Here is a 144179-nt window from a genome sequence, read left to right as displayed (position 1 = left end):
TTTGACTTTACAGCATCCGGACCTCAAGATATTACAAGCTTACAAGCTACATATATTTTTAATCGCACCATCCAAAAAAGCCAGATTAGTAAACCTAATGTGAGGGAAGAGATTAAGGATAGTTGCTTAGTAAAAGTGCAGACAAAAATGAACAAGTACAAATGTAAACAAAAAGGAGGAATGAAATATGTAGATGCCCTATTTTCACATCACTGGCTACTCAACCCATTGATTTAATGAAACACTGTTTAAGTGCTGAATATCCCTGTAACGTAATAAAACCACTGTCTTCCATTGATTTACAGACTAATATTTATCCAAATATAAATTCAGCTAGGGACAACTATTTTCATTTTGACATCGTGGGAATCACAGGAAAGCTTTATTGAAAGACAGGCTAAAGCTAAGTGCATCAATAAGTCCCATGAATCATACTAAAATTACATGCACCAGTAGCTTGACTAAAATACAGTAATTAATGGCTTTATGTTGTCAAGTTTTAATAAATATAACACCATTTCTTTATTGAACACTACTATATGCCACCACTTGGTCTATGAGTTATTTACTTACTCTAGTGATTTGATTAGTGGGGTTAAAATGAATAACTACAGAACAAAACAAAACAACTATTGAAATATATATTGCTGGATCATTAAGGATTGAGTACCATAAATTAATATTCACTCAGTTTTATGGAAATGAAGAATGAACAAATTGTAATAAAGGTGACCAGGAAATTGATTCAAAATCAGGGATATTTTTTCAATGGCTAAGCAATGGGAATCAATGTAATCTTAAAAAATGATGGTATTCAGATTTAAAGCAGAATAATATTTTAATTTGTATTCACCTGCATGCATGACAAAGACAACATGATGTTATCAACAGAAGGTCTTTTTAAAAATATTTTCTCAAGTTTCCCAGATTATATTGAATAGTGTAGTCTCTGTCAAGATTATTCACTCAATTGACATGGGTTGTGACAACTATCTCAAAGAGAATAGATGTTGGTAATTTAGTACTCCATCATTCTTTAAAAATCCTACATTTATACTTTCTTGGACCTGTTAGAGTTATCAGAGTCACCTGACTTGGCCTAGTGTGAAATTTCCTGAGATGTAGGTCATTAAAGCCCTAAGTTATGTAGTTGGTAGCCTTCATTACTAACTCCCTTTTAGGAAGTCGGTTTCTGGTTGCACAGGTATGCACCCTGTCCAAGCAGGAACCATAATCCTACTCAGGGTAAGTCAGTTACATCACATAAATTAACCTATGCTCACAGTCTGGTAAAATACGCCACCCCCAGTTAGAAAAATAGAGCTTCATTTCACGAGTAAAACAATACCAAAATGACAAAAATACAATACGTAGAAGATGAGGTATGAATTTTTAAATAGTAAAATGTAATATAGTGCTTAAAACCATAAAGAGCCCACTGGAGTTATCTGGTCGTGCAGACAGAGTGAAAACAAAATGTTCAGGCTGACCAGGATGAATCTCAGCACCAGAAAAGTCCAGCTGAAGTTGTACCTTCTTAAAGGTTGAGCCAAGAGTCCCATTCACAGGGTAGAAGTTTACGGGGAGCAAGGAGAGCTTCACCGGCAGTGGTCCGTGGTTGCGAAGAGTCAGCCAGGCGTTGTGGACAGCTGCATGGAGTCTTGTGGTTCTAAGTGAGGATGCCTGCTGTGCAAAGAGACAAAATTGCTTTGGCTCACTCTAATTCTTTGCTTGAGCAGCATGGTCCCAGTGCAAACCAGCCCATTCTCCATCACAAATAGCCAAAACGTTTGAATTCAGGAGCCAAAAAACACTTCCAAGGGCTCACGACTGGAGAGAAGAATCTTGGGGGTCAGAAGCTGGTAGAAGACAGGTCCAGAAGGTGTAGTAGGTGAGTTGGGAGTCTTTTGTGTCTTAGGACTTCGGAAAATAGGAGGCAAGTCGATGAGCCCTTGGAGCCACTTTGGCTCCAGGATGTAGAGATGCAGGTCCAATCCTTCTCACTCCATGCAAGATGGTAGCAGGCAGCAGGTCAGTTCAGCAAAGCAGGAGTCCACTAGTGTAGCAGCTCAGCATAGTGGTGGTCAAATCAGATTTATTTGCATGGTTATCTAAAACTGTTGCAAAACATTTCAATAAAAATAAAATCAAACATTACTAGGGGAATGGAGATGCATCACCCAAATTGGTAATACAGTATCATTTTCCTATTAAAAATCATAATTTTTAGAACTGGGTGGGTTGCATTCAATCTTCCATATTTCAAAGATAGAAAACATAACACTTAGGATGCACTATCTGGGGTCCCTGTAGGGCAGAAGGACTGTTTTATTTATAACTCACACGTACATTACCTGACGTAAGGTAATACATTTCTTTCACTACAGGTACAGTTGTCAGAGGATTTGTGTAATTATTACTCATGTCTGAAATGGTTGTGTGTGATGTCGGCACGCCTTTGCCTTCCCTCTGCTACACTGGTCCTGTCTGCTGGCTGTAGAGGTGGTATGGGATTGTCATCTTCATCTGATTCAGTATCACTGATTTCTACAGGTATGCCCCTGGTTGTGGCTATATTGGGCAGGATTGCACAAGTAGCCACTATTCTACATGTTGTCCCTGGGCTGTACTGTACTGCCCCTCCTCTTTTGTGTAGGCACCGGAAGCGACTCTTCAGCAGTCCAAATGTGCGCTCCATCACGTTGCGGGTTGCCCTGTGTGCTGCATTGTATCTCCGTTCAGCTGTTGTTGTAGGATTGAGGTAGGGCGTCATCATGTAGGTGAGCACTGCATAAGCACTGTCTCCTGGAAGGGACAGAGGGTGTGATGAGTAAGTGAGCCATCTGACATGGGTACGCCATCTATGCACCAGTGTACAGAGGGACATTAGCTAGTAGATATCCTTCACCAAACTCCCCAGCTAGCAGTCTTGTGTGTATGCCGCTATGGCGAAAGATGTACGAATCATGTGTGCTCCCTGGGTATCTGGCCACGAGATCAGTAATGATGAAGGAGGCATTGCCTATCACCTGTATATTCATGGAATGTTGGTATTTCCTGTTGCGGTACACATACTCTGTGGTTGAGGGTGGACAGATTGCCACATGTGTGCCATTTATGGCACCTGGGACGTGGGGGAACTGTGCTATCTGGTAAAACTCTATTTTTGTCTGCTGTAATTCCTGTGGGGGAATCTGATGTACTGGTGTAGTTTGCTCAGCATGGCGTTGATGAATGCATTGAAAAATCTGGAGAGGGTACTCTGGTGACCCCTCCAGCTGCTGCTACGACCCCTTGATAGCTCCCTGAGGCGAGTAGGTGGAGGGAGCATAATACCTGCACATGGGTGGGTATGCTGTGAGTCCTTAGTGTTCTGCGCTGCAGTATGGGTTGTAGCTCAGCTATCAGGTCAAGTATCATGGCTGAGTTCAACCTATACCTGTCATATATTTCCTCCTCTGTCAGGTCAGAAAGTGTAATGCGCACTCTGAAAATGCGCTCCTGTTTCCTCCTCCCTCTCCTCAAACCTGCCAAGATTCTTATCCTCCTCGCCATGACGTAGAGTGCAGCCATTGTGGAAAAGAGTCTGAGGCATTCTGGGCCTCTTTATATAGGTTGCACCTGGTTACCACCTGGTTTCAGTTCATGGTATTTTGCATGTGCAAAATGCCATTCTGCGAAAAATCGCAATTTGCGATTTCTTGATGCATCACTTTGCGACTTGGATTTTGCGAATCCCTATTTGCGCCTCGCAGTTTCCTACTGGAAATACCGAATCACAAAATGCGACTTGCAAAACCAGGTCACAACGCTAAAAATCGCAATTTTTGCGATTTCTTATTTTTTGTCTGCGAATGCCTTTCATGCATCACAGACCACGTTTTTGCACTCGCAAACGGCCGATTTTTGCGTTTTGCACCGTTTGCAAGTGTAAAAATGTTTCATACATCTGGCCCTTGTTTCCATGAACGGCCATGTGGAGTTGACAAGTACTGGGCATGTGTGACTAGTATGGCTCACATCAAGTACATGGGTACAATTGTACCACCGTCAGCAGTACAGATCAGCATAGCTGTAGTTTGCTCCATGGTGTTCCACTGTTGAAACATGTATAGGTGAGGGCATGGTGTGGCATGGCATGGCAGGAGATGATGATGTTGTTACACTATGTGACTGTTGTGCTGGCATTGACTTATCGCACCCTGTCTCTCTCTCTCACCTTCCTTCCCTCCCTCTCCTCCTCTGTCTTTCTGTGCATCAGCATCATCTGGCAGGGGAGAAGGGGCTCTGGCGAGTGGAAAAGCTGCAGTCCACAAGACCCAGGAGGCTGAATCCATAGAGCTGAGGGGACCAGTGGGGTGAAGGGTGAGGGGAGTGCCATGGCGGAGACAGGATCGACCACACCATCTTCAGATTCCGCCTCTTATGGTGGCTCCCTGGCAGTGGCAGACATCTGGGACCACTCCAGTTACATCCTTGTCTGCCACCCCTCTTTCCAGCACCACCCTCCCTGTAGCTCCCCACTTAGTTACCTGTGCCCTCTCACCCAGGAGGGTGGGCATCTCTGCCGCAGTCACCTGTGCCCTGCCCCAGTCAGCCCTGCTGCCCTCAATGAGGAGGCTAATGACCTCCTGAGGTCCATCTCTGTAGAACAGTCAACCATAGTGAATGCCATCCAGGGACTGGCTTTGCAGATGCAGCAGTTAAATGCGTTCTTGGAAGACATTCACTGTGCCTTGGCTGGCATGCAGATATCATTTCAGGCTCTGGCCTCCTCATTAACGGAAGACAGTGCCCCTACTTCTTCCTTCCCCCTCCAGCTAATTGTTCCCAAACCCACATCCCTCTCCCCTCACCCATCCAAGGCACATTTTCTGACCCACATGCATCCACATCAACAGACATGGTATGCAAGGACAGACATAAGCACCACTAATGCCACTACCTCCATGCACACACACAACATTCAGAAGTAGACATGACAACATCCATTCGCTACACCGACTCCTCCAGCACCACCCACTTCACAGGCACTACACCACTCACACCTGCAGTCACCACCTCATCAGTCCCAGATCCTGCCACATTTGCACTCATCCCCACCGTCACCACAACATCAGACCTGCATACATGCACCCCCATACACACATGTGCACTCAGTACGACTGTCAACACCCCACATGCAACACACCAACCCTACCTGCAGATACTACCACAACATTTACTCACACATCCCCCTGCCATCCCTCTGCATCTCCTCCACCCTCCTCCCACTATATCTAAGCACCCACAGTCACCCACCCAATGGTCATGCAGCACACACATGGCAGCCAAGAATGCACCTGCACCCAAATCACTCCCATGTACTCACCTCTCAACCACTTCCTCTACCTCCAGTCCTATACCTTTCTGCCATGACCGACCCTGTGCCCTTAAAAAACATTTCCTCTGTGAAATTACATTGTTCCACACCAGTGAACTTGTCCCTGCCCTACCCAAGCACCCCGTTACCCTCCCCACACCCCTGTCTTCCACCTCCCAGTCCTCCCCTGGTCATCGCCCTGCCCCTCCCTGCTTAAGACTGCCACCCCCACAAAGTCCAAAATCAGCCCTCCCAAGCCCAGACCCAAACCCACTAAGCCAAAATCATTGTCAAGCCCAACCCCAACCCCCAACCCCCTCCTTCCAAGCCTAAGGACCACCCTCAAGCCCAAACCTAAGGACCCCCCCTCCAAACCCTAACCACCACCCTGGCCCCCTCACCCGAAGGTGCCTTCATGTCCCATTGATGCCCATGCCCAGTGGAGGACAGCAGTTTACAGTCAGGAGTCAAGTTGAAACCTCATTCTGTGCTCAGTGTGCAAGGGGCACAATGGACTTAATGGACTGGGCCTTGGGCCCCATTGTACATTGTTTACTATGCTGTTTTTTTATGTTTTTTAATTTATATATATATATACAGCACTGCACCTTTGGTGTAGATGGTTACAACCTTGTCCTGGCTTTCCTTCCACTTGTATGTGTGGTGTATATGCGATTGGGCGTGTGTGTATGTGTAGCCTCATAATAAGGTCATTGGAAACAGCCTCTCCGCCGGCCTGGAAACCCCTGCTACTGGCACCCGAACTGCCACCATAGATGGACCGCCACAGCCGGCAGCCAGCAGCCAGTAGCAGGGCTGGGCCTCCCTTCTTGGTCTCTAATTCTTCCTATGGCCTCCCCTTTACTCTGTTTTATAAGGTTGTGAAATTAGAGTTTTAGTTTTTTTCTCTTGATTCAATAACAATTTTTGAGCCATTTGATAACCTCTTGGGGCCGTATTAAGCCTTGCTAGTGCGGTCCTCTTCCCAATCTTAATCTATTGTCTCTCAACCCACATGCCTTAGGGATGGGAAAGAGGAAAGCTTGCGATAAAATTTCGGGGCTGGGTGGGGCAAAAAAAATCCCCAGATACTCTGCAGAGAACTGCACTTTGACCCAAATTAACGATCTAATCGAGGGAGTAGAAAGCCTATTCCGAAATCCAAAGACACCGACGATGGAGTGGGTTATACTCCTAGAAAAGGCATCAAATTCTACTTTTAAAAAGTTGCACAATGGCACCAGGTCCTAAAGATATCAAGGGAAACCATTCTAGAGGACATACAGAGGATGGTTTTGCCGCAGTAACTCCCTTGACTCTTTCTCATTCCCTTCAGGAAAGGCCTCTCCCCCCAATAGAGTTCCCGTGAGTGCTCCAATCATTATGCACCTCTTGAAGATCTTGGAAGCATTCCTAACAACATTTTGAAATTGTATGAGGTTGACAACGATGGTGGCAATAAGGGAGAAGCCTCTATTAGGGCGCACCTAGTCCATATGAGAATCTACAAGATTATATAGGTACTCTAGGCAAAATGTTGGAAGAAAAACTGGATTGCTTGTTGACCATAGTTGTGAAGTTAGAACCCCCCCGTTATTAGATCCCGCACAGATATCTGCACCCCCCACTTTTTCCTCCAGGAAATATGACAACAAAGAAAGTGGAAAAGAGCATTTGCGTCGCAGTCATTTTTTTAGACGGGAACGCCTACCTTGCATCTCATTAACGCAAGGAAGGCGTTCACGCAAAAAAATGACGCTCTTTCCTCATACTTTGGCGCTAGACGCGTCTAACGCCAAAGTATAAATATGGCATTAGTTTTGCGCCGAATTTGCGTCGAAAAAAACGACGCAAATTCGGCGCAAACGGAGTATAAATATGCCCCTTAGTGTGTGGGCACCCTGGCACTAGCCAAGGTGCCCCCACATTGTTCAGGGCAAATTCCCCGGACTTTGTGAGTGCGGGGACACCATTACACGTGTGCACTATACATATGTCACGACATATGTATAGCGTCATAATGGTAACTCCGAACATGGCCATGTAACATGTCTAAGATCATGGAATTGTCACCCCAATGCCATTCTGGCATTGGGGAGACAATTCCATGATCCCCCCGGGCTCTAGCACAGACCCGGGCACTGCCAAACTGCCTTTCCTGGGGTTTCACTGCAGCTGCTGCCAACCCCTCAGACAGGTTTCTGCCCTCCTGGGGTCCAGCCAGGCTTTGCCCAGGAAGGCAGAACAAAGGACTTCCTCAGAGAGAGGGTGTTACACCCTCTCCCTTTGGAAAAAGGTGTTAGGGCTGGGGAGGAGTAGCCTCCCCCAGCCTCTGGAAATGCTTTGAAGGGCACAGATGGTGCCCATCTCTGAATAAGCCAGTCTACACCGGTTCAGGGATCCCCCAGCCCTGCTCTGGCACGAAACTGGACAAAGGAAAGGGGAGTGAACACTCCCCTGACCTGCACCTCCCCTGGGAGGTGCCCAGAGCTCCTCCGGTGTGCTCCAGACCTCTGCCATCTTGGAAACAGAGGTGCTGCTGGCACACTGGACTGCTCTGAGTGGCCAGGGCCAGCAGGTGACGTCAGAGACTCCTTCTGATAGGCTCCTTCAGGTGTTGCTAGCCTATCCTCTCTCCTAAGTAGCCAAACCTCCTTTTCTGGCTATTTAGGGTCTCTGCTTTGGGGAATTCTTTAGATAATGAATGCAAGAGCTCATCAGAGTTCCTCTGCATCTCTCTCTTCACCTTCTGCCAAGGAATCGACTGCTGACCGCTCTGGAAGCCTGCAAAACTGCAACAAAGTAGCAAAGACAACTACTGCGACCTTGTAACGCTGATCCTGCCGCCTTCTCGACTGTTTTCCTGGTGGTGCATGCTGTGGCGGTAGTCTGCCTCCTCTCTGCACTAGAAGCTCCAAAGAAATCTCCTGTGGGTCGACGGAATCTTCCCCCTGCAACCGCAGGCACCAAAGAACTGCTTCACCGGCCCTCTGGGTCTCCTCTCAGCACGACGAGCGAGGTCCCTTGAACTCAGCAACTCTGTCCAAGTGACTCTCACAGTCCAGTGACTCTTCAGTCTGAGTTTGGTGGAGGTAAGTCCTTGCCTCCCCATGCTAGACTGCATTGCTGGGAACCGCGTGTTTTGCAGCTGCTCCGGCTCCTGTGCACTCTTCCAGGATTTCCTTTGTGCACAGCCAAGCCTGGCTCCCCGGCACTCTAACCTGCAGTGCACGACCTCCTGAGTTGTCCTCCGGCGTCGTGGGACCTTCCTTTGTGATTTGGGTGAGCTCTGGTTCACTCCACTTTGTAGTGCCTGCTCCAGCACTTCTGCGGGTGCTGCTTGCTTCTGAGTGGGCTCCTTGTCTTGCTGGGCGCCCCCTCTGTCTCCTCACATAATTGGCGACATCCTGATCCCTCCTGGCCCACAGCAGCATCAAAAAACCCTAACTACGACCCTTGCAGCTAGCAAGGCTTGTTTGTGGTCTTTCTGCACAGAAAACTTCTGCACGACTCTTCACGACGTGGGACATCCATCCTCCAAAGGGGAAGTTTCTAGCCCTTGTCGTTCTTGCAGAATTTACAGCTTCTACCATCTGTTGGCAGCTTCTTTGCACCCACAGCTGGCATTTCCTGGGCATCTGCCCACTCCCAACTTGATCGTGACTCTTGGACTTGGTCCCCTTGTTCCACAGGTACCCTCGTCAGGAAATCCATCATTGTTGCATTGCTGGTGTTGCTGTTTCTTGCAGAATTCCCCTATCACGACTTCTGTGCTCTTTGGGGAACTTAGGTGCACTTTGCACCCACTTTTCAGGGTCTTGGGGTGGGCTATTTTTCTAACCCTCACTGTTTTCTTACAGTCCCAGCGACCCTCTATGAGCTCACATAGGTTTGGGGTCCATTCGTGTTTCGCATTCCACTTCTAGAGTATATGGTTTGTGTTGCCCCTATCCCTATGTACTCCCATTGCATTCTATTGTGACTATACATTGTTTGCACTGTTTTCTATTGCTATTACTGCATATTTTGGTATTGTGTACATATATCTTGTGTATATTTGCTATCCTCATACTGACGGTACTCACTGAGATACTTTGGCATATTGTCATAAAAATAAAGTACCTTTATTTTTAGTATATCTGTGTATTGTGTTTTCTTATGATATTGTGCATATGACACTAGTGGTACTGTAGGAGCTTCACTCGTCTCCTAGTTCAGCCTAAGCTGCTCTGCTAAGCTACCTTTTCTATCAGCCCAAGCTGCTAGACACCCCTCTACACCAATAAGGGATACCTGGGCCTGGTGCAAGGTGTAAGTACCCCTTGGTACCCACTACAAGCCAGTCCAGCCTCCTACAAGTGACAGCTGCAACTTAAGGTGCAAAACTTTGGGGACATTGTAACTTACAAAGGTTAATGCAAAAAAGAACAAGTGATGGGCGGAGTGCTGAACAATGTCAAACATTCACCCCCAAGACAGAGATCTGGGCCTAAATCCATTGTTTTTTTGCTACCCATGCCATTCCAGTTTGGACCCAGCCATATGCAAATCAGTCTTGACCCTGTTCCTCATGGGAACAGTCCAGCCCGAACTGCCAAGCCAGGTCCTCCCTGGACTGGAAACAAGCATCCTAGGACCGGTTTCAGGGTATCACCCTTCATCAGCCAGGCTAGCTTGATTCCAGTGGCATGGGGAGCACAGGACCCACGTCTGGGCATACCCTTCCCACTTGGGGCGGCAAATGCAAAAAAGAACAAGTGATGGACGGAATGCTGAACAATGTCAAACATTCACTCCCAGTACAGAGATCTGGGCCTAAATCCATCGTTTTTTTGCTACCCATGCCGTTCCAGTTTGGACCCAGCCATATGCAAATCAGTCTTGACCCTGTTCCCGATGGGAACAGTCCAGCCCAAACTACCAAGCCAGGTCCTCCCTGGACTGGAAACAAGCATACAAGCATCCTAGGTCCGGTTTCAGGGTATCACCCTTCATCAGCCAGGCTAGCTTGATTCAAGTGGCATGGGGAGCACGGGACCCACGTCCCTTCCCACTTGGGGCAGCAAATGCAAAAAAGTACAGGTGATGGACGGAATGCTGAACAATGTCAAACATTCACCCCCCAATACAGAGATCTGGGCCTAAATCCATCGTTTTTTTGCTACCCACACCGTTCCAGTATGGACCCAGCCATATGCAAATCAGTCTTGACGTGTGTGAAGGGTGTTATTAAGTCGGAGATAGGGAGGGTGGAAGCTACTGTAGAATCAACCATGGAGAAAACAGGAAAAGGGGAGATGGAAGAAAAGCCCTCCCATGTAAAATTTTCAGTAACTAGGATAAGGAACTCTTGTGTCATAACAGATATGGACCTCTGAATTGATCAAATTACCCAATGGCTTCAGAGAGTCCATCTTTAAAAAAGAGTAGGTATGTGACCTCCTGCCGTACTGTAAACTTCTCTTTGACTCTGCCTTGCCCTCGGTAAAATCTAGGGCCATATTTATACTTTTTGACGCAAAACTGCGCCAACGCAGTTTTGTGCCAAAAAAATTTGCGCCGGCTAACGCCATTCTGAAGCGCCATGCGGGCGCCGTATTTATTGAATGACGTTAGCCGGCGTTAGCCGGTGGCGCTGTCTGGTGTGCGTTAAAAAAAACGACGTACACCAGGCAGCGCCGGCGTAGGGGGAAAATGGCGTATGGGCGTCCACAAATGGTGCAAGTCAGGCTGAGGCAAAAAAATCGCCTCAACCCGATTTGCGCCATTTTTTTACGACGCCCAACCCCCATTGAAATGACTCCTGTCTTAGCAAAGACAGGAGTCATGCCCCCTTGCCCAATGGCCATGCCCAGGGGACTTCTGTCCCCTGGGCATGGTCATTGGGCATAGTGGCATGTAGGGGGGCACAAATCAGGCCCCCCTATGCCACAATTTTTTTAAAAAAAAATACTTACCTGAACTTACCTTAATGTCCCTGGGGTGGGTCCCTCCATCCTTGGGTGTCCTCCTGGGGTGGGCAAGGGTGGCAGGGGGTGTCACTGGGGGCAGGGGAGGGCACCTCACAGGTCCCTTAACGCCTGCCCTGACCCAGGCGCTAAAATCCGGCGCTAATGCGTTTTTTTTAGACCCGCCCACTCCCGGGCGTCATTTTTGCCCGGGAGTATAAATACGACGCATATGCATCGGAGTCATTTTTTAAGACGGGAACGCCTACCTTGCATATCATTAACGCAAGGAAGGTGTTCACGCAAAAAAATGACGCTAACTCCATGAACTTTGGCGCTAGACGCGTCTAACGCCAAAGTATAAATATGGAGTTCGTTTTGCGTCGAATTTGCGTCGAAAAAAACGACGCAAATTCGGCGCAAACGGAGTATAAATATGCCCCCTAATGTCTTTGGAAAGGACTTATTAGGAACCGAAAACATAAAGGGGAAGACACAATTAAAATCCTCAAACAGAGCTATTGGGAAACAGACAAGAGAGACTAAGGAGCATATTTATACTCTGTTTGCGCCGGAATTGCGTCGTTTTTTTTTTACGCAATTCCGACGCAAAACTAACTCCATATTTATACTTTGGCGGTAGACGCGTCTAGCGCCAAAGTCCATGGAGTTTGCGTCATTTTTTAGCGTGGACACCTACTTTGCGTTAATGATATGCAAGGTAGGCGTTCCCGTCTAAAAAATTTACTCCGAGGCATGTGCGCCGTATTTACACTCCCGAGCAAAATTCACGCCCGGGAGTGGGCGGGTCAAAAAAAATGACGTACGGCCGCTTTTGCGCAGTTTTTTAGCGCCTGGTCAGGGCAGGCGTTAAGGGACTTGTGGGCTCGGAAGGAGCCCAGAGGTGCCCTTCCATGCCCCCAGGGACCCCCCCTGTCACCCTTGCCCACCCCAGGAGGACGCCTAAGGATGGAGGGACCCATCCCAGGGACATTAAGGTAAGTTCAGGTAAGTGTTTTTTCTTTTAAAAAATTGTGGCATGGGGGGCCTGATTTGTGCCCCCCTACATGCCACTATGCCCAGGGGACAGAAGTCCCCTGGGCATGGCCATTGGGCAAGGGGGCATGACTCCTGTCTTTGCTAAGACAGGAGTCATTTCTATGGGGGTTGGGAGCCGAACAAAATGGCGCAAATCGGGTTGAGGCGAAAAATTTGCCTCAGCCTGACTTGCCCCATTTTTTGGCGCCCAAGCTCCATATCCCCCTACGCTGGCACTGCCTGGTGTACGTGGTTTTTTTTCACGCACACCAGGCAACGCCGGCTAACGTCATTGAATAAATACGGCGCCTGCATGGTGCTTCAGAATGGCGTTAGTCGGTGCTAATTTTTTTGACGCAAAACTGCGTTAGCGCAGTTTTGCGTCATAAAGTATAAATATGGCCCTAAATCTTTGGAATTTTCCAAGGACTATTTTAGTCTGTTCGAAAATCACTTTAGTGACATAAGGAAGTTATGTATATTGGTTTTGGAGAAAGTGGCTATCCTTGAGGAGAAGGTTGATTCGTTATCAATGGCATTGAAACCATCATTAATGAGAGTGGAATCCCAGCCTAATTCTGTTGATTCTTTAAGTCCAGCAGTTCAGATTACTCTCCCAAAACAAAATGATAGGACGAATCATGCTCAGAACTCTGCTTTGAAGCCTGTGAATCCCGTGGTAATTGATTACCCTATAAATATGCTATACCAGCGGAGATTAGTGACTCGGGAGGACTATGAGGGTTCAGCACAGTCTTTGTCAGCAGCGCCTATACTAACGTATACTACAGATCAAACATCTTATCCAAGGCTGCCATTGGCTTGTGCTCCATATGTTTTAGTTATTCATGTGACCAGGTGGGTAATGTAAGGGGGATCCCAAATGTCCCAAGTGGACACCGGCACACACTGGGGCTCATTCAGAGGGTTTGGCCAGTGCAGTGTTTTGGGAGGAGGTAGTTCCAGGTGGGTGAGAGCCAGCTGAGATGGCCCTTGTCTCACTAGGGGACATAGAGATGGTCAAGAGGACCCTCCTCCCTGAGAACACTAAAAAGTACAGGCAGTGGGTGACCATCAACGGACAGAGGGTGGAGGCTCTGAAAGACACAGGAGCCAGTGTGACTACTGTGAGAAGTCACCTTGTGTCTGAGGAGCAGGTAGTTCTCCATGCACTTCACCAAGTAGTTGCTGTAGACAACTCAAAACACCTCTGTAGATTGGTGCACATTCCCCTTGAATGGTGGGGTCTCATGTGCCTTGAAAGTAGCTGTGAGTTCAACCATGCCCATAGATTGTCTGCTTGGCAATGACATGGAGCATTCCCCTTGGAAAGAGGTGGAACACAGGTCTGACTTGGAGATGTTGGGGCTGCCTGGGTGGGTGGGTGTGTCCACCCAGTCAATGGCACCCCGTCAGGGTGATCAGGAGGCCCTGGAGCCTAAAAGAGTAGCTCAGGTGCCTGCCAGAAAGAGGAAGGGCAGGAGGCATGGGAATCCCACCCCAGAAGTTCCCACAGTTCTGGAGAATGCTGAACATGAGGGGGGCACCCCCCAGCCTACAGGGGAACAGGTGGCTGAACTGGGGGAGTTGCTTGAGCTGACTCGGTGACAGCAGGAAGAGGGTCTCAAAGGGGAAGCATTTTGTGAGGCACAGAAAACATTCCCTACTGTGCAGGGTTTGTGGCAGCAGGCTTCAGACCAGGCATCTGGCAAGGAGTCTGGTTCACACTTGATTTTGGGAGGATGGCCCCCTATATAGCGAGTCTAACGTTGCTGAACCTGGGGCAGCCCGTGTGTTAGTGGTACCCTAGTGCTTTAGAGCCGTTCTACTGGGTTTGACTTCTGATGTGCCTTTAGCTGGGCCTTTGGGGCAGGACAGGACCTTTGAATGGCTTCTCACCTACTTTTACTGGCCTCAAACATGCAGGCACTCTGATGCGCATGGCTGTGCCAAACTTGTCAAGCAAATGGCAAGAGTGGGGAGAGATGTAAGGCTCTCCTCCAACCTTTTCCTGTAGTCAGCACCCCCTTTGCAAGCGTTAGTAATGACATTGCGGGGTCTCTGGATCCTAAGACAACCATGGGAACAGGTTTATCCTGATCTTGATAGATTATGCCACCAGGTACCCAGAAGCCATTCCTTTCAGATCAATCACTGCCCCTGTGAGGATGTGCATTGATGGCGGGTTTTACCCACGTGGGCTCCACAAGGAGGTAGTATCTGACAGGGGTACCAACTTCATATCTACATTTATGAATTCTCAGTGGAAGGAGTGTGGGGTAGATAAGGATAAGTAACTGGCAGGACCGGGAGCTTGGGAACTACATCCCCCAGGCCTACTCGTGGCAGGAGGTCGTCCTCATTTCTTTCTTCGTACCTGGTGGCGCATATAATCGGACTTCTTCCCCCCTGCGTGGGATGCGCGCAGATGCGCCCGGGCGAAGACCGGACCAAGAGTGGGAAGGCTGCACCCATGAGCGGCCGGACGAAGCCTGGATGGGCCCTGTCTCTTGTTTCCTGTCTTGGATATTTAGCAGGGCATGTGCTGATATTGCCCAGGCCATAGACAGTTTGTGCCAGACTCCATCTGTCTGCCGGTAGTTTTGATGGGGAAGCGCAAAGGCACTCAAGCTGCAGTGGGCACGCGACCAGGGGATTCTGGGCCAAAATTGATAACTAGCTACCTTACCTCCTTTATGGATGCAATTGAATCTGAGACAGGGAGGGTAGAAGCCAGTTTGGTAACAACCTTAGAGAAGCCTGGCCAAAGCGAGAACGAAGCGACAGTTCCTCCTGCTAAGACTCTTATGGCCAAATTAAGGAACCTGTGTGTTGCCCTGGACCAGAACTCCTCATTTGAGCCTATTTCCCTTATAGTCTCTGATAGTCCTCCTTTAAAAAGGAGTAGGTAACTGGGCCCTCCCAATACTATAAACTCCTCCCCTGGCCCTGATTTGAACTGCCCAAAGTCTACAATTTCATCATGTTGGCATCTAACAGAGACAGAGAGTGGAAAGGGAAGGCCTCAATTAAAGATATTTAAAAAGGCCACTCGTGAGCCGGTTGTTAAGAAGAAGCCACCTATTATCTCTGGTGATCATTTCAGCCAGTTTGATTATTATTTTAATGATATAAGGCAATTATGCTCTCTGGTTTAAAAAATAGCTCGAAGGGAAAGTCAATGCCCTATTAGTGGTAGAGAAAATGCCAATCATGTTACCTCCATTGAGGGGTAAATCCCAGCCTGAAACTATTGAGCCCACATATTCTCCAGCTCCAACTGATCCTCCAGCTCATAGAGGAAGATTAAATCATGTGCAGGCACCTACCCCAAGAATCCTGAGTCCTGTAATTATAGGACATTCAACAAACTTAGCCCATCAGCAGAGGGGGGATGAGCTTCTGGTCTGTAAGGGCCCCACCCGGGCCCCCTATGTCTTTGAGTACCCAAGCACCTTACCAAGGATTCCTTTGGCTTGTGCCCGTACATTTTAATTCTGGAAAAAAGCTCCTATATTATATTTGTTATATTCTGAGTCTCACACCTCATTGCGAAACAAAGTCATAGAGTGGGTTGGAAAGCATTTGGCGTGGAGGTCAGATCTCTCCAGGGAAATTCTAACTGAGAGGAGGGTCCCATGGATTGATATATCCAGCAAAGTTTCACCAGGGGATTGTATAATTTTACATTTTAGGAACCCACAGTTAGTCAATGCTTTGCACTGTCACTTTTTAACTCCAACATTAGATTTAGGATCCATCAGAGTGCATTGATTGACATATTTGAATAGCATTTGCCCTCAGGTTCAGCTGCCCTATCTTACTGATCTACATAAGCAGACAGTTTGTTGTCCCCTTGAGTCCAGGTCTCCTGATAGCTTCCTGCCTTTACCCAATAGCTTTGAGCATTGAGCTCTTTGGAGCAATTGGATTGACCACCAGGTGGAAATCCGGAGACAAATATGCCACATTTGCTCAATTTGCAGTCTGCTGGAGCATTAAATACATCTGCTGTTGTAGTCCCAGAGATTATCTTATGGAATGTGGCAGGGTTAAAGCCCAAACTGGACAATCCAGACTGGTTAAAAATTGTGCGCCAATATTTGTATATTTGCTGTCAAGAGAACTGGCTCATAGACCCCCCTGATATCAATGGCTTTGCTACCTCTTGTGTCCCTGCAATTAAGATCCCCTTGGGAGGGGCCAAGGGGGGGCTTGGTTCCATTTGTATCTGTACTTGCAAAGGGGGTAGATGTACGTATCATACATATAACACCACATTACCTGGTTCTTCTCCTCAAACTAACTGAGCCGTATGATGTGTTGTTGATTAACTATTATAATAATGTCCTTGATTTGTCAGACACTACCGTGATTGATAACCTTGAGACCAGGGTACATAAGGCATTGAGTGGAAGCAAAAAGGATCTTATGTTAATTTGGGCTGTTGATTTTAACACCCACCTGTATGATCCTGAATTTCTAGATTGCTGTGGGCTCTTTGATGAATACGATCATCCCATGCAGCATTTCAAACATTCACTTTATGGGAATGCGCTCAATCAAATGATGGCTGACAATTCTTTGTTTTTTCCAACTCCAGAGGTTGAGGGGGGTCCCTACATTTACGGGGGAAGTGCTCACTCTACAATTGATTTTATTGTTTATTCTAAAGATCGTATCCCCTTTGTTGGGACGTTTAGGGTGATGTTAACTTGTATGAGTGACCACAACCGTCTAATCTTAGAAACTAGAATGGGTCTGGAAAAGGATTCTGGTGTGGTGGTACAGCAGCAAGTGCTGAAGCTCAGTGGACAGAAAGGTCAGATCATTAGGTGGGAAAAAATTGATAAGTATAGTTTTTATAGATATTTGATGATGAGTACGAAGGAAGAGGTTATGATTGCATTGGGGGAAGACACCCCTGCACATAAAATTATTGAGGCATTTTCTGCCTTGAGAAGTTATATGGCAGGCAAGCTTCAACGTCCAAGCACTAGTAAGGATAAAGGACTCCATTGGTTTAATCATGCATGCACGTCCACCCTTAAAGATCTAAAGAAGATAATTAGCCCTGACCCACGTAATCACCACACTATTAAAATAGCAAGAAGGACATATAAGGCCACTATTGCTGCTAGGAAGAATGAACTGATGGAGAATGCTTGGCCAGAGCTTATTGAAGCAAGCAATAGTAAAGATATGAAGGCTTTATGGCAAGTGGTCAACTCCGCCCCACTGAATGACAAGGATAAAACTGCAATAGATACTGTCATTGCAGCTCAAGCTTGGGTGGAACAATTTTCTAAAATCTTTAAAACAGAGTAAAATGTCGCCCAGGAAGAAATAAATGGCCCCATGGTAGGGAGAAATGTCTTTCTAGGTGCACCCTTTTGTAATTCAATTGAAGTAGCCGATCCAATACAGTCTATTCAAGATAGCCCCTCTGAGCAGAGCAGCAGAGCAGCTTAGGCTGAACTAGGAGACCTGCAAAGCTCCTACTATACCACTTATATCACTTAGCACTATATCATAAGAAAACACAATACTGAGAGTTACTTAAAATAAAGGTACTTTATTTTTGTGACAATATGCTAAAAGTATCTCAGAGGATATACTCCCTTAGGAGGTAAGTAATATACACAAAATATACACACAAACCAAAATCAGGTAAGTTAACAGTTAAAATAGTAGTGCAAACACTGTAGAACACAATAGAATGCGATAGGTTACAATAGGCCTAGGGGCAACACAAACCATATACTCCAAAAGTGGAATGCGAACCACGAATGGACCCCAGGCCTAGTGTAGTGTGTAGAGGGTCGTTGAAAAGTAGGAGTAAAGTTACGCTGCTACCCCAGAAAGACAGTAAAGTCGAGATAGGGGATTCTGCAAAGACAACAACTGACTGCAAAGCACGGAAGACGGATTCCTGGACCTGAGGCCCTGTAAAGGAAGGGGACCAAGTCCAAGAGTCACGCAAGTGTCCAGGGGGGGGCAGGAGCCCACTAAACCCCAGATGAAGGTGCAAAAGGGCTGCCTCTGGGTGGAAGAAGCCAAAGATTCTACAACAACAGAAGGTGCCAGGAGCTTCTCTTTTGGTCAGAAGATGTCCCACGGCGTGCTGGAGGATGCGAAGTTGTTTCCACGCAGAAAGACCGCACACAAGACTTGCTAGCTGCAAGAGTCGCAGTTGAGGATTTTGGGTGCTGCCAGGGCCCAGGAAGGACCACGAGGTCGCCCCTTGGAAGAGGAGACAGAGGGGGCGCTCAGCAATACGCAGAAGCAGGCAGCACCAGCAGAAGCTCCTGAACAGGCATTCATAAGATCTGAGCATGACGGTCGACTCAGCACAACAAAAGAGGGTCCCACAAAGTCAGAGTCCAACTCAGCGATTTGGGCAATGCAGGACAGAGTGCTGGGGACCTGGGCTAGGTTGTGCACAAAGGCAGTCTTGCAAAAGTGCACAGAAGCCCGAGCAGCTGCAGTTCACACACTAAACAGGATTACTGTCTGGCGTGGGGAGGCAAGGGCTTACCTCCACTAAATTTGGATAGAAGGGCCACTGGACTGTCGGGGACACTTGGACCCCGCTCCTGTGTTCCAAGGACCATGCTCGTCAGGATGAGAGGGGACCCAGAGGACCAGTGATGCAGAAGTTTGGTGCCTGCATTGGCAGGGGGAAGATTCCGTCGGCAGACAGCCCTCAGAGCATGCACCACCAGGAAACAGTTAAGAAAGCCGGCAGGATGAGGCGCTACAATGTTGCTGGTAGTCTTCTTGATACTTTGTTGCGGTTTTGCAGGCGTCCTGGAGCAGTCAGCAGTCGAAGATAGAAGTGCAGAGGTACTCTGGTGAGCTCTTGCATTCGTTATCTCATGAGAAACCCACAGGAGAGACCCTACATAGCACTCAGAGGAGGATTGGCTACAGAGAGAGGTAAGCACCTATCAGGAGGGGTCTCTGATGTCACCTGCTGGCACTGGCCACTCAGAGGTGTCGATTGTGCCCGCACACCTCTGCATCCAAGATGGCAGAGGTCTGGGACACACTGGAGGTGCTGTTCAGAGGAGTGGTCACTCCCCTTTCCTTTGTCCAGTTTTGCACCAGAGCAGGGCTGGGGGGATCCCTGAAAAGGTGTAGACTGGCTTATGCAAGGAGGGCACCATCTGTGCCCTTCAAAGCATTTCCAGAGGCCAGGAGAGGCTACTCCTCTCAGGCCCTTAACACCTATTTCCAAAGGGAGAGGGTGTAACACCCTCCCTCAGAGGAAATCCTTTGTTCTGCCTTCCTGGGACTAGGTTGCAAAAGCCCCAGGGGGGCAGAAACCTGTCTGAGGATTGGCAGCAGCAGTAGCTGCAGAGAAAACCCCAGAGAGTTCGTTTGGCAGTACCCAGGCTCTATTATGGAGCCCCGGGGATGCATGGAATTGTCCTCTCAATACCAGAATGGTATTGGGGTGACAATTCCATGATCCTAGACATGTTACATGGCCATGTTCAGAGTTACCATTGTGACGCTACATATAGGTATTGACCTATATGTAGTGCACGGGTGTAATGGTGTCCCCACACTCACAAAGTCCTGGGAAATTGCCCTGAACAATGTGGGGGCACCTTGGCTAGTGCCAGGGTGCCCTCATACTAAGTAACTTTGCACCTAACCTTCACTAAGTGAGGGTTAGACATATAGGTGACTTATAAGTTACTTAAGTGTAGTGTAAAATGGCTGTGAAATAACGTGGACGTTATTTCACTCAGGCTGCAGTGACAGTCCTGTGTAAGAATTGTCTGAGCTCCCTATGGGTGGCAAAAGAAATACTGCAGCCCATAGGGATCTCCTGGAACCCCAATACCCTGGATACCTAGGTACCATGTACTAGGGAATTATAAGGGTGTTCCAGTGTGCCAATTAGAATTGGTAAAATTAGTCATTGAGCTCTTTGCAGTGACAATTTTAAAAGCAGAGAGAGCATAAACACTTAGGTTCTGGTTAGCAGAGCCTCAGTGATGCAGTTAGGCACCACACAGGAAACACATACAGGCCACCAACTTATAAGCACTGGGGTCCTGGCTAGCAAGATCCTAGTGACACATATCAAACATATTAACAATGGAGGGTTTTCACTATGAGCACTGGGCCCTGGCTAGCAGTATCCCAGTGAGACAGTAAAAACACCCTGACATATACTCACAAACAGGCCAAAAGTGGGGGTAACAAGGCTAGAAAGAGGATACCTTCCTACAGGGCTGACCCACAATGTTATCACCCAATTTCCCTCTTAGATAGCTCGGTCAAGATCTTAGGCCGATTGGTTTTAAACAAACTGGAAAAATGGGCAATGGAGTGTAATTGTTTATCAAAAGTACAGTATGGGTTGCGACCAGAGTTGAATAGACTCTTAATCTGATTTTGATAGTACAAAAATACACTAAGGCAAAAAAAGGCTGTGTACACTAAGGCCTTGATTATTACCCTGGCGGTCAGTGATAAAGTGGCGGTAACTACCGCCAAATTATGACCATGGAGGAAAGATCTCCGAAAGACAGCCCATGTACCACCCCGACTGCCAGGGTGGAAACAACAGCCACCATGGCGGTAGCCGCCTTCAGCCAGGCGGAAGTCAATGTTCCACCCACCATATTAAGACCCTGGAAACCTGCACCTTTTCCAGGGTGGTACCAATGACATCAAAAGCCTGGCGGAAACGGAGCTTAGAAGTGAAAGGATTCACCATCGGAGAAACAGGGAAGAACCATGCCGCCATGGAACCAGACCTGCATGTTTTTCCGGTTATATTCTACATTCTGCTCCACCACGAAAACCAACGCCAGAGAAGACGACGATGGTGAGTACAGCCTGCACCTCTGCACGAGTCCGTTTTACCTAGGAGGGCGAACTAACAGAAAAAATGTGCTTCCTTAAAGGGGATCAGACAGGGATGTGTGTTGGCCCCCTTTCTCTTCCTTCTCTATATAAATGGCCTCGAAGATTTTTTATGTAATATGGGGAAGGATTTGCCACTTATCAACACCCAGTCAATTCCAGTTCTGCTTTATGCAGACGATGCTGTACTTATTTCAAGGACAGCAAATAGTCTCCAATCTTTACTAAATGCTTTTAACATGTTTATGGGAAACCTAGGTCTTAAAATTAATAGAATAAAGTCATTTGTGATGAAGAGTGGTCCATAGTTACCAAAAAGTAAAGAATGTGTTGTGGAAGGTGCAGAAATACTGAAGGTTCCCAATTTTACTTACCTGGGGGTCCCAATATATGTTGATGTTAACTGGAAATTTTTAACTGGTGTTCGTGTACTGCAATTCCAAAAAGCCATAGATGTTCTTTTTAGATTTTCAAAAAAGCTGGGGCATAAACCAGTTAAAGAAGTGTTGACTGTTGTTAAATGCAAATGCTCTTCTATTGCATCGTTTGGAGCAGGGGTTTGGGTCCATTATGATTGTACGAGTCTCCAGATAGTTGAAAATACATTTTTAAGAAGGCGTTTGCAGTCCCGCAATTCACCCCAACAGCATTTTGTCATGAAGAAGTAGGCCTGAGATGCATATCAGACCATATACGATTGTAACCTGTATTGCTTTGGCTAAAAGTCTGGTTAAACACCGAAGCCCATCTGTGCAGATCAGTGATTAAGGACTGTTTGTCACTGACTCGGTCGATGGATATACCTTGGCTTAGATACGTTAATTCCACACTTTGTCGTCTTGGGGCAGGGGAATATTTTCTTTCCCCTGACTCCCTAAAGGGGCGGGCTAGTAAGAGGATTAAGGAGCGATAATGGCATTCTATTTATGATTCAAACTCAATTAATGACACAGCCGGGGAACAGGAGAAGCGGCTGTCACATCCATCACGTCTCATTTTATATCTTGACATTACCTCTGAGCGGCACAGGTTTTTACTTACTGGACTACGCTTAAAGACTATACACTATCTAGTAGCATTTCCCATCCAAGGTACCTGGTTTAAGAAACTTCCGCCATGTCACTGTGACAGCAAATCACTACAAAGCACTTTGCACTTTGTCCTGTTTTGTAATTTATATATCGTGCCCAGGAGAAGGTTTTTACGTACAATATTCTTGTCCATGGGCATCAGGACTAGACACCTTGCCTCTTTTTATTTACATAACCTGGGAAATGAAGGGATGTTGCAGGCTGTGCTAAACTTTATATATGTTCGTATTAAAAATTGTTATTAACTTTGTTATTTATTGTATTTAAGAGAATCATGTATGTAATTGATTATGCCTTTTATGGTTCTTTTGAACCAAATAAATTATTTGATGATGAGTGGGGTAACCTACAAGTTTACCACTCCTTGCCCTCCCTATGAAAATGGTCTGGTTGAGAGATTCATCTGCACTTTGAAGGGCATGATTATGGGTCTGTCGGATCCCTTGAGACATAAGTGGGACGTCGTTTCACCATGCCTTCTGTTTGACTACAGGGACGTGCCACAAAAGAGTCTTGGATTTAGCCGTTTTGAGTTGTGGTATGGCCACCCTGTCAGGACACCTTTGAGTCTGGTTAGGGAAGGCTTGAGGAAGGCCTCTAGTAAGCCCCCCATGATGCATTCAGTTCAATGCTGGCTTTTAGGAACCAGTCTTCCTGCTTCAGGAAGCTCGCCCAAGAGAACATGGACACAAGCTAGGAAGATATGAAACAGTGGTATGACCAGAATGTTACTCTGGTTGAGTTTTATCCTGGAAGAAGAGTGTGGGTGATGGCCCCAGTGGAGCCTTGTGCTCTCCAAGATAAGTGTACTAGGCCTTTTGAGGTGGTGGAGGGCAAGAGTGATGCCACCTATCTGGTGAACTTCCTAACTCCTAGGATCCCTGTGAGGGTCCTGCATGTGAACCACCTCAAGTCTCACTTTGAGAGGACAGAAGTGACTATGCTCTTGGCAACAGATGATGGGGTGGAGGAAGAGAGTGAGCCTCTTCCTGACCTCATGTTTGCCAAAGAGAAACATGGTTCAGTGGAGGGTGTCAACTTTTTCCCCTCACTGACTCTAGAACAACAAGGGGACTGTCGCCAAGGGTTAGGACAGTTTGCCTCTCAATTGTCCTTGATCCCAGGGGTCATGTACTTGTGCAAACATGATGTGGACACTGGGGACAGTCCACCTGTGAAACATAATGTTTACAGGGTGAATGACAAGGTTAGAGCCAGCATTGAGGATGAGGTATCCAAAATGTTATCTTTTGGGGTTATTAAGTTTTCCAGTAGCCCTTGTGCCAGTCCTGTGGTCTTGGACCCAAAAGCTGCTGCTCCTGGCTCCAGGCTCAAGTTCTGTGTGGATTACCGGGGACTCAATGCGGTCACGAAGACTAATGTGCACCCCATCTCCCTAGCTGATGAGCTCATTGATCGGTTATGGCCTTCCAAATATCTAATTATTTTTTATCTTACCTCTGACCATTGGCAGATTGCTCTGACTGAGGGGGCTAAGGAGAAGTCTGCATTGTCTACCCCAGATGGGCACTACCAGTTTAAGGTGATGTCCTTTGGGATGCAAAATGGCTCTGCTACCTTTCAGAGGCTTGTTAACCAGGATCGGCTGGACTGGATGATTCCAGGACAGCCTACATGGATGACTTGCTGTGTTCAGCTCCACTTGGGGGAACACTTGCAGAACCTCTGTAAAGAGTTAGAGGCCCTGCAGAAGGCAGGCCTCTTTATTAAGGCTAGCAAGTGCCAAATAGTGTAAGTCTCTGTAGTGTACGTGGGGTACCAGGTAGGGAGTGGCCAAGTGGTACCCCTACAATCCAAGATTGATACTTTTCGAGCTTGGGAGCCCCCCAAGATCCAGACTGAAGTGAGTATCTTTTTACGTCTAACAGGTTACTATAAGAGGTTTTGTGAGGGATATGGCACAATTGTTGCTCCCCTAAATGAGTTAACTTCCAAGAAACAACCAAAGAAAGTGATCTTGACTCAGTCTTGCCAGACAGCTTTTGATGCCCTGAAGGCATTGTTGCAATGGTACTTCCAAAACATAGTTTAGGAAATTTGAAACAGGGCTTAGGTAAATTGTCAGAAATTAGGAACAGTCATCATCCTATCTCTGCCCCTCCATTACGGCTGGCTCAATTACTGACTGTAGTTTTCTAACGTTGTCAACCAGAAAATTTCCCAAAGTGATATTTTAGATAGGAGAGGAGATACTATGAACTCAACTGTAGTCATGTGTTGTGGCTATAATTTGTTAAAAAGGGGGAGGTGTATGTATCACCTAAAATGTGCAGTGTTTTTTCTAGCCACACAGACCACCAGTTTCAGGCCCAGCACCAGTGTGCCTGATCCAGCACCTGAATGGGGAGTCTCTGGAGCGGCAGGGACGGGTGTTGGTTAGTCACATTGCTTGGTTATTGACACATACTAGTACACCCACTGTATTTGTTAAGTCAGACAGGTCCCACCCATCCATCATCATCAATGACCTCCCTGACCATGGCAGTTTGCAAGCCATGATGTGATGATTATGATGACGCCAGCCACCTGCAGCATGGTTTAATCTGGCACTGCGGTGTGCAATGTGTCTCTCTTCCTTTTAGTTTTAAGGTAGCATTTACACAGCTTTCAATAGATTGAAAAACAAAATAAAAACAAGGAGTCTTTTTCTTCCCTTCCAGTGCCCACTCAGCCACATCCCCTAGTACAAGCCATGTACGTTCTTAACTTCTGTCTACATTGAGAAAAAAAACAACAACTCATATTTATACTTTTTCATGGAAAACTGCACAAACGCAGTTTAGCATCAAAATGTATAGAGCCGACTTGCGTCATTCCAGAGCGCTAGCCGGGCACCAAATTTATAGAATCCTGCAAGCCGGCATTAAGGATGGGCTAGCGTCTGGTAAACTTATGTTAGACGAGTGGGGGTGGCAGTACGGGGTCAGGGTTTTTTGCCTAAAACAATGACGCTAGGCTGGTTAGAGGCCAAGCCTAGCGTCATTTCCTGATGCAAAACCATCCATACCATATGACTTCTGTCTTATAAAAGACCAGTGTCCCCTGGGCATTGCCATTGCACTCAGTGCCATGTAGGGGGGCCCATTTCAGGGACCCCAATGGCACTTAAATGTTTTTTAAAAAATACTTACGTATACTTACCCTACTTACCTGGGATGGGGTCCCCCATCCTCTGGTGTAGTTGTGGGTGTTCCTGGGGCTTTGGGTGGGCACCTGTGGTCCCTTTCCATGGTGTTTGACCAGGGAAATGGGTCCACAGGTCCCCTAACGCCTGCTCTGACCCAGGCGTTAAATAATGGTGCTAAGCAGGCTTAGGTCGAATATTTCGGTCCGGCTCCAACCGGTGCACCTTTTTTGCATGGGAGGATAAATAAGGCACTAGGAGCTTTGAGTTATTTTTCTGATGGGAACGCCTACCTTGCATCTCATTGACGAAAGTTGGTTTCACGCATCCAACGAATGACGTTAACTCCCAGTCGGGTCTAGTGTCAAAATAGAAATATGGAGTTAAGTTTGCGCTGGATTTGTGTAAAAAAAAAAACTGACGCAAATTCAGTAAAAAGTAAAAATATGGCCCAACATGTGCCAACTCTAATGGGCCGGACAAGTGATTCATATTTAATATGGGTTCAGTAAAGGATTTACATCTGTCCAAAATTGACATTCATCAACTATCAGTTTCAACTACAGCGGCTGACTAATCCTAAACTACATTATAAGTGGACCTCCCCACCCCTTGGTATTCTAAGCAAAATCTCTACCGTACCTACCCAGACTTTTCCCTGTACCTTACCCTGCTGCATCAGACTAAGGGACTGATTGAGAGAGTTTGGTGGAGGGTGTTACTCTGTCACAAATGTTACAGTTACCCTTTCTGCCATATTGAGAAATCTAATATGGGGATGAGATATCTGTCACTTTTGGGAGTTTTTTAAGTCCCTAAATAACTCCCTTTTACTTTCCCTTCACTTACTGCCAAATAAATGCCTTTGATGTAAATATTTGTGTTTGAGGGGAGGCATGACAGCGAAGTGGGGTTAAGCGTCTGTGAATTAATCTTTTGCAGGTGGGATACTCTGTGACAAATGTGCCCAAAAAATTGATATATCTTGTTACTTTACCTGCATTACAATGCATTATTTTTCCTACCGTTGTAGGATGCTGGCCCGCTATGTAGTTTGCAAAACCATGCACACCGTGTAGAGGGTCCAGGCAATCACACATTGGTTCATAGAGGTAAAAACTAGATCACCTATAGCTATAATTTTTGTGGTAGCTTTGTCAAGCATTTAGGCAAATTTGGAGAAGTGCAAAGCATTTGTGGTACTCACAGTATCAATAAAGCAAGACACACACTCAAATGAATAGCTCAAGACCAATTTACAAAAACACTTCAGATTTTTATAAAATGTTTAAGATCAAGATCATCAAAATCAGTCAAGTACTTTTTAAGCTATGCATTTTTTAAGTTTAGCAAAAATAGGCCTTCATTGTGACCCTGGCGGTGGGTGATAAAGTGGCGGTAATACCGCCAACAGGCTGGCGGTAAGTTCTGCCAAATTATGACCATGATGGTGATAACTCCCATAGAGAGCCAATGTACCACACCAACTGCCAGGGCAGAAACAAAAGCCACCACGGTGGTAGCTGCCAACAGCTGGGTGGAACACAAAGTACCGTCCACCATATTTTGACCCTGCAATCCACCACCTTTTCCGGGGCTGCACCAACGCCGATAAAAGCCTGGAATAAACAGAGCTCAGAAGTGAAAGCACTCAACATTGGAGACACAGAGAAGAACCACGCCACCATAGAACTGCATGTTTCCCTGATGATCTTCTACATTATGCTCTACCTGGAACACCAACGCTGATGAAGACGACAATGGTGAGTACAGCTGCATAGCGCACAAGGGAGGGTGGGAGGAAAATGAGAGTGACACACATGCACAACACACACCCGACACACACACACAGCATACACACTACCAGCTGCACAAGAAAAACAACTTGTCCCTGAAAAAAGCAGAATAATGCAAGGACAACAGTAGTTGACTAAAGTGATTGTAATCAGATCAACATCAAAATTAATAATTCGATTTGTCAATGAAACAGATATGTACACATGTACACAAAAGGACTGTGCCCAGTCAAATGTTCAAAGGTCCCACATGGCCACAGGGCACAGTCTAAGGCCCAACTTGAATCCTGACCACATCTGGATAGTACACTGCATGGGCATCAGTTTGCAAATAGGCAGGCACCTCAGGGGGAGGGGGGCACCTTAGCCGGATGCGGGAACAAGCCCACTGGTTCTGGATGGGGCAACATGCCCAGTGCTTTGTTGCTTTGTCCTGGGGAGTGCAAGGCCGCAGTCTCTGGAGTGGGTGTCCTTCCCACTGGTTCTGGAGGGAGCAGCCTGCACAGTAGCCCCAGCAGGGTGGACTACATGGCACCTGCCGGTGTTGATGGCTGCACTGTGGTATTGGTTGGAGAAGGCTCCCGGGCAGTACCTGCACTCACTGATGGCTGCATTGTCTTGGTTGTTGGAGGAGGCTCCTGGGCAACCCCTGCCCTCACTGATGGCTGCATTGTGGTGGTTGTTGGAGGAGGTTCCTGGGCAGCCCTTGCACTCACCGATAGCTGCACAGCCACAGCTGGTGGTGGGGGCCCGTGATAGCTGGTGGTGGTGGTGGTGTTAACCTGACAGCTTCCGCTGACGTAGCGGACGTCTCCTCCTGTTCATGTGTCGGGGATCCCTAACCCTTCCTGGCAGGGGTGGATGTGCTCTTCCCCTCTCTGCCTGGTGGTGCAGGCTCCTTCCCCTTCTTCTCAGCTGGTGCAGGCTCCTTCCCCTTCTTCACAGCTGGTGCAAACCCCTTCCCCTTCCTCATAGCTGGTGCAGAGCTCTTTACTTTCATTCCTTGTGGTGCTGGCTCCTTTCTCTTCAGTGTCGTCGGTCTGGTATCCTTTCCACCATGAGTAGGTGATACTACCACGGTCTCCGCGGACTGTTTAGCTGAGATTCTGGGCTGTGTCCTTGGTACCCTGCCCATACGTGCAGGACAGGGGGCAGGGGTAGGGAAGAGGTCAATTTAGGAAAGGAAAAGCTTTTTAGGGATGTTGGAGCTTGAGGAGGGAAGAGTAATGGGAGTGGAGGATGAGGGAGTGGTTGCTGGAGGTGTATGTCTGCTGGATTTGGGTGCAGGTGCATGGACTGTATGCTGATGTGAGGTGGATGGCTGTTGGGTGTCTGAGTGCTTGTGTTTGGGTCCTTTAGGAGAGGGGGGGCAGACACCGTGGGAGAAGACAAAGGGGACGCGTGCATGGATGTCGTGGAGGTGTCTGCCAGTGTGGTGTGTGTTTTACTTGGTGTGGTGATGCTGATACTGGATGTAGAAGTAGTGCATGCAGGTGTGAGTGTAGACATAACTGGGAGGGAGGTGCAGGAGGAGGGTGAGACAGTGGAGGCTGTGGATGTTGTGTTTGCAACGGTATGATGTTTGTGTGAGTGCCTGTGGGATGAAGTGTGGTGCTTGTGCTTGCCTGTGCCACTCTTTTGTGTTGCCTAGTGTGCATGCTCGTCTGTCTGTATGCTTCGGATGGGCTGGGGTTGAAGAGAATTGGACTGGGAAGTGGAAGTTGGAGGGGGGACGGTAGAAACAGGGACAATGGCTGACATCAGAGAGGAGGCCGGAGCCTGAATGGATCTCTGTTGGGCTGCCAAACCACCATGAATGCCCTCCAGAAATGCATTGCATTGCTGCCTCTGGGATGCCAGCCCCTGGATGGCATTCACAATGGTTGACTCCCCTACAGAGATGGATCTCAGGAGGTCAATAGCCTCCTCACTCAGGGCAGCAGGGCTCACTGGGGCAGGGCCTGGGGTGAAGTAGATGCCCACCCTCCTGGGTGAGCAGGCACGGGCAACTTGCTGAGGGGCTACTGGGAGGGTGGTGCTGGTACAGGGATGGCAGCCACCTACAGGGACCTTCCATCGGAGGAGGTATCAGAGTCTGTGTTGTCCCCTCCAATATGCACCGTGGTGCTCCCCTTGCCCTCCGTTCCCTCAGCATCAGTGGACTGTACCTCCGGGGTCTTTTGGGATGCAGCTCCCTCTGTTGCCGGTGCCTCTGCTCCTCCACCAGATGATGCTAATGCACACAAGGACAGGATGACATAACAAGAAAGGAGGAGAGAGAGACAATGACTGCAACAACACCACCGTTGGCGTACACAGCACCCTCACTCACAGGGAACAGGCCTACACACTATGCATTGCACCACCAGTGAAATGGCTAGTCACCAAGGCATGAGGAGGACCACACACCGCCAACTGCAGCACACCTGGGACCCACACAGCCCTGCCTAGAAGTGAATACTATCAAGCTAGGTTATCTGTATTTGCTATGCAACCATTACCCTTCAGAGGACCTACGCTGCAATGTCTGGCTCGGCCCTAGGGGCACCCACTAACACACAAATACCACCCGGATACCACCCCACCAGCCACAAGTTGTAATGATACCCACTGTACTCACCCCCTTGTGGCTGCTGTGATTCCCCCAAGCGCCCATCCAGCTCAGGGTATGCCACCTCCAGTATGCATGCCATCAGGGGGGTCAGGGTCCAATGGGCACCCCTTCCTCGTTGGGAGGCCATCCTCAGCTGGGCCTCCACGGTCTTCAATGCCCAGTGTCTCAGGTCCTTCCACCATTTCCGACAGTAGGTGCTCTGCCTTCCAAATACCCCCAGCGTCCGCACGTCCTTGGCGATGGCATGCCATAATCCCTTTTTTTGATGGGCGCTGACCTGCAGAGGTAATACATACAGGAGAACTCCATTAAACAAACAGTCCAACCTGTCACACACATGGCCCGCCATACCCGATTCCATCACCATTGGCACACACATAGGCCAACTCACAACATGTACACTGCCAACAGACAATAATCCCTCCCCACCCACCCTTACATGATGCCTTCACACACATCTCCATGCATTCATGCCACATGCATCGTGCCCACAGTGTACTCACCTGTTGGTCTGAATGCCCATACAGCAGTCCGTACTGGGGTGGGACTCTATCCACCAGTCACCGCAACTCCTCCGAAGTGAAGGCTGGGGCCCTTTCCCCGGTCACACGGGCCATGGTAGGTTCCAGACACAGGTCACAGCAGCACATGCAGTGTAGGTCTTCTCCTGTGGAAGGTCAGGAAACAAGTGAGAAATGATAGAGAAAATGTCAATCACGTCCGCAGCGGTGTACACTGTCATCGTAGATTCCCATTCACCTCTGTACCCCTAGGGCCCAATATTATCCACTGAGGAACTGAACTGCGGTTCACAACCGCCTACTGCCACAACGCACAACGTCGGCAGAATTACCTTACTTCCATCTGTCCCTCAACACAGGACAGGCCATCGCCATTTCAGGGGGGGTGAACAGGCCTATCTATAATTGCTGCGTCACAGGATAAATAGGCACATACTTTTAAATTACACTGTTCCAAAACATGATTGCATGATGTGGACTGCTGCTGTGGTATAATTGTGACAGCCTACTCACTCTTGTGTCCCTCAGATACCTACCGCTGCAGCTGAATAGGAGTTGGGTCATACCCCTGTGTACAGACCCCGGTAGACTTAGCTACACTGGAGGACAGGCACATTATACTCACCTATAGACTGGACAGTGCCGCAATCACAGAGCTGTGCGCCTAGTTGGAGCCTGACCTGATATCAGCTATCCGTCATCCCACTGAGATCCCCCCTCTTGTGCAGGTTCTGTCAGTGCTCTATTTCGTGGCAACTGGTTCTTTCTAAGTGACAACGGGCTTGGCAGCAGGAATGTCACAGCCAATGTTCTCAATCATCCTGGCAAGAGTCTTGTCTGCCCTGGTAAAACACATGTGCAGCTACATTGCTTTCCCCCAGGTGGAAGATTTGGCCACCGTGAAGGCCGGATTTTATGCAATGGACATATCCCTAATATTATTGGGGCGATTGACGGTACACATATAGCGTTTGTCTCCCCCGGCAGAATTAACAGGTGTACAGAAATCGTGAGAGTTTCCACTCCTTGAATGTGGAGAAAGTGTGCCTGGCGGACCAGTACATCTCCCACGTCATTGCTAAATATCCAGGTTTGGTGCATGATGCCTTTGTCCTGAGGAATAGCAGCATCCCAAATGTGATGGCCCAACTACATAGGCACAGGGTGTGGCTTATAGGTGAGCCTTGGTCCCCATCCAGTGTATGTTGGTGTATGTCTCTGCCGTTAGCCAAATAGGATAGTATGTGGCTAAACATTGTCCCTCAATACTTGCAGGTGACTCTGGCTACCCAAACCTATCATGGCTGCTGAACCCTGTGAGGAATGCCAGGAGAAGGGCTGAAGAAAATTATAATGGGCGAACCAGAAGGATAATTGAGAGGACCTTCGGCCTCCTGAAGGCCAGGTTCAGGTGCCTACATCTGCCAGGTGGATCCCTGTGCTACTCACTGAAGAAGGTCTGCCAGAGAGTAGTTGCAAGGCTGCATGTTGCACAACCTGGCCTTCAGACGGCATGTACCCTTGCTGCAGGAGGAGGAGACTGGAGATGCCCCTGTGGCAGCAGTGGACCCTGAGAACAGTGAGGATGAGGAGGCAGAGGATGAGGATCTGGACAACAGTACATTAGTGATCTGTCAGTACTTCCAATGGCACACTGGTGAGACAGTGCAACTTCTCATTTCTATGACTATTGGTGTATTCTGTGTGGCAGTGGCATGATGGCATTACCCACTTGTTTCCTCTGCTTACTGTCACCTATGGATTATCATTTTACAGATGTTGGTGATATGACAACAGTGTTGTGATGTGATCACTACAGCCAGCAACAGGTCATTCATGCTATGCTCTCACTATGTGCAGTTCATTTGCAATGGATGCAGCTATTTAAGTCAATACAAATTTGCAATACATGAAATACTGGTAGTCGAGTTTTATCCAAGGGTGTTTATTGTAGTGCTAATAAATCGAGGGGAAAGTGCAATGGAATAGGGTGATGATGTAGGAAAGTCTAGGCTATTGTTCCAGTCTGTTTGGAGCACAGGTGCAGTATCCAAGGGGACATAGGATGGGAAGCAATAGCAATTCAAGGTGGACAAGGTGACAGAGTGGGACACAGGGGGGACAATCAGGAGAGTCTCATTTCCTGGCGGTAGTCTTGGAAAGTGTCTCTGGCTTCTGTCTGGGTTGCAGGGAACGTTTGCGGGGTGGTTCACTTCTACGGGGGGTATGCTGGTGGCCTGTGGGTCCTGTTGTGGTGGTGCCTCCTGGCCACTAGCAGCAGTGAAAGTGGAGGGTTGTTCAGTTGACTGGCTAGTGGTAGGGGCCCACTGGTGTGACACTACCTCCCTCATGATGTTGGCCATGTCTGCCAGCACCCCTGCAATGGAGATCGGGGTGGTGTTAATGGCCTGCAAGTCCTCCTTGATTTCCCGATACTGTCCCTCCAGGTGCTGCCTGTTCTCCTGCACATTGTCAAGGATATGGCCTATCGTGTCCTAGGAATGTTGGTAGGCTACCAGGATCTCGGAGAGAGCCTCCTGGAGTGTCGGTTCCCTGCTCCTGTCCACCCCCGGCACACAGAAGTCCTCCCATTGTCCCTGTTGGCCTGTGCCCTGTCCCCAGAATGGTGTGCCCTCTGCCACTGACCCCAGGTCCCGGCTTGTCTTGTGGGGTGAGGTGTGGACTGGGGTCCCTGTACAGGTGGGAATCCTGCTGATTGACATATCCTCGGGACAGAGGTGTGGGTACGCTGGATGGGTGCTGTGGTGTTGCTTCCTGATTGCGGAGGCTCTGTGGTGGTCTGTGAGAGGGCTTGAGTGACTGGCTGTTCCAGTGGTCCCTGATGGGCCAGGTAGGTCCTCCAGATCCCGGAGTCCAGAGTTACTGTCATCACTGGGGGCCTCTTCTGTTGGGGGACTGCATAGAGCTGGCACCTTCTCTCCACTGACATTGGCTGTGGTACCTGTGGGGATGTAGGTGATGTATTATGCTTCAAGTGTATGACATTTGTACTTCCGTAGCTTCCCCTCTATGGTTGATGTTGCCCTGCCAGCTTTTGCTTGTGTATGGTGATGTATTGTAGTTATGTTAGTTTCCGTATGCTGTGCATACTTTAGTGATAGGTGTCCATGCAGGGCTCCGAGGGCTGTCCATGCATTGGTATGGCATGCAGGGCTTGGCATTGGGATTAGTCATATGTGTAGGTGCAGTGTGTGGGATGGTGTGGAGTGTTGGGTGTGATGGGAGTGAGGGGGTGTGATGGTATGCAGGTATGCAGGTATGGGGGTGATAGGTAGTAAATGTTGACTTACCAGTGTCCAGTCCTCCAGCTACTCCAGCTAGTTCCTCAGGATGCAGTATTGCCAGTACCTGCTCCTCCTATGCTGTGAGCTGTGGTGGAGGAGGTGGGGGTCTACAGCCAATCCTCTGTATGGCGAGCTGGTGTTTTGCTGCTATGGAACATACCTTTTCCCCGTAGGATGTTCCACCTCTTCCTGATGTCATCACTTGTTCTTGGGTGCTGTCCCACGGCGTTGACTCCACGATTCTCTGCCATAACTCCATCTTCCTTGCTATAGATATCGGCTATACTTGTGATCCAAAGAGCTGTGGCTCTACCCTGCCAATTTGCTCCACCACGACCCTTAACTCCTCCTCAGTGAAACGGGGGTGCCTTTGTGGTGTCATGGGTGTTGTGTGATGTGTGTTGGTGAGGTAGTGCTGGATAATGTGGTGGGCTGTGTGATGTGGAGTGTGTGAGGGGTGTATGGGTGTATGTGGTATGTGTGTCTAGTTGTCTCTGTGCTCTTCTTCTCAGTCTCCTAGCAGTAATTGTTGTATGTAAAGGGTTGTGGGTCTTGTGGATGTGTGTTTTATAGCGCTGTGTTGTGGTGTGTATATGGTTGTCAGGTGTGTATTTTTCATATTGGCCAATGTATTGTTGTTTTGTATGTGGGTTTCCATTCTGAGAGCGGTAGTATGTACCGCCAATGGTTTGCCAATGGTTTACCGCCGTTGAATATCTGTTGTGGTGATTCGTGGGTCATAATGTTGTCGTGACGGTATGGGTTTTGGGAGCGCCACTTTATCACTGACCTTTGGTCTGGCGGATTTGTGTATGTGGCTGTATTCTGTCAGATTGGTGTGTGTGTCCTAATATGGTGAACGCATATCTGCCACCGCTGCAGTAAGTTAGCGGCCGTCAGCGTGGCGGTAAGCTGAATTTACAGCCGGTGTCATAATGAGGGCCATAGCCTTTTTGTGCATAGTTACACACCAGAGGAATAAATAGAGAAATATATGTATGTATGTTGTGGTTATCGGTGGGCACTATAGACCACCTGGAGAAGTTTGGGCGGCTTCTGGTTTCGGCAGGAGCAGCTACAGAAAATCATTGGAGTTGGCGCCAGGCACTGCATAGGTGGACATAAAGGGATGTCCTGGTGGTTTCTGCAGTTCCTTCCTTCTGGACCTTTTTCAGTCTGGAGTGGCCTGTCATTCTGGTTGTCCAAAGGTAGGTGAATACTACCTGGGGCAATGGTGCGGTATGGCCACTGGAGGGCGCAGGACCAACAAACTTGGCACACTTGCAGGGTTTGTCCTCAAGGTCTGCTGGATGGAGTTTGGGCCAGCTGCAGTGACTGGTTTCTTGGACAGCAACTGGTAAGTGACCTTCACTGGGTGGCAGCAGAGGGATGCCTTCACTCTGAAGGGAGATCTTTGGCAATTTTTGAAGAGTGGAGGTCCTCTGGGGGTTTGTAGAGTTCATTTAATGTCCAAGCAACACCTCAGTGGCGATTGTTGAGTCATAGATGCAGCAGACAGGGTTTGGCGCCTTTTTATTGATGCAGAAGGACTGCAGTTCTTGAAACTTGGGCCTTTTTTTTTGCTGGCAATCTTTGTTCCTTGGATTCCGAATCTCCGGTCTAGGGATGCCCACTAAATATTGTACTTAGTGGGCATTTAGGGATGTACCTAATAGTGACCAATGGGTCATCTACCTTAGGATTGCTACACACACTAAGTGACCACTTCCTATGGGCAGATGCCACTTCCCTACACCTGTTTGGCTATTTTCCTTCCTTGCAAGACAGAGGAAAATGAAGTGGAGTTGTCACCTTGCATGCAACACCTTAGGGGTGGTGCAATCAGGGGCTGACCACTCCTCTTGCCCTTTGTGTGTTTTCTCGCTGTTGCTCCCACCAAAAGTGGGGGTTTGCAATGTGGGCATCGATCAGCTGATAACAGCAGGCTTAGGGGGTTGAGTTTTAAATGCGGTAAGCCCATTGAAGTTCGCTAGCAGGGCAGTGCACATTCCTGGGGGAAGGTGTGAAAGTGACCCAGAGAGAAGATCTCTTAACCCAGGGTTCCAGAATCTTGTTTGGTGGTGGCAGGCTGGTTGTGACTGACTAGGAAACTGACTAGGAACAATGCCGGGGTAGTTAGCTTTTGCTAAGGTAATACATCATTGATAAAGTATTGGAATGCTGCCTGGGCATTGCAAACCCAAAGGGTAGCATGGTGTATTCGAACAAACCAAACTTTGTCCAAAAGGCGGTCTTCCATTCGTCTCCTTCCTTGACACGGATCAGGTAATGTGCACTGCACAAGTCTAGCATAGTGTAAATGGTGGACCCCCGAACTGCTCGAACAGGACAGGTATCAGAGGCAAGGGGTAACAATTTTTGATGGTTGCTTTTTTAACTATTCTGTGATTAATACAAGCCCACAAATCGCCAGATGTTTTTGTCACAAAGAAAAGAGGCAACAAAATGGGAGATGTAGAATGTTTTAGACACCTCAAATCCAACAACTCATCCAAATACTTGTGCAAAATATTTTTTTTCTCAAATTCTGTTAATGCATATATTTTACTGCAAGGAAGGACTGCTCCAGGCACTAGGTCTATCCAACAATCATAAACCCTATAGGGTGGCAACTGAGTTGCTTTGACTGGGTCAAAGACATCTTGGAAGTCATCATTTTATTCTGGTAGAATAGTGGGAGAAGGGTCATTGGTTGCAGCACAATGTAGGGGTATCTTCTTGATAGCACATGGATAGACGACAGTGAAGACATCTAGGAACTCATGTAATATGGGTCTCCCTTGGATACATTTTGGGATAAATCCAATACTGGGACCTTGTTGTGGGTACATTTACAAATCCAAGAGCTCAGTTACAGTAAGATGATGTTGCTTGCAACATTCAGACCTATTTGGGTATACTCATTATTTCCTTGAATATCAAGTTTGCAATAACCAATGCTTGTTAAATGTATCATTTATTCTATCTAATGCTTGTTGATTATGCACATTGTATTTCACCTGCTCCAACTGTAACTGCCAAAACATGTGCTCTTCACAATGTGACCTGTATTGAACATGTGCCAGAATCAGGCGGATAATTGCTAATTTCCTTAACTAGCAATCAACTGCCAAAAGGCACATGTGCACATTTTATTATGTAAGGATGCTTGTGAGTCTGAGGCCTTGCTTGGCTTTGTATCTATTGCTCTGCTCACCTGTTTACTGTGTTGTCATGTTCCTTGTCCTCCATCCTACCTCCAGTCGAGTTCCAGTGCAAGTAAACTTCCTAGTTCTCCAGCCTGCCTCCAGTCAAGATCCAGTGTTCCTCATTGTCTGGCCAGCATCCAGTCAAGTTCCAGCATTTCTCGTCCTCCAACAGTCTCCAGATGAGTTCTGGTGATTCTTGCCCTCCGGTCAGATTTCTGCAGAGTCCCAGTTTTCCTCTTCTGTATTCTGCTGAAAACCCCTAAGAGGGAAAATAAGAAAGTTGAAAAAACCATTTTGGGTTTTTCTGAAATTTTCAAGCCAGTAACTTTATTTCAAGGTAAAGAAATTTTAATTGCGTAAATGAAACAAAACAGAGGTCTGACTTTTAAATAATTTACGACAATAAGAACTAGTGTGGTTTATCATTTGGATAGGATTCTCAGATACTGCTAAACAGACATTAATGAAAGACATATAAGCTGAAGGATGCTGGCCCTCCCTGTAGTGTGCAATGTTAATCACACTGCAAGGGGTCCAGACAACCACAGGTTGGTTTACAAGGGTAAAAACTAGATCACCTAGGGCCAGATGTAGGTAGATATGCTTTTGCGACTCGCAATTTGCGAGTCGCAAAACCATATGCAGAATGGTGTCCTGAATTGCAAGGGGGTCGCAAAGGCCCACCTCATTAATATTAATGGAGACAGCAGACCACCTTGTCTGTGACTGCTTATTTAATAAAGCAGTTTTTTTTTTTTGTATTGCAGCCCGTTTTCCTTAAAGGAAAACGAGTTGCAATACAAACGAAAAAATGAAACCATTTGGTTTCATTTTTTCAGAGTAGACAGTGGTCCATTGGACCACTGCCTGCTCTGAAAAAATATTTTTGGCGACATTCACAAAGGGGAAAGGGTCCCATGGGGACCCCTTCCCTTTTGCGAATGAGTTAGCACCCAATTGACATGGGTCCTAACTGCGAATTGCTTTGCGACCGCGTTTGCGGTCACAAAGCCATTCTGCAACGCGGTGCGAATCGCAAATAGGAAGGGAACACCTCTTCCTATTTGCGAGTCGCATTCCCATTTTGCGAGTCGGTACCGACTCGCAAAATGGGAATATGCATTGCGATGCCTGTTTTGCATGGCGCAAACTGCAAATGTCGCAGTTTGTGCCATGCAAAACGGTTCCTACATCTGGTCCCTAATTCGCTAATTTCTATGGTAACTTGGTCGAGCAGTTAAGCCACCCTTGGAGAAGTGCAAAGCATTTGTTGTACTCACAGTATCAATCATGCAACTCACACACTTAAAGGAATAACTCGAGACCAATTTATAAAAACACTTCTGATTTCTATTTAATTTTTAAGACCAATATTATCAAAATTCGTTAAGTACTTTTTGAGATATGAATTTTTGAAGTTTTACAAAAAAAGTCTTTTTGTGCGTAATTACACACCATAGCAATCAATTGAAGATCACCTTTAAAAAGTCATATAAAATTGTACAGTTTGTTTACCAAGTTTGTTTTTAAGGTTGGTCGAGGCTGTCGGTGGGCACACTGTGCCAGCTGGGAAGGTACGGACAGCTCCTAGTTCCAGCCGGAGCAGCGATGAAAGGTTTCTGGAGCTGGTGCAGGGCCACAACGATGGACCACTTGGAAAGCACTGCACCAGTAATTTAAAGACTGTTCCTTGGGGTCCCCTCAGAGTGTCAAGGTCACAAAGGGTGGGGGACTCTTAGGGCACAGCAGGTTCTTCATTGCAGGACACAGGGCAGCAGGGTACAGAGCGGATCGGTGAGACAGGAGCTGTTTGCAAGGATGCCCCCAAAGGCAGGAGGTAATTTGGTTCAAGGGTCCCCTGCAGGACAACGGGGGCAATCTGGTGGAAAGTCTAGGAATTTCTTGAAGTCCCTTGATGGGGGCTTCCTCCTGATCCTTTTTCAGCTCTAGGCAGGTTGGTTTTCTTGGTGTCTGACATTAGCTGACCAATAGATCGGTTATTAGAATGGTTTGACTACAGTAGGGTGCAGTACCACCAATCTTGGCACACTTGCAGTGTTTGTCCTCATGGTCATTAGTGTGTCATTTAGTCCAGTTGTATCTTCTGGTTCAGGAGTTAGTGGCTGGTCAGCAAAGTGACCTTCACTGGCTTGCTGGTGTCTTGCAGTTGTAGAGTGGTACCTCCACTCTGTAGGGCATTTTATGGCAATTTATTAAGCCTGGAGGTCCTCTGGGGTTCTTTAGAGTTTTTCCAGTTGTCCAGCAGCTCCTCAACGGTGATTGTCATGTTCTGGGCACAGCAGGCAGGGTTTGGTGCCTTTTCCTTGTCGCAGAAGATCCACAGTTCTTGTGCCTTAGATCTTCTTTGTGCTGGTCTTCTTTTGTCTGTCAAATCTAGGGATGCCCACTAAATACTGTATTTAGTGGGCATTTTAGGGGGAGCTTGGTAGTGACCAATGGGTCACATTCCTTTGGGTGACTACACCTTCTAAAGTGACCCCTTCCTATCAGAAGAATCACTTCCCTATCCCTGATTGGCCATTTCACTTCCATCCAAGATAGAGGAAAATTAAATGGAGCGTCCACCTCACAGGCAACAGCTAAGGGGTGGTGCACACCAATTGCAGCCACTCCTCCTACTCTTTTTGTTTGAGTTTCCCACCATTGCTCTCACCAAAGGTGTGGATTTGCATGAGGGTTACCATCTGCTGCTAGCAGCAGGTCTGGGGGTCGAGTTTCAAAGGCGGTTACCATTTGAAGCTCGCCGCCAGGGCAGTGCACATTCCTGAGGGAGAGGGTGTTGGCACCTCCACCCAGGAAGGGCTTTGTGCTACCAAGCAGAGAGACGGATCTCTCCCCCAAGGATTGTAGATTGGGTGTCTGGAGGTGGCAGGCTAGATAGGACCAGTCAGCAACCATGGCAGGTTAGTTAGCTTTGGCAGGTGGTACCTCTAAGGTGACCCCTGGGTACGTTTTACAATAAATCCAACACTGTGACCAGTGTGGATTTATCTTTCTGAGTTGTTTGATATCAAACAACCCAGGGTTCAGAGTGGCCATCATGTTGCTGTGAAACTCGCACTGACCAGTGTCCATCACATGTATTTTAAAATGGATGCTTTGTTCACTCACTATGTCCCAGGCTTGGCAAGGACACAGTGGTGGCATATTGCTTATGCAGCTATGCCCTCACATATAAAATAGTGCCCCCTGCCTTTGAGCTGAAGGTTTGCCAGAGGGGTGACCTACCTATATGGTATGCAGTGTGGAGTGGACAGGGCACACAGGTAGTGTGCCATGTTGAGATTGTGTTTTAGGTTCACAGCAGGACACCCAGCCTGTAGTGGCAGTGCTAGGTGTATCTGGATGCATGGCCCTAGAGGATGGCGCTCTTAGTGCTTCTGCCCTCAGGGGCCTACCCTTAGTACCCCATGCCCTGGGTACGTAAGTATCTTTTACTAGGGACTTATAGTGGTAGCTAAAAGTGGGTCCAATTGTGCTAATGCATCACAACAGTTTTAGGGAAAGAGCTCTGGCCCAGGAAACCTGGTTAGCAGGGCCCTTGGGCATTATCACTTTCTAGGCTACATCATGCATCGGGCAAAAAATGTGCTCTCCTGAGAATTAGGAGATTCGAAATAGAGCAAGTTTATCAGAACTGTTAATGGCAAGAGATTATGCCGGAACACGAAGAAGCCTTTTATTCAAAACGATTGTTTTTGAGTTTGGACATGGCTTCAGAGACTATGAAAGTATTGTAAAAAGAGGAAGAGACTTGTACAGCCTTACAGAAACGTATGCACAATGTGTCAACAATAACTGACATTATGCAACGTACAATAGCTTAATCAAGTTCAATGTATTAATGAAGTAATTCTTTTTCAACTCAGATTCCTAAAAAAACAAGCAATTAGCATTTTGAGAAATCAGAAGTCCCAATGCCCAACACGACACACAGTCCAGGGTCCAGCAGTCCAATTCTGCAGTCCACAAAACAGAAGCTGGTATTTTCTCTTTTTTGCTTCCAAAAACCCACTTTCTCTTGAGGACTTGCGAGAGCAGAATGTACTCTTCATCACGGTCATGATAGTCCTTAACAGGTTTGAGGAATTGTCATTGACCCATCGGAAGACCTGGAATTCAGGTGAGCAGCGCTCACAGAACAGACCAGCTTGGATTTATCATTCTGAGTTGTTTGATACCAAACAATCCAGAGTTCAAAGTAGCCATCATGTAGCTGTGAAACTTGTAGTGTCCTGCACATGCATTAAAATGGCTGTTCTGTTCACTTACTATGTCCCTGGTTTGGCAAAGACACAGTAGGGGCATATTGCTCATGCATCCATGCCCACACATACAGTATAGTACACCTTGCCTTAATGCTCAAAGGCCTGCTAGCGGGGTAACTTACCTATATTGCATGTAGCGTATAGTCGGCAGGGCAGACATGCTGTGTGCCATGTTGAGTTTGCATTTTAGGGTTGTATCAGAACACTCAGCCTGCAACGGCAGTGCTGGGTGTATCTGGGTGTACGGTCCTTGATGCCAAGCCACATCATGCCAGGCTCAGAAAGGCCATCAAGATGGTGGTCTCCCACCCATCGTATTTAGATGTATTGCGGCTAAGCCAAAGACTACCATGACACAGTGTACTCCATTGCGACAGCTGCATCCCGCAGTCAATGCCGCAAACTCCAGTGCTGATGAGTAGGACCTCTATAGTGCTGTCAGAATTTCAGGAGTGGGCCAATGACTGTGGGAGTCTGTTGCTGGACTTGTGAAGTATATAACCATGGCTGTGGCCATTGGTTGGATGCAAGTAGGCCTCACCTACTGTATATTGGACAATTATGAACTTGTGCAAAACACACTATAAAACACACCCTATTTCAGACCATTATCCTTTGCCATTCCACTGCAGCAGACCATTCAGGCACCCACAATTTCAAGCCTTTGTTTTGTTTTCCTCCCCCTCTGAGTTATTTTTGTTCAGGTTAAATTAATTTTATTCCACTTATAATTTGGTGTAATATATATTTTTTAAATCACAATGGAAGGGAGAAGAAATCCTTTTTTCACAGAGGGAGAGCTGACTGTCATGGTGGATGAAATAATTAGAGTAGAGCCACAATTGTTTGCAGCATGAATACAAACTACTTCCATTTCCCAGAAAAAGGAAATATGGTCCAGAATAGTGGAGAGAGTGAATGCTGTAGCTAAGAATCTGCACACACGGAGGAGATTAGAAAGAGCTGGAACGACCTACGGGGGAAAGGCCATTCCCTGGCCTCCAAGTATCAGCTTGAGAGCATGAGGACATATGGTGGTTCTCCCAGCCCCACTTTAAAACTACAAAAGAGGAGAAGGTCTTGCAGGTCCCACATCCTGAAATCTTGACCGGAATCCCTGGTGGAGTGGAGCCTGTTCATTTGCACTTATCAATGCCTCCACAAACACACATGGAGCTCTGTCCTCAAGTTAGACACTTAGGGGGTTATTATGACCCTGGCAGTCACCAGACCACCAGGGTCATGGTGGTAGTTGGACCGCCGCAGTTGTGGCGTTCCGACTGCCACATTATGATTGTGACGGAGCCGTCACGGTCCAACTGCTGACACCGCCAGACTGCCGCCAGCCTGCCGCCAGCCTGCAGCCTGGCAGTCCCGGTGGTCCTGGTGGTTGTAATCAGCCAGGGCAGCGCTGCCCTGGGGATTACGAGTCACCATCCGCCAGCCTGTCCATGGCGGTTTACACCACCATGGAAAGGCTGGCAGAAAGGAGGACACAGGGGGACCTGGGGACCCTGCACTGCCCATGCACTTGGCATTGGCTTTAGGACTCTGTGCACTTTTTCACTGCTGACCAGTGGTAAAGTACATGTGCTCTGTGCTTAAAGAATGGTAACCTTGGCTTCTCTGTGATTGGCATATTTAAAATTACCCGTAAGTCCCTTGTAAAGTGCACTATGTGCCCATGATGTGTAAGTCAAATGCTGCTAGCGGGCTTCCAGCACTGGCTGTGCCACCCACTACGGTAGCCTTTCAAGCATTTCTCGAGTCTGACATTGTAGAGCATGTATGTGCAGTTTAAACTGCCATTTTGACCTTGCCAGCTCAAACCTTTTTATAACATGTAAGACACCCCCAAGGTAGGCCCTGCATAGGTAAGGTGCAGTGTATTTAAAAGTTGGACACGCATGCTTAAGCTTAACATGTCCAGGTAGTGAGAAATGCCTATATTTAATTTCCCCTCTTGCAAGGACTATCTCTCCTATAAGCTGGTATGGGGATTACCTTAAAACAACTTATAAGGGTAATGTCAGGACAACTTTTGCCAGCGTTGTTAAGTTCTTCCCTCAGCAAAAACAATTCTCCTTTTCCTTGCAACCACATTGGTTGCAGCGGCGTCCTCACTCCCGGTGGCTCTTGCGGAGACTGTTCTTAGAACTAGCTTCTTCAGGTTTAACTGCCACTCAAGATGGTGGCCACAAATCCTTGTGAGGTCAGCGCTCTAGTGTTTCTACCTTAGTCTCCTTCTGAAGCTTCCCTCCAGCTGTTTCTCTCAGGGAGCCCTGAACTTCAACTGTCATCCTGAGGAGAATGAGCAGTGTTCCCGAGGCGCTTCATTTCATAGAGATTTCTTCCAGTTTTGAGTTATTAATTATTTTTCTTCTTACGGTGTGCATACCAGCTACTTTTTCACTTTTGAAGAAGCTGAATTGGCTATGGGCTTTCTGAGGAGAATTTGTTTTGGCTTAACAGAACTTTAAGCAACTACAGTAAGGAATCCTTTTGTATGATTTGCCAATATATATATGTACATATATATTCAAGAACTGTGCTTTGCAGACTTGTCAGTCTTAGAGACAAACCTCAGTGCTCAGACCAATTCCTAGAGACTCTGATTTTGAAAACTGAACCTTGACAAGGAGTTTTCGTTTCCTATAAAAGCCATTAGTAGTTTATATATTTGTGAACTTTTGAACTGTTCTCCAGAGAACCTTGGAAACCTCTGACTCCTGGAGAAAATAAGATATTAATTTAACATTGTTCTCTTAGAGAGAGGCTAGTCTCTCAAAAGATTCAGGTTAGGAGAACAATAGAATTGGGTGAATATGAAGGGTTGAACAGTTGAATTCACAGTAGGAATGTACTTATCTATGCTCTTATCACCTGACTGCAGGTCCTTCCTTTAAAGAAATCCCAATAAGAAGAAAGGTGCAGGTTTTCAGAGACACACACTGAACATCCTGTCTTCAAGTGGGAAACACAGGCTAGAACTGGATCTGGAGGCGGTCTCTCTTTTTCTATTCCCATTCCCCTTTCATCTATAGTGGATGCAGGGTTTAGATAATCAGTTAAAGTCTGAGCATGCGTCTGTTGGAGGTAGTTAGGTAAAAGGCATCTGCTCCTGTGGAAGTTTGATTTAGTGGGTAATCTCCTGACAGGTAACATCCAAATGGGAAACAATAGAAAAATGGAGTTTGGTGTCTCTAGACTCAAATTTAAAAACATATATCTTTTGGTAAAGGTGGTTTTTAAATTACAGGTCCGAAAATGCCACTTTTAGAAAATTGGCATTTTCTTACTTTAATCATTCTGTGCCTTAGTCTCCCTCCAATCCATGCCTCGTCTGTGTAGATTTAGGTGACAGCTAACTTTGTGAATTTCATCCAAACAGCGGCAAATACAAGAAACTCAACTGCCTCTGTATTCCAACTACATACTGATGGGTCTTCCTAGGCAGGAAGGGTGGAGGGGTCATCACTTACATTTCAAATAGACAAAGGACTGATAACCCCCCAGACCTCCTGGCAGACAGGACTGTACTGAAAGGGAACTGGAGCACTTCATAACTACTCTATGAAGTCTCCCCCACTTCAAAGGCACATGTGGGTATAAATACTGGGCATCTGACAACATATACTCAACAGTTCCGGACTGAGAACATTCTACTAGGGAAAAGGACCACAGGGCTGTCAGGAGGGACTGTCACTTTACTGTTTGCTCTGCTGTGTTGGCCTGCTGTCTACTACTTCTTGCCTGGGAGTGAGAAGACTGAATCTAACTCTCTACATCCTTCAATCTAAGGTTTCTCCAAAGGCCTGGCTTAGCTTGCCTCCTGTTTCTGAAGTCTCAGGGATATCAAAGACTTCACCTGTATCTTGCTATCAGCACCTGGGATCTTTTGCTGTACGTACTGCTCTACAAGTGGTACCAAATCCTGTCCTGAGCCATTAAAGGTGAGGGTGGTGCTGCAGCACAAGAACTGATGCATCACTTGAAACCAACACATCCCACTGGAGAAACACCACTTTTGCCACTGCTTGCACCGAACCCGCAGACACCACTTGCTGACTGTGCGATGCAATGACCCTGACTTACCACGCTGCCCTGGCTCCACTGACACAGCACTGACACATCGGAACCAGAACCCATCACTTCTGGACATTGATGCATCAAAGATGCTGCTGCATCAGGAAATGAACCATAGGCTGCAATCACAACACATCGCTTTCTTGGATAAATGTATTGTCACTGAGCATTGGAACAACCAAGGTACTGTAAGAGGGTCTGCGTGACTTCTGTAACCAGCCCATGATCCATCAAAGTCAGACTGAACTTTTAGATTTGCCCTGGTCCAGCATGGCCAAATAGCCTCAGATGAGAACTCTTGTCTTCTAAGCTCTGAATTTTGATTTAATCCGTGAAAATGAATAACTTGGTTTATATCTGTTGGATTTTTGTTGTTTTGGTCTTGCTTGACTCAGATGAAAATTGGCTATTTTTCTAAACTGGTGTGTTGTTCTTTTCTTGTGTTTTCATTGTGTTCCTGTAAGTGTGCAAAAATACTTTATAGATTATCTCTCTAGTTTAGCCTGACTGATCTGTGTCAAGCTGCCAGAGAATGAGCAGAGGTAAACTTTAAGGGCCAGATGTCGCATTTGTGAATACTAAATAGTGATTTTTACCGAATCGCTAACTGGGATTCGCAAAATGCGATGTAAAAACACCATTGCAGAACGTTTTGCGATTTCTTAAATAGCGAGTACCAAATAGCGATTCTGTAAAATATCAAATCGGTATTTGAAAATCGCAAATTCAGGAGCAGCATGATGACACCCAACCAGAAGTGAGTCAGTGCATACTGTTTCCAGAAACATGAGCCACAGTAACGGGGGGAGAGAGATCAAGCACAGCACCAGGGAGGCACCCAGGAAAGTCAGCCAGGACCAGGAGAACACAATGGCCACTGCTGTAAATGGCAAGGACACAGGAGGGAGAAAAAGAAAGCTAAAATTCAGTGAGCAGGAATTGGACGTGCTCACAGAAGAGGTGGTCAAGAACCATGACCAGTTATTTGCAAACACTCACTACAGGTCCCACAAAGTGAGAAGAGGAAGATGTGGACTGACATCTGTGAGAAGGTAGCCTCTATCTAGCATGGTTACGCCCACTTTTGGCCGGTTTGTGAGTGTGTGTCGGTGTATTTTTACTGTGTCACTGGGATCCTGCTAGCAAAGACCCCAGTACTCATCGTGAAAACCCTATATGTCAGTGTGTTTTGCCTGTCTCACTGGGATCCTGCTAGCCAGAACCCCAGTGCTCATCGTTTGTGGCCTAATGTGTGTGTTGTTAGAAGTGCTTAACTGTGTCACTGAGGCTCTGCTAACCAGAACCTCAGTGCTTATGCTCTCTCTGCTTTTAAATTTGTCACTATAGGCAAGTGACTTAATTTACCAATTTCAATTGGCACACTGGACCCCCCTTATAAGTCCCTAGTATATGGCACCTAGGTACCCAGCGCATTGGGGTTATAGGAGATCCTTATGGGCTGCAGCATTTGTTTTGATACCCATAAGGAGCTCAGACAAACCCTTTAACAGGACTGCCACTGCAGCCTGCGTGAAATAGTGCACACATTATTTCACAGCCATTTTCACTGCACTTAAGTAACTTATAAGTCACCAATTTATCTAACCTTCATTTACTGAAGGCTAGGTGCAAAGTTGCTACGTGTGAGGGCACCCTTGCAATAGCAAAGGTGCTCCCACATAGTTCAGGGCCAATTCCCAGGAATTTGTCAGTGCAGGGACACCATTACACACGTGCACTACATATAGGTCAAGACCTATATGTAGCTTCACAATGGTAACTCTGAATATGGCCATGTAAGATGTCTAAGATCATGGAACTGTCCCCCCATTCCAAATCTTATATAGGGGAGTCAATTCCATGCATCCTGGGGGCTCTACCATGGACCCCCAGTACTGCCAAACCAGCTCTCTGAAGCTTGCAATGCAGCTACAGCTGCTGCCACCTCACAGACAGGGTTCTGCCCTCCTAGGGTCTGAGCAGCTCAGTCCCAGGAAGGCAGAACAAAGCATTTCCTTTGGGAGCAGGGTGTTACACCCTCTCCCCTTGGAAATAGGTGTCACAGGCTGGGGAGGGGTAGCCTCCCCCAGCCTCTGGAAATGCTTTGAAGGGCACAGATGTGCCCTCTTCGCATAAGCTAGTCTATACTGGTTCAGGGACCCACAGTCCCTGCTCTGGCGTGAAACTGGACAAAGGAAAGGGGAGTGACCACTCCCCTGTCCATCACCACTCTAGGGGTGGTGCCCAGAGCTCCTCCAGTGTGTCCCAGACTTCAGCCATCTTGCTTTGCAAGGTGTGGGAACACTCAGGAGGCCTCTGCGTGGCCAGTGCCAGCAGGTGACGTCAGAGACCCCTCCTGATAGGTCCATACCTGATAAGGTAGTCAATCCCCCTCTCAGGACTATTTAGGGTCTCTCCTGTGGCTTCTCTTCAGGTTCTACTTGCAGGCTTCCAGCGGGAATCCTCTGCAACTACTAGTTCATCCTCTGACCTCGGACCAACCGCAGACTGCTCCAGGAACCGCTGTAACAGCAACAAAGTATCCAGAAGGGCTACTTTTCCTCTGCAACTTCAGCTCCAGCCAGCATCGGCAACAGTTTCCATGGTGTGCACGCTCTGGGGACTCCCTGCCTTCTCCCTGCACCAGAAGGACTGAAGAAATCTCCCATGGAGTGACGAAGTCATTCCACTGCTAAAGCAGGCACCTTCTAAGTCGACAACCAGTTCTCTTGGACTCCTCTCTTGGTGACGAGCGTGCTCCTAAGGACACATAGGGTGGATCCCATTGACACAGACTGTCGTGAGGTCTTGCTGTCTCAATTTGGAGGAGGTAAGACCTTGCCTTCCCCGAGAATGACAGTACACCATTGCACCACATCTTCTTCACCTCATGTGGCCTCTGTGCACTATTTGCAAAATTCCTTTGTGCACAGCCTGCCCCAGGTCCCCAGCACTCTATCCTGTGATGCTCAACTCGCTGAGTTGTTCTCCGGTGGCGTGGGACCCTCTTTTGTAATGCTGCACCAACTGCAATTTGCACCTCCTTTGTCCCTGTGTCCTGGGACACCCGTGGGTGCTATCTGGTGTTCTGAGGGTTCTCTAAAGTGCTGAGAGACCCCTCTTCCTCCTCACACAGAGTTGAGGCCCCCAGGTCCCTCCTGGGTCCAGATGGCTCCACTTTGATGCAAAACGCGACTTTGCCAGAACCAAGGCTTGTTTGAGGAATCCAGTGCCAAAACTCACCTGCATCCAACTTCTCTTTGTGGGACATCCAGTGCATCATGCAGGAACCCGCTGACATCGTCCTTCGGTGCATTTCTGCTGACTTCGTCCAACCTGGGACCTTTCTTTTGCACCCTCCTCTGGGTTGGCAGGTGCTCCTGTGCTTACTGGAACTTCTTTCAAGTTCTCGACTTGGTCTCCTTCCTTTGGAGGTCTTCAGGTCCAGGAATCCACCATTTGTTGTTTGCAGTCTTGATTGGTTCTTGCAATAACTCTAATCACGACATATAGTGTGTCCTAAGGAAACTTGCAGTACTTTAGTCCTGCTTTTCTGGGTTCTGGGGTGGGGTAATTTTCTTACTGTATTGTATTCTTACTCTCCCAGCGATTCTCTACACACTACACTTGTCTAGGGGGAATTTGTGATTCACACTCCACTTTCTTCATATATGGTTTTTGTTGCCCCTAGACCTATTTTCTCCCATTGCATGCTATAGCATTTCCTATAGTTTGCACTTTCCTATGTATAATTACTTACCTTATTTTGGTGCCTAGTGTATATATTGTGTATAATACTAACCTCCAGAAGGAGTCTTGCCTCTAAGATAATGTTGGCCTTGGGTCACTCAAATAAACTACCTTTATTTTCGGTAACACTGAGTATTGTCTTTATTTGTGTATAAGTACTGTGTAACCAAAAGTGGTATTGCAGGAGCTTTGCCTCTCTCCTAGTTCAGCCTAAGCTGCTCAGCTATAGCTATCTCTATCAGCCTAAGCTGCTAGAACACTACTACATTTCACTAATAAGGGATACCTGGACCTGGTGCAAGGTGTAAGTACTCAGGGTACCCAATACAAATCAGGCCAGCCTCCTACAAAATCCATACCAAAATTTGTGTAGTGGGTGATGCGCAACGTTCAGTCGAGGAGTTATGCAAGCGCTGGTATGACTTGCGATCACGTGCCAAAGAGAAGGTAGCAAGCAGGCTGAAAGAAGCAAAGAGCACTGGCAGAGTGCCATCCACCCAGACACCGTCCACCACCTTGGAAGACATGGTGGAGTCAGCACTGCTGCCTGAAGCAGTAGGTGGTGTCACTGACATTGACAACTCAGGCACTACCCGCAACAACAAAGGTAAGGGCAGTAATGATCTGAATCACCAAATGTGCATGTACAAATGTCCCCTAGAAAATGGAAATTGTACTATATACTGTGAGAAATAGTCCATGCTGTATATTCCATTCAATATTACAATGTATCCTGGGAGTGGTAGTCCATACCCCAAAGTGGATCTACTAAATATACAGCAGTAAAGTACAAAACCAAACCGAGAAACAACACAATAGACAATCAGAGACAATATGCTAGGGGGGAATGTTTATAATGAAAGTAACTGTAAGAATACAAATGCAAGGTGAATATAAAAAATGACATGCTGTCCATTGTTGTTGCAGATATTCCAGGCCCTGATGCACCGGAAATTTGGAAGGGGGAGAGTGACGAAACTCAGCAACAGTCAGATTCAAACACCAGTGAGTCCACCATACCAGCACCAATCAGACACAGGGCAAGAGTGCTATCTCTCCCTGATTTTACACTGAAATTTCCACAAGATGTACCCACACCACCTTTAGAGGGTAGAAGCACCGAGGGACAGGAGTCCTTGTTCCAGCGTCAGTCCACTCCCCTGAGGAGGTGCCGTGATAAAGGCAGACAGAGCACAGAGGAAGGTGAGGACCCATCGCTGTTTGGTGGTCTTAGGCATCCATGCTGAAAGTGCAGCACCTGCAATGTAAACACATGAGATCAATGCACAGGCAGTTGGTGTCTCTCAATCACAACATGTGCAAGCTGCATGAGGGATAGCAAGCTATAGCAGAACACGTAAAGGAGATGACAAATGCCATTAAGGAAGTCTGCACTGTAATGCAGCGGAAGCGTGTCACCCACCATTGGCGCTATCACCAATTCATCGGTAAGTTGGATGGGTTCAGCAGATCTGTCAATCAGCTCACTAACACAACTGCTTTGCTGTCATGACGTGCTGTGGGCACGCAAGTGCAGATGGCACATTGTAGTGAGGACGTTGCACGAGGAGTGGTGCAAGTCACCAATGTATTGAAGACAATGCAGACATCCCGGAGTGCTGCAAATAGCGATATGGATGGTGGGGATAGTGAAGAGCTCTCTAACCTCAGCAGTGTCACAGCCCCTGTGATGGATCCTAGGCATCACAGTTCCTGACACAGTTCTGTCTCTGAACCCGCAGCGAGAGGTGCCACTGAGCATTCAAGTGGAGCGAGTGGACATAAAAAGTAATGTTGAGAAGTACAGGGGCCTTGCATATCATGTAGTAATGCATTGATAGTATGATGTCAATAGTATAACACTGTAATTGGGCCCTGATTGCGTATTTTGCATACCGATGTCCTATTCACACATATATTACTTGAAGTCAAGGCAATAAATGTGAAACCTACAGAAAAAAATGAAAGTAGATGTGGTGTTGTCATTACTTACATCAGAAATAGTCGTGCATAATCTCAGCACATCTTTTTGCCTGCCCTCTGCTGCTCTGGTTCTGTCTGCTGGGTAAAAGGGTAGTGTTAGAAATGGGGTTTTTGGTTGGCAGTCAGGTTACCCCCTGTCCAAGCAAAAGCCCTCACTCTAGTCAGGGTATGTCACACACAATCCAAGATTATCCTGTGCCCACCCTCTGGTAGCTTGGCACGAGCAGTCAGGCTTAACTTAGAAGGCAATGTGTAAAGTATTTGTGCAATAAATCATACAATACCACCATATAGCACCACAAAAATACACCACACAGTGTTTAGAAAAATATATAATATTTATCAGGATAATTGTAGGTCAAAAAGAATAAAGTTGCAATGGAAAATTGTAGAAATATCACGGAAAAGTGATATAAAGTGTCTTAAAGTCTTTAGAATATAAACAAAGTCTCTTTCAAGCACAAGTACCTGGTTGGGAGTGGAAAAATCTCCTCAGAGGGCCACAAGAGAAGAGGTGCGTGGAAAAAGGGTGTGTGCGTCGATTTCTCCCCAGCACACACGGACTTGCGTCGTTATTTTCCACGCGGGGAAGTCGGGCGTCGTTTTCCGGCGCGCGGACAGTCTCTTTCTGTGGATCGCGGGGATTACCAGATGTCCCGGGTCTGTGCGTGGATTTTCCTGCTTGTTCTCCGGGTGCGCGTCGGTCTGCGGGGCTGCGCGTCGAAATTACGATCTCACGGCAGGCGTCGCGTCGATTTCTCCTCTAGACTTCGATCTGCGGGGCTGCGCGTTGAAATTACGATCTCACAGCAGGCGTCGCGTCGATTTCTCCTCTAGAGGTCGGGCGGCGTTGTCCTTGCGAAGCCGTGCGTCGGATCTTCGATCGTCCCAAGAGCGTCGCGTCGATCAGCGTCGGAGTGTGGCGTTTTTCTCGCCGCGAAACAAGCTGTGCGTCGAAATTTTCGGCGCACGGAGCGTCCAAGTAAAAGAGAGAAGTCTTTTTGGTCCTCAGACTTCAAGGAACAGGAGGCAAGCTCTATCCAAGCCCTTGGAGAGCACTTTCACAGCCAGACAAGAGTTCAGCAAGGCAGCAGGGCAACAGGAAGGCAGCAGTCCTTTGTAGAAAGCAGACAGGTGAGTCCTTTGAGCAGCCAGGCAGTTCTTCTTGGCAGGATGTAGTTTCTGGTTCAGGTTTCTTCTCCAGCAAGTGTCTGATGAGGTAGGGCAGAGGCCCTGTTTTATACCCAAATGTGCCTTTGAAGTGGGGGAGACTTCAAAGAGTGGCTAAGAAGTGCACCAGGTCCCCTTTCAGTTCAATCCTGTCTGCCAGGGTCCCAGTAGGGGGTTTGGCAGTCCTTTGTGTGAGGGCAGGCCCTCCACCCTCCCATCCCAGGAAGACCCATTCAAAATGCAGATGTATGCAAGTGAGGCTGAGTACCCTGTGTTTGGGGTGTGTCTGAGTGAATGCACAAGGGGCTGTCAACCAAGCCCAGCCAGACGTGGATTGTAAGGCACAGAAGGATTTAAGTGCAAAGAAATGCTCACTTTCTAAAAGTGGCATTTCTAGAATAGTAATATTAAATCCGACTTCACCAGTCAGTAGGACTTTGTATTACCATTCTGGCCATACTAAATATGACCTTCCTGCTCCTTTCAGATCAGCAGCTGCCACTTCAACAGTGTATGAGGGCAGCCCCAATGTTAGCCTATGAAGGGAGCAGGCCTCACAGTAGTGTGAAAACGAATTTAGGAGTTTTACACTACCAGGACATATAACTACACAGGTACATGTCCTGCCTTTTACCTACACAGCACCCTGCCTTAGGGGTTACCTAGGGCACACCTTAAGGGTGACTTATATGTAGAAAAAGGGGAGTTCTAGGCTTGGCAAGAACTTTTAAATGCCAAGTCGATGTGGCAGTGAAACTGCACACACAGGCCTTGCAATGGTAGGCCTGAGACAAGAAAAAGGGGCTACTTAAGTGGGTGGCACAACCAGTGCTGCTGGCCCACTAGTAGCATTTAATTTACCAGCCCTATGCACATAAAGTGCGCCTTACTAGGGACTTATAAGTAAATTAATAGTCCAATCAGGTATGATTCCAGGTTACCATGTTTTAGGGGAGAGAGCATATGCACTTTAGCCCTGGTTAGCAGGGGTAAAGTGCGCAGAGTCTATAAACCAGCAAAAACAGTGTCCAAAAAGTGGGGGGAGGCAGGCAAAAAGTTAGGGGTGACTACCCTAAGGCTGTCAGGTCTAACAGGTAGGAAGGGGTCTTCATCCTCATCGGAGTCCGTCTCTGTGGGTTCGAATGGTATGCCTCTTGTCGGTGCGATGTTGTGCAGCATTGTACATGTGGCCCTGATCTTGCATGTGGTTTCTGGTGCTCCCCCACTCTCTTGCAGGCTTCGGAAACAACTCTTTAGCAGGCTGAAGGTTCTCTCTATCATGCTATGTGTCCTCCTGTGTGCTGCATTGTATCTCCATTCACTTGGCATGGCAGTATTGAGATAGGGTGTCAAGACGAAAGACCGCACTGCATATGCACTGTCTCCTAAAATGACAGGAGTGTAAAATGAGGTTTTGATATCTGTGACATCACATACACGTTATGCAACATTGTTCACTGTTACCTTACCAAGTAGGCATCCTTTGCCAAGCTCCCAGCAAGAAGTCTTGTGTGTATTCCAATGTGCCTAAAGATGTAGGAATCATGTGTGCTACCAGGGTATCTGGCCACAAGATCAGTTATTATGTTGGAGGCACTGCATATGACCTCGATGTTCATAGAATGTGTACTTTTCCTATTCCTATATACATACTCTGTTGCAGATGGTGGACAGATTACTACATGTGTCCCATCAATGCACCCAATGATATGTGGAAATTGGGCATCCTGGTAGAAATCAAATGTTGTTCTTTGCAAATCCTGTGGGGTGTTGGGGAATTTTATGTGCAGATGTAGTTTTGGTAACATGGTATTTAGGAATGCATTAAAGAGGCGTAAAAAACACACTTTGAGATACACCTCCAGTTGCTGCTATGAGCCGTTGACAGCTTCCTGAGGCTAAGAGGTGTAGGGAATATATTACCTGCACATGAGTGGGTATAGCATTGTTTCTGTGTGTGTGTTTCTGCAGTAGGGGTTGTAAATCAGGCCCTCATTGTGAACATGATGCTAAACACTGTCGCCCACCGTGGCGACGGTGAACAGAAGACCGCCATTGGCGGTGAACAGAAACCCGCCATATAAAGGTGCCAAAAACAGAAACAGAAACCCCACCTATGCCCCCGACTACACCGACTGGGAGGAAAAGGTACTGACCATCCTGCACCCTGAGGGCCTCACTGGGCTCACTGGAGGAATGGACTTGGGTAAGTCATCTACTATTACCCCATATCCACCACATCTGTAATGTATGCACCACCGCACACCTCCAACTGCCACCAGGATCACTACCCCACCTAGGCCACAATCACTACATCCAGTCACCCTGCATGCCCACAAACACACCAATGTACCCACATCCCTCCCCCTGTGGACAGTCCCCTACCCCTGCAAGGAATCACAATGGCACGCCACCACCCACAATGCACCTCCACATCCCATGCAAAATGCAATGGCAACCCCACAATAGGTCCCTGCATGGCCCACCAGGGGAATAAACAGCACAAAATAGGGCAGAGCTGTGCATCCTTAATCAAATTAGTACATGTAACATACATGTCCATTCCCCTCCAGAGGCACCATCACCCAGTGTAGTGCCAGTGCCCCACATGGAGACAGAGGCCCCACTCAGAACATTGGAGAGGGAAGTGTGGACAGTGAGGAATACCCTGGCCCATCACACAGTCCTGGACTGTCATCCTCCAGCAGCCCCACCCAGGACACCACTGACACCCCTACCACCCAGCCACAAACAACAGCTCTGGCCAAACATCCCCACACAAGTGTCTCCAGGCCACAGACTGGTGGAACACAAGTACAAAGGTCAGAGTCTCCACCTACTAACAGGCAGGATGAAGATGGACACACCACAGGGCAAGTGGTACTGCCAGACCTGTGCAGGGTACACAGGCACAGGGGGCTAGGCCCAGTGGGAGGGTATCAGTGGCCCAGGGAGGAGGCCAAAGGATGGATGCTGAAGCCCAGAAGTCGATCTCTGAGGTCCTGGGAGCATACCACCATACACAAAACAGGATGGGCCAGATCCTGGCCACCGTCGAACAGAGTCAAACGCTGCAGATAGCCCAACATCAAGAGTCCATGGAACAGTGGAAACAACTGAATGCCACCAGGGCCACTACTGCAAGTGTGTTGCAGCAGCACTACCTAACCCAGCCTGAGGCTTCCACAAACCTGGAAGCCCCTACCAATGCTCAGGACACAGACCAGCCATCAACATCAGCAACAGCAACTGGACTAGTGGCACTGGCAAAGGTCACACCGGAGACCAGCACCCCTACCCGTGCAGCCCAGCACCAGACACTCGACCGGTCCCACAGATCCAGATATGGCACAGGAACACTTGCCAAGATCAAGGCCCCCACTAAGATGTGACTCTGACATGGAATGACTCTCAAGTGTGCCACTGTTCCACCACCCTCACCCACCAATAGAAACATAACAACTTGAAAGGGACAGATGCACCCATAACCACTGACGACAATCGCTGAGCCCGTGTACCTAGTATGGACATCCACCATTAGCCCACTCCCTATCTCTGTAAGACGCACCAATGCATTTACAACACCAGATAAATCACATGTACACAAATTCGCATGTCCCCTGTCAGAATGATGAATCAATTGTAATTGTGAATGCATCTGCCAGACAATTCCATACTCAGACCTTTATTGCAGGAATGGCACCCCACGCACAACATTGTGTGAAGTAAACATAAATGTACACCTGTTTGTTTCCATGGCACATGCCACCTTATTCTTCAGGTAATAGTGTCAATGACTACAGACCCCACATCTCCATAGTGAATAAGTCAGACAGACATTATGCAGTGCAGACAACGTCATCAGTGAACAGTTCCTCATAGTCACTGGAAGTATAGTTGGATCAGCTGGTTCCTGGAGTGGGCATCTTCCCCCTCATCATCCTTACCATCACTCTCACCCCCTCTCAGAAGAGGCAGGTCTGGATATACAGCACACTCTTCCTCTAATAGGGAGATAGTTTTCCTCTCAGCCACATTGTGCAGCATGCAACAGTCCACCACTATTCTACATACGTTCTCTGGGCCATAGCACAGGGAACCCCCAGAGAGATGGAGGCAACAGAATCTAGCCTTCAGGAGACTGATAGTACGTCCATGGGCCTCATTGTAATTCCTCTCTGCATCTGTCCTGGGATTTCTCACAGGTGTCAGGAGACATTGCATGTTGGGGTAGCCAGAATCACCTGCAAAAGTGTTTGAAACAGGATTGTAACAAACCGCCATTACGTGCATACAGCATGGCTGTCAGCTATGTACTGATCCAGTGTCATACACACTCCCCTATGAGCCATCCTCTGTCCCCTTGTAGTTGATCCATCATGTATGGTACACTGCTGTTTCTCAGGACAAATGAATCATGGACTGATCCTGGAAACATGGCATTCACATGTGATATGTGCTGGTCTGTAGTACACACCAATTGTATGTTCATTGAGTGGAAGTTCTTCCTATTTCTGTACACCTGTTTATTGAGTATTGGGAGGATGAGAGCTATGTGGGTACCATCAATGGCACCTATCACATGGGGAATGTTAGCAAAGGCATAAAAGTCAGACTTGATGGCAGGGAGTTCAGCCCTTTGGGGAAACTTAAGATATGTCTGCAGGTGTAGTACAAATGCATCCAGGAATTTGGACAGGATGAGGCTAAACATTGGCTGTGAGAACCCTGCACCCGTGCCCACTGTCACCTGAAATGAGCCCGTGGCCAAGAAATAGAGTACAGAGAGCACTTGCACTTCAGTAGCGATAGCATGCTGATTCTGATTAACCGGTCTCAGTACAGGATCCAGTGGTGCACATAGCTCATGGATTGTTGTACGATTGAGTCTGTAGGTGACAATGATGTAACATTCCACCATGGTATCCAAATCAACCAGAGGTCTGTACACAGATGGGGCTCTCCTTCGCCACATTGGTATGTACCTAGGGGGAGGAGAGAACACATGTAAGGGACACACATACACATGCAAAACATGTTGTGTATAAATAACTGCTGTACAATATGTAGGTTACACACACAAGCAATGTATGATGTACAACTGTAGGGACATGTATGAAGTGATAAGTCTGGACTATTGTGGGGAAAAAACACTCATGTGGGCATGGGACTAAGGGCTGGGGTCCATTGGGCTTGAATGGGGCCATGATCAGGAAATATCTGCGTGATGCCTGCAAAATGGCAGCTTCCTGCCATCCAGATATGTAGGAGTGGAAGTGACCTCATTCTGCTGACGGTTGTTGTTATGGCATAAGGCGGTGTCCACCGCTGTGCACCCATTTATTGGTTAACATGGTTGTCAATGGGGAACCTGGTCCTATCCTGATCGCCGCTAGTGGTGACAGTGCACTCTGCCGCGGAGCGTACGCCATGTCGTCACCCCAAGTTCACTTGACTCCCGGATCCCGGACATGGAAGTACTCCACTGAGTGTGCTGCTGTGTCCTGACTCTGGTTACTCAAATGGCACGAGTTACAGGGGAGAGGGCCCCGGCCTTTACCACGGAGGAGCTGGAGAAGCTGATGGGCGGGGTCCTACCCCTGTATGTCAAGTTATATGGGCGACTAGACGTGCAGGTGAGTAGGCGGATGACATGCATGGATGTGTGTGATGGTGGCAGTTGCCTGTATGCATGTGTGGTTGGTATATACCTGCACAGGCATAGATTGTGTGGCAATTGAGGTGGTGAAATGATCTTGTGAAGTGTCAATCCCGTAGGTGACGTATAGTCAGGGGTATAACAGGGCCATATCCTGAACTCTGTTTGTCTTTTCTTTGTGTCCAATACAGGTCAGCACCCATCAGAAGAGGACACTCTGGCAGACCATTGCCAGGGAGGTGTGGACCCTAGGGTCTACAACCGGCGGAGCACCCACTGCAAGAAGTGGTGGGAGGACCTGCGGTGTTGGGCCAGGAAGACCTGCGAGTTCCAGCAAGGGAAATCTTCCCAATGAGGAAGGGGTGCCCGTCGGGCCCTGACACCGCTAATGTTCCACATTCTGGCAGTGGCATATCCAGAATTGGATGGAAGCTTAAAGGCTGCACAGCAGCCACAAGGGGGTGAGTACCACCACCATTTCATTCATCTTTGATGGATGTCTGAGGGTGCTGTAGTATGTATGCTGTCTAGTGCCAGGAACTTTGACAGGTGTCTACCAGCAGCCTTGCCCCCATGGGCATTGAGATGATTAGGGGCAAGTCTGCAGTTCTTAAGGTCCTTGTGTCATGTGGGAGAAGAGTTGTATGCTAGGATTGTGGCCACTAGTCAGGGGCACAGGCATGACTATAGTTGTAGGTGCTGCATGTAGGTGTGTAAACTGGGTGGGGGTGTGTACGCACCAAGTTAGTACATCCATTCAGGTATTTTCAGATATTGTCTCCCCACCCTTGTACTCTTGTTTTGTCTGTGTACATCGGCATCATCTGGCGAGGGAGCAGTGGCACCGGCAAGTAGGGATGCAGCGGCCCACGGTTCCAAGGTGGCAGAGGCTACCGGTGCCAAAAGGACCAGTGGGTTGGAGGGTGAGGGGAGTACCACGGGGAGGCAACTACCACTGGAGGTAGTGACTCTGATACCTCCTCCGATGGGAGCTCCCTGGTGGTGGGGAACCCTGGTGGGCCCACACATTCTGTGTCATCTGCCTCCACCCCCATACCATCACCGCCTTCCCAGTTGCTCCCCACCCATTTGCCCGGGCCCGTTCACCCAGAAGGGTCGGCGTCTCCTTCACCCCAGGCTCCTTATCCACTGCCCCAGTCAGCCCTGCTGCCCTCACGGAGGAGTCTAATGACCTCCTGAGGACCATCTCTGTAGGGCAGACAACCATTGTGAATGCCATCCATGGGCTAGCATCCCAGGTGTAGCAATGCAATGCATACCTGGAAGGCTTTCACTGTGCCATGTCTGGCATACAGAGATCTTTTCAGGCTCTGGCCTCCTCTTTGACGGTAGCCAGTGTCTCTGGTCTTTCCATCCCCCCTCCAACCACCTCTGCCCCTTCCAGCACCCCACTCCCTTCACCCATCCCAAGCACACGTTCAGACAGCCATGCACACACCTCAGCACACAAGAAGCACACTCAGAAACACAAGCACCACACTTCCAACCACAGGCATAAATATAGCCAACATACAAAAGCACACACCACAACATCCACTTGCCCCAGTGTGCCCACCATTAGGCCTGACAGCCCAGCAACCTGTACCGCAGAAAGCACCACCGCAGGCACCACCATCTGCACCACCACCTGCACTGCCGCTGCCACAACAACAGTCAGCAGCATCATCCCCAGTGGGCAGCTGTCTGAGGCTGCAGGAGACGACCTGGTGTCTACCCCCCGCTACTACCAGCACCTGCACCACGGCCAGCACCAGCAGCATCTCCGCAGCAGGCACCGCCACCTGCACCGCCATCTGAACTGCCCCATGCCCAGCCGGTGCCACTACATCTTTCAGCAGCAGCATCCCCAGTGGGCAGCCGTCCAAGGCTGCAGGAGACGGCCTGGACCCTCCACCCACCACTTGAAGCACCACCACCATGTAGTAGGCTGGCCTGGCTTATAGTGGGTACCTGATGGTACTTACACCTTGTGGAAGGTCCGGTTATCCCTTATTAGTAGATTAGTAGTGTTCTAGCAGGTTAGGCTGATAGAGGTAGCTAAAGCAGAGCAGCTTAGGCTGAACTAGGAGACATGCAAAGCTCCTACTATACCACTTATATCATATAGCACTATATCATAAGAAACACAATATTCAGAGTTACTAAAAAAAAAGGTACTTTATTTTAGTGACAATGTGCCAAAAATATCTCAGAGGATATACTCCCTTAGGAGGTAAGTAAAATACACAAAAAATATACACACAAACCAAAATCAAGTAAGTAAACAGTTAGAAAAGTAGTACAAACACTGTAGAATACAATTAGATGCAATAGCCCTTAGGGCAACACAAAACATACTCTAAAAGTGTAAATGCACCACAGGTCTAGTGTAGTGTGTAGAGGGTCGCTGGGAGTGTAAGAAAATACTAAGGCTGTCCAAGATACCCCACCCCAAGACCCTGAAAAGTAGGAGTAATGTTACCCTACTTCCCCAAAAACACACTAAAGTCGTGATGGGAGATTCTCCAAAGACAACAACTGACTGCAAAGCACTGAAGGGGGATTCCTGGACCTGAGGACCTGTAAAGGAAGGGAACCAAGTCCAAGAGTCACAAAAGTGTCCGGGGGGGGCAGGAGCCCACTAAACCCCAGATGAAGGTGCAAAATGGCTGCCTCCGGGTGAAAGAAGCTGAAGATTCTGCAACAGCGGAAGATGCCAGGAACTCCTCCTTTGCACAGAAGATGTCCCACGGCGTGCTGGAGGATACAAGTTTGTTTCCACGCAGAAAGACCGCAAACAGGCCTTGCTAGCTGCAAAGGTCGCAGTTGAAGAAAATGTGTGCTGCCCGGGCCCAGGAAGGGCCAGGAGGTCGCCCCTTGGAGGAGGAGACAGAGGGGGTGCTCAGCAGCCCATGCAGAAGCAGGCAGCACCTGCAGAAGCACTTGAACAGGCTTTCAAGAAATATGAGCACGGCGGTCATCTCAACACTACAAAGGAGGGTGCCCTCACACTTAGTAACTTTGCACCTAACCTTCACTAAGTGAGGGTTAGAAATACTGTATAGGTGACTTATAAGTTACTTAAGTGCAGTGTAAAATGGCTGTGAAATAATGTGAACGTTATTTCACTCAGGCTGCAGTGGCAGTCCTCTGTAAGAATTGTCTGAGCTCCCTATGGGTGGCAAAAGAAATGCTGGAACCCCAATACCCTGGGTACCTAGGTACCACATACTAGGGAATTATAAGGGTGTTCCAGTGTGCCAATCAGAATTGGTGAAAAGGGTCACTAGCCTGTAGTGACAATTTTAAAGACAGAGAGACCATAAGCGCTGAGGTTCTGGTTAGCCTCAGTGACACAGTTAGGCACCACACAGGGAACACATTTAGGCCACAAACTATGAGCACTGGTGTCCTGGCTAGTAGGATCACAGTGAGACAGGCAAAAACAAGCTGACACAAGTAAAAATGGGGGTAGCATGCCAGGCAAGATGGTACCTTCCTACACACCAGCACCGGCACTACCAGCAGTTTGTAGCCTAAGTCGCCCCAGGATGGAGTCTGGTTCTGCCTCCATGGAGTATCATGCTACCTGTTCCCTGCACATCTTGTGCCTCAGACACCCAGGTGAGGGAATGGGAACTGCCACACCCCAGATGCAGCATCACTGGGCACAGGGCCCCCTCCAGAACCAGTGGAGATATGCATCCTCTATCACTACCCTTGGCAGGATGAAGCAGACTGGGCACAGGGCCCTCTCCAGAACCAGTTGAGATATGCATCCACTATCACTACCCTTTGCAGGATGAATCAGACTGGGCACAGGGCCCCCTCCAGAACCAGTGGAGATATGCATCCACTATCACTATCCTAGGCAAGATGAAGCACACTGGGAAGAAGGCCCCCTCCAGAGCCAGAGGAACATGTCATCGACTTGAGAGACTGTGGCTTTGCACTCCCCAGGACCAAGCAGTGGGCAAACCACCTACTTGAGAGACTTGAGAGACTGTGACTTTGCACTCCCCAGGACCAAGCAGTGGGCAAACCATCCACTGGAGAGTCTTGAGAGACTGTGGCTTTGCACTTCCCAGGACATCGCTATGGGCATGGAGCCCCCTCCAGGAGCAGTGGCATTATTCCATCTTCCGGCTGAGGTGCCCCCCTTCCCCTTCTCCCTGAGGTGCCTGTGTGTTTTCGACCTGATGCCCCTGCAGTGTTCTCTCCGTTTTGAGGTAGGAGTCAGGTGTGGGCTTCGCCCATGTTTTTTCTGCCCACTGGGCCATGGACATTTGCAAAGGACAGTGTACGGCCTTCTGTACATATTGTAAATATTTGTACATACTGTTGTTTACATTTGTTAATTTATATGCATATTTCTAAATACCACTTATTTCACTCAATTCCTTTTGTCCTTGCGTTCTTCCAGGGGGTTACAGGGTGTATATGTAATGTTGCTGCATGTTTTTATGTGTATGGTGTTGTGGGTGAAGGTGGGGGTGTTGCGTGTTGCGTGTTTGTGTAATCTCTTTTTCCTCCCCCCTCCCCTGTGTGCTAGGTGCAGTACTCACTGTGGTCGTAGCTGCCTCCTTCTTTGATATTCCTGGTGTATTAGCAGAGACACCAGCATGGGCAGGACCTGTAGTTCGGGCTCCATGCCTTCCTGGTTCTTCATTGAGTGTCGAAAGGTGAGTAGTTCCCCTTCAGAGTACTGTTTCCGCAGTGCTTTTGATGGCGTTGGTAACACCCCAGAAAAGCTGGCGGATCAGTGGCTTGTAATAGAGTGGGCGGTACATTGTCTTCCGCCTGTCTGTTGGCGGTTACCGCCGCAGTGTTTGTTGCTACCGCCGTGGCGGTCGGTGTGTTAAAGTGGCTGTCTGTGTTGGTGGTTTCAGCTGTGGTCGTGATCCCATTTTTTTTACCGCCGGCCTGTTGGCGGTATTACCGCTGCTTTATCACCGACCACCAGGGTTGTAATGAGGGCTTAAGGGCCAGCTGTATCAAAGGAATTTGCATTTGCAAGAGGTGCCAATCTGTAAATTCCACCGTTTGCAAATGCAAAATCGCCTTTCACGATGTATGAAAGGCATGTGCAGTGCAATTTTAAGGAATCACTAAAATAGCTATTCCTTCAAATTGAACCTAGTTTTTGCGAATCGCACACTGCAATTCACAAATAATGATTCGAAAATCAATGTGTCAAGCATTTGCAAACTGCGATTAGTTTCAAAATGGGTTTTTGTATGTGCAATTTACCACAAATTAAAATCAGGTGGTAAACAGATGCAACCTATGTAAAGAGGCCCAGAATACATCAGCGCTTTTCAACAATGGCTGTATTCTACTTCATGGCGAGAAGCAGGTTTGAGGAGAGGTTTTCTTGCCCTTCCCCACCTTGGCAGACGCTGCTGGGACCTTGGCACTGGCAGATGCAGTTCTTGAGGACCCCTTGCTGGGTGGGTCGTGCATCTTGACCGTGCTGCATGCTGGTCCCTTCTTCACCTTGGCAGGTGGCAGAATCGGTTGGTCCTTTGCATTGGTCTATAGCACACTGTCAGCCCTGACGGGTGCCCCCTTTGATCTCCTGGGATTAGCAGGTACCACGGCAGATGCCGAGTTGGTGGATGAGGTGCTGGCCTGGGATCTTGATACCCTGGCCCTAGGGGAAGGCCAGTGGGTTGGGGGCATAGGGAAGAGGTCAATGTTAGCCAGGAAAATCTTTTTAGACACACTGGGACGGGAAGATGGAGGGAGTTTGGGGGTGGAGGAAGAGGGAGTGGTTGTAGGAGGTGTGTGTCTGCTGAGTTTGGGTGAAGGTGCATGGGCTGGATGCTGCTGTGAGGTGGATGGCTGTTGGGTGGGTGGGTGCTTGCATTTGTGTACTTTGGGAGGAGGGCTCACAGACACACTGGGAGAGGACACAGGGGAAGTGAGCATGATTGTGGGGTGGTGACTGCCTGTGAGGGGTGTGTAGTGACGGGCGTGCTGGTGATGGAGGTAGTGGATGATGATGTAGTGCATGCAGGTGTGAGTGGAGAGGATGCTGGGAGGGAGGTGGACAATAAGGAGGAGGGGGACACAATGGAGGCAGTGGATGTTGGCATGTTTGCATGGGTATGGTGCTTTGGTGAGTGCCTGTGAGATGTGTGGTGCTTATGTTTTCCTCAGCCACTTTTGTGTGTTGATTTGTGTGCATGCTGGTCTGAAGGTGTGCTTGGGATAGGGTGAGGTAGAGGGGATTGGGTCTGGGTAGTGGAAGTTGGAGGGGGGAGGCTGGACACAGGTACAATGGCTGCCATCAGTGCTGAGGCCAGAGCCTGAAATGCTCTCTGTTGGGCCACCACGCCAGAATGAATGCCCTCCAGGTATGCATTTGTTTGTTGAAAATGCCTCTCGACACCCTGGATGGCATTCAGAATGGTTGACTGCCCAACGGAGAGGGATCTCAGGAGGTCAATAGCCTCCTCACTGAGGGCAGCAGGGCTGACTGGGGCAGGGCCTGAGGTGCCTGGGGCATAGGAGATGCCCACCTTCCTGGGTGAGCGGGCACGGGAAACACGCTGAGGAGCTGCTGGGAGAGCGGTATGGGGGTGGCGACCGTACCTGTTCTTGGGGTGGGTACAGAGGTGTCCACCACTGTCAGGGAGCTTCTATTGGAGGAGGAATCGCTGTCACTGGTCTCCCCCCCTGTCACCGTCGTGGAGCTCCCCTCGCCCTCTGTCCCACTGGAGCCTTCACCCTCGGTGGATTCAGGCTCCAGACTCAAGTGGGATGCAGCTCCCTCCGTTGCTGATGCATCTGCTCCTCCGCCAGATGATGCTAATGCACACAAGGACAGGGTGACAAAACAAAAAGGGGGGGAGACAGAGGATACACTTGGTAAATGCCAGCAACAACACTACCATTGGAGTACACAACACACAGGGAGCTGCCCTATGCACTAGGCCATGCCCAACCAGTCACTAAGATAGTCACAAGCCCATGGGGTACAATGCCTAACGCCAGCATCTGCACACCAGACACCCACAGGACCCTGCCCAGTAGTAGTTGGCCACTTGTACCATTGGGGTAGGAGTGCTTCAGAGCCTGCACACAAGGGACCTACCCTGCCATGATCGCCCTGGCCTAGGGGCACTCACCGCCCCCATCCACCACCCTGCTAGCTCCTAAAGTGCGCAAAGTCAGCTTTCAGAATCTGTTCTCACCCCCTTGTGGCTGCTGTGATGCCCTCAATAGCCCATCCAACTCTGGATAGGCCACCGCCAAGATGCAGAACATCAGGGAGGTCATGGTGCGACGGGCACCCTTTCTACATTGGGAGGCCAGCCCCAGCTGGACCTCTGCCGTTTTCTTGGTCCAGAGGCGCAGGTCCTCCCATCTCTTGCGGCAGTGGGTGCTCTGCCTGTGATAGAACCCCATGGTCCGCACCTCCTTGACGATGGCACTCAAAATACCCTTTTTCTGTTGGGCGCTGACCTAGAGGGAAAAGACAGCGAAAAAGGAAATTACACACCCGTCCGGACCATCATACTCATTGCCCACCAGTTCCCACCCATGCCCTGATGCACATACACTGATCACCTCTCATGCAGCACTCAGGCCAGGACGCCTTAGCACCCCCCACCATGTGGCTTACATCCACACCACTCCAAACATGCATTGCCCACACATAATGCTCACAGTGTACTCACCTGTTTGTTTGGAGGACCGTAGAGTAACGTGTACTGGGGTAGGACCCCATCCACCAGTTTCTTCAACTCCTCTGCAGTGAATGCATGGGCCCTTTTCCGAGACACTCTAGCTATTATCGCTTCCAGACTCAGGTCACAGCAGCACATGCAGTTTAGGTCCACTCCTGTTGATGGTCAGGTAGCAAGTGCGTGGGTAGATAGAAAATGGCAGTGACGTCCGCGGCGGTGCGTACCGTCACCACCGGCGTACATCGCCATTGGCTCCTGGGACCCATAGTGCCCAATGATAACCAATGCGAAGTTGCACGGCTGTCATCGACAGCCTACCACGAAGCAGCACAACGCCATTGCACTTACCACATTTCCCCTTGTCCCTCCTCACAGGTCAGGCAGCCGCCATTTCAGGGGGGCACATCGCATGGCACCTAACTTCGTCACAGCAGACATTAGCACATCAACTGACTCTCGACTTCACACACTGCTTCTGTGACGTAAACTCAGCAACAGTTGTGCCATCTATGTGGAAATATGACCTTCTACCACTGTTCTCCTTCATAGGCTACAACCGCTGAGGCAGATGATGAAATGGCGGCATCGTCCGGTGTACAGACCCCTGGTGGACCTGTCGACAATGGAGGACAGACACATTATCATCACATACAGACTTGATTGTGCCATAATCCAAGAACTGTGTGCCCAATTGGAGCCAAACCTCATGTCAGCTATCCATCAGCCCACAGGAGTACCCCCTCTAATGCAGGTTCTGTCAGTGCTCCATTTCCTGGCAAGTGGTTCCTTCCAAACTACAGTGCCCATGACATCAGGAATGTCTCAGCCAATGTTCTCCAACGTGTTATCCAGAGTGTTGTCTGTCCTGCTGAAGCACATGAGCAGCTACATCGTTTTCCCCCAGGTGGATGATTTGGACACAGTTAAAGCTGACTTCTATGACCTGGGACATATCCCCAACATCCTTGGTGCCATTGATGGTACACATGTGGTATTTGTTCCCCCCGAAGAAATGAACAGATTTACAGGAATAGAAAAAGCTCGATGAATCTGCAAATGGTGTGTTTGGCGGACCAGTACATCTCCCATGTGAATGCCAAATATCCTGGCTCTGTGCATGACGCCTATATCTTGAGGAATAGCAGCATCCCTTATGTGATGGGGCAACTCCAGAGGCACCGGGTGTGGCTAATAGGTGAGTGTTGGACGTTTGCTTATGCAGGGTCATCCCAAATCTTTTTGCCTCCTGCCTCCTATTTTTTCTGACCTGTCGCTGTTGGCTTTTGAACTCTGAGCACTTTACCACTGCTAACCAGTGCTAAAGTGCATATGCTCTCCGTGTAAATTGTATGTAATTGGTTTATCCATGATTGGCCTATTTGATTTACTAGTAAGTCCCTAGTAAGGTGCACTAGAGGTGCCAGGGCCTGTAAATCAAATGCTACTAGTGGGCCTGCAGCACTGGTTGTGCCACCCACATAAGTAGCTCTGTAATCATGTCCCAGACCTGCCACTACAGTGTCTGTGTGTGTATTTTTACACTGTAAATTCGACTTGGCAAGTGTACCCACTTGCCAGGCCTAAACCTTCCCTTTTCTTACATGTAAGGCACCCCTAAGGTAGGCCCTAGGTAGCCCCAAGGGCAGGGTGCAGTGTATGGATAAGGTAGGACATATAGTAATGTGGTTTATATGTCCTGACAGTGAAATACTTCATTTTTCACTGTTGCAAAGCATGTCTCTCTCATAGGATAATATGGGGGCTACCTTTAAATATGATTAAAGTGTAGATTCCCCTAGAGAGTAGATGGACATGTGGAATTTGGGGTCCCTGAACTCACAATTTAAAAATACACCTTTTAGTAAAGTTGATTTTGAGATTGTGCGTTTGAAAATGCCACTTTTAGAAAGTGAGCATTTTCTTGCTTAAACCATTCTGTGACTCTGCCTTGTTTGTGGATTCCCTGTCTGGGTCGGTTTGACAGTTGGGTTGTTTTTCACCTCACACTAGACAGTGACACAAAGGGAGCTGGGGTGTAACCGGCATTTCCTGATTAGCCATCTCTGCTAGGAGGGAGGGGTGGAGTGGTCACTCTCATCTGAAAGGACTGTGCCTGCCTCTGACAATGCAGACTCCAACCCCCTGGTGTGTGTCTGAGGCCTTGCCTGGGCAAGGCAGGATTTCACAAGTAGGTGTGAGTCCCCTTTGAAGAAAGGTGACTTCAAAGACTAAAATGGGTATAAGAAGGGCACCCAAATCTACAGACTTCAGAAACACTTCTGTAACCAAGAGGAACCTCTGCCTGGAGAAGAGCTGATAGCTGAGGAAGAAGTGCTGCCCTGCCTGTGACTGTGCTTTGTGGAGCTTTCCTGCAGTGCTGCTTCTGCCAGAGTAAGAGGGCAAAGACTGGACTTTGTGTGCCTTCCATCTTGTGAAGAAATCTCCAAGGGCTTGAGTTAGAGCTTGCCTCCTGTTGTTTGAAGTCTCAGGGACAGCAAAGACTTCTCTCTGCCAGCACCTGGACTCTCTGGAGAGACTCCTGCTCTGACAAGTGGTGCCCTATCCAGTCCCTGGGCCCTTGAAAGGAAAGCTGGTGGAAATCGACTTCGGATGACTCCGGACCGACACCGCTGCTGAATCCGGTGATGCCGCCTGCACCCGACGCCGTAACCTTCGCTGGAACGCGACGCTCTTCGCAGGCCCGACGCCGCTGCAGCCCCGCTGAAGTCCGCGGCTCCGTAGAAGTCGCCGCATCATGTCGTGACCGACGCCGCTCGAAGTGCACGGATTCAACGTTTTGCACAGACGCCGCGATCCCCGACTTCGCGCATCGGCTTGTTTTCACTCTTCACCAAAGGTACTGTACTTGGGGGTCTACACGACTCCGTGTCTGGCGCCGCTGGTGTCGGCTTGTTGGGAACGACTCCGTCACGACGCCATGTTAACATCTCATCGAAGCATTTTTGTTTCTAAGCGCTATTTTTTCAGTTTAATCTTTAAAAATTCATAACTTGACTTGTGTATGTTGGATTTTTGTCGTTTTGGTCTTGTTTTGTTTAGATAAATATTTCCTATTTTTCTAAACTGGTGTTGTGCCATTTTGTAGTGTTTTCATTAAGTTACTGTGTGTGTTGGTACAAATACTTTACACCTAGCACTCTAAAGTTAAGCCTACTGCTCTGCCAAGCTACCAAAGGGGTAAGCAGGGGTTAGCTGAGGGTGATTCTCTTTTACCCTGACTAGAGTGAGGGTCCTTGCTTGAACAGGGGGTAACCTGACTGTCAACCAAAGACCCCATTTCTAACAGTGAGCCCAAGGTCCCCACTCAGTATAAGTTGGGGTCTGGGTATGGGGTTATCCCTAAGGGTTAGTGTGAGTCTAACAGTTATCCCTCGATATTTTCAGGTGACTCTGGTTACCCCAACCTGTCATGGCTACTGACCCCAGTGAGGAATCCCAGGACAGGGGCAGAGGAATGTTACAATGAGGCACATGGGCGAACAAGGAGGATTATTGGAAGAACCTTTGGCCTACTGAAGGCCAGGTTCTGGTGCCTCCATCTGACAGGTGGGTCCCTGTACTACTCACCCAAGAAGGTGTGCCAGATCATCGTGGCATGCTGTATGTTGCACAACCTGGCCTTGAGACGCCAGGTGCCTTTTCTGCAGGAGGATGAGCCTGGAGATGATCTTATGGCAGCGGTGAAGCCTGTGGAGAGTGATGAGGAAGAGGCAGATGAAGAAAACGTGGACAACAGAACAAACATTATACTGCAGTACTTCCAGCGACACACAGATAAGAGACTGTAACACAACTTTACATTACAGTAATCTTTTGGACATTGTACATGGCAGGCTCTTACCCTCTGTCTATGGACACTGACTTTTCCCTTTGGATTCTCTATTTTCAAATCTGTGTACCCCATTTTGGCTCCCGCTATATGTACTGCGTCCCACCAAAGGTCATCCTGCAGTACATTTCCCTGAACATGAACGTTGCAATGCTTTGATAATGTTATAATATTTTTTTTTTTTAAATCATTACACTGACTTCAGTATAGTTTATGTTTCAAGGGTGTTTATTTTTGTTCAAATAAGTATTGGGGTAAGTGCAAGGGGCTGGGGTGATGGTGGAGGAATGTCCAGTCTATTTATATCACAGGTGCATTGTCCAAGGGGGCAAGGGAAGTGGAGCAATGGCAGGTCAGGATGGACTGGGTAACAGAGTGGGACAGAAAGTTGACTATCAGGAGAGTCCTATTTCCTGCGGGGGGTCTTGGCAATGTTCTCTGTCTTCTGCCTGGATCGCAGGGACCGTTTGCAGGGTGGTTCTCCTTCTGCAGGGGGTGGGGTGCTGTGGCCTCTTGGTCCTGTGGCAGGCCCTCGTGTCCACTATCGCCGGTGGAGGTGGAAGGCTGTTCCTCGGTTTGGCTAGTGTCAGGGGCCCTTTGTTGTGCCACTGCGTCCCTCATGGTCTTGCCCATGTCAGCCAGCACCCCTGCAATGGTGACCAGGATGGTGTATATTTTCGTTAGGTCCTCACTGATCCCCAGGTACTGTTTCTTCTGCAGCCAATGGGTCTCCTGTAACTTGCCCAGTACCTGGTCCATGGTCTCCTGGGAATGGTGGTATGCTCCCAGGATGTTTGAGAGTGCCTCGTGGAGGGTTGATTCCCTGGGCCTGACCTCCCCTGTCGCACAGCAGTCCTCCTAGCTTCCCTGTTGTCCTGTGCCCCTTTCCCCTGAACCGTTTGCCCACTGACCCCAGGTCCCTGATCGTCCTGGGTTTGTGGGGTTGCCTGGGGTCCCTGTAGTGGTGGACACACTGCTGATTGACGTGTCCTGGGAACAGAGGTATCGGCCGGCTGGGTGGGTGCTGTGGTGGTGTTTCCTGAGGGGGGGGCTCTGTGGTGGTCAGGGACTGTGGCAGGGTAACAGACTGTCCAGAGGTCCCTGATGGGCCAGGTTGGTCATCGTGATCCAGACGTGCAGAGCTGCTGTCATCACTGTGGGCCTCTTCTGGGGGGGCTGGATGTAGCTGGCACCTCCTCTCCGGTGACATTGGGTAGGGGTCCTGTTGGGATGCAAATGCATTGTTAATGTATCTGTGTGTGCCATCTTGTGCATGGGTGTGTTTCCCTGTATGATTGTGCTTTCCTGTTGGCTTGGCCTTGTGGGAGTGGTGATTTTGTGGGCTGGGTGAGTCTCTCTGTTGGGCATGCGGGGGTGATGGGTGCCCATGCAGGTCTGTGATGGGGTCCATTCATTGTTGTTGCATGCAAGGCTTGGTATTGGGATGGGTGGGTTGTGATAGTGTGATATGTGTGAGTTGGTGGAGTGATGGGAAGGAGGGTAAGGGTGGGGGATATAGTAATAGGGATTTGCCTTACCAGAGTCCAGTCCTCTTGCTACTCCTACGAGGCCCTCAGGATGCATGATCGCCAAGACTTATTCCTCCCATGTTGTTAGTTGTGGGGGAGGAGGTGGCGGTCCACCGCCAGTCCTCTGCACAGCAATCTGGTGTCTTGAAACCACAAATCGCACCTTCCCACGTAGGTCGTTCCACCTCTTCCTGATGTCATCCCTTGTTTGTGGGTGCTGTCCTATGGCGTTGACCCTGTCCACTATTCTCCACCATAGCTCCATCTTCCTGGCAATGGACATCTGCTGCACCTGTGATCTGAATAGCTGTGGCTCTATCCCGATGATTTCCTCCACCATGACCCTTAGCTGGGTTGTCTTTGGGGTGCAATGGATGTGGTGTGTGTGATATGTGTGAGGATGTGTGAGGTGATGTGTGGGATGTATACTGTGATGTGCGTGGATGATGTATGGGTGATGGTGTTCTGTGACTCTGATTGAGTGGGTGCTCTTTGCTTGTCTCTCTGTGCTTGGTCTCTTTTTTTCTTTGTAAGGGGTTGTGGGTAATGTGGGTGTATGTTTTATAGTGGTATGAGTGTGAGGGTGTGGTGTGTGAATGTGTGTCAGGTGTGTGTATTTTGAATTTTCCAATGTGGTGTCGTTTTGTAAGTGTGTGTATTTTGAGTGCGGCGGTGTGTACCAATGGTTTACCGCAGTTGAAAGACTGCCGCGTTGATTCATGGGTCGTGATACTGTAGGCATATTTCTATTGGTGTAACGGTGTGGGTTTTGCTATCGCCAGTTTATCACTGACCTTTGGTGTGGCGGACTTGTGTGGGTGTCTGTATTGTGGCGGAGTTCTCTGTGTGGGTCATAATACCCATGGCAGATTACAGCCACGGTCACAGTATGTTGGTGGCCGTCAGCACGGCGGTAGGCGGCATTTACCACCAGGGTTGTAATGAGGGCCTTAGTGTGTTTCTTACTTACCCTGACTAAGATTGTGGTCCCTACTTGGACAGAGTACAAACCTCTGTCAACTAGAAAATCTGATTTCCAGCACTCACCTATTCACATCAAACCCATGTGTGAACATGTTGTAAATGTGTGCTCATCTCCACTGTAGTCTTTGAAGCAGATATGTGCAAATCATTTTCAAAGAAATATTGTCTATGGTGTCAACAGATGACTACAACTACCATGATGCCCTGTTTTGTATCTGCAACTCTATAGGACACCATTCCTGCAAGTCTGGATGATGATGAGCAGCTTGGTCCATCTGGTCAGACTGGCCAGACAGCTATAGTGGTTTGTACTTGGCCCACACCTACACCTCCCATCCCAGCTGTAACAGCACCTCAGCCAATGGTTACCCCTCCTTACTGTGTCCAAAGGAACATCACACCAATATTGTGCCCCTCAGTCTTGGCTGCTGTTGAGAACACAACAACACTGCCTCTAGTTCTGCCAGGAACCAGTGAGATGGGGCACACCACTTCAAGAGCACAGGGTAGGTGGGGTAGGGTTCATGGGAGGAAATCTGTGGGTCAGTCACTGGCGTCTTTGTCAGCCAGACCACCATTGACTGAGTCTTGGGAGCAGTACAAGTCCCAAGACATGATGGGCCAGGTAGTAATTGAGCTCAGTAAAATCAAGGTAGTGCAGAGGGAGCTAATATCAGAAATAGGTAATGCTATGAGCTTCTTGACTGGGGTGCTTTATGACATATACAACCACTTGAATAGGGCTTTTCCTATTCCATCTGCCCGCCTGTGTACCCTCTACATCTGTCACTATTATACTACTGCCAGCCACAGACAGGGAGGCCCTGCCACATGAGGAGCCTGCTCCTCCCACTCTATTTCCTGCACCTGCCCTCTCTTCTTCCCAGAAGGGATCGTCATCCACACCACCAGGAGAGGATGGCAAGACCACCAGCTCTACCTCTATCTCAAAGAAACCCAAAACTTTATTTCCCCCAGTGTTTGTCTACCATTCATTCTGTAGTTAATTTCAGAGACATATTTACCTTTCCTGAGGACGTTTGTATTTTGTAAATGGGACTCCAAACTGTTTTAGTTTCTACTATCATAATTTCAACCACCATGATAGATTTAGTTGTGTCATTTCCACATTTTTTGAATGACATTTCTCATTTTTGTGTGCCACTGGATTCAAGCTAGCCTAGCCTGGCTGATGAAGGGTGAAACTCTGAAACCGGTCCCAGGATGCTTGTTTCCGGTCCAGTGAGGAATTGGCTTGGCAGTTCGGGCTGGACTGTTCCCATGAGGAACAGGGTCAAGACTGATTTGCATATGGCTGGGTCCAAACTGGGGTGGCATGGTGGGCAAAAGAACGATGGATTAAACCCAGATCTTTGAATGGGGGTGAGTGTTTGCATTGTTCAGCACTCCGTCCATCATCCTTTTTTGTTGCTAAAGTTGCACCAGGAGAGGATGGCAAGACCACCAGCTCCACCTCTATCTTAAAGAAACCCCAAACTTTATTTCCCCCAGTGTTTGTCTACCATTCATTCTGTGGTTAATTTCAGAGACATATTTACCTTTCCTGAGGACATTTGTATTTTGTACATGGGACTCCAAACTGTTTTAGTTTCTACTATCATAATTTCAACCACCATGATAGATTTAGTTGTGTCATTTCCACATTGTGTGACTGACATTTCTCATTTTATGACATGCTAGTAAATGGTATGGACACAGACTACAAGATGATTGTTGTTACTTTTGTGGCCTTTTATTTCTCATGTCTGTCTTCCACCATCATATATTTATTTCTTCTGAACATTTATTTGCCAAAGAAAGTTTCTTATGACAAAGAGGTAAAGTGTTATCCATTTTATTCAAAGGAAACAAACACAAATCATTATGTCTTTGGAATTTACATATGTTGGCAACAAGTCCTTGAAGAAATTAAATCTGGGTTTCAATAACCAGGCCTAACTTCAATAGTCTGTGCCATTCAGGGTTATATGGTCCACGACCTTGACACAAGGGAGAAAAGGGATTTTTGAGGGGATCAAATTAAATAGGCAAACTATCACTGATGTATGACCTTAGGTGGAGCCGTACATCCTGCTTTCACAATAGGAATCCTAGATCAATAACACCAATAGTTTACATCATAGCAGTAACAACATCTGAGGCCACATGACCAGTACAGGATTCTGTGGCAGTATCTAGTATAATGACACATTCACTTTTCAGTGATATGCAAACAAAATGTCTTATCAACTATGAGGAGACACATCAACAGCTACCACCACTGTCCACAAATTGAAGATTTAGCCAATGTGAAGGAAAAACAGTATGCTATGGCTAGACATACACATGTGGCTTGAGCAAGCGAAGTGGCACATATTGGCTTGATAGAACCATCCCACAGAAAACAGGTCTGATACAATCTTTTGAACTTCCATACTATCAGCGTGCAAGTTGTTTCTGTAAAAGAGTTGTCCATCCCTAGTGGATGTCTGTCCCAGGATCAACACACGTTCACTTTGTACTTCCCAACTGCAACATACCACTGGGTGTTTTGCGTGTGTGTCCCACTGACTTTTGCCTCCCCTCTCCCCTATGTCGTAGGTGCAGTACTCACCGTTGTCTTCGCCGCCGCCATTGCTGGTGTTCAGAAATGAGCAGGAAGACAAGGGCAGGTAGGATTTGTAATTCCGGCTCCATGGTGTCCTCCTTCCTCATGGAGTATGTTGAGGTGAGCGTTTTCCCTTTGCAAAAGCTGTTTCTGCCGTGTTTTTATCCACGGTGATTCCGCCCCGGAAAAAGTGGCGGATTGGCGGGTTGTGATACTGTGGGCGGTACATTGTCCTCTGCCTGTCTGTTGGCGGTGACCGCCACGCTGCTTGTCTGTACCGCCGTGGCGGTCGGAGTGTTAAAGTGGCTGTCTATGTTGGCGATTTCCGCCACGGTCATGATTCCCTTTTTTTGTCCTCCGGCCTGTTTGCGGTATTACCGCACCTTTAACACCGTCCGCCAGGGTTGTAATGACCCCCAAAGTAATGTGGTTTATATGTCCTGACAGTGAAATACTGCCAACTTCGTTTTTCACTGTTGCAAGGCCTGTCTCTCTCATAGGATAATATGGGGGCTACCTTTAAATATGATTAAAGTGTAGATTCCCCTAGAGAGTAGATGGACATGTGGAGTTTGGGGTCCCTGAACTCACAATTTAAAAATACATCTTTTAGTAAAGTTGATTTTGAGATTGTGCGTTTGAAAATGCCACTTTTAGAAAGTGAGCATTTTCTTGCTTAAACCATTCTGTGACTCTGCCTTGTTTGTGGATTCCCTGTCTGGGTCAGTTTGACAGTTGGGTTGTTTTTCACCCCACACTAGACAGTGACACAAAGGGAGCTGGGGTGTAACCTGCATTTCCTGATTAGCTATCTCTGCTAGGAGGGAGAGGTGGAGTGGTCACTCTCATCTGAAAGGACTGTGCCTGCCTCTGACAATGCAGACTCCAACCCCCTGGTGTGTGTCTGAGGCCTTGCCTGGGCAAGGCAGGATTTCACAAATAGGTGTGAGTCCCCTATGAAGAAAGGTGACTTAAAAGACTAAAATGGGTATAAGAAGGGCACCCAAATCTGCAGACTTGAGAAACACTTCTTTAACCAAGAGGAACCTCTGCCTGGAGAAGAGCTGATAGCTGAGGAAGAAGTGCTGCCCTGCCTGTGACTGTGCTTTGTGGAGCTTTCCTGCAGTGCTGCTTCTGCCAGGGTAAGAGGGCAAAGATTGGACTTTGTGTGCCTTCCATCTTGTGATGAAATCTCCAAGGGCTTGAGTTAGAGCTTGCCTCTTGTTGTTTGAAGTCTCAGGGACAGCAAAGACTTCTCTCTGCCAGCACCTGGAGTCTCTGGAGAGACTCCTGCTGTGACAAGTGGTGCCCTATCCAGTCCCTGGGCCCTTGAAAGGAAAGCTGGTGGAAATCGACTTCGGACCACTCTGGACCGACGCTGCTGCTGAATCCGGTGACGGCATCTGCACCCGACGCCGTAACCTTCGCTGGAACGCGACGCTCTTCGCAGGCCCGACGCCGCTGCAGCCCCGCTGAAGTCCGCGACTCCGTGGAAGTCGCCGCACCACGTCGTGACCGACGCCGCTCGAAGTGCACGGATTCAACGTTTTGCACAGACGCCGCGATCCCTGACTTCGCCCATCGGCTTGTTTTCACTCTTCACCAAAGGTACTGTACTTGGGGGTCTACACGACTCCGTGTCCGGCGCCGCTGGTGTCGGCTTGTTGGGAACGACTCCGTCACGACGCCGTGTTAACATCTCATCAAAGCATTTTTGTTTCTAAGCGCTATTTTTTTAGTTTAATCTTTAAAAATGTATAACTTGACTTGTGTATGTTGGATTTTTGTCGTGTTGGTCTTGTTTTGTTTAGATAAATATTTCCTATTTTTCTAAACTGGTGTTGTCTCATTTTGTAGTGTTTTCATTAAGTTACTGTGTGTGTTGGTACAAATACTTTACACCTAGCACTCTGAAGTTAAGCCTACTGCTCTGCCCAGCTACCAAGGGGGTAAGCAGGGGTTAGCTGAGGGTGATTCTCTTTTACCCTGACTAGAGTGAGGGTCCTTGCTTGAACAGGGGGTAACCTGACTGTCAACCAAAGACCCCATTTCTAACAGTGAGCCCAAGGTCCCCACTCAGTATAAGTTGGGGACTGGGTATGGGGTTATCCCTAAGGGTTAGTGTGAGTCTAACAGCTATCCCTCGATATTTTCAGGTGACTCTGGTTACCCCAACCTGTCATGGCTACTGACCCCAGTGAGGAATCCCAGGACAAGGGCAGAGGAACGTTACAATGAGGCACATGGGCGAACAAGGAGGATTATTGGAAGAACCTTTGGCCTCCTGAAGGCCAGGTTCCGGTGCCTCCATCTGACAGGTGGGTCCCTGTACTACTCACCCAAGAAGGTGTGCCAGATCATCGTGGCATGCTGTATGTTGCACAACCTGGCCTTGAGACGTCAGGTGCCTTGTCTGCAGGAGGATGAGCCTGGAGATGATCTTATGGCAGCGGTGAAGCGTGATGAGGAAGAGGCAGATGAAGAAAACGTGGATAACAGACCAAACATTATACAGCAGTACTTCCAGTGACACACAGATAAGAGACTGTAACACTACTTTACATTACAGTAATCTTTTGGACATTGTACATGGCAGGCTCTTACCCTCTGTCTATGGACACTGACTTTTCCCTTTGGATTCTCTATTTTCAAATCTGTGTACCCCATTTTGGCTCCTGCTATATGTACTGCTGCCCACCAAAGGTCATCCTGCAGTATATTTTCCTGAACATGAACGTTGCAATGCTTTGATAATGTTGTAATATTTTTTTTTTTTAAATCATTACACTGACTTCAGTATAGTTTATGTTTCAAGGGTGTTTATTTTTGTTCAAATAAGTATTGGGGTAAGTGCAAGGGGCTGGGGTGATGGTGGAGGAATGTCCAGTCTATTTATATCACAGGTGCATTGTCCAAGGGGGCATTGGAAGTGGAGCACTGGCAGGTCAGGGTGGACTGGGTAACAGAGTGGGACAGAAAGGTGACTATCAGGAGAGTCCTATTTCCTGCGGGGGTCTTGGCAATGTTCTCTGTCTTCTGCCTGGATCGCAGGGACCGTTTGCAGGGTGGTTCTCCTTCTGCAGGGGGTGGGGTCCTGGTGACCTCTTGGTCCTGTGGCAGGCCCTCGTGTCCACTAGCGCCGTTGGAGGTGGAAGGCTTTTCCTCGGTTTGGCTAGTGTCAGGGGCCCTTTGTTGTGCCACTGCGTCCCTCATGGTCTGGCCCATGTCAGCCAGCACCCCTGAAATGGTGACCAGGATGGTGTATATTTTCGTTAGGTCCTCACTGATCACCAGGTACTGTCCCTTCTGCAGCCAATGGGTCTCCTGTAACTTGGCCAGTACCTGGTCCATGGTCTCCTGGGAATGGTGGTATGCTTCCAGGATGTTTGAGAGTGCCTCGTGGAGGGTTGGTTCCCTGGGCCTGACCTCCCCCTGTCGCACAGCAGTCCTCCCAGCTTCCCTGTTGTCCTGTGCCCCTGTCCCCTGAACCGTTTGCCCACTGACCCCAGGTCCCTGATCGTCCTGGGTTTGTGGGGTTGCCTGGGGTCCCTGTAGTGGTGGACACACTGCTGATTGACGTGTCCTGGGAACAGAGGTATGGGCCTGCTGGGTGGGTGCTGTGGTGGTGTTTCCTGAGGGGGGGGCTCTGTGGTGGTTCGGGACTGTGGCAGGGTAACAGACTGTCCAGAGGTCCCTGATGGGCCAGGTTGGTCATCGTGATCCAGACGTGCAGTGCTGCTGTCATCACTGTGGGCCTCTTCTGGGGGGGCTGGATGTAGCTGGCACCTCCTCTCCGGTGACATTGGGTAGGGGTCCTATTAGGATGCAAATGCATTGTTAATGTATCTGTGTGTGCCATCTTGTGCATGGGTGTGTTTCCCTGTATGATTGTGCTTTCCTGTTGGCTTGGCCTTGTGTGAGTGGTGATTTTGTGGGCTGGGTGAGTCTCTCTGTTGGGCATGCGGGGGTGATGGGTGCCCATGCAGGTCTGTGATGGGGGTCCATTCATTGTTGTTGCATGCAAGGCTTGGTATTGGGACGGTTGGGTTGTGATAGTGGGATATATGTGAGTTGGTGGAGTGATGGGAGTGAGGGTAAGGGTGGGGGCATGTGATGGCATGCAGGTTGGGTGGGGGATATAGTAATAGGGATTTGCCTTACCAGAGTCCAGTCCTCTTGCTACTCCTGCGAGGCCCTCAGGATGCATGATCGCCAAGACTTGTTCCTCCCATGTTGTTAGTTGTGGGGGAGGAGGTGGCGGTCCACCGCCAGTCCTCTGCCCAGCAATCTGGTGTCTTGAAACCACAAAACGCACCTTCCCACGTAGGTCGTTCCACCTCTTCCTGATGTCATCCCTTGTTCGTGGGTGCTGTCCCACGGCGTTGACCCTGTCCACTATTCTCCACCATAGCTCCATCTTCCTGGCAATGGACATCTGCTACATCTGTGATCCGAATAGCTGTGGCTCTACCCCGATGATTTCCTCCACCATGACCCTTAGCTGGGTTGTCTTTGGGGTGCAATGGATGTGGTGTGTGTGATATGTGTGAGGATGTGTGAGGTGATGTGTGGGATGTATACTGTGATGTGCGTGGATGATGTATGGGTGATGGTGTTCTGTGACTCTGATTGAGTGGGTGCTCTTTGCTTGTCTCTCTGTGCTTGGTCTCTTTTTTTCTTTATAAGGGGTTGTGGGTAATGTGGGTGTATGTTTTATAGTGGTATGAGTGTGAGGGTGTGGTGTGTGAATGTGTGTCAGGTGTGTGTATTTTGAATTTTCCAATGTGGTGTCGTTTTGTAAGTGTGTGTATTTTGAGTGCGGCGGTGTGTACCTATGGTTTACCGCAGTTGAAAGACTGCCGCTTTGATTCATGGGTCGTGATACTGTGGGCATATTTCTATTGGTGTAACGGTGTGGGTTTTGCTATCGCCAGTTTATCACTGACCTTTGGTGTGGCGGACTTGTGTGGGTGTCTGTATTGTGGCGGAGTTCTCTGTGTGGGTCATAATACCCGTGGCAGATTACCGCCACGGTCACAGTATGTTGGTTGCCGTCAGCATGGCAGTAGGCGGCATTTATCACCAGGGTTGTAATGAGGGCCTTAGTGTGTTTCTTACTTGCCCTGACTAAGATTGTGGTCCCTACTTGGACAGAGTACAAACCTCTGTCAACTAGAAAATCTGATTTCCAGCACTCACCTATTCACATCAAACCCATGTGTTAACATGTTGTAAATGTGTGCTCATCTCCACTGTAGTCTTTAAAGCAGATATGTGCAAATCATTTTCAAAGAAATATTGTCTATGGTGTGAACAGATGACTACAACTACCATGATGCCCTGTTTTGTATCTGCAACTCTATAGGACACCATTCCTGCAAGTCTGGATGATGATGAGCAGCTTGGTCCATCTGGTCAGACTGGCCAGACAGCTATAGTGGTTTGTACTTGGCCCACACCTACACCTCCCATCCCAGCTGTAACAGCACCTCAGCCAATGGTTACCCCTCCTTACTGTGTCCAAAGGAACATCACATCAATATTGTGCCCCTCAGTCTTGGCTGCTGTTGAGAACACAACAACACTGCCTCTAGTTCTGCCAGGAACCAGTGAGATGGGGCACACCTCTTCAAGGGCACAGGGTAGGTGGAGTAGGGTTCATGGGAGGAAATCTGTGGGTCAGTCACTGGGGTCTTTGTCAGCCAGAACACCATTGACTGAGTCTTGGGAGCAGTACAAGTCCCAAGACATGATGGGCCAGGTAGTAATTGAGCTCAATAAAATCAAGGTAGTGCAGAGGGAGCTAATATCAGAAATAGGTAATGCTATGAGCTTCTTGACTGGGGTGCTTTATGACATATACCACCACTTGAATAGGGCTTTTCCTATTCCATCTGCCCTTCTGTGTACCCTCTACATCTGTCACTATTATACTACTGCCAGCCACAGACAGGGAGGCCCTGCCACATGAGGAGCCTGCTCCTCCCACTCTATTTCCTGCACCTGCCCTCTCTTCTTCCCAGAAGGGATCGTCATCCACACCACCAGGAGAGGATGGCAAGACCACCAGCTCTACCTCTATCTCAAAGAAACCCAAAACTTTATATCCCCCAGTGTTTGTCTACCATTCATTCTGTGGTTAATTTCAGAGACATATTTACCTTTCCTGATGACATTTGTATTTTGTAAATGGGACTCCAAACTGTTTTAGTTTCTACTTCCATAATTTCAACCACCATGATAGATTTAGTTGTGTCATTTCCACATTTTTTGAATGACATTTCTCATGTTTGTGTGCCACTGGATTCAAGCTAGCCTAGCCTGGCTGATGAAGGGTGAAACTCTGAAACCGGTCCCAGGATGTTTGTTTCCGGTCCAGTGAGGACCTGGCTTGGCAGTTCGGGCTGGACTGTTCCCATGAGGAACAGGGTCAAGACTGATTTGCATATGGCTGGGTCCAAACTGGGGTGGCATGGTGAGCAAAAGAACAATGGATTAAACCTAGATCTGTGAATGGGGGTGAGTGTTTGCATTGTTCAGCACTCTGTCCACCATCCTTTTTGTTGCTAAAGTTGCACCAGGAGAGGATGGCAAGACCACCAGCTCCACCTCTATCTCAAAGAAACCCAAAACTTTATTTCCCGCAGTGTTTGTCTACCATTCATTCTGTGGTTAATTTCAGAGACATATTTACCTTTCCTGAGGACATTTGTATTTTGTACATGGGACTCCAAACTGTTTTAGTATCTACTATCATAATTTCAACCACCATGATAGATTTAGTTGTGTCATTTTCACATTTTGTGACTGACATTTCTCATTTTATGACTAGTAAATGGTATGGACGCAGACTACAAGATGATTGTTGTTACTTTTGTGGCCTTTTATTTCTCATGTCTGTCTTCCACCATCATATATTTATTTCTTCTGAACATTTATTTGCCAAAGAAAGTTTCTTATGACAAAGAGGTAAAGTGTTATCCATTTTATTCAAAGGAAACAAACACAAATCATTATGTCTTTGGAACTTACATATGTTGGCAACAAGTCCTTGAAGAAATTACATCTGGGTTTCAATAACCAGGCCTAACTTCAATAGTCTGTGCCATTCAGGGTTATATGGTCCACGACCTTGACACAAGGGAGAAAAGGGATTTTTGAGGGGATCAAATTAAATAGGCAAACTATCACTGATGTATGACCTTAGGTGGAGCCGTACATCCTGCTTTCACAATAGGAATCCTAGATCAATAACACCAATAGTTTACATCATAGCAGTAACAACATCTGAGGCCACATGACCAGTACAGGATTCTGTGGCAGTATCTAGTATAATGGCACATTCACTTTTCAGTGATATGCAAACAAAAGGTCTTATCAACTATGAGGAGACACATCAACAGCTACCACCACTGTCCACAAATTGAAGAATTAGCCAATGTGAAGGAAAAACAGTATGCTGTGGCTAGACATACACATGTGGCTTGAGCAAGAGAAGTGGCACATATTGGCGTGATGGAACCATCACACAGAAAATAGGTCTGATACAAACTTTTGAACTTCCATACTATCAGCGTGCAAGTTGTTTCTGTAAAAGAGTTGTCCCAAGTGGGTGTCTGTCCCAGGATCAACACACGTTCACTTTGTACTTCCCAACAGCAACATACCACTGCAAACGCCACAATTACGAAATGTCCAAATGAAGATGACATGGTGAAGGGCCCTGAAACAGAATAACAAGGGAAAATTAGGGGATCATTACAACCATGGCGGACGGTGTTAAAGCGGCGGTAATACCGCAAACAGGACGGCGGAACAAAAAAGGGTATTATGACCGTGGCGGAAACCGCCAACATAGACAGCCACTTTAACACTCCGACCGCCACGGCGGTACAGACAAGCAGCACGGCGGTCACCGCCAACAGACAGGCGGGAGACAAAGTACCGCCCACAGTATTACAACAGGCCAATCTGCCACCTTTTCCGGGGCGGATTCTCCGTGGATAAAAACACAGCGGAAACAGATTTTGCAAGGGGAAAACGCTCACCTGAACACACTCCACGAGGAAGGAGGATACCATGGAGCCGGAACTCAAAATACTCCCTGCGATTGTGTTCCTGCTCCTCTACGAACATCAGCAACGGCAGCGCTGAAGACAAGGGTGAGTACTGCACCTACGACATAGGGGAGGGGGGAGGCAAAAGTCAGGGACACACACACGCAACACCCCCACCCCCACCCCGATCCTCGCACACTACAACACACACACCAATGCATAACCAAACATCACAGGAACAACCCCCAACCCCCCCGGAAGAATGCAAAGACAAAAGGAAATGAAGTACAACCATTGTAATGTATCAAAATACAGTAAGTACATATATACATAAATATATACACATTCCAAATATATACATCACGATTAGTAGTTCACTTATGCACATTTAAATGTCCATGGACCACTGGGCCCAAAATGCATGGGCGAGGCCCACACACGATACCTGTCCAGAAACGGAGAGAACACTGCAGGGGCATCAGATAGAAATACAACAGGCACCTCAGGGGGAAGAGAAGGAGGGGCACCTCAGCCGGATGACAGCACCACGCTAGATCCACGACGGGGCTCCATGCCCATTGATGTATCCTGGGGAGTGCAAAGCCACAGTCTCACAAGTCTTTGCAGTGGGTGGGTTGCCCACTGTACCATCCTGGGGAGTGCAAAGCCACAGTCTCACAAGTCTTTGCAGTGGGTGGATTGCTCACTGTTTTATCCTGGGGAGTGCAAAGCCACAGTCTCACAAGTCTTTGCAGTGGGTGGGTTGCACACTGTTTTATCCTGGGGAGTGCAAAGCCACAGTCTCACAAGTCTTTGCAGTGGGTGGGTTGCCCACTGTACCATCCTGGGGAGTGCAAATCCACAGTCTCACAAGTCTTTGCAGTGGGTGGGTTGCCCACTGTACCATCCTGGGGAGTGCAAAGCCACAGTCTCACAAGTCTTTGCAGTGGGTGGGTTGCCCACTGTACCATTCTCGGGAGTGCAAAGCCACAGTCTCACAAGTGGATAACAGTCTACATTGGTTTTGGAGGGGGACTGGTGCCCACAGTGCATCACGCTCCCCGTGACGGTCCCAGTTCCGTCACTGCCCCTGCCGCACATGGGCTAACGATGCTTGAGTTGGCGGTGCTTGCCCTGTTCAGCGGTGCTTGCCCTGTTCAGCGGTGCTTGCCATGGCGGTCTTTGCCCTGTTCAGCGGTGCTTGGCCTGTTCAGCGGTGCTTGCCATGTTCAGCGGTGCTTGCCATGGCGGTCATTGCCCTGTTCAGTGGTCTTTGCCCTGTTCAGCAGTGCTTGGCCTGTTCAGCGGTGCTTACCATGTTCAGCGGTGCTTGCCATGGCGGTCTTTGCCCTGTTCAGCGGTGCTTGGCCTGTTCAGCGGTGCTTGCCATGTTCAGCGGTGCTTGCCATGGCGGTCTTTGCCCTGTTCAGTGGTCTCTGCCCTGTTCAGCGGTGCTTGGCCTGTTCAGCGGTGCTTGACTTTGCCGTTTCTGACCTGTGCAGCGGTGTGTGCCATGGCGGTCCCTCATTGCCCAGCGGGGCTGTGGCTGCCGGGGCCCTCCTGGGCACTGACTCTTGCGGTGGTCTCCGGACCAGTGACGATTGTGCTGCCCTCCTGGGCACTGACTCTGGCGGTGGTCTCCTGACCAGTGACAATTTTGCTGCCCTCCTGGGCACTGACTCTGGCGGTGGTCTCTGGACCAGTGACGATTGTGCTGCCCTCCTGGGCACTGACTCTGGTGGTGGTCTCCTGACTAGTGACGATTGTGCTGCCCTCCTGGGCACGGACTCTGGCGGTGGTCTCCGGACCAGTGACAATTGTGCTTCCCTCCTGGGCACTGACTCTGGCGGTGGTCTCCTGACCAGTGATGATTGTGCTGCCCTCCTGGGCACTGACTCTGGCGGTGGTCTCATGACCAGTGACGATGGGGCTGGCGGTGGCGTCCTGGGCAGCGAGGAGTCACAGCTGACTCAACACTCCCCCGGGACCCTTGTGAGCGGCTTTGCCTGCAGGAGTCTTCACCCTCTCCCGTCGGCCACTGTCTAACTTCTGGTGCTTCACAGGGGGTGGACTGGCAGTGCTTTGGCTCCGTGTCACACTGGCTGCCCTGGTGCCCGGTGCACTCCACATACCTCTAACAGCTACCACTGGTACCTGACTTTTTTGGGCTGAGGTGCTACTACGGGACCCATGAATTGGAGGGGGGGGGTGGGACAGAGGTCAAGGTTGCTCAGGAAACGTTTCTGACAAACAATGGTACGGGTAGCTGGAGGGGGTCTGGGAGTGGAGGAAAAGGAGGTGGTTGTAGGAGGTGTAACTTTTTATGCTTTGGGTGCAGGTGCATGTTCTGGAGGCTGTCGTGAGGTGGATGGATGTTGGGTGTGTGTGTGCCCGCGTTTGTGTACTTTGGGAGGGGGCGTCACAGACACACTGGGAGAGGACACAGGGGACGTGTAAATGGTAGTGGCGGTGGTGAGTGCAGGTGAGCGGGGTGTGGTGCTGGGTGTTCTGGTGCGAGTCCTATTGGCTGTAGTGTTAGTGCATGCAGTTGAGAGTGTAGATGAGACTGGGAGGGAGGAGGGAGACGACGAGGAGGGGGACACAGTGGAGGCAGTGGATGTTGCTGTGTCTGTATGTGGGTGATGCTTGTGTGAGTGCCTGTGGGATGTGTGGTGCCTATGTTTGCCTGAGCTGCCCTTGTGTGTTGACGTGTGTGCAGGCTGGTCTGATGGTGTGCTTGGGATAGGCTGAGGTACAGGGGATTGGGTCTGGGTGGAGGAAGATGGAGGGGGGAGGCTAGACACAGGGACAATGGCTGCCAACAGTGCTGAGGCAAGAGATTGCAGGGTTCGATGATTGGCAGCCTGACCAGAATGAATGCCCTCCAGGAATGCATTAGTGTGTTGCAACTCCCTTTCTACACCCTGGATGGCATTCACAATGGTAGACTGCCCAACAGTGAGTGACCTGAGGAGGTCAATGGCCTCCTCACTGAGGGCAGCAGGGGTGACAGGGGCAGGGGCTGAGGTGCCTGGGGCGAAGGTGATGACCACCCTCCTGGGTTAGCGGGCACGGGGCGAATGCTGAGAGGCTGCTGCGAGGGCGGTGCTGGTAGGGGGGGTGGTGGCTGTACCTGTAGGAGTGGGGGGCACAGATTTTGGCGCCACCACAAGGGAGCTCCCATTGGAGGACGAGTACGTGTCGCTGGTTGCGGATCCGGTGACAGGCGTGAAGCTCCCCTCGCCCTCCATCCCACTGGTGTATTCAGAGTCCGTGGTGTGGCCCTCCATGGCCATGTGGGATGCAGCCCCCTCGTGCTCCGGTGCCCCTGTACCTCCGCCTGATGATGCTGATGCACAAGAGAACAGGGAGAGCACAAAAAGGGGTGGGGAAACAGAAGAAAGACAGGTTGAGTGCATGGCTTACCGCTACCATTGGCGGACAATACAGACACAGCAGCCCCCTGCACTACGCCGCGCTGTTGGGCTCTACAGATGCAGTTCCTGGGATATGGCCTACATGGCTATGATAGATATCTGCACACATAGATGACACAAGGGGCATGTATAACTGTACTTGGCACTCTACAGAGGTGGGGTGGGAGGGCCACATGGCCTGCATTACGGAGGGGCCTAGCCTACGGAACTCGCCCTGGCCTAGGGAAACCCACAGCCCTCCTCCCCCACCAAGACCCCTCCACTGCGCACAAATTCATGAGAATGTGAATGTACTCACCCCCTTGTGTCTGCTGTAATGCCCTCATGCGCCCATCCAACTCAGGGTAGGCCACCGCCAGGATCCGGAACATCAGGGGGGTCATGGTGCGACGGGCACCCCTCCCACGTTGGGAGACCATCCCCAGCTGAGCCTCTGCCGTCTTCTTGCTCCAGCGGCGAATGTCCTCCCATCTTTTACAGCAGTGGGTGCTCCGTCTCTGGTGGACCCCCAGGGTCCGGACGTCCTTGGCGATGGCACGCCAAATATCCTTCTTCTGGTGGGCGCTGACCTACATGACATGTACAGGGGAAGAAGAGAAGTCATTACCAACTGCACCGTCGAAGTGAGTGGCCCACATCCCTGCCCTTGCCATGTGGCACATACATTCACACTCCTTCGTGCTCGCAGAACTCTGCCACTTCCTACTTACATCCAGCCCTCTCCACCCAGGCATAGCCCATACAACTTGCACCCTATGTACTCACCTGTTGGTCTGGAGGACCGTAGAGTAGCGTGTACTGGGGGAGGACCTCCAACTCCTGTGCAGTGAAGGCAGGAGCCCTTTCCCCAGACGCACGTGCCATTGTCTCTTCCAGACCGAGGTCACAGCAGCACTTGCAGTGTAGGTCGTCTCCTGTCGAAGATCAGGTATCGAGTGATTGAACAGATAGAAAATGGCGGTCACGTCCGCGGCGGTGACCTCCGCGGCGGTGCGTATCATCACCGCCGGAGCACTTCGTCATTGGCTCCTGGGACCCATAGGGTCCTATGTTAACCAATGCAGCATTGCGCCACGGTCTACGACCGCCTACCGCGACGGTGTACAATGCCAGCGCAGTTACCTCACATCCCACTGTCCCACTTTAGAGGTCAGGCATCCGACATTTCAGGGGCCCACATGGCTTCATTTTCAACTGCGTCACACATACCTAGGCCTGGAGTCAACACACATAGAGAAAGTTTTTTGTATTTTGTGTCGTGTTCTGTGTAGCTGTGGGTATATACCTCTGAATTGGTTGACTCTGTGGTCGCTGTTGTCCTTCGTAGGCACCGTCAGCTGGGACATGTGAGGAGGTGGCGGAATCCTCCAGTATACCGACCGCTGGTGGACCTGTTGACAATGGAGGAGCGACATTTAATCATCATCTACAGGTTTGACCGTGCCACAATCCAGGAACTGTGTACCCAGTTGGAGCCAGACCTTATGTCACCAATCCGCCATCCCACAGGAATCCCCCCTCAAGTGCAGGTGCTTTCAGTGCTCCATTTCCTTGCAAGTGGGTCATTTCAAGCAACAGTGGCCATGGCATAAGGGATGTCCCAGCCTATGTTTTCCAACGTGTTGTCCAGAGTGTTCTCTGCCCTGCTGAAACACATGAGGAGCTACATCGTTTTCCCTCAGGTGGAGGATTTGGTTACAGTTAAAGGTGACTTCTATGCCCTTGGACATATCCCTAACATCATAGGTGCCATTGATGGGACACATGTAGCTCTGGTCCCCCCCGCAGGAGTGAACAGGTGTACAGGAACCGGAAGAGTTATCATTCGATGAATGTACAGATGGTATGTTTGGCAGACCAGTACATCTCGCAGGTAAATGCTATGTTCCCTGGCTCAGTGCATGACGCCTACATCCTGCGGAATAGCAGCATCCCTTTTGTGATGGGTCAACTCCAGAGGCACCGGGTGTGGCTATTAGGGGACTCTGGTTACCCCAACCTGTCATGGCTACTGACCCCAGTGAGGAATCCCAGGACCAGGGCAGAGGAACGCTACAATGAGGCCCATGGGCGGACTAGGAGGGTGATCGAACGCACCTTCGGCCTCCTGAAGGCCAGGTTCAGGTGCCTGCATATGACAGGTGGTTCCCTATTCTACTCACCAAGGAAGGTGTGCCAGATCATCATCGCCTGCTCTATGCTTCACAATCTTGCTTTGCTATGCCAAGTGCCTTTTCTGCAGGAGGATGGTCCAGATGACAGTGTTGTGGCAGCTGTGGAGCCTGTGGACAGTGATGAGGAGGAAGCTGAGGAATAAGACATTGACAACAGGGACTCTGTCATACAGCAATATTTCCAGTGACACACAGGTGAGAACAATTTCTTTACTAGTACATTTACTTTCACACTTCTACCTCTATCCTGTCTGTCAATTTGAAGCAGTATTTGGTAACTGAGTTGTACATTTCCATTATGGTTTCACAGGTGTGGTTACCAACGTGTGTCATCTGCATGCGTCCTTCATGGACTTGTGATGTGTGACATAGGTATGTTTACATTACAATCTTAGAAAGGATTTTGTCATTGTCATAGATAATACAAATTTTAGAAATCACCGACTGACTCCAGATTGTTTTGTGGTTCAAGGGTGTTTATTGACGTGCTAATTATTGGAGGGTGTGGCAAAATGGTGAGGGGGGATGGTGGAGGAATGTCCATGGCAGAGTCCAGTCAATTAGTCTCACAGGTGCACTGCCCATATGGGCATAGGAAGTGGAGCTGGGGCAGTTTGAATATGGACAGGGTAACAATGTGGGACAGTGGGATGCTAATCAGGGTGGTCTCATTTCTTGGCGGGGGTCTTGCCATCGTGCTCTGTCCTGTTCCTGGATCTCAGGGACCGCTTGCGGGGTGGTTCTCCATCTGCAGGGGGTGGGGTGCTGGTGTGGTGGTCCTGAGCGGGGCGTCCTGTCCACTAGCGCCAGCGGAGGTGATGGGCAGTTCATCGTCCATGCTAGTGTCAGGGGCCCCTTGGAGTGCCACGGTGTCCCTCATGGTGTTCTGTATGTCCTTCAGCACCCCTACGATGGTGCCCAGGGCGGAGCTGATGGTTCTGAGCTCCTCCCTGAAGCCCAAATACTGTTCCTCCTGCATGCGCTGGGTCTCCTGAAACTTAGCCAGGACCGTAGCCATCGTCTCCTGGGAGTGGTGGTTTGCTCCCATGATGGAGGAGAGGGCCTCGTGGAGAGTGGGTTCCCTTGGCCTGTCCGCCCCCTGTCGCACAGCAGCCCTCCCAGTTCCCCTGTGTTCCTGGGCCTCCGTCCCCTGGACCGTGTGCTCACTACCACTGCCCCCAGGTCCCTGTTGTTGTTGGGGTGGTGGGTTATCCTGGGTTCCCTGTAGTGGTGGACACACAGCTGATTGACGTATGGGCCCGCTGGGTGGGTGCTGTGCTGGTGTTACCAGAGGGTGGAAGGTCAGTGTTGGGCTGTGCCTGTGCGAGGGGAACCGACTGTCCCGAGGCCCACGATGGTCCGGGCTGGTCATCTGAATCCACTTGGCCAGAGCTGCTGTTGTCACTGTGGGCCTCTTCTGTGGGTGGGGTAGAGATGTCTGGACCCTCCTGTCTGGTGACGTTAGGTAGTGGGTATAAAAGCATGATTATTGCATCTGTGTGTGTCATGGTGTGCAATGGGTGGCTGAGCGTGTACCCCAGTGCTAGCATTCCTGTGTGGGGCTTGTGTGATGATGGTTAGGGGGTGTTATGAGTATGTGCAGTGGGCATGCTTTAGTGATGGGTGTCCATGCTTTGTTGTGTCATGCAGGGCTTGGTGTTGGGATGTGTGGTTTGTGTTATTAGTACATTAGTGAGGATTTGGCGTGATAGGGGAGGGGGTGAGGGTGGGGGTGTTTGATAGCATGCAGGTAGGGTGGGGGATATGATAGTTAAGATTTGACTTACCAGTGTCCATTCCTCCACCGACTCCTCCGAGGCCCTCAGAATGCATAATGGTCAAGACCTGCTCCTCCCATGTTGTTAGTTGTGGGGGAGGAGGTGGGGGTCCGCCGCCAGTCCTCTGAACCGAGATGTTGTGCCTGGAGATCACGGAACGCACCTTCCCCCGTAGGTCGTTCCACCTCTTCCTGATGTCCTCCCGATTTCTTGGGTGCTGTCTCACTGCGTTGACCCTGTCCACGATTCTTCGCCATAGCTCCATCTTCCTAGCTATAGAGGTGTGCTGCACCTGTGATCCAAATAGCTGTGGCTCTACCTGTACGATTTCCTCCACCATAACCCTGAACTCCTCCTCCGAAAACCTGGGGTGTCTTTGGCGTGCCATGGGGTGGTGTAGGTGATGAGTGGGGTGGTGTATGTGGTGATGAGTGTGGTGATGTGTAGTTGTGTGTGGTGTTTTGTGCGTGGATGTTGTGTGGGTGATGGTGTTGTGTGCCTCTGTGTGGTGGGGTTGTCTATTGCTGTGCTCTCTGTCTGTCGCCTTCGTCTCTGATTTTTGGTCGTAGGGGTTTGTGGGTGATGTGGGTGTGTGTTTTATATTGTGTTGGGTGTGTGGGAGTGGTGTGTGTATGTGCATCAGGTGTGTGTATTTGGAATTGTCCTATGTGGTGGTGTTTTGGAGATGTGTGTGTATTTTGAGCGCGGCGGTGTGTACCGCCAATGGAATACCGTGGTTGAAAGACCGCCGCGTGGATTCGTGGGTCGTGATAGCATGGGCGTGTTTCTGTTGGCGTGACGTGGAGGTTTTGTTATCGCCAGTTTATCACTGACCTTTGGTGTGGCGGACTTGTGTGGGTGTCTGAATTTCGGCGGATTCCGAGATGTGGGTCATAATAGCTGTGGCGGAATTCCGCAGCCGCGGCAGTGTATTGCCGGTCTTCTGCACGGCGGTAAGCGACTTTTACCGCCAGGGTTGTAATGACCCCCTTAATGTTTTCACATATTCAACCTGATTCAGATGTCAAGTTATGAGGACACACATACTTAGCACAAGCAAACTTCTACTCTGTCAATGACCAAAGTACTAACATCTATACCTTAGACTTTCCTGAACTGACCATTTGTCTCATATTATCATTGCACACTGATATATTCCCTATGTCACAAGTTGTTCTGGCATTGAAAGTTGCAATATGTAGAGGTAAACTTCCACTCAGGTGAAGAAGTGGTGAATCACATCTTGATGGAAGTCAACTCCTTCTTCACTACTGTCATCTTCATTGGACATTTCACCCAGAGGCTCATCACAGTCCCTCTCCTCTGCAATTACAGGGATGTTCCTCTGCAGGGTGATGTTATGGAAAATGTAACAGGCAACTGTGAATTGGCACACCTTTTTGGGTGAGTAGAGGAAGGTTCTACCGGTGTTGTATAGACACCTACCCCTGGCCTTCAGGAGCCTGAATGCCCACCCTACTGGCCTTCGTGTTTATCCATAGGCCTCATGGAAGTGGACTTGCCTTGGTGTTGTTGGATTTCTTAGCGGTGCCAATAATCACGGTGGGTTAGGATACGCTGAGTCTCCTACATGGAAGCAGCACATCAACAGATTACATTTGTATCAAGCCATTGTCCCTTCCTAAAGATCATCACATCATATTGTACTTACCAATATGCCAGGTCCTCTCCGGTCGAAGTGGTGACATCTGCATGGGTATGGCGCTGTTCCGTAGTACAAATTAATCATGTGTTGACCCAGGGAAATGAGCACAGACAGTTGATATGTATTAAATCCAGTAAGCCGACAACTTGCACATTAATGGAACGGAAGTTCTTCCATTTGGGGTAGACCTGTTCCCTTGAGTGTGGTGCCATCAAGCAATATGCGTGCCATCTATTGCTCCAACCACATGTAGTAGTCCACTCAAAGCATAAAAATCTCCCTTCACGTGGCCAAATCCTGTGGATGTGTGAATTGGATGTAGCTGTTGATGTGTCTCATCAAAGAAGCAATGACTTCCTGTAGCACACCACTGAAAGTTGGTTGGGACATGCCCCCAGCTACTGCCACGGTGTAATGAAAAGTCCCAGTGACCACAAAATGCGTACTGTCACAGGTTTCACTATTGGTGTTATGCCTGTTAGATTCATATTGTTAGGCAAGAGATCAGGCTCCAATTGATGACTCAAATCCTGGATAGTTTGTGTGATGGCGTCATTTTCCTCTATGTTAGCAAGGTCTGGAAAGAGCCGGAACAGCTGAGGTTGTCGCTTTCTACCCATTGCTCGGTTCAGACTTATGTCGTTATGGAAAATAAAATATCAGCTGAAATGGTCACACCATGGTTTTAACATCCACACATCTTCAGTCTTGGTTACAATAGGAATGTCATTGTGAAATACATGTATCCACATTGTTAGCAAATTTTTGGAACTTCCCAAAAACAATTTTTACTTTTTATATTTTTTCATTATGTGCAAATAATACATTTGAAATGTATTATTTGCACATATTTTTTTAATTATTTTTAAGTACCATCAACAGAGATACTACTTCCCCCACATAACTATTGATGTCACATAGTCATGGTTCACAGTTTATTCTATCATATCTTGCCAAGAACAGTGTTGTTTGTATTAGACATTTAGCTATACACTAGCCCTCATGATGAATGCTGGTGATGCAGTAACAAAATAAAAAATGTGCAGCTTCACACCCTAGAATGGAAGATGCTTGACCTTGCCATCAGGCCATTAGCTACCTGATGGCCATCTGCAGACATTTACCGTATACTGGGTGGGAAGCTCCATGACGGTACCTACCATAGGCTAACATGTGTGACAGCTAGGCACGGAAGATAATGGCTGCATCTGTCTCCATCACAGATTGCGTCTGCCATGTACTTGTACACAGGGTATTGAAAAAAAAACACTTGCCTCCTAACATTGCTGTCAACCAGACCTCCTTGTGTTTTTCTGCTGTTTCTGACCTCTGGGAGCCAGGATTCCAGGCAAAGCAGGTGACAGGGCCCCTGCTCTCAGCATGGAGGAGCAGCAGCTCCTTGCCAGGAAGGTCCTGTCCCTGTACAGCCAGCTCTATGGGAGCCCAGGAGAACAGGTACATATCTGATTGGGGAAATTTGACTGAGTAACTACTTTTTTAATCCACAGGCTGATTTGTCCTTTTTGGTTAATGGGGGAAGTGTTATAATTAGGGTTAATCAAATGATGTAGCTGGGACAAATTGTTTTTAGCCACTGTCTGAAATATCTGTGCATGGAACTCTAGAGTAGAGAGCGTTGCCTTAATAAAGACGGCTTGTGATAAGGGCGTGCATGACTGTCTTTCTGGTGGTAGTAGGGATCCATTTGAAGATTCGGCCGAGCATACGGAGGATGGAGAAGCAGGAGGAGGCAACTGAGTTTACTTATCAGTTCATGATTAGTTGGCAGTCGAGGATGATGCAGAGGTCTGATGAAGGGGTCTGAGTTCTGCTGGACATCAGCTGTGGTCCCATATGGAGGTGTCCTTAATAAAGATCAGGACTTCTGTTTTGCCAGTGTTTAGTTTGAGGCAGCTGTTTGTCATCCATGTTGCTATGTTTGTCATGCCGTTGCAGAAGTTGGCTTTGGCACTGTGGGGGTCTTCGGTGAATGAGAGGATTAGTTGAGTGTCATTGGCATAGTAGACTATATTGAGTCTGTAGGATCTGATGTTTTCTGCGAGGGGAATCATGTAGATGTGTAACAGGGTTCGGATGAGGGAAGATCCTTGGGGTATGCTGAAGGTGATGTTCTTGGGTAAAGAAGTGAAGGGAGCAAGGTGGATGCTCTGCGTACGACGTGAGAGGAAAGAGGTCACCCATTTAAGGGCATTTCGCTGAATGCCTATTCTGTGGAGTCTGTTGAGGAGAGTTTGGTGGAAGAATATATTGAATGCTGCAGAGAGGTCTAGAAGGATGAGAGCTTCCGACTCTCCTCAGTTGAGAAGGCTCCTGATGTCATCCTTGGCAGCGATCAGTGCAGTCTCCAGGCTGCGGTTCTTCTGCAATACTAGTGGTACGTCACAATGTGAGTAGTGAATGTAGACCCCATTACTGGTAATTGTGGTAAACTACTCAGTTATAATTCATCTGATATATCAGACCTGAGATTGGTAATTTGGTTCTATGACAAAATTAGTATGTGCATCTGCACCAAATGTATTAGAATTTTGTGTACAGTGGTATAATTCCTTATCTGACAGGGTGAAAGAAGTTTGTCCAGCAAACGCCTAGTAAATTCTTGTGGAGAGTGGCAGGTTGCCCTGAGCCCTTAGTCATTCACAAATGTGCAAGTAAGCGGGTCTGTGATTACCAACATGAATTTGTCTGCCATAATGTAATGACTGCAACAGAATTTTTTTATCCAAATTGGTGAGAGAGTTGTACGCCCTACAGACAACATTTTGATGTTTTTCATTTTGCCCACAGGAGAAAATTATGATGGAGAGCAATGTGATACTGAAAGGTACATTTGCATATGGAATGCTATATGACATATATATTGTAGTGTCCCATCTTGATCAGTCAATTTTCATCCCAACACCTTGCCCCTTTGGAAAAGTGAATGAATTGTTGCTCTGTACTGCAGTGTTACAGAGATGTCTCCAGGCCTATGTGTTTACTCATACTGGTGGAACCCTTTGTCATCGAGGGGACTACAAGTGTATAAGTGACAAAGGCAAACAAGTTATGGGACCTGGGATGGAGGGTTACTGAACTTAGCGCAAATATTGTGTGATGTAAATTGATGTCCAATTGAATTCTCTGTTTTTCAGCATCAACTGGGTAAGGTAAAGGTGACAGAAGCCAGGTCAGCAGGGATGAAGCTGGCCACAGCGGATCAGGCTTGGACACCACCAACACTAAAGGACCCAGATGCATGGAGGTTGAGGGGATAGGCCAAGTGGCCAGAGGGATTCAACATCTTCCTCGGAGGTCTCTAAAGAATACCATTTCCCAGGGGGCTGTACCTCGAGTGGCTGTGACACCTGCTTCGTCATCCGCCCCATTCCAATCCCCAACCTCCCTCATGCTCCCAGAGGTGGCCGTAGCCTCCCCCTGAAACGGGCAGCAGTACCCTCCAAGTATCTCCGCCACTATCCCGGTGTTCCAAGCTGCGCTCAGTCAGGAGACTGTAGAAAATTTATGGATGATTGCTGTAGACCACACTTCTGAATGCCATCCAGCGGCTGGGTGGCAGGAACATTCAGATGCTGGCTTATATGGATGGCATTCACAGTGTCCTGTCTGGCCTATAGCAATCATGGCCTCCTCACTGGGCACAGCCTCCTATCCACTCCAACTTCATGCCCACACTCCCAACCCTTCCCTATCCCAAATCCCTCAACACAGCCCTATCCAAATCACAAACAAATGTATGCATGTAATCACTACAACAGCCACAAGAAGCACATTCTCATACTGACACAGCAAGAAACACAAACAGGTACCACATACTCCTCCACCACCATCACTCCCAGCATACATACAGATACAACACCAACCACTACACCCCCACGCACCACCAGCACACCCCAGTGTAAGCACCCACCACTACAGCAGCACCCACAGCCACCACATCACAACCACAATCAGCACACCCACAATGACACAAACACCTAGACACACCACAGGCGCATCCCAGTCAGTGCATCCATCACTTTAGAAACACCCACTGACACCACCAGCTCACCCACAATCAGCATAACACCACAACACAAACACCCACACATCACAGGCACACCCACGGTCAGCACACCCACAAGCATGCACCAGTAAACCTACAGACACCACAGGAACACATACCACAACACACACATCCACAAACACACATACTGAACCCAAATGCCCACACTTACCCACCCAACAGACAATCAGTAAGAGACACAAATCAAAACATACAGCACACATACCAGACCCCTCAGGCAGACACATCTTCAACACACACACTGTAGCTCCCAACAGGAACTCCCTCCCACCCTCCCCTTTTCCCAATGGAGGATCTGATGTTTACCCTGTCTCTGATCCCTACGACCTCCCAGACCACCCATCCCAAACGTCAGACCCTCTCACCCTGATGTCTTCACACTCCTTCCATACCCTTCCAAATCTCAACCTACCCCATCCACATCCCAACCCACCCATACTATATCCTACATCACCCCTTCCAAATCCAACTCCCTTACCAAAACCAAACCCGCCCCTTTAAACTAAAACCCACCCCTCTCAAACAAAACTCCACCTCTCCCAAACCCAAGAACCCTCCACTCCCAGTGACATCATTGAGGTTCCTGCTCTCTCTACCCTATAGATAACCCTTCCAGTGAAGGTTCCGTTTTGGCAGTGGTTGTAGAAGGCAAGTGTGGCCTGACAAACACTGTGGCCCACATGGACTGTTTATACTTTTGTACATATGTACACTTATCTTTTTTGTTGAATATTCAAACTTTATTGAGCTATTTTGAGAGGAGTACCTCATTAATACATAAAAATATTTTATTTTTAAACCTACCTTTGTCCTGGCCTTCTTTTTGATTGTTACTATTTGTTTGCTGATAATGTTATTTCTGCTAATGTGTGATCCATGCACTTCCTCCCATTTGTGAGAGTAACAAACACAGGATGAATCTTTTACTTTTGTTTCTAAATGCATACATAAGGGTTGCACATTAGTCATGTTACTGAACACTTACACCAAACAAATGTGTCCTTCTGAAATTGTGACTGGAGAATGCATGTGAGCCTATTTTGACATGCATTAAGCAGGGCACATGACTTTGGGGTTCAATATCATTTACTGTTTGACATCAGTTGCAGACACCAAGGAGACATGTGAGCTTGCAACAACTCTGATATGTTTGCAGTTTAGAGGTAAAATTGGTTACACATTCTCTGTATACTCTTGTAGCTTTTTCTATTGCAATTGCTACAGATTCATGGTGTAGAGTTATTCCGATAGAGGATACTATTTATATTTGGGGCTATTGTTTGGGGAGATACTGCACACACCTGCATTTTAGCAACTTTATTTAGGATTTCTGTCCCTTCTAGTATATGTGTCCAGTGCCATTAAGGCAGTTAGTGCCAGATTGGTGGGTACTAAAGTGAAGGAAGGTACCATCTTCCTTGGCATGTTACCCCCATTGTTACCTGTATGTCAGTATGTTTTTGCCTGTCTCACTGGGATCCTGCTGGTCAGGACCTCAGTGCTCATAGTTTATGGCCTAATGTATGTGTCTGTATAGTGCTTGATTGTGTCACTGAGGCTCTGCTATTCAGAACCTCAGTGCTTATGATCTCTCTGCTTTTAAATTTGTTACTATAGGCTAGTGACTTCATTTGCCAATTTCAATTGACACACTGGACTCCCTTATAACGTACCTAGGTACCGAGGGCATTGGGGTTCCAGGAGATCTGTATGGGCTGCAGCATTTCTTTTGCCACCCATAGGGAGCTCAGACAAAACCTTGCACAGCCCTGTCATTGCAGCCTGGGTGAAATAATGCACCCGATATTTCACAGCTGTTTTCACTGCACTTAAGTAACTTATAAGTTACCTATATGTCTAACTTTCACTTGCTGAAGGTTAGGTGCAATTTTACTGAGGGTGAGGGCACCCTTGCACTAGCAAAGGTGCTCCCATATAGTTCAGGGCCATTTCCCGGGAGTTTATGAGTGTGGGGACACCATTACACGAGTATACTACAAATAGGTCAATACCTATATGTAGCTTCACAATGGTAACTCCGAATATGGCCATGTAACATGTCTAAGATCATGAAATTGTCCCCCATTCCAAATTTGGTATTGGGGAGCCAATTCCAATCATCCTGGGGGCTTCACCATGGACCCCCAGTACTGCCAAACCAGCTCTCTGAAGCTTCCACTGCAGCTACAGCTGCTGCCACCTCACAGACAGGGTTCTGCCCTCCTGGGGTCTGAGCAGCTCAGTCCCAGGAAGGCCGAACAAAGCATTTCCTCTGAGAGAAGGGTGTTACACCCTCTCCCTTTGGAAATAGGTGTTATAGTCTGGGGAGTGGTAGCCTCCCCCAGCCTCTGGAAATTCTTTGAAGGGCACAGATGGTGCCCTCCTTGCATAAGCCAGTCTACACCAGTTCATGGACCCCTTCTCCCCTGCTCTGGAACGAAACTGGACAAAGGAAAGGGGGAGTGACCAATCCCCATCCATCACCACCCTAGGAGTGGTGCCCAGAGCTCCTCTAGTGTGTCCCAGACTTCAGCCATCTTGCTTTGCAAGGTGCCGGGGCACTCTGGAGGGCTCTGAGTGGCCAGTGTAAGCAGGTGACATCAGAGACCCCTACTGATAGGTCCATACTTGATAAGGTAGCCAATCCCCCTCTCAGGGCTATTTAAGGTCTCTCCTGTGGGTTCTTTTCAGATTTTGCTTGCTAGTTTCCTTCAGGAATCCACGGCAACTATCACTTCATCCTTTGACCTCGGATCAACCACAGCTTGCTCCAGGAACTGCTGTAACAGTAACAAAGTATCCAGAAGGGCAAATATTCCTCTGCAACTTCTGCTCCAGCCTGCAACTGCAACTGTTTCCATGGTGTGCATGCTCTGAGGACTCCCTGTCTTCATCCTGCACCAGAAGGAATGAAGAAATCTCCTTTGGGGTGACGGAGTCACTCCCCTGCTCAAGCAGGCACCTTCCAAGATGATGACCGGTACTTTTGGAGTCCTCTCACAGTGATGGGCCTGCTCCTAAGGACACAGAGGTTGGACCCGCTGAGGTCCTGCTGATGCAATTTGGAGGAGGTAAGACCTTGCCTTCCCTGAGAGCGACGGTACCCCTGTGTATTGTGTCTTCTTCACCTCCTGAGGCCTCTGTGCATTATTTGCAAAATTCCTTCATGCACAAACTGTCCCAGGTCCCCAGCACTCTATCCTGTGATGCACAACTCGCTGAGTTGTTCTCCAGCGGCATGGGACCTTCCTTTGTTGTGCTGCACCAACTGTGTTTTGCACCTCCTTTTTCCTTATGTCCTGGGACTCCTGTGGGTGCTGCCTGGCATCCTGTGGGCTCTCTCTGAAGCGCTGAGAGCCCCTTCTTACTCCTCACTCAGAGTTTAGGCCCCCAGGTATCCTGGGTCCAGCCAACACAATTTTGACACAAAATGCACTTTTGTAGTAACCAAGGCTTGTTGGTGACTTCCAACATGAAATCACATCTGCATCCATCTTCACTTTGTGGGACATCCTTTGCATCATGCAGGAGCCCACTGGCATCATCCTTGGGTGCATTTCTGCAGTCTTCGACTAACCAGGGACTCTTCTTTTGCACCCTCTTCTGGGTTGGCAGGGGCTCCTGTCCTTCCTGGAACTTCTTTTGACTTCTGGACTTGGTCCCCTTCTTTTGCCGGTCTTCAGGTCCAGGAATCCAGCAGTTCTTTGCAGACTTGGTTGGTTACTGCAATAATCTATATCACGAGGTATAGTGTGGCCTAAGGAAACTTGCAGGACTTTACTCTTGCTTTTCTGGGCTCTAGGGTGGGGTAATTTGCTTACATTTACTCTATTCTTACTCTCCCAGCGATTCTGCACACACTACACTTGTCTGGGGGGAATTTGTGATTCGCATTCCACTTTCTTAGTATATGGTTTGTGTTGGCCCTAGACCTATTTTCTCCCATTGCATTCTATAGCATTTCCTATTGTTTGCACTGGTCTATGACTGCTTACTTGTCTAATTTTGGTGTCTAGTGTCTATATTGTGTATAATACTTACCTCCAGAAGGAATATTGGGGGTCATTCAGACCCCGGCGGGCGGCGGGAGCCGCCCGCCTGGCGGGAACCGCCGAATGACCGCACCGCGGTCAAAAGACCGCGGCGGCCATTCTGTGTTTCCCGCTGGGCTGGCGGGCGACCGCCAGAAGGCCGCCCGCCAGCCCAGCGGGAAACCCCTTCCCACGAGGAAGCCGGCTCCGAATGGAGCCGGCGGAGTGGGAAGGGTGCGACGGATGCAGTAGCACCCGTCGCGAATTTCAGTGTCTGCTATGCAGACACTGACATTCAAAGTGGGGCCCGATTACGGGGGCCCCTGCAGTGCCCATGCCATTGGCATGGGCACTGCAGGGGCCCCCAGGCGCCCCACGACACCCCTCACCGCCATCCTGTTCCTGGCGGTCGGAACCGCCAGGAACAGGATGGCGGTGAGGGGGTCGGAATCCCCCATGGCGACGCAGCAAGCTGCGCCGCCATGGGGGATTCCCCTGGGCAGCGGAAAGTCGGCGGTACACCGCCGACTTTCCGTTTCGGACCGCGGCTGTACCGCCGCGGTCAGAATGCCCAATGGAGCACCGCCAGCCTGTTGGCGGTGCTCCCTCGGACCCCGGCCCTGGCGGTATTTACCGCCAGGGTCGGAATCACCCCCATTGTCTCTAAGATATTTTTGGTACTGTGTCACACAAATAAATACCTTTATTTTTGGTAACACTGTGTATTGTCTTTACTTGTGTATAAGTACTGTGTAACTATAAATGGTATTGCATGAGCTTTGCATGTCTTTTTGAGCCTAAGCTGCTCTGCTATAGCTACCTCGATCAGCCTAAGCTGCTGGAACACTACTACACTTCACTAATAAGGGATAACTGGACCTGGTATCCACTACAAACCAAGCCAGCCTCCTACATAAAGACATTTCAAGGTGTTTTAAAGTGGGACCATTACCATCAAGATCTAAATGAGGCCGTATGTCTTCTTTCTTGAGAAACTCTTGAACAACCAGGTTGATGAAGTGCGCCAAAAAGGGGACCCTAAAATAGCGACGTTTGACATGGCCTTGACTATGTGACTGACATTGTCCGTGGCAACAAATCCAATTTGGAGACCTCCCAGCTGCAGCTATTTAGACACCTTGCTAATAAATTCATCCAAGATGTTTGCAGCTCTATGTGATTTCTCCATGGCGAACATGGCTATTGTTGCAAGCCTCAGAATGTTTTTAAACATTTCTTCAGGGCCAAGATCTGTAGCTAGCTTTTACTTAAACCCCACAAAGGAGATCCAGTGTGCAGTGATGCCCATGTAATCTGTAGTCTGACAACTAGGCCTCATGTCTGCTGTCAGGTGGATAGTGTGGACAACGCTTTGCTGCAAAGTTTGTCAAACCAATTGTAGCACATCGTGATGCAGTACTGGAACAGGAGCTCTGAGAAAAGAGGTCCAACTTGGAACATTCCATTTCTGGCAGATGGCTGCCACAAATTCTGAGAAGCCCACTCCTTCCACAAAACTAAAAGGGAGGAGGTTCAGAGCTAACATTTGTGCCAGCTTCCAATTGTACAAACATGCTGTTGGGTGATTGTGGTCATAGGCCCCCTCTGCCTAAGCATGCCTGCAATCGTAGCTTTGATTGTCTTCTCTTCTGGGGCCACAGATGCAGGCGACGTTCGAGAAGTAGGTGGTAGTAGACTCAATATGCATCACGGGGCAGTTATTGTATTCCGTGGTGTCTCTGTCTGACTCTGAGTCTTCTTGTGCCATTGTGAGGTTGCTGAGGCAGGTAATTTTGGTGGACTACTGGGGACAGGGCTGCTTTGCATGAGGAGGTCACCCTCTTCTTTCTCGCCTCCCACCATGATTGGACCAGCTATGACTGATGTTTCGCTGCTCTCCTCACCTTCACCGCCACAACCACGATCAGCATCTTTTTTAAGGTGCTCCTCCCACCAGATTATTATGTTTTTTTTCATATGGGTCATTTGGCCTCTAATACCATAATGTATACCATATTATGTAACAGGCTTACCTCGACAAACACTTGCATGGTAAATTGAGCATATTGCAATCTTTTCCTCCTGTTTGCTAAGCATGAAAAAGTCCCAAACTGGGGAGAAGTATTTTTTAGTGGGCCACTGCCAATACCTGAAGAAAAACTACAGGTAGATGGATGTGTTGTTGATTGCCTCTCTGCAGTGCATACTTCTACAGAGGTAGGCATTGGTGCAGGTCCCAGCTGGGGCTTCACAATCATGGGAACTGGCAGTGCTACCTGTGGCACATCCATCGGAGCAAGTTGAATAGTAATGTCGGACTGCTCTCTGCCAGCTTCTACAATGACTGCCTTGTTGTCATCATCCTCCTCACCATCCCCTTTCATGATTCTAAGACTTTCAGGAACATTTCTTTCCCCTTGCATCTCCTGGTGTCTCCAGAGTCTGCCAGGGCCCACTCCCTGTCCTTATCATCATCATCAGATGTGGTGCTTGGAGAAGATGGAGTAGTAGTACCCTTCCTTTTTCTTGCTGGCGATCTAGGAGCCATAGATTCTAAAAGAGGCAGTTCATGCTCAGCAGGAAGCTTGACCTCCTGTTGTGCTCCTACTATGGGAAGGTCTACTATTGTTGACTGCGGTTGCTGTCCACTTGGCACTGTTTCTAAAAAATGATTGGGTACTAGTTTGAGAAAGGGGCAAATCCAATTTAATGTCACTGATCTTCAGCACCGCCATGATTGCAATGGCTGTCTCACTGACAGACATGATCTTGGAATTAGGTTGGGGTGGTGCTGTTGATGTGTGAGTGCTGCTTCCAAGTTCCTCCCTGTAGGCTGGTGTGGCAGGCATACACCTCCTGAAAATGTTGCAGTTGGCATGCCACTGGTGGAAAGCTGCTTGTTCTTACTGACCACTTTCTTGGAAGCAAATTTCTTTGGGGCCATCCCAAAGCTCTCAGTTGGCAGTGGCACAAAGCTGCGCAAGCGGAAGAGATTTGCGGTCTGAAACCACTGTACAGGCCTTCTCTTTGACAGTACTGAGGGCGATGTCTCTTCTTCGCTTCAGCACCTAAAAGCAACCAAACAAGAAAAAAATGTAGTTAGTGAAACATGGCATTGTTACAGGTTGAAATAGTAGAGAGAAATGCAATACTAGTGTGATTGTTTAGTTATGTAATAATTAGCAACTTAATCAAACATTGTGAAGTCAAACTACACCACCACACCTTCAAATGTTATTTCAAATCAGGCAACACAACATGCAGATATAGGGGGTTATTACAACTTTGGAGGAGGTGTTAATCCGTCCCAAAAGTGATGGTAAAGTGACGGATATACCACCAGCCGTATTACGAGTTCCATAGGATATAATGGACTCGTAATACGGCTGGTGGTATATCCGTCACTTTACCGTCACTTTTGGGACGGTTTAACACCTCCTCCAAAGTTGTAATAACCCCCATAGTCCTTTGCTTTATCTCTATCTCTTTCAAAGGAGACACCTGTGGAAGACAGAGAGAAGTGACTGGGTAAACTGAATAATCTTTGAAAAATCTATGGCAGCAATATGGTCCAAGGGAAATGGAATAATCATTTAAAAAATGAATGATGCTGCTGATGTGATGTGTCTACAGTGCACTTCAGCCAGATGGTCCAAGAGGAAATGGAATTATAGACCTAAAAAAACTCAATGCTGTAGCACGGCTGTGCACCTATGGTGGATGGATGGATGGATCAGGGTAAAATACAGAATTAAATACATTGAAAGAATAAAACAATTAAAAAAATGTAAACATCTAAAAATAAAAATAAAACAGGAAATTACATTAAAAAAATCATAATTAAAAAAAATTACATTAAAAATTAAAACAAAAACTTAGATTAAACAAATGATCAATACTTGCTGATGTTTCTATGGGAGGACAAGAAGAACAAAACCGATTGTAAAGAAAGGAGATGCAAAATAAAAAATTTAAAAAAAGAAGGGAAATAATAATAACAGTGTTCATCAGAATCATATTCTTTTTTTATACATATACTACAATAATCCCCAGGCATATTAACATTAAACTGGTATCACTTTCATCCATGTAAGCCTATGGCAAAGATGCACTGGCTGGTTGTACGAAATAGCCCCTAGGCACATGGTCAAACAACACCAATACTAAAGCAAGAAGGACAGGGGAACAAAGAATACATGCAAGCCTATGGCAAAGACACACTGGCTGAATGTACAAATTGGCTGTCAGACACATGGTCAAATAACAAAAGCAGCGAGTAAGGAGGCATGGGGAACAAATAACACATGCCAGGCTATGGCAAAGATACACTGGCTGGATTAAAAAAATAGTCGCCAACCAAAAGGTCAAACAACAACAACAGCGAGCAAGGGAACAAGGCAGGTGAAGAAGACATGCAAACCTATGACAAAAACACAGTGGCTGGATGCACATAATGTCTGCCAGCCATATGGTTAAACAACAACATACAACAGCGAGGAAGGAGGAATGGGGAACAAAGAACACAAGCAAGCCTATGGCCAAAACACAATGGCTGGATGCACAAAATGGCCACCAGCCACATGTTCAAACAACAACAGTGAGCAAGCAAAGAGTCATGGAGAACAAAGAGCGCAAGCAAGTCTATAGCAACGAGAAACTGGCTGGCTGCACAAAATAGCTGCCAGCAACATGGTCAAACAACAACAGTGAGCAAGGAGGCCTGGCAAACAAAGAACATGGTTAAACAACAATATACAACAGCGAGGAAGGAGGAATGAGGAACAAAGAACACATGCAAGCCTATGGCAAAAACACAGTGGCTGGATGCACAAAATTGCCACCAGCCACATGGTCAAACAACAACAGCGAGCAAGCAGGAATGAGGAGCAAAAAACATATGCATGCCTATGACAAAGACATACTGGTGGGAGAGCACAAAATTTCTGCCAGCCACATGGCCAAGCAACAACAGCAAACAAGGGAACATGACAATCAAAGAATACATGCAAGCCTATGACAAAAACACACTGGCTGAATGCACATAATGGCCACCAGCAACATTATCAAACAACAGCAGCGAGCAAGGAGGCGTGCAAACAAAGAACACATGCATGAATATGGCAAAACATACTGGCTGGATGGACAAAATTGCTGCCAGCCATATGGTCAAACAAGAACAGCAAGCAAGGAGGCATGGAGAACAAAGAACAAATGCAAGACTATGGCAAAACACACTGACTGGATGCACAAAATATCTGCCAGCCACATGGTCAAGCAACAACAGCAAGCAATGAGGCATGGAGAGCAAAGAACACATGCAAACCTATGGACGTAGACTACACAAAATGTCCCCTGCCCACACGGCATGGAGAACAAAGATAAATGGTGGACGATGACAAACACATACACACACGTACACAAACACACACTGGCCAGAAAAAGGAGTCATGGTGATAACACTAAAGAGAACACTAACATTAATTCAGGAATTCAAAACACGACAATTAACTGAGCTTTTTAAATTTTAGAACAACACACCTCATCCTTTGCCAACAAATATTACCCCACAACATATACACTTTTTATAAAAAAAAAGAACCAGCATTTTAAATTTAATCCATTGCCATCCCTGCCCTTCATGACGTTTTAAAATGATATGCGACAGAAATATCTATTTCATGCACTGATGACTACTAATACTGGGTCTACTGGCTAGATTGGCCATTGTATGTCTAGGCCACATTGTAAAATAAATAATTATTGAAAATGGAACAAACATGGAGAAAAAATACTGAACTGCGCAACAATTTTCCTTTACAAAGCAGAAAAATCAATTAAAAACAAAATAAATAACTAGGTCACTACTTAAACTCCAGGCCACCCATCATAATAAAATGTGAACATCAAATTAAAGTGCAAAGAAATAATGGTGCATACCAAAGCAAACAAACAACACCCTTATTCAACAGTTTTTAACCTACTTGTGTGATATCACAAAAGCAAAGTCCTTAAATCCAAAGGTGTATATATGCAGGATACAAAGAGAGTGATCCTTCTACTTCAAAATCCAAACAAAAAAAGACAATGTGATGGCCAAAGCACTGGGAGGAGCCTGCTGGCCAGGAACAGGAAGCTGTAGTCTCTGGGGCACATGCTTTCTGCTTGAAAAAAGAAGGCTTCTTACACTAAAAACCAACTTGAAGGATCCATTAGAGAAGAAAAACCTACCTGTTTTTGATTTGATTTACCTGCATCTCTAGTAGAAAATCTACACAAGGTGCAGTTACACTCGTGAGTGGCAGTATTTTTGGTACTGGCACAGCCGGAATACGAGGGAGAGGGAGCTAAGTCTTGCATTCGCTCGCTAGCGTCCCAAGAGTATTGTGGCGCGAGGTAGCTCCAAAAACAAATCCTGCATGCGCGAGCAGAAACAAAGAGATCCACTCCTTGCCAGATGGTGTAATTTGGGAACTCCGTGCTATTCTGGTTAGTACGAAGTGCCTGAACCCTGAAAACTCTGCCAGTTGAGCAGAGTTTTTCACCTTGACCTATATAATACTTGAAGAGAAGATCATGCATTTTAGTTTTTTTCTTTCTTATTTGGCACTTAAGAAAGGGTCTGATTAAACAGCAGGAAAATAAGAAATTGCTCCTATTTGCCAAAGTATAAAAACTTACGGTTTACAGTGGAACTAAAACTTAAAAAATGTTAGAAACTTCAGAAGCTACATAAATCAGATTTTGACAGTAAACAAAATCCAGAAAATTGAGCAAATCAAAACACAATTTAAAAATAGATACAAGAAGCTAAATGTTGATTCTGGGAGAAAGGCTTGAAATGTATTGCCTTCTTGAAAGTGAAAATGGATGTGAAACTGGTCAACATATTCTTCAATCAAGTTATCTTTAATCAATGTACATTTCTTATACCCAGGACCTTATTCCATTCACAAAGGTAAATTTTGTTGTGAAAGTTTTTTCCATTGTTCCATGCTTGCCATAAATTCACAAAGGAATGTCTGGCAAGTGTAAGCTCATTTACAATGGTGGCAGTCATCAACACTAGTGCAGAGTTCTTCGCAGCTGAAATTCACAGAAGAGGTGATGGTTTCAAAGTAGGGCTTTCAATGGAAATTTAGGAGCACCCATTAACATGGAAATGGACAGAATACTCAAACTATGATGTAACTCCTTGAAAGGGTAGAAGATTTATCAGAGCACTGGGCTGACATAGCTCTCTATCCAGGGTGGGAATAAGAATATATCAACACCACATTCCGCAGAGAATGAAACAATAAAGAGTACATTTGCACAAGGAAAACCATTCCTCCTGTACCAAGTTCTCCACCAAGACAAAGACATTTTGATTTAGTGAGTCTTTGGATAAAAAGGAAAAAGTCTTTGGGCAAAGTTATGCTTCGCAGAGCCTAATGGCACTCATTACAGTGCCACCTATAACCTGATAAGAGCCCATAACGGAATATTAGTGGGTCCACATTTCACCAGAAAAGGGCACTGGTCACGCATTTTAAAGGCACACTAAGAGCCTGTCTTATCCAAGTGACTGGTTGACACCTGTTCGGTATAAGTCAATAAGGACGCTCAATGAAGGACCACACGCCAATTATAAATACAATGTAGCTTTACTAGAATTGCAGGTAAATGTAGGCATTTAGTACATTAACAATAGTAGAATAAGAATAGCAATAAAAAGCATCTATTTATATATAAGTACACTACAAAGAGCATCTATGCATATATATATATATAAGCAGAGAGTTCATTGACAGATATAAGTTTTGATTAACTGTATACCAAAATGCATCACACTACGATATTCAGGAAGCAGAATATAAATGAGTTGAATACTTCAGATAAGCTTTAATTTAATGCACACCAAAATGCATGTTTCAATTACTGTAGCAGGCTTTCACTACGATGTTCAGGAGGCAAAATATAAACAAACTGAATACTTCAGATAAGCTTTGATTTACTGCACACCAAAATGCATGTTTCAGTTACTGTAGCAGGTTCATACTACGAGGTTTAGAAAGCAAAATATAAACGAGCTGAATACTTCAGGTTATAAACACAGTGTAAGCATAAATAATTAGTCATAATAATAGAGCAGAGAAATAAAGGCCTTTCATCCCTGTGTGGAACTTAACTTAGTCCACGAAATGCTGGGGAGCCCTCTACCGCCTGCTTGGACCTCTCTCCCCCTAAAGCATCACGGTCAGCAAAACAGGGAGGCAGCGCTGGGCCATGGCAGCTTCCACAATTCCATCTGCGAGCTTCCAATCCCTCACCCACACTTCAGTGCTTAAAGAACTCGAAGCTTGGATTCTATCTCATTCTGGCATTTTCTAGCTATGTTATCAGTACTTGGCTGCTCTGCCCCTCTCCAGCCTTTGTTTTCATTCCATCTTCTCCCTGTACTCTCGTTCTCAAGGTTGAGATGGAGTCTTCTACACAAACAAGCTTGAAAATAATATCATGAACTTTTCCACGTTGTTTGGGGGGGGGGGTTCAACAGGCATCACACCCATCTACACTGCTCAAGCTAATTAACCCTTCGCGTCACAATGTCTTCCGCACCTTTCCCTATACTGTTCAGAGCCTCATTATGACTTTGGCAGACGGAAGCTGCTGTCATACTGGCGGTTTCCTTCTCAGCTGTATTACAATGTTTCCACCAGGCTGACTGGTGGAAACATCGTATTACGACATTTCCACTGCACTTGCCTCAGCTCCCTTAAGGTAGTCTGGGCCACTGACGTGCCACAACAGCTCCCTCGGAAGGCGCACTGTCTGCATACAGTGCGCATTCCAAAGGTGCTGGCAGGGGGTCCATACACTACCCATGCCATATGTATGGGCAGAGTGGGGGCTCACCTGAGGTCCCTAGCACTGGCGACCTGCCAGCCTGTTAATGGTGGGGCACCGCCATGAAAAGGCTGACAGAAAGAGGACTCGTGATCAGCACAGCAGCGCTGAACTCAGAGCTGCCGTGGCTGAACACGACTCCAACAACCACCACCACGTTGGGATCCAATCTGATGGTAGGACCACAAGAGTGTGGCAGTCTGACCGCCACTGTGGGTTTATTAGTCCTCAGACCGCCAACCACCTAATGAGGGCCTAAGTATCTCCTGGGGTCAAGTTAGTGACCCTTGGAGAGGTTTAGTCTACTTTTAAGCACTCTGCAAGCTTGGGTTTGTCCATAGACTATGGTGTGTGATGATCTCTGTTACTGTGTAATGATCTCTGTTGGTGAGTTCTAGAGCTATGCTACAGCCTGCTCAATGTAGTCATAAGACTCAAGAATGCATTTGAAAATAACAATGCCTAATGCTACAAATTGAGCCATAAAATATGGAATCTCCACACATAAAAGTATACATTTTAGTAGTAAAGTTGGGAGAGATGGTGGGAAGGGCTGGGAGATGGGAATACTTACTTCTAATGGGGAGGGAAATGTGGAAGAGGTAGAAAAAAAACATTAAGGAGGTGTTTAGGAAGAGGCATCTACCCACCCACCAAAGTGTAAGCCCGTTGATATTCATAAAGTGCATTTCTAGGGTTATCATCAGGGAAAAAGGGACACAAAACAGTAGCAAATTATGATGAGTGGGTGCAATATTCCATTCTGCTGGCCTGAAATTTGCTGACTCTGTTTTACACTTGTTACATGGGTACACTTGTACACTTGTAACACAGTGTTCCAGCTAAATTTGGCCAGTCACCGCATGGCAAAATTCTTTCTCACACACAGTTCAAAAACAGTAAGTTGGTGGGAAGAAGTGAGTTTTACATCCCCTAGTACGATTTTCAGATGGTAGGAGGGCATCCAGCAAGACCTTTCACAGTCAGAAGGTTGCCGCTTAAGTAGAAAATCTTCTTGAGTGACAGCAAAAACCACTCAAGTAGCTGTGACTTCTGACATGCCATATAATGCCTTTGACACTGATTTTGCATTGTAAAACACGCTCCCAGTGCTAAATCACAGCACAAGCCGTGCAACATGCCTATCTCCAACCATTGGCCGAACTCTATGGAATCTCACTGTTTTGATGTAACTCCATGGAATTCTGTAGATTCTAATTCCATGAGTTCTGCCCACCCCTAATAATTACACCAGCTCAGAGCTGAAGTAAGCCCAGCACCCAAAATTGTGAACCACTGGTACTGCAACACCTTCCCAAAGAAATTAGTGAAATTAGGAACATAAAAGAAAGCCCCACAGGAAATAACAATAAATACTTTCATTTAGCTAGTTAAAAATATAACTAGTTATGATATATGATTGATACATACAGAAAACTATTACATCGCTTTTGTTTAATTAAACAACATTTCAATAACCTGGTTTCAAATTTTCAATATTGTAACAATAAATTGTATTAAATAAAATTGAATTACTTTAATACATTCTATGCATCACTTTTGGTGACTATTACTGCATAGTAGAAATGTATTTCTTTAGTTTGGATTTTATGTTTTTGTTTTTTTAATTTAAATATAAAGTAATATATTTACATAAATTAAAGATTTACTTTTACGAAATTAGGCAGCATTTCTTCTTTAGCATTTAGCATTTTTATTTTAGCTCAATGTTTTCAAAACATATATATAAATATATATATATATATATATATATATATATATATATATATATATATATATATATATATATATATTTGGTTTATGTTACTATTTAAATGTTTTTCATTTTCCCTATAAATTGCTATATGGAGTCTCTGCAGTCAGGCAGGAGCCACAAGTAATGAGGTCACTATCTTGTTAGTTCCAATTAAAGGTTTCAGTAAGTCAAACCTCAGCTCAACTCTTGGTAGCAATGGCATTGAAAAGACAGGTTTAGCTTAGAGAAAATATGCAAACTACTAAGAAATCCCAAAACACTTAGGGGCATATAAACAAGAAAGTGGCACATCATAGATGATGCACCACCTTTCTTGAGATCCCCCTCCCCCCACCGGCACCTAATGACACTATGTTAGTGCTGTACTTGATGTGGTGCACCATGGCGGTTGTTAGGCCAATAGTGTCAGAATGTTTGCCACAATTGTGGCGTTTTGCTGCACTTGCATCAAAAATGTTGATTCAAGTGCAGCAAAGTGCAAGCAGGCCCATAGGTTAATATTTGTGCATCATTTTAGGTGAAACCTTTTTAAATTTCACTGTGCCATATTTATGATCCTCCTAGTGCTGGAATGTCTACCTTGCATACATTAAGCCTGGCACAGGCGTAATGTGGCTCAAGGGGTTACAAAGTGGTGCAATCCATGCATTGCAACACTTTGTAAATATGGCAAGGCAAAAATGCCTCCTTAACGCCACAATAGTGTAAAAATAAGTTATCCTAATGTGGCACAAGGAGGTGCTAGGGGCTTATGAATATGCCCCTAAAATGTTGAAACACAACACAATAAACATTCCTCCTCTCCAATTTACAAACTTTAAGATTAATTTAAAAAACAAAATGACACCAGAAGGACAACAGTTTTGAAAGGGAAATGGCAGATATTCATTTTTAACATTTTTATGTCAACATGAGGCCAAAAAGTATTAAGTGCCAATGAGGGTCAAGAGGTCACCATAGACCATGATCTAGACATGGTTGTAGGCCAACCTCTAGTCAGCACAGGTCAGATACACCAACAGGTTTCACCTGGCCAAAGACTTTATCTTGGGACTTAGAAACAGATTAAAATTGTAGTGAATGGAGTGTATTCCATCAGCATGGCAGAGTACATTATGACTGCCATTCCAAGAGTACTACTTCTGCCGTGTTTAGAGATGTCAATCCAGCAGTCAACATGCTAAAGCAATATCTTTTTGCATTTTCAAAAAGAAAATCCCTGACAGGTTTTTCTTTTTGAAAATACTTAAAAGCAATGACCCACTCACCAAGGGAGTTTTCCCCCATGGCATGGGGTCCATTAAATGTTTTACTTAAATTTGTCACCACTTTTTAGATGACTGTCTGTGAAAGTAAAGACATGCCATTTTTGTTGCCTGCTCCAAATGGGGGGGGGACGGACAAATGGCAAACCCTGTGGTGGCCCTCATTCCATAGGGCCCTCTCAGGTGTATGTCAGTGGCAGAAATGTAGTTCTCTCTGTCACTGATATACTGAAGTTCCACCGATCTTCATATGAGGTGGGCAGGTCTTCAGTACTATAGAATGATTTCCCCCATCACTATTTCAATCAAATACCTACTCTGCCACACTCTAAATCAGGTCCTTGATCTCCGAAATGGAAGTCAAAATCCTTCAGGCTGTATCTGAGGGACTCTTCACGAAGTCAGATAAACATTAGACAAGATCCAGATGAAGCTGTTGGTTTTGGCAGGAAAGGCTGAAAGTGGAAACATTTGAATTTTGTGCCTAGGAAGTCCTCTCATTAGCTGGATACTTTTGACAGCTTTGCCCAGTCAAGATTTTTACCTTCAGACATAACCCCTCATTACTACCCTGGCTGTCAGTGATAAAGCGGCGGTAATACCGCCAATAGGCTGGTGGTAACTACTCCAAATTATGACCATGGCAGAAAGACCCCCGAAAGACAGCCAATGTACCACACTGACCGCCAGGGTGGAAACAACAGCCACCATGGCGGTAGCAGCCTACAGCCAGGCGGAAGTCAATGTTCTGCCCACCATATTTAGACCCTGCAAACCGCCACCTTTTCCGGGGCGGTACCAACAACATTAAAAGCCTGGAGGAAACAGACCTCAGAAGTGAAAGGACTCACCATTAGAGACACAGGGAAGAACCACGCCACCATGGAACCAGAAGTGCATGTTTTTCCAATGATATTCTATGTTCTGCTCCACCACGAACACGAGCGCTGGAAAAGAAGACGACGGTGAGTACAGTTGCCTAGCACACAAGGCGGGGGGAGGAAAACGAGAGTGACACACACACACACCACACACACTCCACACACACACACACCATACACACAAACAGATGCACTGCAAAAACAATTTGACCCCGTAACTCGGCTGAATAATGCAAGGATAAAACAATTTCGCAAAGAGTTTGTAATAAGATCAACACAGTAGAAATAAAAAGTTAGTCAAGACAATAGATATATACATATTTACAGAAAAAGGGACACAGCCCAGTCCTCAAACTGCGTGGGCCACATGGCCACAGGCCAAAGTCCAAGGCCTCACTTGCCACCTGCTTAAATATGGAGAGAACACTGCAGAGGCATCAGTTGGTAAATTGGCAGGCCGCTCAGAGGAACGGGGGGTGCACCTCAGCCGGGAGATGAAACAAGACCACTGATTCTGGAGGGGGCAACCTGCCCTCTGCTTGATCCTGGGGAGTGATGGGCCACAGTCTGTCAGGTGGGTGTCTTACCCACTGGTTCCGGAGGGAGCAGTCCCACAGCAGCCCATGGAGGCAGGATCATACACTGGTGGTGCTCCCGGTTGGGGAGGCTCCTTCACATCCCCTGCACCCTCGGACGGATGCACAGTGGTGGTGCTGCTGGTGGGGGAGGCTCCTGCACATCCCCTGTACCCTCTGACAGCTGCACAGTGGTGGTGCTGCTGGTGGGGGGAGGCTCCTGCACACCCCCGCACCCTCAGACGGATGCACAACCATGGTTGGTGGTGGGGGTTCCGTCACAGTTGCTGGTCCAGGCTCCTTGCCCTTCCTGCCTGCTGGTGCAGGCTCCTTGTCCTTTTGGGTAGCAGGTGAGGGCTCCTTGGCCTTTCGGGTGGCAGGTGCAGGCTCCTTGCCCTTCTTGCCTGCTGGGGAAGGCTCCTTCCCCTTTAGGCTGGCTGGTGCATGCTCCTTCCCCTTCAGTACATGTGGCCTGGATCCCTTGCCACCACGAGTGGGTGAGGTTAGGACTGGGCTGGTAGACTGTGTGGCTGAGGTCCTTGGCTGGGTTTGCGATACCCTGGCCATATGTGCAGGACGGGGGTGAGGTGTAGGGAAGAGGTCAATGGTGAATAGGAACAGTTTTTTAGAGACAATGGGGGGAAGAGGAAGAAGGAATGGGAGCGGAGGATGAGGGAGTGGTTGTTGGAGGTATCTGTGCTGGATTTGGCGGCAGGTGCATGGTCTGTATGCTGTTGTGAGGTGGATGGCTGTTGGGTGTCTGAGTGCTTGTGTTTGTGTACTTTAGGAGAGGGAGAAAGACACAGTGGGAGAAGACACAGGGACGGGTGCATGGATGTTGTGGAGGTGTCTGCCCTTGAGGTGTGTGTTCTGCTTGGTGTGGTGATGATGCTGGTAGTGGATGATGATGTAGTGCATGCAGGTGTGAGTGTAGACATGGCTGGGAATGAGGTGGTGGAGAGGGAGACAGTGGAAACAGTGGATGTTTTTGTGTTTGCAACTAGATGGTGTTTGTGTGAGTGCCTGTGGGATGAAGTGTGGTGCTTGTGTTTGCCTGTGACACTCTTGAGTGTTGTCTTGTGTGCATGCTCATCTGTATGTGTGCCTGGGATAGGTTGGGGTTGACAGGAATGGGACTGGGAAGTGGAAGAGGACAGACCCTGAATCAATTTCTGTTGGGCAGCCAATCCAGTGTGAATGCCTTCCAGGAATGCATTAGAGTGTTGCATCTAGGCTGCCAGCCCTTGGATGGCATTCACAATGATTGACTCCCCTACAAAGATGGCTCTCAGGAGGTCAATAGCCTCCTCACTCAGGGCAGCAGGGCTAACTGGGGTAGGGCCTGAGGTGCCTGGGGTGAAGGAGATGCCGACCCTCCTGGGTGAGCCGGCATGGGCAACTCGATGAGGGGCTTCTGGGAGGGCGGTGCTGGTACGGGGGTGGGGAATGTACCTGTAGCTGGGGTGGTCACAGAAGTGTCCACCACCACCAGGGAGCTTCCATCAGAGGAGTTATATGTGTATGAACTGTCCCCTTCAGTCTCCACCATGGTTCTCCCTTCGCCCTCTGTCCCACTGGTGTCCTCACCGTCGGTGGACTCTGCCTCCTGGGTCCTGTGGGATGCAGCTCCTTTTGTCACTGGTGCCTCTGCTCCTTTGCCAGATGATGCTAATGCACATAAGGACAGGATGAGAAATCAAGAAAGGGGGGAAGAGACAAAGGATACACTGGGTCAATGGCTGCGCCAACACCACCGTTGGGGTACACAGCACCCTCACACACAGAGAACAGTCCTACGCAATATGCATTGCACTACCAGAGAAATAGCTTGCCACCAAGGCATGGGGAGAGGCACACACCACCAAATGCAGCACACCTGGGACCCACGCAGCCCTGACCAGTAGGGGATGCCTACGAGCTAGGTAGCAGGATTATCCCTTCAGAACCCTAGCTACCAGGGGTCCTACGCTGCAATATCAGGCCCGGCCTAGGGGCACCCACTGACACACATCCCCCACCTGGATACCACCCTACCATGCGTAAGTTATAATGATGGGCACTGTACTTCCCCCCTAGTAGCTGCTGTGATGCCCTCAAGCACCCATCCAGCTCTGGATAGGCCATCGCCAGTATGCGGGCCATCAGAGGGGTCAGGGTTCGACAGGCACCCCTTCCTCGATGGGAGGCCATACCCAGCTGGGTCTCTGCCGTCTTCCGTGCCCAGCGTCTCAGGTCCTCGCACCGTTTGCAACAGTGGGTGCTCTGCCTGCTCATACAGCAATCCGCATTGGGGTACGATCCCATCCACCAGTCTCTCCAACTCCTCTGAAGTGAAGGCTGGGGCCCACATAGGCCATGGTAGGTTCCAGGCGCAGGGCACAAAAGCACATGCAGTGTAGGTCCTCTCCTATGGAAGGTCAGGTAGCAAGTGAGGAATCAGATAGAAAATGGCAATCACGTCAGCAGCGGTGCATACCTTCACCGAGGGCGTAGATCACCATTGGCCACTATACCCCATAGGACCCAATGTTAGCCAATGAGGAATTGCCCTGCAGTTCCCGACTGTCTCCCACAATGGCGCAAAATGTTAGCGGAATTACCTCACTTCCACCTGTCCCTCCACACAGGACAGGCAAACACCATTTCAGGGGGGGGCAGGCCCTGGAATAGTGCTGCATCACAGGAGAAATTAGCACATACTGCACAAATCACAATGACCCATTATATGTTTACAGGATGCAAAGTACTGTTGTAGCTCCATTGTTCAGTTTGTGACTGGCTCTTGACTCTCTTGTCCCTTAGATTCCTACCGCTGCGGATGAATAGGAGATAGAGACATACCCCTGTTTACAGACCCCTGGTGGACTTGGCAACACTGGAGGACAGGCACATTATCCTCACCTATAGACTTGACAGTGCCACAACCACAGAGCTGTGTGCCCATTTGGAGCCTGACCTGATATCTGCTATCCGTCACCCCACTGGGATCCCCCCTCTTGTGCAAGTGCTATCAGTACTCCATTTCCTGGCAACTGGTTCTTTCCAAGTGACAGTAGGTTGGCAGCAGGAATGTCACAGCCAATGTTCTCAATAGTGCTGACAATAGTGTTGTCTGGCCTGATAAAACACATGTGCAGCTACGTTGTTTTCCCCCAGGTTGAAGATTTGGCCACAGTGAAGGCTGAGTTTTACGCAATGGGACATATCCCCAACATAATTAGGGAGATTGATGGAACACATATTGCATTTGTCCCCCCCCCGCAGAATGAACAGGTGTTCAGGTATCGTAAGAGCTTTCACTCCATGAATGTTCAGATGGTCTGCTTGGCGGACCAGTTCATCTCCCACATCGATGCTATGTATCCAGGATCAGTGCATGATGCCTTTGTCCTAAGGAATAGCAGCATCCCAAATGTGACGGGCCAACTACAGAGGCACAGGGTGTCGCTAATAGGTGAGCCCTGGTTCCCACCCAGCATATGTTGGTGTATGGGTATGGTGTGGGCCATATAGGATAGTCTGTGGCTAAATGTTGTCTCTCAATATTTGCAGGTGATTCTGGTTACCAAACCCATCATGAGACCTTTGGCCTCCTGAAGGCCAGTTTCCGGTGCCTCCATCTAACAGGTAGATCCCTGTGCTACTCAACAAAGAAGGTCTGCCAGATAGTGGTGGTATACTGCATGTTGCATAACCTGGCCCTCAGACGCCATGTCCCATTCCTGCAGGAGGAGGAGGCAGGAGATGCCTGTGTGGCAGTTGTAGACCCTGTGGACAGTGAGGATGAGGAGGCAGATGATGAGGATGAGGACAACAGAACATATGTGATCCGACAACACTTCCAATGACACACAGGTAGGAAAGTGTTACTTCGCATTTCAATGATTTTGTTTCAATTTGTTTGGCAATGGCATGCTGATATTTTCAACTTCTAGGCCCACTTACTGTTCCCTCTGGCAATTCATTTTGCAGATGTTGGTGACCTGACATACCCTCCTGGTGTGATCACTGCAGCCAGCTACAGGCAATTAATCCATGCTCATTCTCTGTACAGTTGATTTGCAATGTTTGTACCTGTTTTTCAAAGGGTGTTTATTGAAGTGCTAATATATAGAGGGGAAGTGCAATGGGATTGGGTGATGGTGGAGGAAAGTCCAGGGTATTGTTCTAGTCTGTTTGTAGCACAGGTGCATTGTCCATGGGAACATACTAAGGGTAGCAATGGCAGATCAAGGTGGACAGGGTGACTGAGTGGGACACAAGCGTGATAATCAAGAGAGTTTCATTTCCATGCAGGGGTCTTGGCAAGTGTCTCTTGCTTCTGTCTGGATTGCAGGGAATGTTTGCAGGGTGGTTCACCTTCTGCACGGGGAGGGGTGCTGGTGGCCTGTGAGTCCTGTGGCGGGGCCTCCTAGCCACTAGCTGCAGCAGAGGTGGAAGGCTGTTCAGATGTCTGGCTAGTGACAGGGCCCGCTGGTGTGAGACTGTCTCCCTCATACATGTTGGTCATGTCTGCCAGCACCCCTGCAGTGGAGATCAGGGTGTTGTTCATGGCCTGCAAGTCCTCCCTGATCCCCTAGTACTGTCCCTCCTGCAGCCGCCTGTTCTCCTGCACATTGCCCAGGATCTGGCCCATCGTGTCATGGGAAAGTTGATAGGCTCCCAGGAGCACGGCGAGTGCCTCCTGGGGAGTCAGTTCCCTGAGCCTGTCCTCCCCCTGGCGCATAGCAGACCTTCCAGTGTCCCTGTTGACCTATGCCTCTGTCCCCTGAACCATGTGCCCACTGTCACTGTCTTGGGGGTGAGGTGTGCCCTGGGGTCCCTGTAGAGGTGGATACACTGCTGATTGACGTCTCCTGGGGACAGAGGTATGGGTATGCTGGGTGGGTGCTGTGGTGGTGTTTACTGTTGGGGGAGGCTCTGTAGTGGTGTGTGACTGGGCCTGGGTAACTGGCTGTCTTGTGGTCCCTGATGGGCCAGGTAGGTCATCCACATCCTGAAGACCAGAGTTGCTGTCATCACTGTGGGCCTCTTCAGTTGGGGGGGCTGGATAGTGCTGGCACCTCCTCTCCACTGACATTGGCTGGGGTACCTGTGGGATGTAACTAATCTGTTATGGTTTCTGTGTCTGATATATTGAAAATCAGTGGCTTCCCCTCTGGTTGGATTTGCCCTGCCAGATTTCACTTCTGTATGTTAGTGTATGGTGAGATAGTTAACTCTCTATAGTGTGCAAGCTTTAGTGATGAATGCCCATGCAGGGCTGTGAGGGGTGTCCATGCATTGGTTCAGCATGCAGGGCTTGGCATTGGGATGAGTGAGATGTGATGGTGGGGTGTGTGGGAAGTAGTGGAGTGATGGGAGCAAGGGTGTGTGATGGCATGCAGGTAGGGGGGTGATAATAGTAGAGATTTGACTCCTCCGACTCCAGCCAGGCCCTCAGGATACAGGTTTGCCAAGACTTGCTCCTCCCATGCAGTGAGTTGTGGGGGAGCAGGTGGGGGTCTACCGCCAGTCCTCTGGATTGCGAGCTGGTGTCTTGCTGCCATGGAAAGTACCTTCCCCCGTAGGTCGGCCCACCTCTTCCCGATGTCATCCCTAGTTCTGGGGTGCTGTCCCACTTCGTTGACCCTGTCCACGATTCTCCGCCATAGCTCCATCTTCCTAGCTATAGATATCTGCTGCACCTGTCCCCCAAATAGCTGTGGCTCTACCCTGCCAATTTCCTCCACCATGACCCCTAGCTCCTCCTCTGTAAAATGGGGGTGTCTTTGTGGTGCCATGGGTGTTGAGTGATGTGTGTTGGTGAGGGTGGGTTGGGTAATGTTTTGGGGTGTGTGAGGTGGAGTGTGTGAGTGGTGTATGGGTGTGAGTAGTGTGTGACTCTAGTTGTGTCAGTGGTCTTGGTGTCTCTCTGCTGGCAATGGTTTGTAATCGTAAAGGGCTGTGGGTAATGTGGGTGGGTGTGGTGTGTGTATGGTTGTCAGGTATGTGTTGTTTGAATTGTCCAATGTTGTGTAGTTTTGTCTGTGGGTGTCCATTCTGAGCGCGGCGGTGTGTACCGCCAATGGTTTACCACCACTGAATGAATATCCACTGTGGTGATTCGTTGGTCATAATGTGGTGGGCGTAGAACTGTTGGCATAATGGTGGGGGTTTTGGGACCGCCAGTTTATCACTGACTTTTGGACTGACGGATCGGTGTGTGTGTGTCATAATATGGAGAACGGATATCTGCCACGCGGTAGTAAGTTGGTGGCCTTTAGCGTGGCAGTAAGTGGGATTTACCGCCTATGTCATAATGAGGGCCATAGTCTCTTTTTCAGACTGTGGCAAGGCTGTAGACTGTATCTGACTAGGGCACCATAGTGCCTGGTAGATTCACACAGAGGTCCAGCTGAAGCCAATTTGTTTCTGCTGAGAAGCTCGGAGCAGGGCAAACCTGTTTCTTCAACCTACTGATGTCACATCTTGGGCTGATTATTTTGGCAGTTTTGTTCAGGTCCTCTGGAGCTCTTGGAGATCAAAAAGTTACTATGTGCCAACATTTCAGAGATTATAGGAAAAAGTTCAGATATACACAGCTAAGAGTCCTAGGAGAGGCCCAACCAGACATACCCAAGGGACACAGGTCCTTAAGAACAGCACTGGGTGTCAGGGGGAATGGTTCTAGACTTACTACAGCAGAGGTCACCAGCAGGGTCCAGATCAGGTCCAGTTGGTATTGGTCAGTTGGACACTTCAGTTAAAAGGTCTCTAGCAGCTTGCTGTGTTGATGTGTCTCTCTAGCCACACAAGATGGCAGCTAACTGACTCTTCAAGTCTAAGGGCCTCCTTACAAGTGTGGTGGTCCAAGGACTGCCACAATCGCTTTAGCGGTCGGACCGCCACAAACTTTGATAGTCCAACTGCCCAATTACAAACTTGGCTCCCTTACAGGAGCTGAGACCAATATCCTAACACTCTTCCCACCAGTCAGCCTTGCGGGAAAGAATATTACAAAGTTCTCACCAGTCAGCACGGGAACATTGTAATACTCTTGGGGGACTGTCACTGCTATGGCGGTGGTGCCCTCCCAGTGAGTTTGGCGGTCCTGTGGAGGGACCACCAAACTCATAATGAGGCCCTAAGTGTTTGTTCTGAGTACAAGTATGAGCAGGTCCAGCCCTTCAGGTCTCTTCACGTGTCTCATCCAGCGAATGCTGCTCTCCTTGTTTATCCTCAGGCCTAGCATGTTCTGAAGAAGATGCCTTGGGGTACCACTTTTTTGCCCTGACTCTAGCTTGTGGGTGGGAGAAACCTCCTGGCCCCTTTCTAAGAAATAGGAGAAAAGTTCCAGGTGAACCGTATCCACTTTTGCGGCTATTCCTTTGAGCTCTACTGCAACCAATTCTAGAGTAGTGCACTTTACTCACTACCCCAAAGATTGAAAAACCCTTTCCTTCTTGAGCAGAGCCTATATGCTCACCTAGGGGTGTGGTCACGGTAGTGAGCTGTCACTCCTCTCTGGCCATTCCAAAACATTTCTTAGGGGAATCTTTCCCTCCAATTGGTGCCTGCCTGACTAGAAGAACAGAGGCAGGGATCTGTCCAGGTGTGAAGATAGGTTTGGGTGCAAGTCAATGAAAAGATGTTAACTTTAAATTGCTACATTTCCTTCTTTTAAATACCATGTACCCTGCATTGTGGGATTCGTGGCCTACTCAGGTGTACTTACTAAGGGTCAAAGGAGAGTTTTTGTACTGTCAAAAAGGGTCAATTTGACAGGTCAGGCTGCAGTTTTAAAGCTGCAGCAGCCAGGCTAGAGTGGTCACCCTGGAGTTTTGTTTAACTTGCAACATTAATGAGTGGCACACCAGTGCTGTAGTCCATAGGTGATATTTAGCTTCCTTTCCATGCCATAGGCATATTTCGTTAAAACCTGTACTATGGCCTTTCGAAAGGTTAAATATGCCTATTAGGAATAAGCCCATTTTGACAAGCTTTAATGATCAGAGCACATGCAATGAGGCCTGGTTAGGAGTATTCTAGTACACAGTCAAAAAGCCATCAGCATCAGTCTACAAAAAATGGGAGTGACCAAGCAAAAAGAGACACTTCATTATATTGATACAAAGTAAAGTAAATAATTTTACCTGTTTTCAATAGTAGCATGCAAAATATATAATTGTGACCTTTAACCTTTAGAGTTACACTTAATTCACTACTCTACTGACCTTTATTAGTAAATCCTTATCCAATTGGATGACGTGTCACTTGTTAATATTAAATGTACGACTGTCGATTTCACAGCTTTCAGTTACTTCACCAGTTCTACACTGGCAGCACTTACTAAGGAGCTAACACACCACATTCCCTCTATGATACATTTGCTGAATTTGTTTTCAGAACCCAGTCCAAAAATGGGTTTCATGGACTCTCTGGCACCAAGAAATTAATAAGCATGTAACCCTGAGAAAGAAAACTCAGTGGACAGCAACTACACTACAACCTACTGATCATCACTTGTGTTAGGTCCCTTCTAGGTAGCAATCAGTCCTGTGAGACATCACTGTGATAATTAGCTGAGCCCAACACCTTTCTTCGTCATAATAGATGCACTCCAGAACACTAGAAAATTGTGATTTTATTTTTAAGAATGATCAAAATCAGAATCCTATCCCAGTACACATAATATTAATTATAACTATTAGAAAGATTAATGGTATAGGTCAGAATAATAAAAATATTGCAACATTGTTCTAGTACCATAAAGTATGTTTACGTTGATATTCCCAAACAATTCTTTCTCTTTACAAACTATGCTAAATTTAAATCCAAAAAGGCCTACATCAATTTATAGATTGTTCACACCTGCGTACCCTTTTCAAAAAAATAGTACCAATGTTCAGTAGAGGCACAGCAGCTGTATCTGCATCTACACGCCAGCAGATAAGCCAGTTAATAGCAATGTGTACCTTCCCTTAGCTTTCAGCAAGAATGGTGAGTATGCCTCTGTATTATCTTTAGTCTTTAATTCCTATGACTAAGTTACTCTCTGACACATAATATTCTAGTTTATCTATTCTATCTGAACGTTGTTTACCATTTTCAAAACAAATACATACTAGTGAAATTGTTCCTAACCTTTTACTTACTTACTTACTAACTTACTTACTTACTTGTTGGCTACTGTTTAAACAATAAATTTGAAAGTGTTTTATCAGTTTCTATGAAACCCTGCCCATCATTTAAAAACAAAATGAGGAAAATACATTTCAAAACTTTGCTAGAAGAACCTGAATATATATCTGAACACACTGGATTATCCCATTGCAATGACTATAGGGATGCTGCTTGCAGGGGACTTCATGCACCAGTCACCCTGCTGCTGCTCTGCTGAGGCCAGAGGGGAGGAACAACAACATCATTGTGCTCTGTAGCACAAAGAGGATTCCCACTGCGCGGGATGCTGCTTGCAAGGGACTTTAAACCCCACAATTTCCTGATGCTGTTCTACTCAAACCAGAGCGAAGGGGCCAGCAACACCATTGTGCTATATAGAGCACAGAGGTTTCCTGCTGCATAAGCTGCTGCTTGCAGGAAAATTAAAGCCCCACAATGCCCTGCTGCTGTTCTGCTGAGGACAGAGAGAAGGGGCCAACAACACCATTGTACTAAATAGCTTACAAAGGTCTCCTGTTGAGAGAGAGACCTGCGGGCCATTCCCTAGCGCAAAGTTGGAGCCGATGCCAGGCCCGTCCTTGATCATCATTACCTGAAGGAGGCTGAGTTGGGACCTTCATTGTGGTTCTTCGCAGAAAAGGTGTTGTCCCCTTAAATATTGCTTGCAATGAGGAAATTCTAGAAGGTTCCCACTAAATTAGCTTCTGCTAAACTCACAACTCTGGAGGGTTTTTTGAAGAAGCAATGGGGGTCATTGACAAAGTAATCCAATTGGTGGCGAGACAGCTTTCCCTCTTGATGAATTCATTAATTGCTATGCCCCACTGAATGGGTCTCCAGGTGCACCAGCAGTTGTCCAAGGTTGTACCTCTAGTGAGGTTTTGCCAGGTGCACTCTGAGCGTTCCTGTCACAGGTTAATACTTAAACACCATCTCCTTTTTCTCCAGCTAAGAGGTTCCCACTAATAAAACAGAAGAGAGATGGTCAGGGGCACAAGAGAGATGGTGGGAAGGGCAAAGCATTTTCAGGCCTGTTAGAGCCGGAATGTCAGCTTGCAAGTTCCAATGCTGAGGCCATTAACTCATTCTGTAACAGATTCACTTGCATCTTCGAGAACTATCTTCACCTGTAAGTGACCTGTCTGGAGTCAGTAGAGAAGTCCTTGCAGATGATGGGGCTGCTTGAAACAGGCTCCACAACTAAGTTATCCATAAAGCAAACAACCTTAGCATCAATGCAGACTTTGCAGAAGCCAGCTCATAAGACCACAAGTCCCCAAACAAGGAAGAAAGATGGCCCAATGGAGTCCGTAGATAGCTTTGATACATGATTATTGGCAGGCCAGTCTCTGGAGGAGGAGAGAACATGGGTTGCTCAGAAATTGCAAGCTCTTGCATGCAAATTGCTGAGACATAAACTCTTTGGACATGTAACATTTATTCAGCCACTTGCCTCTACTTTGTGGTACTTGTCAATGTCACTCACCTCAGTGAATGAGCTATGAAAATGATGGAGCGATTATTGAGTAAAGTGACACATTGGCTACCCCAGGGGTTGTTTGTTTAAAGAAATATGATTTGCAAATAGAGTGAAATGTGTGTGCATTCAGGATAAAGAATTTGAGGGGGACATCAGGCATCTCTCTGTAGCAGATTGTTTTAGAATCCACTCTTAGTCTCCATTTTGGATTACTTTTTCAACTTGACATAATTTTCCAATGGTGACTTTTACATGTTTTCTTTGTTTTCTTTGCCACAACACACACAATTATTCTTGACAGGCCTTATCTTCCTATAGTCTGTACATTTATTTCCATTGTCGTACAATTAGAACATGATGTCATTGTTTCATTTTTCTGTGCCCATTGAAGACAACTCTCATCCTTAGGCAAACTAAAGAAGCTGTTCTGCACCTCTGCCACAACATGGTAAGGATAGTTCTTTATTATATAAACAACATCTAAGCTAGACTCCTATAGAGGAGCACTCCAGGCTGAGATTCTCATGGAACCACTGTGAGGTGTGACTGAGATGCAGCCGGCTGACTCCGACCTTCATCCTGAGAAAGAAGAGAGCCTGCACACTTAGATAGTTGCATTCAAGAGTCCACTGAGATTGACTTTCCAATACATAATACTAAGGTATGAGGAATAGAACCTCCTAACAGGTCTGGCACAAGGTACTCCCACGATGCTGTGTTTGATGTATAGGTATTAGTGACAGATAAGAGTAACATTAGTAACAATGAACTGAATTTTTGTATTTTTCACCATTCTAATAATGCTTATTTCAATGTTGTGTCTCAAATGCGTAATAATCACAGCTCCTGTTTTATTACAAGAATAAAATCTCTTAAAATGTTTGAAAATGCATTTTAGTAGCTTTTCTTGTTGATATCTTAGATATGCACAAGTTATGAACAAAAGGGTTAGATGTGTTTCTCGGAATTCCTTGGAAATCAGAGTGGTCATGTTCGAGGTTAGCTATAAAATCTATTGCCCTGGAAAGGTTAGGGGTTTAGATGTAGTACTGTGAGTTAGCCAAAACAAACAAGCATTTACTGATGATATATTTAGACTGTGGGCCAGATTTAGAGTTTGTCGGAGGGGGTTACTCCATCACAAATGTGATGGATATCCCATCCGCTCTATTACAATTCCATTATATCCTGTGGGAACTGTAATATGGCAGGCAGGATATCAGTCACATTTGTGATGGAGTAATCCAGATGTCAAATTCTAAATCAGACCCTAAGCCTCTAGATTGTGAAGTTCTTGCTGACATAATACACAGTCTTGCTAAACTCATAGGAACTGTATTACATGGCCCACCAATGTTCTAGGTTTGGTACTTATTTAATGGTTCTCTTGACTGGTTCTCTTACGTGTGCCTAAGGTTCCTTTCATTCATTAAAGACAAGCTTTATTCAGTCAAATAACCATCAAAGCATCACAATACAGTTTGAATTCAAAATGTAAAAAACCTATACAAGTATAAAAACATAAAACTAATAAATACATACAATCATAAACTTCTCAAGTCTAAAATACTTATCCGCCTAATGTTCCATCATAAAGAATTATTTTTAAAACGGTTACGTATATGCCATGCTGCCACTAAAAACTTGCTAATCGCGAGAATTAAGTCATTAGAAGTGTCACTTTTTAAAACCCTTATGCCTATACAGCATTCAAGCCCATTTCTCAACAGTTTCTGCGAATCCATTTTGACAGAGGAGAGGAATGGGCAGGGCAAAAAAACATAAAGGGCCTTATTTATACTTTTTGGTGCAAAACTGCACTAACGCAGTTTTACACCAAAAGGTTTTGCACCGGCTTGCACCATTTTTTAGCACCAACTGGGCACCATATTTATGGAATGGTGCAAGCCGGTGCAAAGGGTAGGCTAGCGTAAAAAAAAAAATGACGTTAGACAGGTTAGAGTCAAAATTAATGACTCTAACCAGATTAGTGTCATTTTTTGACGCTAAGGGGCATATTTATACTCTGTTTGCACTAAATTAGCGTAATTTTTTAAAACTCTAATTCGGTGCAAAACTAACTCCATATTTATACTTTGGTGCTAGACCCAACTAGCGCCAAATTTATGGAGTTAAAGTCATTGTTTGGAAGTGGAAACCTACCTTGCCTTAATGAGATGCAAGGTAGGCGTTCCCGTGCAAAAAATCAGCTACACGATTAAACCCTATGTCCAGAAACATTGGGATCAAAGGTGTCCTGCGAGGACACGCAATTAGGGCACTGGCAAAATTATTTTCACCCACAGTTAGTCTTCTACTGTTAGAGAACCCCCATATCTCAGCACCATAGGAGGCCGCTCCCTGCGCCTTTGCCAAATAAATCTTAATAGATGGAGATACAGCTTTTGAGACCGAACTTTTGTAAAAATGCAGGATATCGGCTGCTCTATACTGAAGAAGCCCCGCACTTTTACTGATCTGAACCTCCCAATGTAATTTACTTGATAACCTCACACCCAGGCAGTCTATTAAACTAACCTTGCTTAGATAAAACCCATCCAAATTAATGGTGCATCTACTGCAAGATCCGGAATTAAACATCATCAATTTGGTTTTACTGACATTCAACTCCAACCCATAGTCTGTACAAAATAATTTAAATCTATCAACAAGGGTTTGAAGACCCATAGGTGTCTTAGAGATGAGAAGAGCATCGTCAGCAAAAAGAAGAATAGGAATTTTCTGCGCATTCAGTGAGGGAGCATCATTCTGGCAAGACGTCAGAACCTGTACCACCTCATTAATAAATAAGGTGAATAAGATCGGAGCCAGAACACAACCCTGACAAACTCCCCTCCGAATAGGAATATTTTCAGTCAACTCGCCTTGATTACCCCATCGCACTTGCACATCTGTATTTTCATGCAACCGCTGTAATAGATTAATTATATGAATTGGGGTGCCCAATCTATGTAGTACTCCCCACAGTTTTTCTCTTAGGACCAGGTCGAAAACAGATCGTAGGTCCACAAAAACAACAAATAAATGTTGCTTGGCGAGGACTACATATTTCCAGTATAAGAGGACCAACCTAAAAACCTGATCTATCGTGTTGTTTTTTGGGCAAAAACCAGTCTGTAATGAGGAAATGACCTGATGATCTTGAACCCAACTTATTAGCCTCCCTACTAGTTGTTTAGCAAAAAAGTTTTGTAGATTATCAGTAAGGCTAATAGGTCTATAGTTAGTTGGAAGATTTGCATTACCCTTTTTATAAATAGAGACGATTTCAGCCCCTTTCCACGTGTTTGAGGTTACACCACCTGCAGCAATTTCATTCAAGATCAGATTTATATACCAGGACCATATAACTGGCTCTGATTTACATAGATCTCCCGAAAGCTTATCCGGACCAGGAGCTTTACCTGATTTTAAGGAATTAATTGCGGCCATAGTTTCCTCTATGGAACAGATGATACAGTCCTCAGGGGTATAAATACCCGCCCCTGATCGATCAAGGCTAGTATTCAAACTAGCCATCGATAGGGAAGCAGAATCACAGATTTGGGGATTACAAGGTAAGGAATTGTAGGGGGTAGCATAGAGTTGGGTGAGATGATCCACCCAACTCTCGGGTTGCATGTGATTCGTAATATTACTCCTGCCCCCTCTTTGCCTTTTGGACAGTAGTTCGTAAAACAACATATTATTATTACATTTTGAAGCATCAAGCAATTCCACCCAAATAGAATCTTCCCATGACCTTTTTGCTTGCAATATTGTCTCCTTGTATGTACGTCTGGCTAGTTGGATCTCCCCTAGGGAACCAGTCATGATGGCAATTTTTAATACAGACTTAGCCCTAGAGCAGACTTCATTAAACCATCCATTGCTATTCATGTTATCATCACGGGCCTAAAACCAGCCTTTTTATAAAAAAAATCCCTGTAATTCCTTTAGCATAATATCATGGATACTAAGAATGGGGATGTTTTTAGCATCCTGCTCCTCATAAACTGCCAATTCATCGACAAACCATTTGTAGATCCCACCTATCAGATAGGGGTTGGACAACACCCTTGGCCAGCCAACCCGTGTATGATTGTTATTCAGGCATGGAGCTTGAACCACTGTATGTTGGTTGTTAAGTGACCTCCTAAATGCACCCCCAGGGAAAGTGAGAAGCAAGGGGTGATGGTCACTCTCACACTGGGGCTCCACCCTCATATCCCTCAACAAAGACCACAGCCTGACTAAAAAACAATCAATAACACTTGTAGACATACCTTGTTTAAATGTGGGCGCGGTGTTTAAGTCAGAAGGTATGCTACCATTACAAGCCCTGAGACCATACTTTAGGCATAGGGAAGCCAACTGAGAGGCCACACAGGAACGAGTACAATACAGAGGGTTAGTTAACAGTGGGATTCCCCAAATTCCATCTTCTTCAACCGTTAATACACTAATCAAGATAGAAGGTTCAAAAGTACAATTCAAATCACCTGCTATTATTAAAAGGGTCGAAGGATGCAAAGTGTCCAAAAATTCAGACAATAAAGCTAGGGTCTGAGACTCAGAACTCTGAGGGACAGACCGGGCATAAACATTAATAAGGATAATCTTGAGGTCCTGTTGGAAAGTAACTTGTATTCCCATTAGGTCAACAGAATCAATGTTAAATATCAAATGGTCACAGTGCAACTTCTTATTTAAAAGCACCAATAGGCCTCCTTTATCACGGCCTACACCCTTCTCTGATGGTTGAGCTGGGATGCTAAATGAATGGAACCCATCTATATAAATTTGATCCTCGGCCCAAGTTTCCTGAAAAAGGCAGACATCCTGATTGTTAATATAAGTGATCCACTCTGAGTCAGTCACCTTCCTGTCAAGGCCAACTAAATTCCAAGTCATTATAGATAACTCATGATTGTCTAACTCAGTTTCATGAGTGGGGCAACCAGCCTCCTTCACATGCATAGCCTCATTGTGTATCCCAAATGGCACCTCCTGAATGACCTCATTCGCATGCAAATCCTCAATGTGTATCCCAATGGGCACTTCCTGTACAGCATTTAGTCATTTAATAACTGGCGGTGGATAAGGGATTTTAAATACCATAGGTAATTCACATTCCTGGGTGAAGGCTGGCCTTTCACGAGTTACAGTTGGACAAGCACTGGGTGGTTATAATGCAAGACTAATACCAACCCCACTTGTTTCCCTAAAATGGCAAGTGCGTAGTTCAGAACCCATGAGTTGGTCCGCCAATAGCTTATCAACAAGGTGGACAGAAATAAAGTCAGAGTTCAAGCCAGAAAGGCTACATCTGACCACAGTAAGGATATCAGTACGAATGACTGAAAGGTAGTTGCGTCGGACACGTAGCCAATGAATGACTTTATTGATCAAAGACTCATGATTCTCAAAGGAACCTAACGGCAGCTTGGGCACATCAGCCATATAAATTGTACTATCTCTACTTTTTGAACCTAGACCCTGATACATAGGTGCAGACCTGCTAACATCATGTTGAAGAGTGGTGTCAGTGGGAGGTTTTAAAAATTTAATCTGAGGAGCGAGGGAGCTAACCGCCCTACCAAGTACTTGGGGGATAATATTCCCCCTTGGCCTATCTTCAGGAACATCGGGCTGGGCTATAGTATAGATCTGGTTCCCCAAGGAATCCCTGAAATTAGGAGCTCTATTGTACTTCCGCCTTTCGCTTATATTCTCTGACTGATGACCCTCTACACAGGATGTGGATACGTTTTCACAAAGGGGGGGCCTAGCTGTCCATCTGGGGGGATATCGTCTACTAGCCTTGATTTAGACATGGCACGGCTCTCACCTCTCCTTGCCTCCCCATCATTCAACTGACATCTAAAACCACACTTCTGTGTCAGTTTCTCGTTCATTGATCCTATTATAATAAAACCAAACTCTTAAATTTGTCCTCCATCCGAAGGACAAGAGCCAAGTCAATTCCATTGTCTAGTAATTTCAAACCATCAGGATCAAGCGGGAGATTAATCGAAATATTGTCATCAATAGCAGCTCCAGATGGGGAGTGTACAGTACAGGTGAGAAGATCCCCATCCTCAGCCAGTGGGTCAAATCGATTAGTACACAAAATATTTGGGATCACCCCAACCACTGGGCTTAACGGAGGAGGGAAGTTCCTAATTTCCTTAGAAGGAGTGCCCCTCTGAGATGGAAAGTGAATAGGGGCACTACAAGGTATTGCCGACAATAAAGGTGATGAGACTTCCCTTGGGATATGCAGTTCCCCACTTCCAACAGACTCCAGAGGGGAATGTGATGATTGCATTCTCTTCCTCCTTGTGAAGATATCTGGGATTTTCCCACTTCCAGGTGCCTCCCTCTTGATGGACACACCACCGGATGAATGGGAATTACTCTTCAAAATGGCCTCTACTTCTTCCAACAATAAGTCAATTTCATAAAAAGGAATTAGTTCCTTGAGTGATAACAGAGCTCACTTGTTTGCTGGAGCATTTCTTAGATTTTTTGGTGCCATTCAATGGCACAGGAGCATCTGCAGCTTTCCTTTTTCCCATAGTATGTTAATGAGAGGTAGAGTAGGTATAAACGGACCCAAATAGCCAAGTTAATCCCTCTTAACACTTACTTAACACTTACTTCCTTCAGCCAAGTTGGTGCGCCCTGCCCGGCCTCTATCGGGCGATGACAGGGCAAATACGGGCCCGTCTTGGCCTGGTCTTTGCTATGGCATAGCCTGGGCACGTCCCACGCGCATTCCTGCGCAGCGCAAGAGTCGCGTCCTTTTAAGCCCTGATGACCCGGGAGCCTGGGGGATGAAGTCCCACCCCGGGCTGAGAGTGAGGAGGAGTAAACTCTCGCCTGCATGCGCATCCTGCGCAGCGCAAGAGTAGCGTCCTTTTAGGCCCTGATGACCAGGGAGCCTGGGGGATGAGTCCCACCCCGGGCTGGAAGTGATGAGGCGTAAACTCTCACCTGCACGCATGTCCCACACGGCACAAGAGTAGCGTCCTTTTAAGCCCTGATGACCGGGAAGCCTGAGGGATAAAGTCCCAACCCGGGCTGGAAGTGATGAGGAGTAAACTCTCACCTGCACGTGCATCCCGCGTGGCACAGGAGTAGCGTCCTTTTAAGCCCTGATGACCGGGGAGCCTGGGGGATAAAGTCCCACCCCGGGCTGGAAGTGATGAGGAGTAAACTCTTGCCTGCAAGCGCGTCCTGTGCGGCACGAGAGTGGCGTCTTTTTACGCCCTGATGACCGGGGAGCCTGGGGAATGAAGTCCCACCCCGGGCTGGAAGTGATGAGGAGTAAACTCTCACCTGCACGCGCGTCCCACGTGGCAGCGAGAGTAGCGTCCTTTTAAGCCTTGATGACTGGGAAGCCTGGGGGATGAAGTCCCACCCCGGGCTGGAAGTGATGAGGAGTAAACTCTCACCTGCACGTGCATCCCGTGCGGCGCGAGAGTAGCGTCCTTTTAAGCCCTGATGACCGGGGAGCCTGGGGGATAAAGTCCCACCCCGGGCTGGAAGTGATGAGGAGTAAACTCTTGCCTGCAAGCGTGTCCCGTGCGGCACGAGAGTGGCGTCTTTTTACGCCCTGATGACCGGGGAGCCTGGGGGATGAGTCCCACCCCGGGCTGGAAGTGATGAGGCGTAAACTCTCACCTGCACGCATGTCCCACACGGCACAAGAGTAGCGTCCTTTTAAGCCCTGATGACCGGGAAGCCTGAGGGATAAAGTCCCAACCCGGGCTGGAAGTGATGAGGAGTAAACTCTCACCTGCACGTGCATCCCGCGTGGCACAGGAGTAGTGTCCTTTTAAGCCCTGATGACCGGGGAGCCTGGGGGATAAAGTCCCACCCCGGGCTGGAAGTGATGAGGAGTAAACTCTTGCCTGCAAGCGCGTCCCGTGCGGCACGAGAGTGGCGTCTTTTTACGCCCTGATGACCGGGGAGCCTGGGGAATGAAGTCCCACCCCGGGCTGGAAGTGATGAGGAGTAAACTCTCACCTGCATGCGCGTCCCACGTGGCAGCGAGAGTAGCGTCCTTTTAAGCCTTGATGACTGGGAAGCCTGGGAGATGAAGTCCCACCCCGGGCTGGAAGTGATGAGGAGTAAACTCTCACCTGCACGTGCATCCCGTGCGGCGCGAGAGTAGCGTCCTTTTAAGCCCTGATGACCGGGGAGCCTGGGGGATGAAGTCCCACTCCGGACTGGAAGTGATGAGGAGTAAACTTTCGCCTGCACGCACCTTTATCATGTAATTGCAACAAAAGCCTCCCCTGGGTCACCCTAGTCTGAGGGCAGACTCCTTACACTGATCTCCCGTAGCTCCTTGAAACCCTCGCTGCTGCTCAAAAACCTCTAGGAGCTGAGGTTCCTTTTTCACCTTTATATAGAAACTTCTGTGGTGATAGTGATTTATCCTCCTCAGGTTTAATAGGTAGCACCTGTTTATGTCTGTAGGTTATTCAAACTTGAACTTTTAAAAGGTAAAGCCCTTATAGTGTTTCCTTTCTTATTCCATTTATTAAATATGGTGCAAGCAGTGAATATTCCTGTTAATTGCCGACAGGCTCTTACTACTCATTTAACTGCACATGGGCTCGCCAATTGTGGTAGAGGTGTTACCTTTGTGGTTGGGGCACACAAAGCTTATAAATTTGAAGTTTTATTCTTGGGTTACCTTTTCTTCGTCAGATGCCATACCACTCACATTTCACACATACACTGAACCTGTAGTTCCTGCTGCATATAGGCCTAATGAACATTTACAATTAACTTATCAGGCAATCTAGCTTGCCTCAACAGGTTATATGCCATATCCAAATGCACAAACACTAAATCAGAGTGACATGCTTGCTTTTTTAAACCATGTGGTTAGACTGTATCAATGTATGATGCAGTTTGTTATGCATACATTAACTACTGCCCCACAAGGGCCCTTCAAGTTGGGTAGCCACAATTAGCTGTACCATCAATCAGTCCAGGTAGCATTGACATAATTATGGGTAAAATCCCTACTAAATGAGATGATATTCCATTTTGAATTGCACAAAAGAAAAATCAGCTTGAAGCAGTATTTTACCAGATGGGACCCCAAGATAAATTTAGAATTCTCACCATGTGTCTCTCAATTGGTATGGTTCGCCTGGTTGAAGATTGTGCCACATGGGGTACAGTATTTATTGCGGTATATATCATTACACACAGTACCCCATAGTTTGCTGTTCTGCTTGAAGAGCTTAAACAAATTAAAAATGAACACAAGGCTCCCCCTGCCCTGGATTTGCGATAATACTTTTTGGCAATTTTGCCACAGTATCCTCAATAATTTTAAGTAATATTAGGAGGTAGGCAGCTTCTTTGGTGATATGCCAATGTCTTGTGTTGGTTCCTGTTACAGATCAGCATCACAAATTTTCTAAAATGAAACCTATACATCTATAGCTAGTGATAGTTTGGGAACCAAGCGTAACAAGCCACTTTCTGCTTTCTACTATGAATAGCTTTGGGAAAAAAATGTAGCTAGCTGTGAGAATGTTATTATTATATATTGTTTGTTTCTGTCTACATGACTAATAAACTGCAACTGTTTTAGGCACATGTATGGGTGAATTATAGTTGGACAAGTGTGCATTGAAGAATCTCCCAAACTCCCCAAAATCACTTCAAAGAGACTTGAGAGACAATGCCTGCCTCTATTCTGTGCCTATATTATCTTTCTTTGTCCCCTAGCAGGACTGCCCCAGATATTTGATTTACAACTCACTAGCCGATATGTGTTTCATTTCCTGAATCAAAGAGGATCAGCAATGTGACACAATGCTTGAATGGAACAGTTAGGTAATGATATATATATATAAATATATATATATATATATATATATATATAACTGATAACAATTGATATGAGGAATACTTGTTTCAAAATTGAGATGGTTTGTGTGAATCATGGCAGATAGTGAGAGTGGGTATTGATATTGTTTAAATATATTATGCTGGCTTGTGTTTGTGTCATGATTGATTTACAATGTTGGTAGGATAAAAACAATAATGGGTGCTAACTTTTTTCCTGAAGGTGATTTTTTTCCCCTTCTCCTCACAATTTCCAAAATATATTTGCCGGCGTTTTCACACTGCTTTGTTTTCTGGTGCTCTGCTTTCGGGTTCACATTTCTCAAATAAGACCTGACCAGTCCATTTAGATAACAAACAAAATTCTAGTCCAGAAAAAATATGCTCAATGTTTCTCTTTCATTTAAACATTTACAGGTCGCTAAATTGGGTCTTGAATCTGTGACTTTCAGGAGCAGCTGGTATGGACGTGGACCTAATAATCTTTAATCAGTATCTGGAGGATGATGGAAGGAATCAGATTGTGATTTGACAACTTAAACAACTGTCAAAAGAAGGAAGTTATCAACTTTATGGAAATCAACATGGTTGATATTCGGATGAGACTAAGAGGCCTACTCCAATCTGTGGACTGGTGGTGAGAAGTACATCAATTACTTGATTTGAGAAGTGCAATGCTGCTGTGTGTGTCTGTTCGCTGGCTCAAACTTGAAACTGTGTAGTTAGGTGGGGGAGTGTTGTAGGAAACTGGAAGAGACAGACATGTGAGGCATGATAATGTCACATTATGCAGTACTCTCGGCTATATGTTATGATGAGTATGAAAGTTGCGCGTTTGATATATCCTGATACATGCTGACATTTGTCTGTGATTGTTGGTGGATGATCGCAAAGGTCTTTGCTCCTGCTCTGCCACCTCTGAGTCTTCTTGGTACACTACTCCTCATGAAGGTTACCTTCCATTCCATATTTCTTGATTCTGCAATATCATGATGATAATCATTTTTGTTTTACAATCCACAGGCCTTCTTTTCTCCTGCACTATAACACTCATGCTTACCTTATTGGACTGCTTCAGGCAGGCACCCAAGAAGATTGATGGGACAATCCAAGAAGATGACAGATGCACCACCCAATTTGGCAAAACAGACTAGTATCATTTTATTTCAATATTCATCTTTTTTAGAACTGTATGTGTTAGCTTCACCCCAAGATTAATTATATGTACTACTTTGCAAACATAGTTGACTAAATATCTTTAGATATATACAACTTGGGTCCCACTTGGGCTGACAGATAGTAAAGTTATCTGTGTCATACATATTCATGTTTTTCTATTCCCCCCACAATAGGCTGCTGATGATTTCCCAGATGAATATTGTGTTTGTTTTGTGTTTGTATTTTTGTCACACCTTTCCCAAAATCCCTTTCACATCTATTCATCAAATCCCTTACCCTCTTCCCCTAGGCTGTGTGATTGATTGAGGTGTTACTTAATAATTTACACCATTGATTAATCTCACACTTGGTGGGGCGAATGTGGTAGAAGAAACCTCAACTCAGTGTGCAGGATCTTCAATTGAGTTGAATGCGACCTCGCTTCCGATGTCGTCAATGTTAGTGCACTTGCATGCTACTATTAAACCACCATGGTACCTTGAGAAACCATACAGCCCTTGCTTCATCCATTCAGGTAAGGACAATTATGGAGCTTTGTTTTACCTTTAGTTTAGGCAATATAATTGGCAATGGCAAATCTCTCTGCCCCTCTACTATGGGTCAAATTTTGTGGAATGCACTGCAGAAACTAGAAGAGTATTGGGACAAGGTTACCTAACCTGCGTAAATAGCTGGTATACTCTATCAGCAGTTTTGTAAAACATGCTGTGCTAAAAAGAATACACTATCAGCAGATTTTGAAAACACGCTGCGTAAAGGCAGCAGTGCGAAGTAAAACACCTCAGAAAAGATTTTAGGCATAAAGAACTATTTATTTTACCCCTTCCCGTACAAAAATAATAAATACCCACCCCTTCCAGGCACTAAAGGTGGGCCAGGAATTTCCTGAGGAGTCGCTCAAAACGTGCCTGACAGGCCTCTGAAGGATGGATAGTTGCTACATGGTCTATGGGGGGGGGAGGGATAGCAGGCATGATGTGACGGTAGGTGGCTGCCCTGGAACAGTGGCATCAGTGTTGCTAGGCTGGCGGCACTGGGGCCTGGCTGGGGCCCTGAGTACTGGTAGCGACTGATGCTGCCGCCTCCTCCTCCTCTTCCTCGAGCACCACCAGCCACTGGCACTCAGCTTGCTTGGCCTCCAGCTTTGTCCGCTGCAGCTGGGCTGGTATTTCCTGCTGTGATAGTGGACCAACAGGAATAGCTATATCAAGAAAGAAAAAAGATAAATTGTACACAATGCTCTGAGTGTACAATGCCAAAATCAGCACCTGGAAGCCAGAACTCCAAACAAGTCAGGTGTGGAGGTGCCCTGGGGGTTAGGTTGAGTGCAGCTGTTGCCAAGTGCGAGCCCTGGGGGGTTCACGGAAGCGGCTCAGCTAGGCCTGGGTGCAGTTTTTGATTCTCCTGGTGAGCCCCGCTCACACCCCTCCTCGAGGCCTCCTTAGAGCCTTCTTTCCAATGTCATCCGGCTCCTAACTGGTTAAAAAACACCAATACCTCAATATTTCAACCTCGAGCACCAACAGGAGTGCACTAAAACCACGCAGAAGCATCCTTTTAAGGAGCAGAGATTGAAAGTCTCCAACAATTATACAGTTGACACCCACCGCCGCTGATCAACCTAACTCTTGATCTTGCAGGCAAGAAGAATGCGATCTGGCAAGCCCCGGGGTGGGTCCCAATGGTGGGAGGAAACTGACACTAAAAAGAGCAAGGCAAACTTTCCCAGTGCGGTCATCGTTAGAAGTCATAGGTGCCTCACCAAATGAAGGCGATCAGCTCATGGAACAGAGGGAACAGAGGGAGAACGTTTCCAAATCTTCTTCAGCACCATTAGCAAAAAAGTGGGGTACAAAATCAAAGACTTTTTAACCCCCCAGCACCCAAGTTCACAGGAACCAACAGAACTAACAGAACCAATCGCCTTAGCAATGAGGGAGAACTCCAAGAAAAAAACACAAAGGGCCCTCTCCCCAAACTGCAAGAGCTTGAATGGTCAGATACCAGGAATAACCAAAATGCACATTCCCCTCCCACAGCAGGGAGTTAGAAGGCCATATCCGACCGAGTGGATTCTTTATGGTCCAAATCTGTCTTGGATTTTAGTAACTGAGAGGATCAGTCTCCAAGCCCATGCATAAGGAAGGACCAAGCCCAGCTGGACCCGGCCAGCTCCCACGACCACCATCTAATAGAACTCTTGGATACGGTCTCATTTGGAGAAAAGGCCAGTATCGAGCAGGAAATGACCACCTTTCCCCCAGGATCTATCCAAAAGCAAGAAGCGGAATGTATAAACACCATAGTTTCACTAAGCTCATTTTTGAAAGGCACACACAATTATCGGCTACAATCGGAGGTGTCAGCCAACACATGGGGCTTCCTCTTGTTGACGATTAATGTTATGACAGTCGCAATAAAGCATTAGGTGGATATCCAAGCTATCTAAGTCAACTTACTCAATATCATAGCCAAATATATTGTGGGTATAGACTCTAAGCTACAAGTGCTCAGCGATCTGATTCTCAGAGCCCAAAAGCATAACTTTGTACAACAAGTGGCATGTGATTGTATTCCCTCAGGGAACAAGCCACAGGTTATCGCTCCTATCCTAAATGAAAAACTTACGGAAGTCAGGGCCCAGGCCCTAAACACAAGAGAAAGGCTTCAAGTCTTAGAATTAGATGAATGAGAAGCAAAGATCATGCTTATGGAACAGTCTCTATTGCAGCCATCTTTATTAAATTACCCACAGTCAACAGGACACACAGAGTCCAGAAGGTTTCTGAACCGCTCACAAGAAGGGTTTTACAATTTAGGAAAAAACTGTAAAAATACAAGCACCATCATAACAACTGAAGTGTACACCCCCCACAGTGCCCCACAAAGGCCAACGCCGCCAAAATCAAAAATTGGAAAAAAGAAGCAAAAGAAAGCATGGAAAAAAGTAAGAACAGACATGCAGAAAGGCATTTGGCAATTCTTTGTGAAACAGAATCAATCGGCTGCACCTAATGCCAGTAGTACCAATGCAAATCCATTCACCCCACCAGACCTTAAACAGATTTCAATGGCCAAGAAATGGCCGAATCCAGGTCCAAACCCTCAAAACTCACTTACACTCACCACCGATGGAGGTCAAATCAGCAAGGATCAAAGCACCACTTTTGGACAATTGGCAAAGGGAAAAGGCAATGAGGAGAAAGAGGCAGACTCGGCCAGCAAGCCGGGTAGAAAAAAGCTAGCCCACACGGAATGCCCACCACCGAGAGTTTTTTAACAAGCACAGAGCCCCATAGCCCAATAGATCGGCAGTCGTTAACAACAGATTGCATCATTCAGGATCTTGAGGAACACAGAGGGAAAAAGAGGAGCATATCCAGCATCAGTTTGCAGTTAAACCAACCACTTCAGTATAATCTAGGAGGGGCCCCAATGAGCCCCCATTGAGCAATTGTAGGGAAAGGTCACCAGTGGCTCCAACAGCCGTTATATCTTCAGAGGTGTACAAACTATTCCTCATTCCACACTTTAAGTCAGAGGGGAACTTTGACATCCTCAATATAGGAAACATCTGAAACCTGATAGGGGAAATAAGAGACCTATGCCAGGTCCCATTGGCAGATCTACTTTCTGTCGAATTTAAACCCCACACACTAAGGAGCGACCTTAGAGGCCACACTTACTACATGGACCACGGCAGACCTACTACACCAACTAGTCTCATTTTCTGACATCTTCCATTCATGGACCATTGAACTGGGACAAGTAGATCATCCTCGATACCCAGGTCCTCTGCGGGCTCCCATGTACCGTAACAAATCAGTACTAAGAGGGGCAACAGGAGCAGACACAATTGCATCGGCCAAGGAAAATATATTGGTTGTGAAGCTCGTTGGAGAAACAGACATAGGCCATATTCGTTGGGCATCGAAAGAGCTCCAGAACCCTACGTCCCAATGTTAAACCTGAAGAGATTAAAATGGCGTAAAAAAGGGATGCTGGCCGTGATGGATGAGATGTATTTAAGGGCAGGGTCCCTAGAAGAGAAAATAAACATAGTAGTCAGGCAACAAAAGGAGCCCACTTTCAAAGGGAATTGGAATGAAGATTGGGGCGAGCTTAGTTTTGGCCTGCTTTCAAAATTTCCAGCTACCTACAAAGCAACTCTTCAGTGTTTGGCTCTTGACTCAAAAAGGGTTTGAGTCAGACAGCCCTGGTTCAACAAAGCCTTGCGCATACAGAATTCACAAATTGTGCAGCAGGACAGGAAACTGGTACAAGCAATCAGTTGGGGAGAGGGGAGAGATAAATTTACCTTGTGTGCCATGAGGAAAAAGTATTGCTCCAGCTGTTGGTCCACAAAGAACAATTTTCAAGAACATTCATAGCCCAAATTACTTTGGGCAAGCAAAAGACCTAACAGCAAGCACTTTTGGGGCCTGGTGAATGAACTGGCCCTGGGAAAAAATAGACATCATAGCTTCAGGATTGATCCAGCCTCTTTGGGAGAGTCATATTTGCAGTCTGTACGGGCTGACAGACAGTGGAGAAATATCAGCCAATCCCCCACTCAAACTGATGGGGATGCAATCGGCCCTGCGCAACAACCGTCCATCAAGTCAGCAAGCAGAAGGAATGCTTTTGACTATCCCCGAGAAGGAACATTGGGATCAAAGTTGAGACTCAGAAAAAATAGCTGGTGTGATCAGGAAGATGAAGCCTGAAGGGGTAGCTGGACCTAATGGGTTCCCAAAAGCAATTTTCAAATATGATCCTGAATACTGGGCGCAGTACTTCTTGCCACTCTTTAACACCGCTGCTTATACTAATCGGATCCCAGAATCGTGGAGAGGCAGCATTATACATACTATCTTTAAAAACAGAAAACCGGCCCTACCCTCGAACTATAAACTAATAGCTCTTACCGATGTAGAAGCTAAGCTACTTGGCTCCTGCCTTTTACAAAATCTTCAAACTTGGGCAGATGATAATATGCTCCTCCTGAGATTTCAACCGGGCTTCAGGGCTTGCATGGGAACGTCAACCAATTTAATCGCCCTTTCCCTTATTGTGGAAAAGGCCAGCCATAGGAAGTTGAGCCTTTATGCTTGTTTTGTTGATCTTAAGTCTCCCTTTGACTTGGTCCCCAGAGAAAAACCTTGGTCTAAGTGGGCCAAATGGGATATCCCATACAACCTGTTAAGGGCCATTATAGACATTTATACTGACACCTGGGTTCAGGTCAAAATCGGAGATGGCACTAGACTTACAAAAAGAATTCCCACAAAGTCAGGCTTAAAGAAAGGCTGTGTTCTGTCCCCAATTCTTTTCAATTTATATCTGGTAGACCTCGTTGGTGCACTGGCACAGGTAAATAGCCTCCCCCGGGCTCCAAGTCCAGAGAAAGTTGGGTGCCTACAATTCGCCGATGACATCTCCACGAGGCCTGAAACAGAGTATATCAGCGCTTAAAACGTTTATGGACCAGCAAGGTCTAGAAATGAACCAGGCCAAATCAAAACTGATGAGGCTCCTGGGGGCGAGTCATAAATCAATCAATAGGTTCCTAGGTGAAAAAAAAGTGAAGGTGGAGCAGTCATAAATATTTAGGAGTCCATCTCAAACCACGTCTGAAATGAAAATACCACCTGTTGTCCGTCCAAGCAAAGGCCCACTCACTAACTTACAGTTTCAAGTTGCTCAAAAGGAAGCTGGATTGTCCAAATTGGTCTCACCTCTTAAAAATCATGTCAGCCCCGTCTCTTCCAGCCATTTCTTATGGGACCGAAGTACTGCAGGACCGGGAGATTCCCTTATTAAATATCAGCCAAGTTAGAACATACAAGGACGTCTTTAACATTCCGAAAAGCGCCTCCCTGGCCCAGGTCAGACTGGAGATGGGCTTAAAAAATCTGATTTTACAGCGAAAGGGAGCCTTTCTCAAAGCATTATGGAGGCTACGGCTTGCAGAGAATACCTCCATACTCCATTCTTGCTGGAAAGAAGTGCAGACACAACAAACCAACAAACCAACAAATAGAAAAGGATCTTAGAGAAGCTATTTAAACAAAGTCATCATTAGACTGGGTATGGCGGAAGCATGGAAATACGGAGTGGGGAAGTCTGAATTTAATAGATTAGTCAATATCTCCATATGCTCTCTTTGTCTTATCACAGACAAGGCCTCACTTGCCAAAAGACTGCACACTTAGGCAGTTTTAGGGTCTTATTCTACTGTATCCTCAAGGTTACTTAGCAGATCACTTTTCCATTCAAACAAAAAATTATTTCTTTATCACATGGGATTCTTTGATCACAAAGACACTCTTCCACCTTGGAAAGAGCAATATCTTGACCAAAACTGCCACCTCTGTGGCTACAATCAGGAATCATTGCTGCACGCCTTTTGCACCTGCCCAACTCTTGGCCCAGAAAGAAGGAAGCTGCTAAAACTTGACTCCGTTCTTGTAGACCAGCGGTAATAGCTTGGCTCAAAGGCAATTCATTTCCATTCTGCTGCATAGGGTTAAAGTTTTTACAACTGCTTCAAGTAAAACTGGCCATGGCTGATTTGGGATAACTGTTGATACACACAACTCAACACAAGTCTCTCCATCTTAAGAACTAAGTTTTAATCCTCACCCACTATTCATGATTGCACTGCGCACAAATGTTTCCGCTCCGGCTCAGATTAGGCAAAAGTAGAGTGCCTTGGCCTTCAATTTCTAAATGTTAGTTAATATATTTTATTGCGTTTTTTTATTTTTGTTCAGTATTTTCTTCATGATGATTGTGGCTAGAGTGTCTCTTTCAAGCCCAAATAGGCAGCCCCATCAATGACTGAAACAAATAGGCAGGGCTCACATTGACTCTATGTAACCTCCGTTCCAACTCTAGCCCTTATTGCCTTCGAGCATTTTAAAGAATTTAACCTTTGGCTCTAGCAGCTGGTCATTTTATTATGTTTTATTATGGTTGATATTGCAACGGTTTTTATTAATCCAGCAATAAAGATATTTTCACTTGTTTAAACTCATGTAGTGTAATGTAGTGGCACAGTAAAGGTACATTTGTTAGTCACCATTCCATTTTAAGGTGATAACTGTCACAGCAATAATATGCACTATGGAGTACAAGTATTCTTCTCTCTCCTGTTCTGCTAAATTAACAGTTTCATTGCTATCTAAGCTGGCACCATAGTCATACTCGTTACTGTCTGCAGCTGGGGCAGCTGAACTAGAAAATTATTTTATTCAATTTGTCCTGTTCTTCCTTGTCTACCTGACTACAAGGCAGACAAATCCTAAGAATGAAATACACCACATAAAATAATCAATCATGCAGACATCCTGTCTGCCATAAGCAGGTGGTAAGAGAAGTGATCCACTGCAGTACGGGGAAAGGGTTAAGGAATGGGCTTTAGAATGTATTTGGTGCATTCGCATCATCACAGGCAACCTCATTCAGAAAAATCAAGACACTTACTTATGGGCCACTTTACTCACTGACCTCATGCCCTTCCTCCACCACATTTTTTAATAACTTATTTTTTCCAAAAAAATTCATTTGCTTTGCAGTAAGGAAAGGAATCTTTTTAATGTACTGCAGGGTAAGGTAGTGTGGATTTGGATGGGCAGGTAGAGTACACTCTTTACAGTTCAATCAATTACTCCTCCTCATCATCATGGGCCTAAGGTTTGGCTAGTAGTGTGACTCACTGTGGTTGGCAAATGATGAAAGGGAAAAATTAGATTAGAAGTAAATCCATTATGGAAGCCATAATTAATTATATTTATTACTTGTTTTGAAAAATGTTGCCCATCTTTAAGATTGGATTTTTCAAATTATTCAGAAGTCTGGGACAGAACTTAAGAAAGATTAAAGGGGTGCAGTACCTGGAATTGACTGACAGTGGGCACTGGGAGGAAACAGAAACACACTTTTTTTTGCATTGCCATGCATGGAAAAGTGTTTGACTCATTAACTTAAGCTGACAAATGCACATTGCACAGCCAACATTGCACTGCCGATTCTGCCGAATTGAACCCTGCAGCTGTTAGGTCATCATGGGTGGCACTAGTGAAAGGCCATAGTGAGGGAGGGAGGTGATGATAAATGGATGCTGGGATACATATTACCTGCCTTGCTTGAAAAATACTGTGAGTCAAGGGAATATTCTGAAATACCATCCAAACCTTTGCATCAAACCTTTGATAAAAAACATTCCAAGCAAGTAAAATAGGTGAGAACAACATACCTATCCATGCAGCTCCCTTTTTTCTTCATTCCATTCATTTATCTGTTCATCATTGCAAATATGTTTTTCTAGTACTCTTATTCTTCACCCTGGGATTTGATACACACCATTTAAGCTTAGCTTTACATTCTGTCATCCAGTCCTTCACCATTTGAAACCATTCAAATTCCAAACATCCAAACATGGCTCTCTACTAACCTTTCACCAAAATACATTTACCCAATAACCACCCATGCAGCCTTTCACTCATTCACCCATCCAAGAGATCTAACCCACTGAGGAGTCTGTTCACCCATCCAGGAATGGAATCCTTTCACCCATACCGTTTCACCTACATGGGTTGGCATCCTTCATCCGTATAACCTTTCATCCATCCATCCTTCACCCACCCAATCATCTTACCACCCTCATCACCCAGCTATATGATTATTATTATGTACCCTTTCAGTCACACACCCATACTTTCACTCATATTATATTTCACTCATCTATTCTACCTCTATCCTTCTTTCAATTTTCCATAACACATAACACATCATAGTTCAAGTTCACTTCATAACCTTAGTCTGCTGAGTTGCAGATAGAATAGCCCAATACTTATTTAACTCCCACTGCATCTTCAAAAGCAGGGTGTTGACGAGTGAGTCAGGAACACTTGTACACCCTTGTAGTGACTATATTAATCATTTTCAATAAGCAGGCAATAGGACCCCGACTGCCTCTGCCACTGCAGACACTCCCCCCTCATCCGCACCCGCAGCCATGATGGCGCTGGCACTGTTGCTGCTGGTCCTTGTGGTTGGGATGGCTAGAAAAAACATTTACACAATTTAGATGCCATATATCCCTCTTCCTATTGTTTTTCTGTAAGATACAAACATAATACATCACTATATTTCAGTTACAAATTCTCTTCTATCAAAATATCAGGTGGGCATTTTGTTGTTTGGCAATTTTTTGAAAGCCAGGTACTCAAGTTAAAAACAATGGTAATGGAGGACAGAACTAGCTATTTATGAATTGGAGTTTTCAAAGAGAAATAAAAAGGTTCAATAATAGGTCAATGAAGAACAGATGGTCTT

This window comes from Pleurodeles waltl, chromosome 1_2 (genome assembly GCF_031143425.1).
Source record: "Pleurodeles waltl isolate 20211129_DDA chromosome 1_2, aPleWal1.hap1.20221129, whole genome shotgun sequence".
Lineage (NCBI taxonomy): Eukaryota > Metazoa > Chordata > Amphibia > Caudata > Salamandridae > Pleurodeles > Pleurodeles waltl.
Note: the sequence above shows the minus strand (reverse complement) of the source record.